The 101,921-nt window shown below is 38.7% G+C and overlaps 1 protein-coding gene across 3 annotated transcripts; it reads right to left on the bottom strand.

Moving 5' to 3' along the window:
• Nucleotides 1-2,333: 2,333 nt before the first annotated feature.
• NFX1 (nuclear transcription factor, X-box binding 1) lies at nt 2,334-77,359 on the bottom strand. 3 transcript variants are annotated; one of them, XM_063159004.1, is made up of 24 exons: nt 77,265-77,354; nt 67,377-68,426; nt 63,396-63,557; nt 54,722-54,799; nt 52,363-52,468; nt 43,650-43,721; nt 41,875-42,014; nt 40,615-40,714; nt 40,257-40,474; nt 39,462-39,559; nt 37,456-37,486; nt 36,235-36,317; nt 35,586-35,694; nt 30,428-30,547; nt 29,731-29,810; nt 29,173-29,403; nt 28,827-28,900; nt 26,241-26,342; nt 21,224-21,265; nt 20,763-20,861; nt 17,143-17,209; nt 13,946-14,091; nt 7,306-7,407; nt 2,334-5,817 (listed from the first exon to the last, which is right to left on the bottom strand). In XM_063159004.1, the coding sequence occupies exons 1-24, from the start codon at nt 77,287-77,289 to the stop codon at nt 5,742-5,744; spliced, it is 3,411 nt and encodes a 1,136-aa protein (XP_063015074.1). In that variant the 5' UTR covers nt 77,290-77,354; the 3' UTR covers nt 2,334-5,741. The 3 variants fall into 3 exon arrangements, with proteins under 3 accessions (XP_063015074.1, XP_063015084.1, XP_063015093.1); XM_063159014.1 differs by lacking the exons at nt 13,946-14,091; nt 17,143-17,209 and having other exon boundaries at nt 77,265-77,359; XM_063159023.1 differs by lacking the exons at nt 2,334-5,817; nt 7,306-7,407; nt 13,946-14,091; nt 17,143-17,209 and adding an exon at nt 20,180-20,344 and having other exon boundaries at nt 77,265-77,359.
• Nucleotides 77,360-101,921: the final 24,562 nt, after the last annotated feature.

Here is a 101,921-nt window from a genome sequence, read left to right as displayed (position 1 = left end):
CACGCTTAACTAGAAACTTTGGCACCTATTTATTTGATGCCAGCATACTGAATTTAAACACCAACCTGAGTCAGTACTCACCACGAGTTACTGAACTGACTGAAGATTTTAATTAGTACTTCCTGAAACATCATTTCTTTGTAAGAGGTATCTAACTTACTGTGATAAGAGTAAATTCTGGAAATTCCTTGAATTGCTTGTTAAAAAACAGGTAAGCTGTCTACGTACCTTGAATGGACAGAATGTACTTTCCTGACTGTACTGTTAGATAAGTGACTATCCAATATCCAACAGTTTTCACCACAGCTTCTATTTCCTAGAACTTAGATTTATAAGTAACACTCCCTAGTAAAACGCTAACTTACCCTACAGACACATTTTGAAAGACAGCCTTTTGACTAGCATATAAAAAATGTTCTATTAAGACAGATTTTTCTTTGTGCTGATGCTTTTAGTTTAGTTTCCTACATCTCCTTACAAATTAAGCCCTCTAGTTCTCTGACTAGAATACATTTTCTACACTTTAAATGTGAATGTAGTAAGATGACTGGATGCTGGAGTAAGCACACATTAGATCCATCAGAAAACCAAACCATTTACAAGGGGGCAGTTCCTGAACATTTCACAAAAAGTAAAGTTGAGAAGGGCAAGCATAGCTCTACACAACAGACGTATTTTGCCCCCATTCCTTTCACTGAAAAGAACTCCAAAGAAGGCAGCCGTAGCTCATAATGGCACAAAAACTGGTAAAAGGGTTGTCTGAAATATCAGAAAGGTGATATACCTTGATCCGTGCTCTTAAAAAGATTCTTTCAGTGATAAAAATAACTTTCTGTTTTGAAAGAGACATGTATTTCCCACGGAAATTCCAAATTAGACACCTTGACTTAGAAACAAAATAAAAATACTATGCTTGAAACAGCATTATTATCAACGGATAATAACAAAATATTCCTAGAATCCTTCTGGGACCTTGCTTCTCATAGGACAGTATCAACATGGTCTCTCCATCTGCTCAAGACACTGCACTGCTTTTTCAAAAATCTTGAGATCACAAACACTAAGAAACCTGGTCTAAAGCTCAGGAGCGTCCAAAGTACAGCCTCTCCACATAAGCCCTTTCTCATAGCACTAATAATCTGGTTTATGGTTGAGTAGTAAATATATAGACATAAAAATTTGCACATCAATCATCTTAGGAATTCAGCATTTTAGTAAAGGATGAGAACAGCATTTGTTAAATATGAAGGCTTCTGCTGGGAATTCAGTATCTACAAAGGCTACAATACTCGAAACACAACATTTGAACAACAGTATCTATCTAAACCTTTTCCAAACATGGAAAAGTGAACAGAAAGCAAAACCAATTGTCTCTTCTGCTGCCATTTGCACACATTGACAAGGAAGATGTATTTGGTCTCCCTCTAGTCCATGACAAACCAAACTGAAGTGCAGGCACTTTTTTCAGGCAAAGATTTCCAGTTAACACGTTTTCCAATGCTTGTACACCTGCAACATGCCATCCTCATCCTCCAAAAATATCCTAAAATTAAAGTCCAAACTTAAAGGCAGTTGAAGTAGCAAGCTAAAAGGTTTTAGTCTGTCTTTCAAGACTCTTAAATCTCAGATTACTTCCCTGAATTTCTATGAGCCATCTTGCACTTCATCTGAAATATCAGGTCAGGCTTCTGCTGAAAATGCATGACCTGGGTTAAAAGTTTAGGGAGGAGCCAAATTATTTCAAATCACTTCAAAGCTCTGACTTTCAGACTGCTTGCTTTTTGAATCTTTCTGTCACATACTAAACTATGATGGCAGAGTTCTTATATCATCCCTCCACCTCCCATATATCATCCTGAGTTTCTTATATCTAATGCCCACAGAACTTTAATGCTACATTATCCTTACTTCCCCTCCTCCCACCTGCCTTACAGTCACCATTACCACTTAATGGTGAACAAACAACAATGAAGGGACCGTAAGTTACAATAATATATTTTACTGCCAAGTAGCATTTAGGCTGACATAATAAAAGGTTTTTCATATAACCAAAATGCACATTTCTATCCAGAATCGTCTCTCCTGTACCTCTGAATTCCAAGAAGGCAGCATACTCTCCATTTTCTGGGGAGCCCTCTTTACTTGCTTCATTCTCCACACAGCATTAATTTAAAAATCACTTCAAATCCAGGAAACCACATACTTTATTTAAAAATTTGAGGAAAAGGAACTTCCCAAATGTCCATTTAAATCTTTACACTTGTTTCTCTGTGATGTCTCAGTCTTCCAACTCTTGAATACCAAGACGAAGTTTGCAAACAATTCCAAAGCACTGAATTTTAAGTTTAGATTTATTTTGAGTTTGTAAAGAAAGCAATTTTACATCAGTAACTTGACAAAATTCAGTTAAATATAGATCTTTCAACAAATGACAAGTGTTGTAGAAAAACTTTACTTTGCTCATTTTGAGACAGATAATGTAAAAGCTGCCATAGAAACAAGTGATCTTGAAGTTTACTCATGTATCTTATACAATTTTATGTTCAACTCAAATACTGAATATTCAGAGCACTTTAAATATTTTAAGCTACACAGACAGGTAACAGCAGAGCCCAGATGCCAAACTATCTGCCTATTTTAAATACAATTTTAAAAGCACTGCATGAAGTTGCAGGAATTCCAACTGTTATCACATAACTTATTTCAAAAGATGCTTACTGAGAAGTAGTTTGTCCAAATATATTTACAGGAGACAATATTATTCTTAGGGCTGTGGAAAATTGCTAGCATACTGAAGCTGAAGTTGTAAGTTACAGTGATATCACCATGATTTTTGCCACTGCCTTCACTGATGCAAAAATTTCTTTTATCTACTTATTCTTCCATTACATAAAAGGTGTAAATGCCAGCTCAGATTTAAAAAATAGCTATTTGAAAAGTATTTCCACAAGGCACACGTGCAATATGAAGCTAAATTATCACATATATCAAATTTCCAGCCTTTATTACTATTCCATATTCCATATGAAAGTCACTGACACATTGCAGCAAAAGCAAAACAAAACAGAAACAGCGCCACTGTTAACCTTTGCTGAATTCCTTCGTAAGGCTATGTAGCTGAGCTCCAAGGGAAAATCACTTTCGTGGGGAAACATATGGTATCATATTTTTAACCAAGTTACTAAAATGAATTAAAAATAAAAAGATTCGGTACTTGTGAACTGCTTCATTACTACAGGTATGGATCCCACAGCCATGATTTAGAGATGTGGGACATATAGTTCTATAAAAATGTTTTAACATTCACATAGTTAAGAAGCAAATGATAAGAAGTATGACTTCTCAGTATGAACACATTCAGTAATAATTATTAATCTTAGCTTGAGAAACTGAGATTACTTCCATTTTCTTATTACAAGCAGTGGCAAATTGACTGCTGAAGTGTGTCTCACCAAAACTGTTGAGCTTTTATGTTATGCCATAATCTGATAAAAATTCCACTAAACAGAGCTGAAAATAATACCACAAAAACCTTTTAGGTTTTAAATTTCAAATCAGAGGCACAAATGTGATGGTTTTGGCTATATTCATGTGAATCTGTGAATAGTTAGTAGGCTTCAGCTTTATTCTATTTATTATCAACTAAACCACTTTGATTTTTTGTAATGTTAGGTCTACCTATATTAAACCAATTGTGTGTGCTCCGGTATACATGCATCTGACTCAGTTCATTGGACATGTGTGGCCAGCTCCTGTCTCGAACCTACCTTTGTGGCTTAACTACACACATTCTTAACAGAGGTCTTGCTAGCTTTAAGTCAGTGCTATATTAACATAGCTCTGAGTTTCAAAACCAGGAATAGCCCTTGTTTGGCCACACTGAGACAGCGCTTGTCTGCAAGCACTGGTACAGATACAGTCCTCACACGGAAGGGATTGAAGAAATACATTCCTGGAAGTAACTTATTTCTTCAGTTGAATTTAGCAACATACCTTGTAGAATCAAACCATAATTTGCTTAAGAAATTAAGGGCAATGCAAGACATAATGATTTAATTTTCATTTCTGTTCATAAAGTATTAAATAAAAAAGTAAAAGAAATTTAAATCACTACATACAAATGTAAAGCTTGAACACTCTTAAAGGTACCTGTTTTACTTGAAACACTTCAAATGTTTAGTGCCATTTAAGCCTGCATTTTTAAAAATGTGAAATAATAAACTCCTACAAAAATATACAATAATAGCAAGCATTTTATTTTTAAAACATCTGGGGGGACAGGTATGGTTTGTGAGTTTTCTACTTGTTCTTCCATGTTTCATGAGCTGTTCAATTGAAATGTAGCCATGGAATGGCTTCATAGTTAAGGCTCAGGGTCATATGATAACTCTACGTGAATCTAAGCATGAGTAAATGCTTTCAATTTTTTGGCAACAAATCTCACACTACAACGCAGTGAGCCCCTTTTTATCATCAGCCTCCTATGCTGTATAGGGGACTCACCTCAAGTATTACACGTAGCAGCCACAAGGAATAAGAATCAGAGTGCATCAGCGTCAGAGTTCCTAAAGCTATTAATACAAAAAACCTTCTCCTCAGGAGAACAGATATGACTCCAATTCAGAGCTGTACCACCTCTTCTGATCAGATCTACAATCTCCTCTCCCAGAGAGCTACTCACCTATCTTAAATCAAGATCTGGAAACAATCCACCATCATGAGAACACTCAGGCATCTGTCAGTGTTTAAACTGTCATCCCATTTTGTTAATGGCATTTCCCATAAAACAAAGATTTTCCATTGCCAAATAGCTTAGGCAGTTGGACTTATAAATTTTAGAAATTCATAACATACTAAAACCAAACTTCACACATTCATCTTATACTTGCACAGTACAGAAAAAAAAATATAAACCACAACAAAATCATGCACAGAACACCAAAATAATATATGAAGTTTGATTTTGTTCAAGGTCTTGAATAAAAAAGTAGTAGTATTAGTAATCTCATGTTGTGGGGTTGGTTTTGTTGTTGTTTAGTTTGGGTTTTTTTCTTTGTTTTTGCTTGTTTTTCTTTTTAAACACATCAAATTTGACATTAGAGTAAGTTTTAATTCCCTACCTTCCCCAAATACTGATTCTTCAGATTCCAAAGCAATTCTGTGTTCTTAATAGGCATTTATGTATGCATTTATACTTTAATTTTGTATTTCTTTCTATGTAGAAGACTAACTCAAATTCTCAAATTTAACACAAATAACACAAAAGTGAATTAATAAAACATTAATATACTTTAAGAATATCCCAATCAGTGTTTTTATCACAGATTATTTCTAGTCCCTTTTGAGTTGTGTGTGATACATCAAAATAAATACTTGAGATTTATTGTTGTTCTTAATATTCCAAAAATATATCTGCATCAGTTCTCTTGCTTCAAAGTCATCAATGAAAATCTAAATTATTCTGGCTGCACATTAGATACAAAATTGCACCAAACCCAGATTTAAAAAACTCATACTACTACTAGGTATTATGCAGTTACATAAACTGTTGAAATGCTTAACTTTTTAATCTAGCATATCTAGCTAACTTTAGATGTTAAATTATGAATATGCTGAACAACTGGTCATTTGACAGATAATCAAAAAGCACCTCACACAATGACTTATTATTTTCACCTCTAAGCTTCTGTATCATAATCTATGTGATTCTTATTCATCTGAATGATTCTATATCAATCACTTCAGTCCTGGACATCAAAGTAGTCAATTACTGGCTCTTCCTTTAATGGTTTGGATAAACCACTGTTTCCACTAGTCCTGAAATTACAAGAATATTAGATGTTACATGCATGGAAAAAAAAGATACAAAGTAAACTGAATCACAAACTCCCATAATATCTAAGTGTGCACATACACACTGCATTGGTCAATAGCATGTAGTTTTAAACTAAGTTTTAATCGAAGTATCTTAATGCTCCAGAAAGCCTTTGTTTACTGAATTTTTACAAAAACATACGACTAATTAAATTAATGTACATCAACATGTGTCTGAATGGATTAAATGCCTTTTAGGGTTTTACCAGAAAATGTAATTTACCAGTAATATTTTTACTAAAATGATACTGTACTGAAGACTAAATGTTCAAAATGCCTTTTTAAAGCAAACAGCAAAATAAATACTGCCAAAGTGAGCTGATGATCAAACCTGCTTGCTTTCAAAAGCAAGAGTAACACAAAATATACAGTCATAGCAAATCCAAACACTGTAAAGATTTTTTTTCAGTAAGACATTATGAGATCTTCCAAAAGATTTTGTAGAATTAAGAATTTCTAAAGAAACTTTACTTCTAGTAATGAAAAATGAATGGCTAAGACCCTCTATTTAATTTTGCTACATAACTCCTTAGCCTTAATTATGGTCACTGAAGACAGGAATTGCACAGAAGTGGAAAAAGACAGTATCAACCTATTAAAAACTGACACTGAGTTACACCTTAAGCAATTCTTCTAGAAATATGTTTTGCTCTAGATGCTTAGCTCTGAAAGAATTTAAATTTTTTCAGAACAGCCTACTTTGTATTCCAGCAGCATCTACCAAAAGTAGTTACTGCAACGTTAAGCAGTCCCTTTCTGCAAAAGGTACTTGAACATAACTTCAGATGCTCATCTGCAAAAAATTTGGGAGGAAAACACTTCTAAAAGGTAAAACCCGAACAAATAAAAAGCCACCCATTAAAAAAAAAAAATGTAACTATGAGATAACTACAAGTATCTGAAGCTGGCAGGTCATACAACATAAAGACTGTCCTTTTAAGACTATTCACCAAGATGCCTTATATACCCTATATTCAGTAATTCTACCATTTGACAAAAATTGTAGGTCACCTTTAATCAACTGTGCAGTCATATATACACAAGAAAAATACATTTAATACCAGTCCAAATAAATCATTTTATGCCAGTAAGACACCGGATAAAGGTAAAAGAAAAAAAAAAAAGAATCCCAAACCTCCAAAAGAGCACTCTCTTCCCAACTATCTAATATTTATTTTAAAATAATTTTAAACCCGAATAATATTTGTTATGCTACTACCCCTATAACACACAGTCAATCTCACATTTTCTTATCACTTCATTTCATGCTTACGTCTGTGGAAAGAACATCTTAATGCATACTGCAAGCTCCAAAGCAGAAAAAAGGGAAAAAAGCAGAAACAGAGCATATGAAGTTGAAGCTCAGGAATATGTTCCATGGGGAACTCAGCACAAAACTGAAGAATAAGGTTTTAAATCCAAATTCCTTACTTATCTGTTTGCTTGTAACGAAGAAAAGGAGGCGCAGGTCTGCTCTGCATTTCTTTATCTAGCACAGAAGTTAAGGTATTGCTTGGACAAATGGATTTCCCTCTAAAGAAATAAAAGAAAGAGTATTTAGTTCAATAGGAAATCATACTCATTAAGAAGTTGGGAATGAGTAATATTTCTAAGTAGCAATTTTGGTATCAGAGCTCACATTTGTATTCTTAAATTGTCTATTCAAATATTTAATTTTCCAGCCATGGAGACCAACATTCCAAAAAATACATTTTCATTACGAAAAACCTATCCAGTATCCTAAATGTCTCTTCACTGCTGTCTATAAAAGATGCAGAAGCAGCTTACTAGATTTGAGCTTTGGTATCCAGACTTCTTTTCCACATGTGAGGTCCACAACTCCTTTCTACTATGAAGTGCACTAAATGATCAACTGTTAAAATAGCAAAACTGGGATACTTATACTCCAGGGCAACATATCTGTTCTTTCAAAGAACAAGATATAAATCAGAAGGAACAACTTAATAGCTTAACTCAGCACCACAAGAACACAGTTCAAAGAATCTTTACAACTATATCTAAAATTTTGGAAACACCTTCTCAAATGCAGGCAGTAAATAATGTTGAAGTCATTGATCACAGCACTCTGCTAAAAGGCACTCTCTCAAACAACACTGCCTCTTCCTTGTAAGCAGTTCCAGGCGAATCAGATCAGAAAAAAACCACTATGCATTAGAGTGGGCAAATTAGAAAATCAGCTTCTTCTGTCCTCCATGCTAATTACAATCTATTATGTGATTGCCACCACACTTGTGCCTGTCCCATCTGCAGTGTAAGGGTCATCCCACGGCTATGGTTACAGGGCAGTATGTTCTCCAGTATAGGAGGACAATGTACTTCAGCGTGTATACTTATGTATTTTAGGCTGTGAATCAGACTCAACTTCAGCTGGCAAACTCTGCCTAAAGGCTGGAGAAAGAAGAAGGATATATATAAAAAAAAATTAATCTGGAAACAAACAACTCCCAACACCCAGGAAAAAATAAAAAAGTCCAAGCAAGATCTTTTCAAAAGGCATCTCACTGAAAAAAAAAAAAAACCAAATCATTACCAAATATACTATCTTTAATAGGTTGTGAAGATCTTTTAAAATTTCCTCTGAATTAATGAGCCACTTTTCAAGAGTTGAGTTTGTCTTATTTCACTTGGATGATTTAACTGCAAGACTGAAAGAGCTTCCACTGTTAACATCTTTCCCATTCCCAGTTTCTTCTTCATCTTATCTGGGGGCAGATAAGCCTGAATAAATGAAAATTCTTAAACTTCATCAAGGTCAATTTTTTTACCCTTCCTGCACTTTATTCTAAACCCACACTACTGACATTTTCAGACCAAACTACTTCTTGTACACTAAACTAAACTGCATTACTGAAAGGTTTTTATTGGGTATTAGAAAAACGTTCTTCACTCAGACAGTTGCCAAGCACTGGAATAGGCTGCCCAGGGAAGTGGATGAGTCACCATCCATGGAGGTATTTAAAAGATGTGTAGGTATGTTTAGGGACTTGGTTTAATGGTAGGTAGACTTGATACTACTACTGGACACAATGATCTCTTCCCAACCTACATAATTCTGTGTCGAGCACTAAATAAGGATGTTTCCTCCTTATTTACTTTATTCGTCCATTTTTAAATATACTCCTCCAGATAATGAGATTCTCTGTGTTTGGTAATTACATTAACTTCCTACTCAATGAATACCATCATATGCATCTTGTATCTTTCAAAATTACACACTGAATAGGAACAATGCTGCAAAGCAATAGGTTACATATTGTTTTAATTCCAGAAATTTGCACATGTTGAGTTCCATGCTTTGTCACGTACTTGATAATTCATACTTTTTCCCCATTTCCCTGAGCAGTTGAAATCTCACATCAGTACGCAGATGAATGCCAATTCTATTTCAGAGCTTACAAAAATTATGTATTTGTCTTATTTCCGTTATCTTCATCTTTTTTATTTAATAGTATATTGTTTATATCAGTCTGCATTTAAGGGCAAATTTTTGTGATATTGTGGCAACACAGATGAAAAACTCCACAACATTTTCAAGGTTAAGTCCACTAAAATATTAAGTGGTGACTCCTGAGCCCCTTTCAGTATTGTTTTAAACTGAGTACTGACATTCTATTCCAATAAACTACAAGATCTTACAAACATAGGTGACCAATTAAAAAAGCATTCCCATCTCCCCAACAGTTGAAGAATTTGGAAAAAAAGTTACTTGTCACTGGCCATAATTTTTTCAAGATTATATTACGTTTACAGGTACACTCTAACAAGTATATTACAGTCCTATTAGTTGAAATCAGGTGATTTTCCTCTCCTGTATAAAACAGTTAAAAAGTCCTTTTCTCCCTTAGTGCTAAGCCTGTTTTATAAAGTCAAATGCTCACACTGCTATTTCAGTTACAATTCAACTCTAGAGTTCTAAGTGGAAAAAGACAACAGTGGTAGATGGGAGGGTATTCTGCTGTCTTTCATTTTTATCAACTGTGATATGCAAAAACATGGAAAGTAAATTGCCTGGAGGTAATTAAGCAAAAAAAGAAGGAAGCCTAGAAAGGCCTTCAACAATTAAAGTAAGTTGTCTGTCCTTACTCTAGAATATCAGACTATCTCACTTGTATAGTAAAAAAGAAAATAACTGACAGCTCTGAAATGCTGGGAACAGAACACCTGGAAGAATACATGTGGCAGCAATTTCTACTAATTAGCTAAAAAAAAAAATCTTACTGAAAAAAGAGAATGTTCCTGCATTTCAAGAAAGTAAGTTCTGCTCTAAAGTTAAATGTTCCCAGGATGTAGAGAATTAATATAGCAAACTTTTAAAAATCAGGAGGGATCAAAGCCTTGTGAACAATCAGAGATGACCCTGGAACCAAATCTGCTTTGGTCACTTTTGTCACATCAAGGCCTAGACATGTTCCCTCCCTTTCTTTAGAGGGAAATCCATTTAGCATACGTCAAAAAAAAAAAAAAAAACAAAACCAAGATCAAACAAAAAAACCAAAACAAAACAAAACAAAAACCCAAACCAAACAAACAAAAAACACCCAACCAAAAACCCAAAATCCCAACAACAAAAAAACATACCAAAAAGCCACAGGGGATTTAGAGACGAAAATCTATAAACTTACACTTCAGCAAAATTAACACCACCTTCTGTATACATTGGTGGCACACTGATTGGTTAAAGGAAAAAGAAGATGAAACAGTCACTCAAATTTAGCCCATGTGGAAAAACCCCAAACAACTGAATTCAACAATTCAACTAAACAGATACAGATACACAATGGGAAAAAAACCCCCTTTGATTAATTAATTACCAGAAATAAGCAAGAAAGCAGACCCTACCTAACCCATGGTTATCTATCATCAGCTCTGAAAGAACTGTTGATATGAAAACAGAAGGCTCTGCCAGTATTTTGGACATTTTGATATGAAAGTTGCCATTCTTCATTTCATTAACTTATTCCCAAAGTAAGGAAAAGAAAAACCAAGTGCCTGCCTCAAGCAACAATGTTGAGATGACACCTTTTTAATGGCAGTACGGGAAAAGCATGAACATAAACCATCTGTTGATTTTAAGGCAGCACTAGTCCTGACAGGATGGCCTGTTGTATAAAATTGAAATGTGGGAATCATGACTCAATTTGTCTACTTCAAGACTTCAAGCTCAATTTTTGTAACTACAGTATGGGTCAGCATTGAACTGTTTTGGTATGAACTACTATAAAATTCTTTGTCCACCAATCTGTTCTGTTCAGACTTATTCCATGTAGTCTTGCAAAAATGCACCACCATCTTTCAGACAGAGCAGATTTTTCTGAAAAATGTCTCCAAAAACTGGTAGCAGTTGAGGTGGAATAATGAAGCAAAAGGCTCTCTAACAATCTCCTGATACATATATTCTATGTTAAAAGCTTTCCAGAAGCAACACATACTATTCTCAGGGCAAACAACTTACAACAACATTTAAGGAAAAAAACAGTTAGAAAAAGATGCAGCTTTCTTCTGAAGCAGGATTGCTGTCAAAACCACCTTGGCTGGTGACCTTATAGCAGTATTTGTACTTAAATGTACTGGGATGTGCAGCATTTTCTTTCTGCGATGCAACTGCCATGATCTAATAAGGATGTTCCATGTGGTAACAGGGGGTTTAATTTCTTTAGGTCTTTGATTCTGTTGATTTTGTATAGTGTACATCTAGGTATCCACTTCAAAACCGTTTTCAGACTGACCTTACTGAAAGGAAGTAAAATCCTGTGAGAAAAAAAATAACACAGGACGTGTCAATGAAACTATGACAGCATGTGGCTTTCTTAATAAGTCCCCTTGTTCATGAGGAAAAACTGAGCCTAATGTTCTTCCTGGAAGTAAAAGGAAAAAGATCGGTCTTACAAGAATAACTGCCCTCAAAACCACTTCTAGAATTTCCCAAGTCCAGACAAGCTGCTTAAACACTGGCCACTACATAAAAATAAGCAGGCATCCCTTTAACAGGCTCTGGAATCCAGAGTTATTTGGAAAAGAAGGAAACTTTTACTCGTCCAAGTAAAAAACTTTAAAAAAAACACTGACTGGTACAGTGAAACACAAGTGTGTACTTCGAAAAGAAAGTTTTACCCTTCTCATCACAACAGTCTAGCTATTACTTCTGAACCTTGTATGGCAACTGTTCAAAAGATGGTGACTGCAAAGATGCCCAACAGGCAAGCACAGAGAAAGGCACCTGAAAGGATCCCCTACAGGTCTTACACTTCAAATGACACCCAGAACTGTAATTCAGACTAAGCTCAACAGTCAATCAATACTGGGAATGATCTTCTCTGTGGTTATATGGGCAATGCTGCACATGAGTGATTCTAATGCAGCTAATATGACCAACTTTTTACTGTGGGTGATGGAGGCAGAGGCTGAGGGCAAAGTTTGCCCTTAGATCTCTGGAATAGGAAACAACCTGGTTGGAGGAAGCTTTCTTAGCACCAAGGAGACTTTCTCACCCTTCTAACGGACTTGTGTAGGGATATTAAATTTGAATGTCAAAATACTGGAGTGTGAAAAGAAGGAATGGTCTTTTTGCCTGAATGATTTTCATTTATTTATACATGAAAGAGCCCATGATAGAAATACAAAGGCATTGCTGAGATAGAATGAAACAAAACCATTTTGACTTTCTGGTGATTACTAGCTCTGGGAGTTGAAGAAGCCATTGTGAAATACTCAAAAATATCATTCTAGAATATGAGCTATTTTAATGTGAGGCTACAATGTTTTTTATATTTTGAAGAAGTGGCAAATAAAAAGAAAATTAAAAGAAGCTTTGGAATAATCCATTAAATTAAGAAATACTGCTATGCAGCTGAAGAATAGTTTCAGCAGACCACTCAAGTGTCTTTTAAGAGTGGCAATAATAAAATAGAAGCATTTGCATTCTGCACAGTAGACTACTCCCTGGGAAACCCAAGAGAAGAAAAAGTGTGCAATTTGTCCTAAAACCATACAGAGGAAGGCCTCCCTCTCTCGAGTTGCAAAACACCCCTTTGCTTTTAAAGCATAATCATCTGCCCTGCTCCTTTTATCATCTTCACTAATTTCTCCTCTGCCCTCCTATTTCTTTTTTTTTTAAATAGACATTTTTAAAATATGAACTCTTTGCTCATTTTCCTTTACTTGAAACACAAAGTATTTTACAATGTAAGATCAAAGTAATGTTCCATCTCTCTCGGAAGAAATCAAGATTGTAGCTAAGCTACCAAATGATGAACAAGTTCAGGAATAGCTCATGGCACTCTAATAGCATGGAAGATGAGAGACTTCTTACAACTGCAGTCAGTCTTTACAGTTAAAAACAACTGGTTGTTAAATAGGCACAATTTGACAGCACTAAACTAAATATGCTGCTGAACAAGGAGCACAATCAATGAAGCTCTGATACAAGAAGTCTTCCCATACTACGTCTTTAGTGCAATCACCTTGGTTTTTTCTTAGCTGTACTCCCTTAATTTTCTTTTCTACAATGAACTGCCTTCTGTGAGTGCTCTCCAAAACATTTCATTTTTGCTACAAAACCTCTTCTATTTGCAGTAATTCCTGTTCCCTCTCTGTCCATTAGCTAAAGAGAGAGTATACTCTGTGATAGGTTCATATAGATGGAGAAATATGTTACAATAACCAGATTTTTTCAAAGATGGTGCAAATTTAAGTATGATTGCTCAACCTAGAAATTAGTTTTCATAAAATTTTATTTCATACATTATTTTTGATACCTCTTTCAAATCTAGCTGATGACCAAAAGTTACTGGAAAGATGAATGGAGAACAATCTTGCAGAATATTTTCTTAGCTTTTTTATTTTTAATGGTGTTTTCTTCTCTGAAGATTTACTTGAGTAAATAAGCCCATGAAACTATAAATTCAAAAACTGCTTTAAAAATTATTCTACTGGAAATTACTGCATTTTGCAAATTGCACTGTAAATAAACTCCATCTGTTAAGTGATAAAAAAACCATCCAGTTATTTAAACTATACTGGAAAGATTTGAAAGCAACAATGAATTACATACTTCACTGCAGTGATAACAACATTGCGCTTTGGTTCGTTGTCATAGCTCACACTTTCAATGCCATAAACCTGAGCTAATTCATGGATGATTCTGCGGTGGTCTCTGTTCATTGGTGGGTAACAATGACTCTTCTTTGTGTGCTTGCCCTGAATTCAACAGAAAAGGTTAAGAAAGAAACAAAAAAAAAGGTGAAGTTTTCCTTCAGGAGAGTCAGGGAAAAAAAAAACAATGAAAAAAGTGTTTCTACCTCTAAAATTTTGCTGTTATGACAAAATAAATTGGTAAGACCTCTGTATTGATAGAAAGCTCATCTAAAATTATTAATTTAATTCCCAAAATTAAAGTGTATGTTCTCTGTTGTTTCCATCACCTCAAAGTTTACACATGCCCACATAGGGGTATATTTTAAGTTTGAAATATAAATCCTGGTTACAGTCATTCTACTTAAATTTCAAGAAACAACACAAAATTATTTTTATCAGAATTTTTATTTTTAAAAATAAAAGTTCATATCAGATCCCATTTTATTTTGCAGATTGGATTCATAATGCAAATAGTGCAGATAGTTACAAAGATGTCAAATTTATCAATCACATCCCTCTACCAAAGAAGCTATTTATCTGCAAGTTCCTCATGCCATCAGTATGCTCTTTATTAAATAAAACCCCAATGTTCTATTTTTTATCTGTTAACAAAGACTGATAATGCTTGATTCAGCACTGATTATTATATCAACAGTAAAAGAACAAACAAAGAAGCAGGGCCCTATGAGCCCATGACCTTAACAGCTCTGGCACCTGGAGGACCTCCTGCCCATCCTTCTCCACTGACCTTGGTGTCTCCATGTTGTTTTCCTCACAAGCTTTCACCTCCTCCTCTTCTCTAGCTGGAATCAAAACTGTGACACCACCTTTGTTTTGATTTCTTCTTAAATATATTATTGCAGAGGTAATTAGAGATTACCATCATTTCTAATTGGCCCAGCTTTGGCCAGAAGCATGTCCATCTTCAGAGCCATCAGGGATTGGCTCTGCTGGACACGGTGGAGGTTTCTAGCAGCTTCTCACAGAAGCTATCTCTGTGACCCCCACTCCACCACTACCAAAAACTAGGCCATGCAAAACCAACACACAGTCTCACATCAATTTCTGGAGAGGTGATGGGAATGATTCATCCTCAAGGTCATCGTGGGATGACAGGAAGGTGATCAGGATTAGTCAGTACGGATCAGCAAAGGAAAAGCAAGCTTAACCAATCTGACTGTACAAGAAAACAAAGAAAATAACTATCTATCCCCTGGACAGTTAAGGAGTGAGCACTGAATATTGTCTACCTGGACTTCAGGAAGATTTTTGACACTGTGTCCTCTGCCACCTCATGGGTTAACTCACAAAGTACAACCTGGATGACTGGACAGTGAGGTGTACTGAGAACAGCAGATCTCAGAGGATTGTGATTGGTGGCAGAGAGTCAAGCTGTAACTAGCAGTGCTCCCCAGTGGTCAGTACTGGCTCTAATATTGTTTTAACTTATTCATCAGTGACTTGGATGAAGGGGCAGATTTCTCCTCAGCAAGTTCACTGATGACCCAAAGCTGGGAGGAGTGGCCAACACCCCAGAGCATTGTGCAGCCCTTCAAAAGGATCTCAGCAGGTGGGAGGAATGGGCAGAGAGGAACCTTCTGAAATTCTTTAAAGGGCAAGTACAGAGGAACTTCATGCACCAGTATAGGCTGACCTGCTGGAAAGCAGATCTTCAGACAAGGATCCGGAGGTGCTGGTAGGCAACAAGCTGTCATGAGACAGCATTGTGCCCTTGTGGCACAAGGCTAATGACATGGTACACTAGGAAGAGTGTGACCAGGAGGTCATGAGAGGTGATCCTGCTCCTCTACTCAGCCCTCATGAGGCCTCACCTGAAATTCTGTGTCCAGTACTGGCTCCTCAGTACAAGACAGGAGTGGAGCTCCTGGAGCAAGTCCAGCAGAGGGCTACAAAGATGACAGGGGACTGGAGCATCTCACAAACATAGGCCGAAAAAGTTGGGCCTATTGTGCCTCAAGAAGAGATGACAAATAGGATTTTATTTAATATTATTTCTTTTGTCAATAAGTATCTGAAGATAAAGTGTCGGGAGGATGGAGCCGGGCAGCATAATAGTTGGCTGCTTAACAGGCGGCCCCTTAATAGCGCCAACCAACAGGAAAAGAGGCATTCCACATGAACAGAGGAAGTTCCACATGAACATAAGAAAGAACTTTACTGTGCAGGTGACTGAAGACTGAAACAAATTGTCCAGAGAGACTGTGGAGTCTCTCTCACTGGAGATCTGTCTAGATGCAATCCCATGCAATGTTCTTTCTAGAATGACCTTGCTTGAGCTCGGAGCTTGGACTGGATGACCCCACGGGGCCCCTTTGATAACTAGACACAGACTGACTCATTTTCGTCTTTCATTCTAATGACAGAAACAATGGGCAAGAACCTTAGACAGATGGATAAGCACCAAGACTGTTTAAGAAACATCATCCATAATTTTTTGAAGGAGTAAAGTTAAGTAACTGTCCTTAGGGCCTAGGGAACTCAAAACTATGCTTTCTACAGAAAATTAGCTCCTTCTTGAGCTAAGGGCAACTGAGGCTAGTATAGTTTACATGGTCCTTTGAATCACATATACTGGGTCTTCCACGGAGTAGCAGCAAGCTACCCTGACATAGCAGAATGTGGTATCACTGAAAAACATATGATTGTGTCTGTGGTATCAACCTCTCTAAGTATACTGGAGTCTCTCAAACACTGTGGCTGAATCCAGGTTTTCTTATAGAAGAAAGAGGACAACCTCATGCACTAGCAAATATAGGAAGATATCAAAAAATCTGTGAGCACGTTCCACTACAGAGATCCAAGGCTTTCCTTCTCAAAGTCGGAATGTTTAAACATCATCTTTAACAATATTTTATTAATGGAGATCCAAAAATTGATGATAATCCATTGATGCATTAAAGCCTAGCACTGCTTGAATCCTTAAGAAAGGTTTGGCACCAAAGTAATCCTTAACTACTAGGTCTCCCAAAAATTTTGTTCTTTTTGCAATAAACTGTGCACTATATATATGGAGCCCAAACAGATCTAGTGTCAACTCATAACTATGAGTATTAATAAAGTTCAGTAATATCAAACTCATATATGAACACTGACCTTATTCACAGCTTCCACAAGCATTCTCATTTCCTTCTCAATGTCACTGACAAATTTTATATCCTTCCTGCAAGAACAGCATTCTAGATTAACAAGGCAAGAGTGTACAAAGATAAAATATCTTCATATTTTGTAGTATTTTTCAACAAGAACAAAATGAAAAAAACATGAACACAAATGACTCAAGCAAAAGCTTCATTCACATCAAAAGACTGTTAGTGTGTCATCACTATTACAAAAATAATTATTTCCTCTTCAACAACTGCAACCAATAATAAAATTCTATGACATGGTTCTACTGTCTGACAATACAATCCTACATTTTCAAATGAACAATGTAGATTTTGAAGTTGCTATTTTGGTGTTTTTAAATTACGTGTCATTAATTTACTTAATTACAAGATATGATGAGACACAAAAATGGGGATAGGGTAAACAAAGTGGAATTCTTTTCCAAGACAAATTCACTGATTTTGATCTTCAGTTCCCCTAGCAAAACAAATTATGAAGAATTCAAGAAGCAGCATAAGGCTATTGGCAAGCAAATAAAACATTCTTGATGTGAGATACTAAGGATTTGTTTGAAGTATTTTTTGGTAACTACCATCATCACAGTTCTTTGAGTCTTTCACGTCAAGGTGAACTTTGTGCTCTGTTCTTAAATAAGCAGGTAAACTAACTTTAAAAGTAAGGTTGCTATTTGTTAGGCCACCATCTCCATGGGGAAAAAAGACTGCATGAAGATTTCATATCTCAAAGCTGGTTAGTAGTAAGTAATTCTTCAAAACCCAGGCACTATCCCATACCAACACAGTACTACTTTGTGAATGATGTCAGAATTTGTCCAGTTAAGAAGCGCCTACCAAAGCAAGTACAACTATCTTTGGTAGATGACCTACCAAAGTTCTGGGCACTGAAGTCAATGTATCATCAAGACCATAAAAATGGTCTCAAACAAATGTGCGGAATGTCAACACTGAATAGCTCAGCTACCAACAGCACTTGATCAGATACGATGGATTTAGCCCATCACTAGTAAACAAATCTTCAAGGTTTAGCAAGAATACACAGGCACTGAATGTAGCTACGAGAACTCCTTGGTCTTCATTAGACAGAAGAATAACACTGAGAGAATTGGAAAAAGGATTTGAATTGGGTAGAGTTAAAAAGAAAGGGATCTCCAGACACCCATGGTGTAAAATAGAGAGTCAGCTCAGTGGCATCTCTCCTTCTCCAATAGTTTTAATTCATCAAATAGCAGCCTCAACATCATCAATGTCCAATTGAACAGTGATACTTGTGCTGAGGTGTCCAGCCAGTGGAACTGTACCCTCTGATCTGTGCTCAGTTGGTAGCCATCTCTACGCTACAAGATGGATTCCCCTCGGCAGCAGAGTATCTTCTCATGTAAAGCTATATGGTGGAGAGACTTGGCTCCTTATCAGATCCTGACAAACACATCAGCAAGATTAGCATTACCATGCTATTCCTGGTGCCCCCTTCTCCTACCACTGTCCTACAGAGGAGACATATTATCCTGGCAGGCTTACGCTTGCTCATCTTCTTCCTGTTACCTGGAGTTGTACTGCATTTTGGGAGCTTTAGGATTCTGTAATTAAAGATTACACCTCAAAATCAGGAATTCTTACAGCTTTCTCAAGTTTTCTTCATTTTTAGGTATACATTTCTTTCAGCTTTTGATAATGTATCAGCTACACAGATCAACTAATTGCCTAAAGAAAATAATATGAGATTCTACTAATGACTTTGGTAGCTGCTACCTTCTTGAGGCAATGACTCTGAATGCACAGGGAGACAGTTCTCATGTTTCTCAATCATTCTAAAATCCTGCATGTAACTTATGCTCTGTAGAAAGTCACAATCCCTGAACTCCTGCATTACTGGAGTGATGCACTCAAGCAAGAATAAATTAATCTGTCAGAAATTATTCAGAATACTGAGCCACCTGAAAAACATACTGTAAAAGATACAATATCTGGATCCTGCCATCTTGAAAGACAAATCTTTTGCTACACTACTGAGACAAAAGATGACCAGGAGCAGTCAAGGAAAAATATTCATAAAGCCAAAGATTCACAAATTGTTGCTCTTGTAAAGAGAGCTATGTTACTTTAAGTAGAAACTCATTTATCTGTAATACTACATAAATGAAATCCACTAATTCAATGTACAAAGTAATTGACTGGAAGATTAACAAAAACTTTTACTTTAGCTATGACTCAGTAAGAATAACCTTGGTGTATTTGTTTATTGTAAATTACCAGTAGTGTAAAGAGGCTACAAAAGAAACACAAGTAAAATCACAGAAAGAATGAGGAGTGTGAAAGCATTAAGGCTACTTTTCAAGGTATCTGTTTGACCATCTGCAGTACAGTGCATGATCTTGGTCAGTTCTGTACATGAAAGATGAACATTTGCACTATGGGTAGTGGCTGGTAGAAAGACGAGACAGAACTGTACTCTAAAAAACCACAGAAGACTATACACACAATGCAAAACTTTCCCCTTCTTATTGTACTGAAAATGTGTGCTGTGTTTTCTGAAGAAGATGAAGCGAAACATATTCTACACACAACTAAGAGAATAGTCCTTATAAAACAGCACTTTTAAATGCAAATAACTAATAAAACAGCAACGCCACAATGAAAACATTCAGCTCCTATTTTGCAGTAGGTTCATCAGTTGGAAGTAAAGAAGATGTAACTTACTCTTAAATTCTGAATGGTTGCTTATGTAAAATTTTCACTTATTTCAAAGTATCAGCAAATTAAATAAAGGATTTTCAAGTAGCAAACATCCTTACAAAACAATGAAATTTATGCAGCATTAGAATACTGGAGGAAGAAGAAAACATACTAAGCTGTTCTACAAAATTTAGACGTGGTAAAACCTAATGTCATGCCTACAAACACAAGAGTAAAAACTCTCAGATGACACATCATCTCAACATCTTTTAAAAAATGTGTCTGATACCTTCTTGTCATTCCAGATTACAAAGTATTTATTGGTGTGGTGGTTTTGGTATTACCTTGATTCCCCATTGCCTCATTTTAGGATGTTTCAGTCTAGCAATCCTCTATGCAGTCACACTGGCATAGTCTTTGCTCTGCATCCAACATTTTAATAATTCCATTTCTTTATTTTTAAAATAAAAGCAGTAAGGCAAAAAAAGAAATGGGACCTGGTAGAAAGAACAGTAGGCTGTGATAATCTAAATGTTATAATTATAATAATAATTTCATTATTTAGTCATCACTTTTGTCTTTGTTTTGAAATGGAGCACTGAAGTAGAAGTTGGTTCTGAGTAAAAGCAGTAGAGATGTGAAAAGTACAGGTACTGATTCATAGTGAGAAAGGTGTAAAATCATGTTACCATTTAAAATCTGGTCTGATTACCAAAAAAAGTAACCTGTCAGGCAATTTTACTTTTCAGGTTCTCATTTGGGAGGTCCTGAGAAGTGCATATCAACTTCTTTGCTTTAACTGTCTTCTAATGCCAAGGCAGCTATTTTTAGAAGAGTAAATAGAACTGTTCTGCACTTTCCATCTTGCTCTCAACACTGTTGATTTATGACACCTGCCATCATTAAAACACATACCTTGCGTCTTCTTTTAAAAGGTCACTGTACTTTGGTCCAGAAGAACGGGTTTTAAAAGGATCAGAATTATCATCTATTTCAAGAGCTTCAGCAAGACACCTGAATTTGAGGATGGGAGAAAAAAAAAAACCAAAATGTAACAAAACATAAGCAAACAAAAAAAACCCCATATAAACCCCCCCAATCTTCCACGTGTTATAGAAGAATTAAGTTACAGGTTACTAATACTAATTAATAGCTTGCAAAATATAAGGTCTGTACATTTGAAACTACTCATTTAGAGCTAGAATATTCTAGCAAGATTTCTAATCATTCAATATAGATCTTTATAACAGGAATCATCTCCACATTTATCTGTTCTCTAGGTCATGAAGAAAAAGATTTCTTCTCTACATAGCATTACCTTTCCAAAACTAGACTACTTCTGTTAAAAAAAAAAAGGAAGCAAGTTAATTTCCCACCTGTTCCTCTGAATAGCTAAGCATTCTTCGTCACATTGCAACCTGAATTATAAAAGAAAACTAAAATTAGAATCACTGCTGCCCATCATACTTTTCAAACTGTAGCATGTTGGTGTCATATTATCACAGCCTAAAGAAGTAACAAGAACGTGTGAGAATATTTTATCGTATTAGTACAGAAAGAGCTAAAATTAAACAAACAAGCAATAATCAAAGATCTTTGAGGACCCAAACTCTTCTCCAGGTCTTGAACAGGAGCAGCAGTCACCAAGGTTGTACAGGAACTGAGGAAAACAGCTTCTGAACTAGATGCTATGTTGGTAAATTGAAAGTGAAATAGATTGGCAGAGTTCTGCAGATCCATCCTTGAGGGAGGCCCACCAAGTCAGAGGACTCACATGACTCTCACTGTTAGGCAATAGGAGGACACCTGGTGGTTGAAGGGGAGTGGAAATGGGTCCCTACTCAGGGAGATAACAGAAATTCCTCCCAACTCCTATCACCTGCCCAGGTGCCACTTCAGAATAGGTATGAGGCTCTGGATCTAGAGGGTCAGCCAGATACGTAGAAGAAAATTATCTGCCCAGCTGGCCTCCCAATTACTCTTCTTCTATGATCCATTCCGACGGATCACCACCTCTGATATTAATAAAATAAGAAGGGTAGTTGTAGTGGGTGATTTCCTTCTGACGGGAACAGAGGGCCCCATATGTCAACCAGACCCATCCTACAGGGAGGTCTGCTGCCTCCCTGGGGCCCACATACGGGATATTACTGAGAGGCTCCCTGGGCTGATTCAGCCCTCTGATTATTACCTACTGCTGATACTCCAGGTTGGCATGAAAAGAGGAGTGTCAGGGAAATTAAAAGGGACTTTAGGACACTGGATCAAGTTGTTGATAGGGCAGGAGCACAGGTAGTGTTCCGCTCAGTCCCTTTGGTGGCAGTGAAAAACATTGAAAGGAAGAGGAGAGCCCACATTGTCAACAAGTGGCTCAAGGGTTGGTGTCATCTGCAAAATTTTGGGTTCTTTGATCATGAGGCAACTTTTGTGGCACCTGGCTGCTGGAACTGGATGGGTTCCATCTCCCTGTTAAGGGCAGAAGGATTTTAGCTTATGAACTGGCAGAGGCCATTGAGAGGGCTTTAAACTAGGTTTGAAGGGGGAAGGGGATGCAGTTGGGCTGTCTGGAAGGCCCAAGGGTGGTAAGCCTGAGTTAGGGGTGAAATCAGCAGCCCAGCTGAGCTGCATATATACTATTGCATGCAGCACAGGTAACAAACAAGAAGAACTGGAAGCCAAGGTACAGCAAGAAAGCTATGATGTAGTCGCCATCATGGAAACATGGTGGGACAACTCACATGGCTGGAGCGCTGCACTGGATGGCTACTTTAGAAGAGACAGGAAATAGAGACGAGGCGAAGGCGTGGCCCTTTATATTAGGGAGGCTTTTGATCCCATGGGTATTGAAACTAATTACAACAAAGTTGAATGCCTATGGGTAAGAATTAAGGGTAACCCCAACAAGGCTGACATCCTAATGGGAGTCTTATCATCCACCCGAAATGGAAGAAGAGGTGGACAACTTATTCTATGAGCAGCTGGAGAATGTTTCAAGATCACCAGCCTTTGTTCTTGTAGGCGACTTCAACCTACCAGACATCTGCTGGGAACTTAATACAGCAGAAAAGAGGCAGTCCAGGAAGTTTTTAGAGTGCGTGGAGGACAACTTTTTGTGGCAGCTGGTGAGTAAGCCCACCAGGGGAGGGACTGTGTTAGACCTATTGTTTACAAACAGAGACGGGCTGGTGGGAGATATGGAGCCTGAAGGCCACTTGGGGCACAGTGATCATGAAATTACAGAGTTCTTGCTATTCGGTGAATCAGGAGGATTTCAATAAGACTTTTACACTGGACTTCCAGAGGGCAGACTTTGGCCTATTTAGGAGATTATTTAGAGAGTACCTTGGGAAGCAACCCTAAAAAGAAAGGAAGTCAGGAAAGGTGAGTGTGCTTCAAAACAGAGATCTAGAAGGCAGAAGAAGAGACTGTTCCTGTGTGCCAAAATATGAGTTGACAAGGCAAATGTTCAGCCTGGATGGACAACGAGGTTTTGAAAGGACTTAGGAATAAAAAGAGGATGTATCATCTTTGGAATGAGGGTCAGGGCTCTCAGAAAGTATTTAAGGGGGTTGCTAGGACATGTAGGAAAAAAAACTAGGGAGGCCAAAGCTCACTTCAAACTTAATTTGACAACTTTTGTAAAGGATAATAAAAAATGTTTTTACAAATATACTAACGGCAAAAGGAAGGGTAAGACCTACCTTTGCTGTCTATTGGATGAGAGAGGGAACTTAGTAACTGCAGATGAGGAGAAGGTGGAAGTACATAACACCTTCTTTACCTCAGTCCTTGGTGGGAAGATGGCTTGTCCTCAGGACAAGTCTCCTGGGTTGGTAGATGGTATCAGGGAGCAGAATACCCCCCCTATTATGCAGGAGGAGGCAGTCACAGAACTGCTGAGCCACTTGGATGTTCATAAATTTAAGGGACCAGATGGGATCCATCTCAGGGTGATGAGGGAGCTGGTAGATGAGCTTGCAAAGCTGCTCTCAATCATGTACCAGCAGCCCTGGCTCACTGGTGAGGTTCCAAATGACTGGAAGTGGGCCAGTGTGACGCCCATCTACAAAAAGGGTGGGAAGGAGGAGCCTGGCAATTATAGGCCAGTTAGCCTGACCTCAGTACCCAGTAAGATGATAAAACAGTTTATACTGAGTGTCATCACGCAGCACTAACAGGACAGCCACGGCATCTATCAGACCGAGCCAGCATGTGTTTAGGAGGGGTAAGTCATGTTTGATTAACCTGGTCTCTTTTTATGACTAGGCCATCCATCCAGTGGATGCAGGAAAGGCTGTGGATGTTGGCTATCTGAACTTCAGCAAAGCCTTTGACACTGTCTCCCACAGCGTACTCCTGGAGAAGATGGCAGCCCATGGGGCTTGGACAGGAGCGCTCTTGCTGGGTTAAAAACTAGCTGGATGGCTGGGCCCAGTTAGGAGTGGTGTCACTCAGGGGCCTGTGCTAGGGCCAGTTTTGTTCAATATTTTTACTGATGACATGGATGAGAGGACTGAGTCTTCCATTGGTAAATTTGCAGACAACACTAAGCTGGCAGCATGTGTTGATCTGCTGGAAGGCAGGAATGCTCTGCAGCAAGATCTGGAACAGTTGGATGTATGGGCAGAGTCCAATAAGATGACACTTAGTAAGTCTAGGAGGAGAGTCCTGCATTTTGGCCACAATAACCCTCTGCAACATTACAGGGGATGGTGTGGCTGTACATTGCTCAGGCATAAAGGGACTTTGGGGTACTGGTCAACAGCCAGCTGAACATGAGCCAGCAGTGTGCCCTGGTGGCCAAGAAGGCCAATGGCATCCTGGCCTGTATCAGGAATAGTGTGGGCAGCAGGACCGGGGAGGTCATTCTTCCCCTGTACTCAGCACTGGTGAGGCCACACCTTGAGTACTGTGTCAAGTTCTGGGCCCCTCAGTTTACGAAGGACATTGAGATGTTTGAGTGCATCCAGAGGAAGGCAACGAGGCTGGTGAGGGGCTTGGAAGCCGAGCCCTATGAGGAACAACTGAGGGAGCTGGAGTTGTTTAGCCTGAAGAAAAGGAGACTCAGACGTGACCTTATCACTCTCTACAACCTCCTGAAAGGTGGTTGTAGTCAGATGGGGTTTGGTCTCTTTCTCCAGACAGCAACTGACAGAACAAGAGGACACAGTCTTAACCTGTGCCAACAGAGATATAGGTTGGATATTAGGAAAAGGTTTCTTATGGAAAGAGTGATAAAGTTCTGGAATGGTCTGCCCACAGAAGTGGTGGAGTCACCATCCCTGGATGTGTTTAAAAAAATAATGGATGCTATGGTTTAGTTGAGGTGTTAGGGCACAGGTTGAACTTGATGATCTTGAAGGTCTCTTCCAACCTAGTGATTCTGCAAATAAAGGCTACCTACAACAGTTTAGGTATGGTATTAGGAAAGACTTGTACAAAGAAAAGCCATCTCTGGTAATTTCAACTGTTCAAGGAAAGGGCAGTGTGCGTCCACACAGAAAGATATGTGTTAGTGACTGCAACACAATAGCCAAAGTTCTTAAGTATGCTGGCACTGGCTTTGGTACAGGAAATCATGAAGCAACTATATGGGAAATGTCATTATTTTGACTTTACACAATATAAAAGAACATTAGATTTTAACACACATAATAGATTGACACCGAAATAATCAAATGTAATATAAAGAAAGAAGACATGATAACAGATATAAACTAAAACCAGAGATTAGGGACTTCAAAGCAAAGACTTCAGTAAGTCAAGTTTCTGACAGAAGGATGCTGGAGAAAGTTGACCACTTCATAAAGAAATTATACTATAAGTAAAGGGACAAGATATTTCAGTCCTGAGGAACACCAGGAGAACTTATGTCACAAAATTAAAATCAGGTTTGTGGTGCCAGCCAGGATGACAACACCAAAGCACCAATCAAACTGAAATACAAACATGAAAACTTCTAAAACAGGTAATACAAAATATTGTAAATAGTTAAGATAATGACTAGGAGAAAATATGGCCTATCAATAATCCAAAAAGGAACAATGGATTGCTGAAACAGAAGATAAAGTCTATTGCCCTGTCTAGAAATCTGAAAAAATCCAGAGGAACTCCAATGTGTTGGCAGAGTAGAAAAAAAACTCTGAAACCACAGTTGTATTGTCCCACACTTAATTATTTAACAACCAACCATACAATGACAGAGATCTCATTCTACATGAAAGAAAAATGAACCACCACAGAACTGCAACATACTCTAAGCATATTGCTAAAGTAGAGTCAGACTGGTACTACAGCTAGCATTTTTATAACCATAATAATATATTTTGCATGTCACCTATGCTTCAGGTACACACAAAGGCTTCAAATATGTTACTACATCTATCTCCTTACCTGGCTTGCTTCATTTCTTTTTTCGTAATAAGCCTACTGATTTCCACTGAATCCCCAAGCTGTAGATCTGTTAGCTTAGTTGCTATAGATATAGCAGCTATTCTGAAAAAGAGAGTGGTAGATTTCATTTAAAACAACACATAAACTTCTGAAAAGGTATATAAGGGTGCAGATTTAACATCTAGGTGGAAGAAGTAAGACAGACTGATCTTCTTCTCATTAGATTGGAATTCTAGTTCTACACCACCAAGTTTTAGGAACCTGATCTAGTTACATAAATCAAGAGTCTACTCTCATCTCCCTCAACTAGGAGTAACACTAACAAATGGATGTGCTTCTTATGCAAGTTGAAATTAGGCATGGCAAATAATCTTTCTCCTCACTTGCTAATTATACAAGCTACAGCTGACCATATAGCTTTAACCATCATTTTATCTGATTTTTCCCTGACTGTATGCAACTAAAATCTGTAAAGTGAATTTACGAAGTACTTAGAAATTTGCTTGGAAAATATGCTTAACACAATCCACAAGGAAAGGACAAAATGCCTACCAAGATCATTACCATTTTCTTTATAAAGATTCTTCCAAATTCCCTTCAATAACAAGTCTTCCCAGTCTCCTTTGCTTAAATTTGTATAACTAAAATACACAGGAATTTTTTATGGAAAAATCCCACAAAATTTTCAAACAAACTCCTAAAAATGAAACATTGTATCCTCTTGAACTAGCTTTTCTGTTACATTAAAATAAAAGGATATATTTGTTTCTGTATGTTTATCTCTATGTTTTACATCACATTCAAAGACCAATCACCTATCAGGAAAAAGGAAAATCATACTACATAAAACAAAAAAAATCACTTAGAGGCACTTCATATTAATCAGTTGATGCCAAAGTCTAGATAATGGGACATTAGATTATATGACTCATTTGTGCCATATGTACAGATATAGCAGCACAGGTATTTCCTGTTTCCTTGGGCATTCTTTCACCAACATTCACTGACAAAGCCCAAAGCTTCTCTAAAATTTTTCAGAAAACTTGGATACTCCCCTAATTTGCTGACTTTTACTTTGCTGTGGGTTTTTTTTTTTACAGTTTTTGTTATCATTGTTTTGGTTTAGTGATAGGTAGGAAAAATGGCCAACTTATCTCCACAAAATTAGAATAATCTTTCAGGAACCTGAACTGCTGGAGTTATCAAACTTAGCTGGCACGTTACTATCACAAGTCAAGAATAATTTGCAAGCACATATGAACACATTTTAACTGATACAAACACCTGCTTTAAACAGTAGAGTTTCCCTTCCTCTAGATTTGGGCTCTGATCAGAGAAATAAATACATAGGCATTCACCTCACACATGCAAGATCTTTCATTGGCTTTAAAGAACCATTTTCCTTGCATGAATATTTAGGCAGTGCCCAAGTTATAAAACAGCAGAGAAAGAATTTCAAAAATCTGGACTTGTATGTTATCTTCTGAACTTATCATTAATGACAAGCAATTGTCAATTTAAACTGGTATTTCAACGTTGAGCCAGTCTTCTGATTTTTATTCACAGTGATGAAAAGACCAAAAAAACCAAACTTCTGTACATGTATCTTGCATTCAACTTAGTACTGACAACAACTTTTGTTTCTAATTAGCACATTTTTCTCCTTGTTTTCATTAGGTAGCACTAAGTACCTAAGCTAAACTATTTTCTGTCAGAATGTGAATATGGACAGTGTTCATCAGAAATCAAGCAGCATACCCTAGGCCGGGCTAGGACAAAAAAAAGGCCCTCCAATACCAGTTCCAAATAAACCCATCACTAAAAAACCTTCTCTGAAAGACAGGAAGAATCTCAGACTTTGGTTGCCTAACAAGTAGGATACAGAACGGAATTCTGATCACATACCAACTATTTAGACTAACTTTTTTTACTCCCTTTCAATCACAGCCTAAGACTTTTTAAATTATTATTATTACTGTTTTGCTATATTCATTTCAAAAGTTCCAAAGCCCCATTTTTCTTTTCCTTGTCCATTCCTTGCTCTCTCTCCTATGAGAGAGAAAATTAAGTTTAGACACAGGATCTGGAGATTGTTGCAATAAATACAGTTGGGTAGGGCTCAGTTTGCCAAAGATTAAAACCCAAGATTTAGATGCCAAAGCTCTCCAGCCTAAATTTAGCTATTTCAGAATTACTTTAAATCACTCTTCAGCATCCATCATCTCTACTGACTAGGTTCCATCATACAAGATTATAAACTTGGACAGCAAGTCACACATGGACTGCAATCACCTACATTTGGGCTCTGTGGGTAGAATAGAGTTCCACATATGGAAGAGTCAAGCTTTGACAGACTAACAGGGAAAAAAAAAAACCCACAGAGTTCTAATACTGCATAGCTGGTACAAAAGCTCTGGGAAATACCACCACCACCCCCACCCGTGAAAACTACCACATGTCAAAGTACAAAAAAGTCAAAAAGCTTATGAACTGAATATGTTCAGTCAAGTCTTACCACCTGCAATATAATCAAATTGTGAAGCAGTAGGTCCAGTAAAGAATTGAAATCATTATTACCATACCAACCTTTGATATGTATTAGATGCTTCGGAGCATATCATACTTTCCTTCCTTCTTCCACACTCACACTGAAGATCAACCTGCCATATCACATAAGTGAGCAGCTTTTTAAAGTTTTGTCTATTTACTGCCATGAAGGATATAAACTTATTCATTTTAGATGGCCTATTGTAGTGGAATAATGGCTAACTAAAAGTGATGAATAGTTTTATTTTTAAAAAATCAGTATTTTAAGTTTACAGACAAAATGTTAGGTTATCAATATACAAACATGTCACAACTGTTACTGGCTGATAATTAAACCATATCATTCACCTCTGACTTTGCAGTGAATTTCCTTTAGGTATCTAACCTTTGCACAGCAGGATGTTGTCGGGCAGTGTGAAGAAGGATGACAGGGAGCCATACACGGATGATTACAATATAGCCTTGGAATAATACATGGTTGTTTACATTCTTCATCTATAAGACATTCTCCTTTATGACAAATTCTTTTACATTTGTGCATTCCACATTTTAACATCTGATTGCAGCGAAGTCCACAGGAAATGTCAGTGAGATGACAAGGAATATTACTTCGCAGCTGAAAGAGGAAAGGAAGAAGATGACAACTAACGGTAAAAATTATCAATGGAAATATCAATGCTTTTACTGTTCACACCTTCAATGGCACTGTCCACATAAGAATCTTAATACTAAAAGATCTTAGGTCAAAGAATGAGTTTTGTTTTATACTATAGTCCAATAAAGTTGGTTTGCATGCATATAGAATAAAGATATACTTCTCCAATTTAATCACATTAAACTCCAACTCCAGTAACATATTCCATTTCAAAGACGACACAGAAATCTAAGCCTACAGTCATAAAAAATTGTTTATCATTCAAAACCATTAATTGTCCAGACTTACTTCATGCTTGCCCATACACCATTTCTGAGTGAGATAGGTACAGGGGGGACATTTCTCCTCACTATGACATGAATGGTACACTGCAGCCACAGAAATACAAAAGTCGTAACAATTTTATCAGTATACTTCAGCTGAATGCATTAAAGAAGACAGTAAAGACTATTACACATGAGAGTGCAAAACTACACAATTTATGGGAAGGATTATGCATCACAAAAAATTATGATGCCAAGTGTTTATGTGAATAATCTCTATACACTCTAAATTAAATAGCAGATAATTTTCTAACTTGTGAGTAGGGTTTTACTCTCAGGCAAAATTTGCCAGAAACTGTCTGACCCACACTACTTATTTTGTGATCAGCCAATTAATTTCCAAGGAACACAGAAACTAACTGTTCCTTAGATTATCTTACTGTTTCAACAAATCACTTGATCTTTGAAACACAGCAATTAATGTGTTGTGACTAATAAGAAAAAACACCAGAAGTACCATTAGTAGTTTTCATTGCAAGTTTTTAGCTGGTTGGCTTGGATATATATTTTCAAATAGACCTATGTACACTTTTCTACATTTTGATTAAAAGAACCCCAAATTAAAACAAACACACAACCCCACTACACAACAAAACCAACCAATAAAAAATCAATAAAAAAACTCCAAAAAACCCCAATCAAAACTGAATGTCTTGACTTACCTGGATGATCACAGTCATGTGGCCTGGTGCATGTTTTTTTACACTCTGGTGGCTGAGTGCCACAGGGAACAGGGGGGTAAATCACAGATTCACCACAATAACAAGTCAACTCGTCAAAACCTGAAAAAAAAGTCAAATATATCCTAATGACTACATCTATTTGCATGTTTCCTCTATGAGAAATCTTGACGTAACATGCAAATGTTTTATTCCAGCTTTGTTTCTTAATATTAAGCACTAATATTTGAAATTAGTTAATTTATTAGCTTTTGTTGCTCCTACAAGAAAATTAGACTATGAAGACTTGGTTAGGAATTATGCTTTGCTTTTGGAGTGGTTCTTTCACATCAATATTTTGAACCAGAGCAAGCAAAATGCTCATGTCAAGTTGAAAGCTTTGCTGTTCTACCTTTGATTTAAAAAGGGGAGATTTCTCTTCAATTCCCTTCCAGAAGGCCAATCATCGAAATTTTGTCTTCCAAATTTCCTGACATCACTTTTTCAGACCGTTGTTTAGATTTTGTCATTTTGCCAAGCCCTGAATATAGTACTATAAAGATTCCAAAGAAAATTACCAAAAGAAAACAAGTCTTCTTTATGGTATTTATTATTACACAGATCCTCATAAGCACTCATTATGAACGTGTCCAAATACTTCAAACTCAGCTTTGTATGTTTTGGAAGTCCTCTGTCTCAGGCAGTACCTATTTTATTCTGAGTGCATTTTTTTATCTTCTGTGTTCGGGAAACAAGTTTTAATCTCCTATAACATCCAAATCTCAGTATTAAACAAAGTAACAGAAGTACTTACATACACCACCTCAATGAAAGCACTGCACAAGAATTAATACAATTCACTGCTTCTTTTAGACTATATACAAACTGGCAAACTGACTGGAATACAAACTACAGTTCAAACAGGTAAATGCTTAGAAAAACAGAACACTAAGAAAACATTTGACATCATACAGGAGGAGATATGAGAACAAAAAGAGAATATGATTGGTCTATAAGCAAAGAAAGAGGTAGTGGAAAACAGCAGAAAATGGTGGAGGAAGTAAGAGAATAAAGGGGCAACAAAAATACAAACCAACAATTTTAACCTGAAGAGGAGAGTGTTAAGAGAGCTTTGGAATTCAGCAAGGTCTCTAACTCTTAACTCTGCAATCATAGGATTCTTCCTTCCTAATCTACCAAAGCAAAACCCATTGAACTCCCAAATGTTCCTACTGTCCCACTTTTACAGAAATTGACGGCTTCTAGATCAATATGCAGCTCCAGCCTAGGGTAGGCCTGAACACACATTCCAGAGAGACGAGACACACAATATATACATAGCAACAACATGACCAGATACACAGACTAACACAAAGCCAACCGAATTATGAGGTTCAAGTAAAGAGGAATACCAATAGCTAAGTCCTATTCCTTCTCTTCAGCTCATAGGACTGAAGCTTATTAGTGAAGACACACACATACACACAATCCACTCCAAATTCACATGCACACCACCACATTCATGAATCTGAAATACTAGCACAGGCTGCCTAATATCCATGCCTGAACAGACTCCTTTCCCAGGTACTGGCTGAAGCCTTGGGTATTTCCAGAGGCAGATCTACTCCTACTAGCTACTCAATCCAGCTTTGAAGCAAGCTTGTTAGAAAATTGCACACAAACCCTCATCCATCCATGTGCTGGCACCCAGATCAAGGAGTCCTTATAACTTATGATCCCATTCTCCCGCTGTTCGCACACAGGATACATCAATCTGGTCTCTCAGTTGCTAGCATAAAGATGATGTGCTCCCATGACGTGCAGACAAGCCTACAGCTGCTGGCACACAAGAACTCTCACACACTGAACAGAGAATGAGACTACACTGAAAGATATTAAATCTTAACTATGACAGGATAAACAATGGACATGAGGTGCACAGATCTCTATCAGGTAAGTAAGTTGACCAACAGCTTCATTTGTGCAAATGGTGTCTATTTTGCCTTCACTCCATTTGTCCACGCATCCACTTGATTCCTCCCAAATAAAGTAACAAAATAATTTTTCCCCCATTAAAGTGACTTGAACCTGTCTGGATGCCCTGCACCCACCAAAGCTGCTCTATCACTCCCACCCACAGGCAGGGGAAAGAAAATTTAATGACTTGAGATAAGGACCAGGAGAGGTCACTAACCAAATACCATAATGTGAAAAACAAAATGCCACTTGGGCATACTAACTGAGTTTATTTCTAATAAAATCAGAGGATAATGAGAAGTAAAATAAATCTTAAAAACACTTCTCCCCTACCCTTCCCTCTTTCCCAGGCTGCAGGGGTCGGGGAAGGGGGGCAGTTGATCACATATTTTTCCCATTGCTGCTCAGGGAGAAGAGTCCTTCCCTGCTCCACAGCTGGGTCCCTCCCATGGGGAGGTCTGCATGAACTTCTCCAACAGGAGTCCATCCTGCATGCAACAGTCCTCCACAAACTGCTCTACTGTAGATCACTGTTCCAAAGGGTGCAGCCCTTCAGGCAAAACCTGGTCCAATGTGGGTTCCACCAGTCACAGGTCCTACCAGGAAACCTGCTCTAGTGCGAGCTCTGCTCTCCACAGGTCTGCAGGTCCCTGCCAAGAGCTTGTTCCAGCACAGGATTCCCACGAGTTCACAGCCTCTTTCAGGCATCCACTTGCTCCAGTGTGGAGTTCCCCTGTGAGCTGCAGCTGAATCTCTGTAGCCCTGTTGACCTCCATGGGCTGCAGGGCCACAGCTGCTTCACCATGGTCTTCCCCAACAGTGGCTCTGCTTCAGCACCTGAGCACCTCTTCCACCTCCTTTTTCACTGATCTTAAGTGTCTGCATTGTTGCCTCCTCTCATCTCTGGCTGCAATAACATCTGTTCAATGATTTTTTTTTCACTTCTTAAATACGTTCTCACAGAGGTTTTGCTGTTATTCCTCATCAGCTTGACCTTGGCCAGTTGTGGATCCATCTTAGAACCAGATGGCATTAACTCTGCTGGACATGGGTAGCTTCTGGCAGCTTCAATCAGAAGCCAATTCAGTAGCCCCTTGCTTCCAAACACTGGATGCAAACCCACTACAGCCACTGGCCACTCAGCTACATCTGTACTCACATCTGCTACTTCTGCTATTATTAGTGTGGTTACATCAGCATCACAACTACCTGGCCTTGGGAAATTTTGTTCTCAAAAAGGTTCCCTATACCTCACTCATCCAATTACTTGTGAAGCTCAGACATCTCTCACCCTTTTTGGTGAAGAATAGATGTGAAATTTCCTATCTGAAACTTCTTTCACTTTTTCAATGATTTTTGCTACGTTCAGAAATTTCTCAAGTCTGGTTATTTTTTAAAATCTGTCCCATCAGTTAAATCTCAGGCCAGATCCTACTCATTTGCCCATGTATTTTAAAGTACAGCAGTTAGTAAAAAAAATCTGCAATTTTTGTCTAAGGAGACTAAATTACAGTAAATTACAGCAAATAAGAATGCTAGGGTGAACAAAATGTTAGAAGTAAGAAGTAGAAAGCAAAAACAGAAAAGATTCAGAATGTCCTGTGGAAAGGAAGCATGGGAAAGAGTAGAGCTTTGTTGTCCCTCACTACAGGCCTTGAAACAATCTTCCAAGGTCTTTGGAGAACCACAATGTTAGACAGCTACACTGGTCACCTGCTATTGATGAGAAATGACAAGTAAAGAATCTTATAATGAGAAGTCCCTTAGTTGCACTAATCAGGGTAATGGGGACAGAGTGCAGAAAGGTCTGATCCAAAGGGCAGAAATACAGTATCTGAAAACTCTGTTTTCCTAATGCACTGTCTCTAATGCTGACATTATTTATTGTCCCCAAGAGATGTATTCCTGTCTTGAAGCAGACTGTGCATGCATAAAGAAACCCTAGCACAAGAAAGGGACCACACTTATCAGCACTGAGGAAATTGCACAGGAAAGCAAAGTACCTGGGAAGCACACAGAGGTGTAGATGCACTCTAGTATTGCACCTTGATGTCAGTCCTCACCATTCCTAGCAAAAGCAGTAATGGAGATAAAAGCAGGGACAAGAAATTCAATCGACTGAGTAGGCAAATGACTTACAGCTGACCATACCATGGCATATGATACCATGGCTGATATAAACCACCTGCAAAGTGTTGGCTAGACAGGTGAATCAGAGTCAAGAATGGCCCTTGGGAGTGCTGAGAAAGACTGACCACCAACTACAGGGTCAGAATCATATAGGACCACATAACGTATGCCTCTGTAATCTCAACAAGCAGTGTCCAGAGAAAGCAGGTAAGAAATCTTTAAAGATACTGCTTAGCTGATTTACCTCTGGACAGATTCAAACGGGAAACTTCAGGGGCACAGAGGTTTAAGCCAAATTAACATCATAATCATGTTCCTGAAGTACATAACTGCTTTTTCCGTATTCAGAAAAAAAAAATCAGCATGGAAGATTGACCTCTAGATTTTATCACATTCAACAGTGGAGCAGTTTACAGTGGAGGCATCCCATTTAACAATGGAGGCAATCCTTAGGTCTCCTTTCATCTGAGAGTGAAATATAACCTTCAAAAACATTGCAGCAATGTGGATAAGTTTAATGACCTTTAATATTAAACTCACAGAATTCACTGAAGAAAAACAACTGCTCAGAAAAATCCATGCATTCTGACTCAACTAGACCAGAAGTTACTAACAGGACCTCTGAGACATTAAGATTACTATTTTCCTTTGTCAAGAGAAATGTTTGCACACAGAAATATTTATTTTTCTAATGAGAGATGCAGTCAACACATGCATCATATTCATAGGCTATTAAGACAGACTACAATGCTTACTCAAGCACAGTGAGCTTCAGAGGCTCTAGCACATTCTCTTTCCCAGGATGATTCCATGAAAAGCTGGTCTCCATAAAATGGAGGTCTTTGACTATGTCCATGTACATATAATACAGGAGAGACACATGTACTAGTGCAGCGAAGCCACTTCAATCTGTAAACAGTATCCTTACTATCTACATCACCTTTCTCCTTTTTCACCAGTGTGAAATAGACCACGTTAACTGCCTAGGGCTATACAGAGATATTAATGTATTCCTAGAATAAAAGACAATTATGTATTTTTGCACATAACTCACTTGTTTGCCAGCATGTTTGACAACTGCCACGATGGCAGGGTTCTTCACATCTATGAAGCCCACAGTTGAGTTTACGACCACAAACCAAAGAGCACTTATGTTCTGTGTCCTAAGAAATGGCAAAAAAGAAAAAGCAGAATTTACCTATAAGCCCTATTGGTTATTTTTTCCTCTTTGAGGTTCCAATCTACTTCTAATAATAGATAGACAAAACTGTATAGTGCAAAAAATAGCTTAGGCCAAATCTATACAGCTTTTCTATCACTGTATGAATATACAATTTTTAATGCAGATTCTGTTAAGACTTCTGTTACAAACACAGCTACAAGGTTTATGCTTCTCCTATTAAGTAATATGTTTTTCCTCTCCATTTTCCCTGAAAATCACTGCATTGACAAAAAACACCTTTACACTGATTTAACTGCATTTAGGCTGAAATTTGGCTTTACTTTTATAATGATACCTATAAAACAAAACTTGCAAAATAAATGCACACCCGCAAACTTTGTGAGCATAACCAACAAAGCAAATAGAGAATGAAGATGCACAAAATTGGAAAGATACAAAAGAAAAAAAGACTATTAACATCACAACCAAAATTAAATACACATCACATCAAGCAATTTTATAGAACCAGAGGTACACTTACCACACAGCAAACTTCATTACACTTGTGTCGTCCACATGATCTCTTCTTGTTGCATCGCTTGTCACACATGAATGTAATAGCAGCTATTAAAAAGAAAATCCCCCCAAATTCCTAACTTTTAGATCTTTGCATATGCTGAGAATAAAACCTGTAATTACAGTACTACGCTAAGGCTGTTGCAGGGCATGGTCTATGAGAGACTAACACAGAGTAAGCCAGCAAGCAAACTTTTAAACTACTCGCTCTGCCTCACAATTATCCCCATGTGGGCACTTGCCTTTCTTTAAAGAAACTCTTACTCAAAAGGATTTTGGAAAGCAGAATCCATGAAGCTAGTTAATTTCTCCTTAACCTTCACACCATAAACTCCACACAACAGAACAAAGAAAACAGGATATTCTGATACACTGAAGTACCATAAACATCCAATTTAAGACTGCTTAAACTGGGGTGGTTTTAGCTGTTTTAGTCAGCTAAAAACAACTACTGCTATTTGCTCATGAAATTACTGCTAGCAAAGAACATCCTTATTACCATAAACAGCTAACAAAAGGGAATCATTTCTGGATTCCCTAAGAGCAAAGTCTTCATAGACAAAAGGTCAAATTAGAAAATAAGCATATTACTCCCTTATGTATCTTGTAGACCTCAGTAGCTAGAGGTCAATCAAGTAAAGATTTCACTAAGGGGAATTTTGAGATGTTATATCCTGAATACCAAGAAGCATCACATGGGAACACTCTGACGCAAAGATCATCACCATACAATGTCTAGTAGAATCAAAGCTTGTATTTCCCCAGAAACATAGGCATCAGAGTAAAACTATTACACTGAATCTGAGCTGTGCAAGTTGACCAAAAGTTATACAGGATGATGGGAGAGTAGGAGGGGGATGGTAACCTATTGAATATGACAGGTGGTGTAAGAAACTGTTCAAAATAAAACAGATATAATCTTTGAGATCAAATGTGAAGAAGCCTTTCCTTATGTAAAATATTAAAGAAAACTAAATATGTTTATATTTCAAACCTTCTCCCAAACATAGCAGCATGACCAGTACCATGAACAAGCAGCAGAAATTACCAACTTAGCATGGAAGCATGGATATAAGACGCAGTACAGATTAGCTATTTTCCGATTTTGTCAATCAAACTCCAAACTACTATGAGCCGTAATAAGTTTTAAAAAACTTTACATTATGTATGCATCGTTATCTTGTACCTTTATTTCTGAGAAGAGCACATGGAATTTCCTAGGAAACAAACAAGCAGCCATTAGATTAAAATAAATGAAACAACTGAAACATACTTATCTAGAAAACATTTGGTCACACGAAAAAAGAAGTACAACTCAGTTTTCATGTGTATAAAACATCTGTATACAAAAGTGAAATAAAAACTGGGAAAAAAATCCTCAAATCTTTGAACACAGTATTTGTTCCTTAAAGATTCAATACCAATTTTTAAAAAATGTAGTTTTGTATTCTCCACTTAATTCAGCAGTTTTAAGTGTCACCGTAAACTGAGAGAATCAGGCTTGTCCTAAGAAACCAGAAATCTATGTGATGGAAACCAATAGAGATCTCCCAGAGAGTACTGACAGGAGTGCATAAACTTCTGCTTTGACCAAACGTCCCAAAAACCCAAGTCTGACAAAAGAAAGGAAGAAGCCTAAAGTTACGATCTACAAAGGTGTACCTAAAGACCTCAACATGAAAATAAAATGCAATGGATGAAAATAATGTTGTTGATATTTGAAGCATTCACAATAACTTTATATTCTAAGCTGTCATTTCTGTGTATCACATTTTTCATAATTGATTAAAATTATCACTGTAGTTAACTCTTTTTATAGAAGAATCTTTCTGGTGTGTGAGAAACTTCATAAACTAAACCCAAAACCTCACTACCTTATTTCAAGATTCAAAATGCAATCTAAAGCCTTCTATGCCATAACTACCTTCAGCAAACTTCTAGGAGAAAGCCGTTCCAACTGCTAGCAAACTCTCAGTAATTTCCATGCACCTACAGACTTACATATATTCAGAAACCACCTCTACTTGCAGATGATATATAACAGGTCAAAAAAGTCATCCAAGCTTCTGTCATAGTAGCCAAAAATTTCAAAGCTATTGTCCTGGGGTGACGTTATGATGCTTGTATCCCCATTCATATGTTCTGTGCCTTTAAGACCGGCTCTGAAGAGTGGAAGTTTTGTTTGGGTTTCTCTTATCAGGGACACAGAGATGGGCAGCACATAGGGCTGTTTTGGCTTCTTGCTTTTCAGCTTGCTGCTTGGCTTGCTTGCTTTTCTGCTCTTGCTTCTGCTTATTAGCTAGTTTAGCTAAACAGTCCAAATTCCTTCCTGGACTGTTTATCCTCTCCTGTTTCTTCAACCATCTTGAACCTGCACCGGACTGGGACTGGGAACACCGAAGGTTTGCACCGTTTGGCTGCAGCAGCTGCCCCAGCGCCGGAGGGACTGAGAACAGAGCAACCACCCATGAAAGAGACTTTCTGATTTTGTCATCTTTCTCAGAGCGGTGTCATCCAGTATTGTTCATTTTGTGTGCTGGGGGGTGCTGTGCCTGAAATAAACAGGTTCTTTCCACCTCTCTCCAAGGAACTTTTTCCCGAACCGGTTGGGGGGAGGGGCCGTGTGGGTTTTGCTTTCTGGAGGGGCCCTCCTTTGCAGATTCTTTAACAAATTTGCCCTAAACCAGGACAGCTATGATTACAGAAAGTAGCATGGTTTAAAAATATAATAATTACTAAATAACAATAACTGAGGACCTAGAAGATCACTATATAAATGTACAATGAACAGGAATCAGTAACAATGTAGTTGTTACTAAAACGTCTAAGAGGAGACTACAAGCTATTACTATAAAGTTTTAATTAGGCTGCCTTTCCTCTCTCAGTTTACTCTTGGCACCACTAATAATTCCTTATGCTACAAAAATACTCCAGAATAATATGGAATTTTGAAGAATGTTTACACTAATAGAACTCTGTTCAAACTCTGCCAAAATACTTTAAAAATTGCCTTCATAGTAAAAGCATGTTACCACTTCACAGTGTAAGCTAGATACCATCTATCAGTTAGTATACAACATAAGTTTTTGCAGCTAAGGAGCACGGTACTTCTTTATACTTCTTCAGTTCCTTTTTCTCTACAGCTTTAAAAAAAGCAGCAAAGATTACCTGTTTTTGCGGTTACACACTCACCTTTTTTTTGAAGCCACACCTACAAAAAATATTTGATGTGTGAGAACATGGTCTACAGTCTCCTTCGTGGCAAAGGCTTTCACATGTATGAATGAACTCTAGCAAAATGAAAACACAAATATTAAGAATATAAAAAAATCTAAGAGCACATAACATCATAATTATTAGGAGCATCTCTGGTCAATGATACTAAGCTTATGCACAGCTGAGTTTTATTTCCTTTATGAACACACAGCCAGACTGCAGGCTCTACAGTGGTTTTTACACTCATTTTGGTTAAAACTCAAAATCGCTAATAAAATATTAATTTATTGAAATTAAATATTTAAAGACCACTTTTTGTTTTGTTTGCAAAATATTGATATCAAAAGGGTTAATCTAAGAACAAAGACTGCATCTGTGTACTTTTAACAAAGAAACAGGCATGCCCTGCTTCCAGAGCAAGGAAGATAAAGAGACTGGGGGAGTAAGTACATCTGGCTTAGGAATGCAAACACAGCCAAAATAAGACCATAAAAAGACTAAACCAGGAGAAGTTTTATAGTAATGAGCAATCATAATATGTATGAGATTTCTGCAGATTGCGAAGCACACGTATGTAATTTAAGTATATAAGCAATGCGCTTGCAGAGAATCGGAATGCAGGACTCTAGGTGAACTTATCCTGCCTGCAGCTGATACCGCCATAAAGAATGCCTACTTCTTAATGCTGTATTGGTGTTCAGGAGCTCTATTCTGACTTTCGGTGACACTATGAGACACTTCAAATACTCCGATACAGAAATTTCTAATTACCATAGCTACCACAAGACAGAGGTTTGCCACATGTTTTTCCACACGATGGGATAGGATCTGTGCAAATTTTACGTTCAACACATCCTAGTTCCAGTAACTTGCTGAGAGGAGTCTGACCACAGGGACAACGATACACAACTTGTGGAAGTCGTGGACAGAGCTGGCAAGGCTGAGGATGGCATACTTGCTTACAGTTGTGCCTCCCACAATTTAATTTTCTGGAAAAAAGAATCATCAAAGAAACAAAATAGAAAACAAGAAAAAAATTAAAAGGGGAATTATCTAAGAGTATCACAGTAAGTTATTTTGAATAGAATGACCTTCTTCTTTTTAAAAGCGTAAGTCATAGTGATCTTACTTGCCACATATGTTCTGACATGAGAAACTCCCAAAACCGTCAGAGAATTCTTCCTTTGATCCACACAATACTTCTTTAAAGTTGCTTCCACAGTAACACACTGAAAGAAAGCAATATTCCACAGAAAATACAAGAGAATATCAATGACAGAACACCTCCAGCAAACATAAAAAGGTAAAAAGTGAAAAATTGTTACAGCCAATTTTCAGAAGGATAAAGAAGTTGCTCCTCTTTACATTTATTTCATCAATGTAAGAGTTTTGTCCTACAGAAGTTGGAACTCCAGCACTATTTGTTTTGATAAAGTGGTACTATATGCACAGAAAGTTTAGTTATTAAAGCAGTATACAAAACAAGTTAATTATTACCTTTAAAAATGAGAAAACTTATTTTTTTCTGTATAAACTGTTCCATAAAGTTATTTATATACTGGCACACATACCCAGTCAATTTAATTTCCATTCAAGTCTTGGTTTACAAAATTTTAACAGAAATCATGAGAAGCTTGTTGAAATGTACTCTCCTGTTGCCCTGGAGTCCCTGGGTGGCAAGGATAGGTTGGATTCAATCTGCACAGGCACCCTCAGCCAATGTCATTCAGCTCTAAATGCAGATGTATCATTGGCCAGAGAGCTGGATGGGGCTAAGACCTCAACAAACCACATGTGTAACTGGAGCGCCTATAAAACAAGCTGGAGAATAAACTCAAGGCTGTTTGTCACAAGAACTCTAGAGTGTGTGCCTTCTTCTATTTTTCTTTCATTTACCATCTAATTAATTCTTATAATTATAGTAAAAAAATCAGTAGGATCAGAGGATAATTCAGATAAAAAAGGATTGGTTAGTACAAGCCCTTACCTAAAGCACAGTCAGCATTGAGATAAGACCACATTACTCAAGTGTTTTATTCAGTTGGTCTTGAAAATCCCAAGAAAAGAGGTTTCCCTTACAGGTAGTTACAAGGAATTTAAGCTCATTGTCACTCATCCTTCACACAAGCATAACCTGTCCCTGTCTTCTTAAATTAATGATTAGCTACTGAAAGGCCATTACTCAGCCCTCTCAAGATAAGGAAGTCCAGTAACACCAGCCAGTCCTAATAAGGCACATGCTCCAACAGCCTAATCATCATGGCAGGATTCCAGCAATAGATTTTGTTTGATTTAGGAAAAACTGGCACCTGCCTTTTGGTACTGATCTTTTCCACACCCTTGTTCTTACTGTATAGGGCAGATATCTGTAAAGCATTTCAGTACTTACCTTGCTGTACTGTTAACTGGCAAGGTGAACATTTTCCTGAGTGGCACACCTGAGTACAGCTGTGCTTTCCACAGTTTAAAGTATTTCCACATACATTAGAACAATGAATTTTTGTTGATTGACCACAGCGAACTGAATGACTGTAGAGAAATGACAACATAGCATGTCAGCTACATGACATCTATACAGTATTAAATAAAAAAGGAAAGGCATTTTCAGTAAAAAGTCAAAATCTTCAAAAGGCAGCATATTTACTAATTAAAGTCTTTAGGAAATAACACGCCTAGTTTTCCTCTTGCTTCCCCTCTTCCACCTCACTAAAGTAGAACACCTATAAAAGTAGTTAGTCTACAGAATTTTTCCTGAGGAAAATGGGGGAAAGCAACCCAAGGTGACACTAAAATTTGAACAAATGCATGAACTCGTTTGCACTGTCAGAAAAGCAGGTATTTCTAATACAGACATCTTTCTGAAGACTTAACCCTAAATCCATTGAACACAATGAAGATAGGGATATGGGCCTTAACAGCGAGTCAGATGACTATGAAAACAACTGAGTTTTTTATTAAATTGTCTAAAAATGTGACAAAATCAACTCTCCTATTTTTTCAACTCTGGATGGCTCATACAATGGCTGTAAAACATGTACTTGAAATAATAATTTTAAAACATCCTTAAGTTGGTGATGCCATGCCATACACCCTGGATGCTTATTATACAGTACCTATGAAATGCTATTTTGAAGCAGGTTTTAAGTATCAAATGTACTATTACAAAAATCAGCAATCTGGTGAAATAATCTGACATCTGCAAAAATCTGCCATCTTGAAAAGAAAAAAAAAAAACAAACAAAAAACCCTAAACAATAAAAGGAGGTAATATTACTATGGAAGATAAAATTCAGTCATCTACAAGTAATCAATTTTTCTGCTGAAGACAAAGTGCTTTTATCTACAAATACTGCCACAGAAACTGCAGTACCTTCTTCTGAAAAATTAATATTGTGTAGTATTAGATTCAAACTCTGAGCAATAACTGCAAAAATCCAAAAAATCTTTTTTCCAGAGCAAGAATCTAACACTGAAATTGGTTTATGGCTTTTTTGGTTCTGTAAACAAACTCAGGCAAATAATTTATTACACAGAATCAGTTCTACATAACGAGAAAAAGGGACTCTAAAGACTCAGGCCAACTGATTATGAGTAATCACACACAGTATAGGCAGCACCACATTGCTATTGGCAATGACACTATATGCACCAAACACGTAAGGAAAAGATAGCTTCCACGTCTGAAATACACTATAGACTTCTCTGTACAGTTTCTGAGAAAATCACATTATTTTTGAAATTATTATTTCTGAAATGAAATAATTTAAATTCCGTTTCATTCAGATAGAAAAGACATGAACATTTTTTCTATTAAATTCTTGGAGTCTTCTAGCAAATAAAATTAATAAATACTAGTATATGAGATTTCAAAATCGAATGAACTTACAGACTGCTCAAACAATTCAGCTACATGTATCATAAACTGAAAAGTATTTTTTGTTATTTTTACTTTCTTTCTTGAAAAATTAAAAGTAACTGGATTTTTTCAAAATATAAAATTCTCCAAATAATTTTAACCACAAATTCAAGTCACAGCTCAGATTAAACTTTGTACAGCAGATTTTTAATAAACTATAAGAAAAAAAAAATTAGTATATAGAGTTTTAAACTGTTCTTATGTTTTTAATAACTAAAATTATGTCTGCATAGTAGAAGCATTCTTACCTTGTTTGTCCACATTCACATGTTTTTGTCACAAAGGCTGGGCACGAAGGGCACGGTCCTGGGTGGCACAGACTTAGAAGTAAGTAAAAAAGCGAGCTTTAACTTGAGCTTTATTACACTCGCAGAGACACAATCCACCATGACCTAACACCAGGGCATTATCAAAACATTATACAGGACTCCTACACTCCCTCCTGCAGGGTGTGAAAGCAGTCTTAACACAAGAAAAAAAAATTGATTATTACAATTGCATCAGTCTCAAAGACCACTAATGTTGAAAGAAAAACTGTATTCCTGCCACTGTCAAATCAACAGTACTACTAACAAATCAATTCTGCTACTGACACATTTGATATATTTGATTTTCAGCAGCAAACATGCATCAACTCAACTGCGTTCATCACTGATAACACCCAAAACAATCACCTTATGTCCAAAGCATTAATATAATTATTTCCTTGGTGATCTAAAATACAACAGAGATAAAAACTTCTCTAATAATTTCATCTTTTGAGCTGATGGTTTTATCTTTGAACTCAGCACTTCTAGTGCCACCAGTAAGAGGTGTTCCTCCTCTTCCTGTAAGGTAACACATGGGAGACATAGTAAGTCTGCCTCAGTTTTCTTCTTACTGTCAAGGGCAATTTCCTGCAGGTGTCATCAATTCCAGTCCTTTACATATCAGACCTTACCTCCTACTTCAAGAAAAACTAGATGTTCCCTATCGGCATGTAAGACCTTAGTTGGGCATAGACAAGCCCAGGTTTGTGAAATTATACTTAACTATCTAGTCTGCACTCTTCCTTAGCCAACTCCCAGTTCCCTTCATCTGCAAAAACAGCAGCTCTCATTTGGAGCAATTATTACTAGCAGGAACTGACCAGCACAGAAATCTTAGCCAAAAGAAAAAACTCAGAAGTATCAGAAAACTCCAAAACCACAGACTACCCTGTTACATGGTAACTACTGAATTCCTCAAGGACAATAACTATAGAAGTACTAATTAATACACCAGTTAATACAGTCATATGCAATATAGTTGAGTCATGCCTCCAGCTCGTCAACAGTGGTCTGGCTTCCTTTCTTCCTCTACCACTCCTAGCTGACAATAAGGCCTAACCTATCATTCAACCTATGCCAGCTGTAACACTAAAGCCAAGCAATTGCACAATAAGCCAATTATAAACAATGAGAAATCCCCCATCACATAAAGCAAATCCAAAAAACAAACCACCAAAACCACCATAACCCTCCGTCTTTTGATAAATCAGTTTTATGACACAGTGAAGAGTTGGAAAAGCACCACAGCAGGCATAAGGAAAGGGGAAAAAAAAGAAAAACTGGATGGATACACAGTAAAGCAGGAAGAAAGCAAAACCACTGAATTAATTAAAATTGTACTGTGGTGCAGCGGTGCGGCAGTTTAGATGTCACTCGCCCAGGCTAGCTGGCCAGCAACCGCTAGCAGCACGGGGGGGGCACTTGTCCCGACAGCTGGGCTTCGGGAGAGCGCCTCAAGCAGGCACCCAGCGCTACGGCTGTAGGTGCTGCCAGGTGCGGACGAGACCTGGAATCGCTGCGATGAACAGGAATAAAGAGCGCTCTCCGCTTGGGGCAAAGTCCCGCTTTAATGGTATCCAGGGAAGCCAACAAACGGAGCCAATTTGAGGGTTGATACTTGTGGCTATAAAAGCAGTGGGTGGTAGGGGTGGAACCAATACAGAGACCAATGGGAATCCAGGGGGGTACGAGAGATTGACACACATGGGAGTCCAATGGGTACAGCTTAGAGGAGGGGTCCCGGTCCCTGAGCCAATCACTCCAAGCCCTGGAGAGAAGCTTCTGGAGAAAGGGAGTGAGCAGGGAGTGACTGGCAGGGCCCTGGGGAGGAATAAGGGAAAGGATACATTAAGTTGTCAGGGTAACCGGGGAGGAGTACAACTGGATACATTGGGTGCCATGGGGACCAGAGAGACTGGCATTTAACTGGGAGAGGAGGGAGAACCTGGGCAGAACCATTACAATTTGGGGGAAACAGAACATTCCAACTTAAACAAAGGGAGAACAAATCAAGCAAGGGGAGAGTAAAACAAACGCAACACAACACTGTGGAACTTCAGACAATGAGAATTAACATGCATTCTGCAACATACAAGAAAACCTATCTTACAAGAAAACCTCTTGTAAAAGGACTGCACAGTATATTGCACTGTCTTGACTTCAATTCTCACAGACCCACGTAGGATTCTGAAGGCTGGATGCCAACTTAAGAACTTAGAATCAGATTAAAGTAAATATGAATTCAAAATATTAGAATCTAGGTCGTAACTTGGAAAAGTGAGAAGGCACATCATCTTCGGACGTCTTGTCATGTTAAGTTTTTTACCTGGTGTATTATTTCTCTCAACACTCTCATATACATGCAATGCTAAGATTTCTTCCATAACTCACTCCTGGCGCACTTTCTGATAATACTGTATCACACAACAGCAATTTACATTGATCACAAACATTTTAAAGTTGTAAGTACCAATATTAATAGATCGCAGTCTTACAGCAAGATTCCTTTTGTTAGAACAGTATCAGACAATTTTCAGACATCTGAAAGTTTGGACAATGTATGTTTCTGAAACAGTTTTCTGACCTTTTGTTAATAAGAACAGAAAAATTCTAGTAATGCAAAAACTAATGCTTTGAAATCAAACTACTGACTTTTGAAGTAAGTATTCCTTATGCATCCCTACAGATACACATGCAAAAGTCTCTGGTACAATTTAGTTTAGACAGAAGCTACAGTATGACTACAGCTCTAGGACACACTTGATCCATACAACAACAATTAAGATTGAAATTCAGATTTCATGATTTCATTCAGCATAGAGACATGCACAAGAAGTGCAGAAAATGCTCCTTAGATGATAAAGATGGGTGATACCTTTAGAGTTTTTGTCCTGGTTGGATTAAGCAAAAAACTAAGTTAAATGACTTGACAATGTTGCAAACTGAACTCAAAAAGGTTGAAGACTTCAGTATTAACTTCTGTTTGGTGAATGCAGAGGTTTTTTTAACTGAACCTTCATTATCTACCATTACCATGGAGGATTATTTTGCAATTTACTGCTGCTGCTCTAGAGAACTGGCATACAGGAAAAGTTGTGTAGATAGATACATCTAGACAGAGGAAAAATTAAACTTCCATTTGTCTGACAGTGAAAGTATTACATACTATAACAGAACAAAAAGGGGACTTGTATTGCTGTAGAGAAGATTACAGCAGCAAAGAAGTATGAAAGAAGTCCAGTGACTAAAATTTAAATTAACAGAGAGATGTGGGAAATGGATTTGTAGAGTTCTCAGGGCCTGACAGAAGGCCCACAGAGTATGCATCTGTATGCAAACTCCGAGAGAAGAAATGTTGACTTAGAAATGCCATGGAAACAGGACAGATATTGTTGAGAGAGAAATGAAGTTAGAAGAAAAATTTTCAATGGATGGTCTGGCAAGTAAGACTAGATACTTTGGAGAAATACAACTATGAAAGATGCCTTGTACTAGGACTCATGAGAGGTAGTTTTAGATGATTGGCTTTAAAGCACCTACAGCATGGTGCAGCAAAAAGCTGACAGGCCAAGAAACACACTGTATTGTAATTAGGAAATAGCTGGCTTCTGAATGTGATGACATGAATTATGACATCTATATTGTCTCACCCTTCTCATGAGACTGAAAATGGAATAAAAGTTTTTAAAACACCTCTCAGTTGCCCGATCTCTGGATCAGAAAAAGGGTATTGTCTGACAGAGAGAAACTTCATTAACTGCCTTTGCAAGACCTTTTTAAAATGCTCTCAAGGCCTTGCATAGTTTCTGCTGGCAGGGAGAACTTCAGAGCCTTAAAAGAAGTTTTGCTCTGTTAAGAAGTTTATTATCAGGAACATTTTATTGAAGGTTAAGCTAGATGTTTCTGTGATGTAGAACCTAACACTGTAAAATAAATGTCAGTGTTTTTAAACTAAAAGTGTGAAGAGAACTCACCTTGAGAAGTGTTATGCATGTCATAGCACAACACTAGCAAAAGGTTGGCAAAGCATTCCCCTTTCAAACAGCTGTTTACCGGTTCCTCAGCTCTGCCAAATAACCGTGTATATAAATGGCTACCAATAAATCTGAGTAAATATAAGATTTATTGCTAAACCAGTTGATGTGCTCAGGCCTGAGCAGTAGGCCTAAGCCAGAGCTGACTTACTAGATGGATCCCAAGCACTGTGTGACTACTGACACCATCAGTATTATTTAGCTAAAAAGAGATGACCAAGAGCTTATACCCACTGTTTAACACCAAACCCCTGCTTTAAAAACTTTCACATAACCTTCTGTAGTTACCAGCAAGAAACGTATCATTTTAAGAAATTTTCCCAGCTAACATGAATAGAGGCTTGCTTGTAGGGTATTTTAGAGGAAAATCCTCCCAGCCAAGGCCTGGGCTCTGGCCAAGCCCTGGCCCTGGCTGGTCAGCAAGCACGCCACCAGATTCAGGTGTTCCTGAGCTAAAAGTACATTCAAGTCACACTGACTTGCTGATTTGGACCTATAAAAGCTGGACCCACTTTCAGGGCAAATTTGCAGGCCTCACCTACGGGTGGACTCATCATGTAGGATTTTGCTAATTGCTGGGAAGGGTTCTTCAGGTCCTCACTGTGAAACAGAGCTTCCCAGCAACTACGGACTCTGGGTGACGGTGAAGTATTTAGGCGATTGATGACGGATCTAACTTTCTCAATCACTATCCTTTCTCTCACAAAGTAATGACTAGGTACACTACCTTGCTTATTTTTGCTTGTTGCTAGAGCAAAGTACATGTTTTACTGAATGTATAATTTTACTTTTGTATTATCTTAATATTCATTGTAAAATAAGAAGACCATTCTTTCCATTGGTGTCTGTGTCCTTTAAATCGCTCCTGTCAATTGGCAGTGTAAATCACCTTAACTTATTTTCACCAAAATGGGGTGTGGTGTTGAAAAGCAAAAACAAAACAGCTTTTAGGATATTTGCAAACAGAATGACAGTTCTGGTTCAAACATTATCACCTTATGGGAACATCTGGGAGGAGGGGAAAATGGCACACAGCAAATCCACAATGGAAAGAAATAAATGCTTGCAAGAAGTTCTGAGATCATCTAAACTTAAGCAAGAATCATAAAATACAGCACTCTCTTGAGGAAAATCTCTGCCCAGACATACATCATGATCCAGACTTATCATTTGCATTCAAATACTAAAGCCCTGCATCTCTAACTCCACCACTGATACAGCAAGAGGGAACAAAGATCCTGCTTGCATTTTGATACAGCAGTTGATGGTGGCCTGTGTCCTCACAGACACCAAAGATTCCCATATGGGAGAAAGAGAAGTGTCCAAAATATAATGAACATCCAAAACTGGTAACGCTGATGTTGAAAGAGCATTCCTCTCTAGTTCACCATCCTAAGTTCAAGCGTATCAAGAACATAGATTATCTGCATGCCTACTGCTGCCTTACCTCCAGGACTGGATAATCTCATCATGGTTTTATTCATGTAAAACAAAGTTGAATAGTAACATTTTTAAATATGCTACAACTGGTCACAAATTGGGACACAATTTTCACAGCTTTTATGCAGATCAGACATTTGGAGACTAAAAATTTGTAGCACCCCAATGTCACAGTATTGTCACTACTCTTCAGAAGACTTTCTAGAAGAGAATGCCAAAGACTGAATCTCTGTAGACTAGGACAGGAAAGAAGAGAAGACATCTGCTTCCAAGCCCTACAAGAAAGCTTGTCAGGCAAGAAATTGCAGTCACAGAGTTCTCAAAGTGGTTGAGAAGTCTGCTTATTTCTGACTGGGCAAAAGATATGTCCATGAACATATGCCTCTCCTGAGATGGAGGCGTGCCATTGGTCTCCAAGAGAATCAGTGTTTCTTCAGGGTATCAGCTACCTCAAGTGTAGTCTGAAAGCTGAAAGTAAATTAAGAAAACAGCCATGACACTTATATGAAATAAAACATAAAATCTCCATGCATAAATACATAATGCATAAATATAAATTAAGTCTAATATAAAAAAGATGTCTAATTAACATTTCCAGGTATGGGAAACAAATATTAAAGAATTATTCTGACATTCAATAAAATGTTGAAATATATTTGAAGCAGAAAACATTAAATACAAAGTTCAGAGTAAAGTTCTGAGCTTTAGCAAATCTTGGAAAAAGTGTCAAGCGACAATCTGTTGGAATGGCTGAAGTTTCTGACCAAGAGCAGAAAACTGCTTCTATCAAAAATTTCCAAAACCAGAAATATGAACAGATGTTAAGGACCAACTTCCATGGAAACTGAAGCTAGATACAACAGGGACAACATATAATTTATGTTTCTGACAAGCAAGCATATTTATACATTAAAAAAGAACATATTAAAAAATCTCACGTAAAACATCCAAAGATGAAAACAGAGATGCCCTCCTGTAGTGGTCTGGATTTGTTAATTTAAGATTTTCCTAATTTTAAAATTTCCCAACCAATGTGTTGATGAGTGTGGTGGGCTTCAGTGCTGGCTAATTACCGGTGCACTCATTTCCTGCTGTGAGATAGGATTAGGAGAAAGGTAAAGTAGGTTCAAAACCTTTAAAAGGGTATAAAGAAAATTTTATTAAAAGTAATTAAAAGAAAAAAAAGTAGTAAGAATCAGAAAAAACCCTTCAGAACCCTTCTTCTTCCCCCACAACCTTTTCTTTCCCACTGATAATGTAAAGAAAGAAAGCCTAAAATTTCTAGTTAGTTTACCACCTCTAAAATAGTCTTTCTTTAGTTCACTTAGGGAGAGGAGTCCCTCTTGTTAAGGTTATGAAGACTTCTTCACAAGAGGAAAAACACAGTTCTCTCATGGCTCTCCATTTCATCACAAATAAGAGATGCCCGTGGAATCCTGTTATCGTGAAGTCCTTCCCATTTCCACAAGTCTTTCCACAGCTTGTCAATAGGCCATGTTGACTTATGGGTATTGTTTTAAAGATGAGTTGTTCAAAGGTAAAAATTCTCATTATTTTTCTCTAACAACATCTTCATCACTGGGAACAGAGATCTTCTCTTTCTTCTCCTGAGGGCACAGGACTACTCTCTATTTCTGTGCTCAAACTCCTCATGGGATTACAGCCACTTTAACATCTGCTTATTTTGGCACTGAGGTCTTTACTTGGTATCTATAAATGTGAACCCTTTCATCTCCCCATAGTTTCCTGTGTTATAAGGAAAAAGAGGGTTTTTTCCATAGCTTACAAGAGAATTTGAGCTGTAAGATCAAGGCATCTTCCCCTCCCTCCCATCTGGGACTTAAATCTTCCTCACCGACTATGATGTTCTCATGTTGCTCTTTTACATGCTTGCATCTTGTTCCTTTCTCTCACTCGAGGAAGGATTAAAGCATTGAAAGGATGAACATCCCACCTGGAGTCCAGCTGGCATGGGGCTGGGCGCTAAAGACGGCAGGAGTCGTAATTAGGGGGAATTGTAATTAGGGAAGCTGCTCGGCTCGGATCAAATCAAATCAGCCAGGCTAGAACCCAGCAGCAGCACACTGGGGGTGGGGGGTGGCTTCTCGTTCCCCCTGCCCGATGGTTGAGAGCAGCTTCCACAGGAGTAAAATCCCAGCACCAGCCTGGGGCTGCTTCTGGGGCCTGGCTGGGCTCTTGGCGATGGGGTGGGGGGGAGAGCGTGTAGTAGGCAATCAGATGTTAGCAAGGCCGGCTGCATCCAGCCCCACAGTACTGCCCTCTCCCTGCTCAGCAGCCGATGTTGAGGGCTGGCAGGTGGCCCAGGGAAGGGGGCTCAACCCCGCAGCAGGGCCAGCCCGGCCCCATGGCAGGGGCCGCCCAGCCCTGTTTCCTCGCTCCTGACCAGAAGGGAAAGAAAAAGTTTCTGGGTCTCTTCCGTCTTTAAAGTGTCTTTACAGAAGCCCGTCCAGTTTCTTAGTGGTTCAACACACTGTCAGTTACACAAAAAGCTTTTGCCTCACTTCCCAAAATTTTCCTCCCATTCCAAACCACGACACTTCCTTTGCCTCTCTTCACTGAATTATACTAATAAAATGTTAGCAGAACCAATCTGAGTTACATATACTGATTAAAATTTCCACGAGGGATTCTGGTTAAACTATCTGATGGTCTCAACAAATAAAAAAATACAAAAGCCTCAACAGTTTGCAAGCCAAAAAAAGAAGAAAAATAAACAAAGGAAAGAAGTGGTCTTTCAGTTTAAACAAGTAGCACTAATCCCAAATTAAGATATTCAAACACTTTTACATGAATAACAGCACCTGAAAAATCTGGTGGGCCACTGGACATGTTTAGAGTTATTTTCAGACACTATTATTTCTTTACTTCAATGAAAATTCTTGAAACCAAGTCAGACAGCTGGTTCAGTTCCTAAAATATGATAGAAATGTTGCTACAACTATTGTAGACATCCTGTTCATGCTCTCATATGAACTCACTTTAGACATACCAACACAAAAGCATTTCAGCCTTTTCATTTCTTTCAGGCTTCAGCTGAACTATAAACCTCTGTAGGTTCTAAATCTCTAAGCATATCCTGGAATAAAAAATAAGCAAATATAGTCTTCAGAAATTTTCTCTAAATAATATCAGTGTTTATATAATAAACATTTACTTACATGTTGCAAAGATGTGGACAGTCCAAACACTGCCTCTTCTTTCCACAAAGTTCCCCACAGCTATGTGGGATTTCATTTCTATTCCATTCAGGATTGTGCACCTTACCTAAACCATGTCAAAGACAAAAAGGTGTTTATTGCTTTGAATACCAGACAGCATTTGTGAAAAATATCATACCAAAGAGAAAAAGCGGTATTTTAAATACTGGCAAGCAGTCTTCTTTGACAAAAAAATTACACAAATGTTTATGTTATTCTGTACTGATACATACTCAGCTTTTTTAAAAGAATGTGCCATTGGAATAGCAAGCTCCAGAATACTCTTTCCTTCTGTACTCTCAATCAGCAGACATGGAGGTAGCTGATACATTAAATTAAACTGATAAAGTACATGAAAACTAAAAGCCCCCTGCAGTTGGTCAGGCTGCACAGTAGCTAAGAAAATTGAAGGGTGAAACTCCCTTGCTGTCTCAATGCAGCAGGGAAGGGAAAAAAAAAGGAACAGAGTAAAAGATACTAATTCCAGAAAGTATGATCTACCTGGCATGGTGATGGGGAATAGGGAATTAAATAAGTGGGCAAATTATGAAAGTCACTTCTATAAAAAGATGCAGACTCTACATTAATAAAAGTATTAACAGTTAATGAATTTTGATTAATGAAGTCTTAAACAAGAAGCATGTTAGCTTAAAGTATTCTATATTTCAGATAAGCACTAAACCATATTTTCATTAATCTGAGATATTATCATCAAATCTCACAGCTCCAAGTGCAGGGTCATCAGGGTTAAGGTTAATTGCCATCATTAACACTCTCTTGGCTTTCTGCAAGAGAGGAATTAAATTAACAGGGAAACAACTAAGCCACTGTTGCAAATTTGAGCTGTGACAATCAAAACCAACAAGAAAATGTATTTTTGGTGACATAGTCTCATAATTTAAATTTTTTTAATATACCTCTGTATATTCTACAGTATTAAGTTAGAAAAATATGAAAAAACACTACAGATAGCATTTATTCAACAGAGTTTCAATTAAACTAATTGAATACCCAGGAAAGTCCCCAGAAAGATCTGAAGCTTCAGAAGAAAAATAAGACAGGAATTTCCTCATGGGTGAAAGTGTGGAAAAAAAAAAATCACACTTTACCACACTCAGCACATGGTTAGTGCTTTGCATCGAATACAAGACAGGTTTACATAAGTGACTGATGATGTCCAAATTATATATCATTAATGTAAAATTATCTGCAGAAGACTGAACTCTTATGTTACTACATGCTGCTATGGGAGTAATAATTCTGCAGACAATTTAAAGTTCTTACTGTAGATTTCCTAAACCATGAAATGTCTTTAGGCTAAGGAGAATTTCTTCCCTATTTAACAGACAGATGTCCTGTTTGTTAGATTTTTTAAAATTAGACTTTATAAAAACTCTAATTTTCATTCATGGTCAATTCATTCTGCCTGCGTTATTATCTCTAATAACTGAATTATTATCCCTATATTAATAAAGTTTCATACATTGCTGTACAAAACCTCTGCCTTAACTGCATTGCACTGCTTCTGATTCACTAACACATTTAGATAAAAAGATAAAACTCTATTTTAGCAAATCTTGCTTCTTTAGATAAGTTTACTGACACAGTTTCTGTCTGAAATTCAGAACATTCTGTTTTCTAGAAAGTGAGGTGAAAGCTTCCAGTGACTCTGATTTAAAGAGAAGAAAGCTATGTGAAAACAATACAGATCACAGAAGTACTGATTCTAAACAAAACTTATTCGTATCTATGCAATTAAGTAACATAATTTCTCCTTTTTGTTTTATATTTATGGCTTAATGAGTGCTATACTCATGCCATTAACCTTTTTTATTAAACACATATCTACACAGAGGTCTGAAAAGCCTGAACATTTTTTTCCTATTTAAGCTCCATGTGTGTCTGAACAACGTAAATCACAAAATTGGTAAATCAATTTAAAGGTTTAGGTAGTTGCATCCTTGAGTTGTGTATTATTTTGGTCTTGCCACAAAGACATAAGCATGCAGGTTATTCTGTTCCTTCTACGGAAGGAAAGCTCACAAGATACCAGCCAAAATCTATCATTATTCCATAAAAATCACTATTTCTACATAATGATATGAAAATATTTACCACTTGGGACTTACTATTTTATTTTCATTTCTCAAGTAGCACATGCATGATTCCCTATGCAGCCACCTTCCAGTGTCAATAAAATTTTTTAAAAATTGTGTTTCAGGTGTGTAAGCAAACAAGCACCAATACTCAAATTCATACTAAGAAAAAGGAATCAAAATGACAAAACTATTTTCTTTGCAAAAGCAAGTGAGAAACTCACCACAGAAACAAGTGTAAGTTTTAGGAACTTGCACAGAAGCATTCTGACAAGCTGGACATCTCCAACCGCTATTGCCATCTGTAGGTAAAAAAACAAAAAAAAGGACTTGAAGTAAATAAAAGACCTAATCCACAAGCCTAGAATAAGTTTTTCTACTTTGTTTTTTAACACAGTTGCAAATAAATTAATTTTTCCACTTGTGTTTTCTCACTCAAAAGTGGTGAGAAAACACATTCATAAGAATACATTTTATACAGTATTGACATCAACACAGCCATAATATTTCATTTCAACCAGCTCCAACCTCATATTGAAGCACGCAAGTTTTTAAACTCCCAATTTTTCTATTATCATACGCCCTGTTATAAGATATACGGCTGGAACATAGATTTCACCATATCTAAAGCTGTGAGGGGAAAAAAAGTGTTAAGAGAGGGAAATTGGTAAGGAATACATAATTATCTCACACAAATCACTACCTGCATTTTCCTTTTCACTATCCTCTCATAAGTTTATGCGTTTTGTAGGAGACAAATTTAGTGTTGCCCCATTCAGATAAAATCAGTGTTATATAAACCAGAATAATCTAATATATTCATTTACATTCTTCTTCAAGTTATTTTAATAAATAGTAGTTATCTTGTTTCTGTGTTTCAGGAGGGTGCATTAGCAGTAGAGGAAGAACAGTAAAGTGGAAGAAAAGCAACATTAATTTTCCCCAATTCAGTACGTATTGTGCCATTAAGAATATGAGTCTGAGAGCGCTAGCGAACACAAAAGAGGTCACAGACAAGAGAATGTTTTTATACCTATATATAGATATTAAAAAGAAAAAAAGTGATTAACACTTTTGTCTCTCTTAACTGAATCAATTCAGTGCTGGTAAATTATTAAATCTGTGATTTTATAATTATTCTTAACTTAAGAAATCTGACCAAGATTCATGATAATTTCATGTTATGAAAGCAGAAGGGATTGCAAACAGGAAACTCTGCCTACGACAAGACAATTGCAGTGCAACGAGAGGCACACCTTGGTTCACCTTCAACTGGGTTGAACAACTTATGTTACTCATCATCATGTACAATGGAAATTATTTTCACAAATTGAAATTATTCACATTGCAGACTGCCTAGACAGTCTACCTAATGCATGCCTGTTCTTTCCATTACTTCATGCTTATTCACACCCCTCTTTAACCTGGCTCATATTACTGTACCACCAAGACTGCTGTAGAGATCTGTATGATTATAGGCTGAGCAGCTCTATGACAGTGGCACAAGGCATATACTCTCATATTCATGGTCAAGACCAATCTGCATTTCCTGACCAAGACTTTTTTTTCTTTTGACTGCTAGAAACTAAAGGAACTTAGAAGAAGCAACTCAGAGAGAAGTGTAAGGAAGAAGGCAAAAGCAGGCAGTAGGCAACTAAAAGGCATATTTACTGACAAAACAGTAAGCACCTTATGTGGCTTCTCCTAAACCCAGCACACTAAATACTACAGGATTCCCTAGGAGATTACAGTATAGTAATTAAGTACATCATACTTAATTACGGCATTAACAAGCTCTTTCATTCTTACTCCATGTCATGTTTTCAAAAGCTGTGCAGATAAGTCTACCCCAAAAGCTTCACGAGGCTAACAGAAGACCTCTTCTATTAACAACTTCCCTGGAGCTGGATGCCTAGTCCTCTACAAGCAACACTTTCTCCAGAGTATAGGGAAGGTCCCCAAAAAATAGGAACCTATTAAAAACAGCCTTGGCAAGATATAGTTCCTTCTTCATCGTTATTGATTATCTTTGGTCAAAGCACATTAATGTATGTTTACCCACAAGGGACATGCATGGTTGCCCTCCTCCAAAATCAGGAGTAATAAAAGTTTTGTTCCAGGATTCAGGTGCCATTACAGCAATATAGAATAACAGTAGGATGGCTCCTGGCATACACATTGGCAAGAAGTGGTCTGTAAGCATTCCTTTAAAATCCTGATTACTAAGGAAAGTGAGAATGAGGATGATCCTACAGAAAGAACATTCCACTTTCCTGAATCTACTCATGAACAGAAGTGAATTTGGCAGAACTCCAACCAAAGACACCGCAAGGACAGTTGTCTAAGCAGAATCAAGACAAGACACCACATATAAGACACCTCATTCTCTCTCACTAGAGATTGTTTCAGTAATTGCTATTCTCTCCTTCCTTCTGGGATAAAAAGATTCCTTACTTGAAACTATTTACCAACATTTTTGTTAGCTTCTATTCTGATCACTGAAACTCAGAAGTTTAGAAGGGCTGTGTTAGAGGCCAGCACTGGACTGGTATGAATCTGGTACACTTGGAAGTGGAGCCGATGGGCAGAACAGAAAGAGACAGCTGTAATACCTCAAATTTCTCCAATCCTTACAGTCAAAATGAAGATGCCAGTGAAACTACCCTCTCTACAAAGAAGGGACAAAATTACTTAAATGTTTGTTCTATCAATTTAAGGGCACAAATTAAACACCACTTAAACATCAGTTTTTAAAAGAAGCAGAAGAATGAAAGGGGCAAGCGACAACAATTTCCCCTTAATAAACAAAGATCTTGTGTGTAGTGAAGGTATTTTTTGTCAGATTGACCTTAGCTATGCAATACCTTAAGGTCACATTTCTTCAAGAAATGTTAGTAAAATGCTTGTTGCCTTACAGGAAAGAATCTTTCCACTCGATGGCAAAGTGATGCCCAGCAAAACTCCTCCTCCTGACCAGGATCTCTCTAAGATAGAATAAAAATCCATTCTCTAGTTCTGAGTGCTGCTGACAGTCTACATTGTAGAAATAAAGATGAGAAAAATGTCTTCACAAATGACTCAATCTGGAAGAATGGGCGTAGGGGTCATTACAAACATCAAGCCACTCAAGTTTGTTGCAGAGCCAAGCACAGCTTGAATTCCTGAACTTTGGGGGAAAACGCACAGGCTTAATCATAGACTTACAGAAATTAGCTTCTCCACCTAGGATGGGCTTACAGTTAGTTTTAATGGTCATACAATGTGTGATGGGGGTGGGGGGGAGTATACACATCCAAGAGGGAATATTTAGTAGGCAGTTGGGAAGTCTGTACCTTCCTAGCACCTCAACTCAATGGGGAAAGGAGGGCAACATGCAGCTGGGAGTTTAGGATAAAAAGAGGCTACAAAAACTCAAGAGACCCCCATGGGGGTATGGCGTAGTGGACTCCCTCACTTCATTTGAATAAAGTTGTAGGACTCCTCTGTCTCCTTTATGGACACTGGCTTTCCACAGCGTGATTTTCTGCACAGCAGGGATTCAAGCAAAACACCCACTGGCTCACTCCAGCTGTCCATTGTGAAGGGGCTTTGGCCTCCCTTCACAGGTGTTGACAGTATGACTGCTAGAGGGTCTTGTGGATGGCAGGACTGGGAAGGTTCCTTAACACACCACAGAGCAAGCAGACCAAGAAGAGAGCAATGCCTTGACTTCCCACAGATAATCAGGAGATTCTTTCATTTGCCTTGGCCAAATCAGCTGTCATTTTTCAGGTGACTGTCAAGACAACAGAAGGCAAAGAAGTTTCTGAGGGAAGACATCTTCAATATAGCCTGAGAAGAGAGATAGTGTAGAGTGGGAGAAGACTTTGCAGTAACCTAGTTCTAGAACTGGTTTCTGGAACCTAGAAATCTAGACCTAAGACAGTTAATTGCTTCTTCCCATCCAAGTACGTAGAGCCATAAAAACATTTTATTACACTGGTGGTGATTCAAAATACTTCCCTTTCCTTTGCAACTGCACCCACCTTAACATTGATGCTAATCTGATGGCCTGCTCTGGATCTCCAAATTCAGACAGTAAGACAGGCATTACATCAGTAAGTATGGAATGAGCAAAACATACATATAACGTGTTAATAAGCACAAATTATAAAAGAGAGCTGTACACTCCTTCTGTTTTTCACTTCCAATAAGCATTCTGTTGCATAGTATCTCAATATTTAATTAGCGCTGGTGTCCCAGGACTCCCATCCTGGCAACGCCTTGCTTTCATTAATGCCAAAGCTTCCCCTTGCTGGGCATTGTGCCTTATCCCCAAAGGATCCATACCTCCTTTTGTCTTGTAACAGACACAAGTCACTATTGTTCTGGAAGATGAAACTATATGAGATCCCCACGAGGGATGTTATCTACTTCATCCAAATATTCAGGATTTCTCTGATCCAATTCTGTGATCACAAAAAATTGTGAGAAATTATGCACGCACACACACACTTTCAGCCTTCTACTATGAATCACAGAGGTTAAGAGCTGCTGCAAGGCCCTATAAGGGGGGCAATTTTCACTGAAATACCAGTTGGAAGACAGGATCTTTCCTTTTTTTCCCCTTCCTTTTCTTTCTCTTATGGAATTTTGTCCCATTTGTTGCTAAGAGAAAATAACAACTGGTAAAGAGACAAAAGAAATCGCCAGGGTGGGGGAAGGGTGCAGCTGGCTACTCTCGTACCTAAGGGGCTTTCTCCTGGGAAGGGCAGAGATACAGCCGGGGGAGGGCGTCGGGAGGTGGTGAGCAGCTTGGTTTAGCCCGTAGCTCTCTCTCACTCTTGGCATCGGAGGAAGACAGTTGAGCGGCTTACTGTGGGGAGAATTCACTTGCCACTACAGTGCCCAGCCCTGCATTGCTTCTTCCTTACTGTGGGTGAGCCTCTGTTCATTAGAGCAGCCATTGAACTGGGAACTTATTAACACCTGATCTGATTGGAAAGGACCCTCACTATCTATTCAGGTGCCTCAGAGGAAAATCCAGGACCCTGATCCCCTCCCCCTTCCTGGAAGGTACATCTCTCTTGCTGTGTGTGGCAGTAGCTATGGAGAACTCCAGCTGCCCCTGCCCAGACCCGACCGCTTTCTGCGGCAGCCTGAGGCTTTTTTGCTACACTCTAACTCACCACTTCAGGTCCAGCAACCCCTAAGTTTTCTGTTACATTTGTTTGCCACCCCAGGGGGTGTGCTTGCTTCTGCCGGCTGCAGCCCATTTCACCATCCAGCCTGTCCGCCATTACCACGTGAGGGAAACACAGCTGAACTCGCGCCACAGCGCCCCCTGCAGCTGCGAGGGAATCATTGCACCTGCCCTGCCGGGCTGGGAGCCAACAGGCTCTCACGCCGGCTGTGACCGTAACTGCACCAAAGGGGAAAGCGCCTGCAGCCTAGAGAAGGCTGGTACTGGGTTTCTGGTTTTTTGTTCTGCTGCTGCTGTTGTTTGCTTTGATATACATACTAGTATCAAGAACTGTTATTCCTTTCCCTGTAGTTTGCCTGAAAGCCCCTTAATTTCAAAGTTATAATAACTCAGAGGAAAGAGGGTCATACCCTCCCCTACCAAGGGTCCCTCCAACCAAGGGAGGTTCCCACCTTCCTTGGTAGACACCTTTCAAACCAAGATACACTGCAAAAACATAAAATGAATATTCAAAACTCATCTTATCAGCAAATAGGCTAGAAGTGAAACATACCAGTGAAAGCTTTGGTTGCTGAATTAGGTAAGATTTTCTGGAATTCATTATAACATTTGCAGAATCAAAGGAAATAGTGTCCTTCGATTAAAACTAATTTTTTTTTAATTTAAAAAACCAATTAAAATCAAAATTAATTTTAATTAATTAAAAATTAAAAAACAAAAAACAAAAACCAACTTTTTTTCCCCTTCCAAAACCCAGCAAATTATGGAGTTAAGTAGATTACAGTGCCCCATTTTTCCTATAGCAGACAGTAATATGTGCCAGGATTCCAATTAATTCCTCCTTATCCAATACCTGAAATGTAGAACATATACTGAAACAACCTATGGTAAAACAAATAAACTCTGGATTACAAAATCTAAACAAGATGGGGTAGCAAAGTCTGCAGGTCAAAAATATATATACTGTTGTCTTTATTGGAGCTATGGTATCAGCTCTACTGAGGCCACAACCTTTAACTTCAGTTAATGATTAGCTGTAGTTTTCTCATATGCAGAATGCAGTAACGTATTTAGTCCAGAAACCCTTACACGAAAAGCAAATGGCCCAAAATCTTTCTATTTTAAAAGCTTTCAGGATTCAAGCATCTAAAGTGACTGTCTTGAAAGATAAAAGCCCCCTTAAGCAATCAGCTACTCTTTTGATAAGGAGTAAGCTGTTACAGGGAGATAAATCAACTCCAAAAAAGGGGAGTCACTCAACAATCACTCTCAGTTTGGCTTATAAAGTTCGCAAATAAAGTTTGGCTTTTAACCTCCTAAGAATTGTCACATTTCTCCCTTGTGCTCACCTCATGGTAAATGTCTTAGGCTGGAAATGCAAGTTGTGGCTGGGGGTGTGTATTCTATTGCCATCTGTTAGAGGTGGGGCAGTTATCTTCTGTTAATTGGGCCACCACTTAAAACCAGGTGGGGCAGTTTTTCTTTATCTCTTCCACAACCAATCCTCCCTCCAGAAAATATCTTCTGTTAAAGGACCATTGAGTCTCACTGCATGACTGATAAAATTACATCATCCCATTGTGAGATGCTCTGCCCGGGGGAGAAGATAAGCATTCCTACCTGGATGTAATCTGATATTTGGAACATCCGCACCAGCCTTTTCCCACTGGATTCCCAGAGGAAGACCAGGCCCATTTATATCACCACTGGACCTTCAGAGGAAAACTACACTCTTCTACAGAATCACTGCTTCAACAGAACCACATTTGTCACTCCAGGAGGAGTGCAGCCACCATTTAATTGGACTGCTACCAGCACTGCGACCAACAGGATGTCAGGTTGTGTTCTGACTCTGTCAGTATTGTTCTGTATTACTGGATTTAAAAAAAAATCCGTCATAATAACTGTTACTCCTACTCCCGTATCTTTGCCTGGCAGCCTCTGAATTTCAAAATTAAAATAATACAGAGGGAGGGGGTCTGCATTTTCATTTTCAAGAGAGGCTCCTGCCTTCCTTAGAAAACACCGGTCTTTTCAAACCAAGACAGTAAACTAATACCTCAAGCACCTTTGAAATAAAGTGAGAACTGGAGCTCACAACCAGCCCTTCCCAGAAGTCTTGACTATGCATCTTCCGCAAAAAGAACTTTGCAACCAATCCTTTCTGCAGGAGATTTACAGTCTGGAAAAACAACTGTCAAAAATTTGGAACTAGGTGACACTATATTTCCTCAGTCTGCCCAGAGAGATACAGAATGACACAAAGAATTGCAAATGCTGAGCAAGCAGGGTACAGAAAAAAATTAATGCTACTTCAGGATTACCATCTTCAGAGTGTGTCTACACCACTCAATTGAACTGAGCATGGCTGCAACTCAGCCTTAGCTTACTGTAAAGGATTCGAAGGGCATAAGATACTGGTTTAAGAGTTTCAAAAAGCGGTAAAATACAAGGAATCTGAAACAGTTTAAGCTGATGACAAAGGCTGAAGCTTTCTGTTTTCTCTGAATTCCCTTTCATCGCATGGCATGAGGGATGAATTTCAGGAGTATTTTATCTGAGAAACAAACTAAAAAGTGGTTGAGTAAAAGCAGACAGCTAATGCATGAAGTGCATCTTCTGCTTCACTGCTCAGCAAAGCACAGATAAGAGAGGAGATGTTTTTCTTGATGTGTAAAAACACATCAAGAGTTTTGCATCCTGATGCACTGATTTCATTGAATGATCTTACCCATTCAAATCTGAAAATTAGGTTTAGCTAGAACACTGGAAAGAATTGAGTTAGAGGATTATATAAGGCATACACAGAACTGTAGGGAAAAACTTGTTTAAAACTTGTTTACGGCTTTACCACTTGTAGTGAACCATTTGCCGCTTATGGCTAAATTTTGCCTTACACAAGCTGTTTAAGTTTGTTTAACTAAAGGAGAAACTTTGAACTAAAGGAGAAGCCACTGTAAGAAATGGATACTATAAAGCAATGGTAGAGGGGTTTTTTAATGCCAATTTCTCTCCACCACAAGCCACTACCATGCAGCCGCAAAATCCTGAGCTTGGAACGTTTGTTCAGAAAATTTTTCCAGGCACATACACTCAAGCCCCCTGTTTGACACTGCCAGACTTCCAGAACCTTCCAGAAAGAAGACTGTGCATACTCAGAATTCTTCCTGGAGGAAGTACTGGAGATACTAGTAGAATCAAGGTTATAAACCCCCCCAATTTCGGATACGTATGCCTGCCTCCATTTTAATGAACTTGGACCGCATATCACGACCATGGACCATGATCCCCTGCCACGTCACTGGAGCCATGGGTGGCAATAGATCTCTCTTTTCCTCTGTTTTTCTCTTTCCTGTTTTCCTCTCTTAGGGCGATCATATGCTTCAGAATGCCTACAGTATCTCTTCTAAAATCCATTAAGTCTTTTTTCACTTAAGGTTTCAAAGCAGTTCTAATAAAATTTGTTGATCAGTTATTTAGTGCTGTTTTGCTTTAATCCACCCCCAGGGATCCCTTTAACAATGAACTTGGTTGCCTTGCCTTAGAGGTGGGTCACATTGTTATCTTAAATAATATTTCTTAATAGCTTTCACTACATAAGCAACACATGAATTTGGCTGTTATATACATTTGAGAATATATCACATACATTATATATACAATATGTATACATAATATAGAATATATATAAAATATATATTTGAGAAAATACCAACCTTCAGCTTGTGAAGCTGGTGATCGTGCCCATTTCTTGATGCAATTCAAGTGGAATACATGGTAACAATTCTGACAGCTCCACACTGGGGCTACTATTCGGACCACCTCACAGCATACCATGCACTCATACTTCTCTGTGGTCAGCTGTTCAATCAATGACCCTGCAAATCAAATATATTACTTGTGTATAAAAGAACAGCTAGCTGAGAAATGAAACTCAAGTCAAATTCAAAGATTTCATTTAAATTATAATGAAACTTATTTTAGCTCTCTGGCTATTTTAGCTCAGTGGCTATAGATAATACATTAGTTTACTCATGGAAGATTCCAGTTTGATAATTCCTGTGCATTTTTTTTTAGCTTCAGAATAGGAAGAAGATTCTTATTAAAGTGGCAATGCAAATTCCATTTTGACAAATTAGTAATTATTATTAATTATTAATTCTGAAGCTATTAATACTTTTAAGATTGGCAGAAGTTTGAGATTTTACTCATCACTTTATATAGGAAATTCATCTTTGCATACACTTTAAACCAAGAAGATGAGTGCTCTTGAATACAGAAATCTCTGCCAAAATTACATTTAATTCCTATCCTTAAGTATTCCCAGGAGATGACACAACAAATATTTATAGTGAAGGACCTGGATTATGGGAATAGGCCCTTTTTAAAGTGAGTGCTTTAGGAGTGAAATTACTGGAACAACAGTCAAAGTACAGGGTCTTTTGAGCCAGATGAACAAACGCGAAAAAGTACTTTGAAAATAAAGCAAGAACCCCACATTAAAGTCAACACAGCCTGATGTGCAACCATAAGAAAGGCACCACATAATGCTTCATTTCTGTCAGATTACTTCTCACCCATTAAGATAAGACTACCAAATACACCTTAAAAATGTCCACAGGATTTAAAAATATATTAACTACAAGTGAACTGTGTAAAAATGTAGCATTTTAAGATTGTACAAGTATCAAGAGACTGAAATGTTATGGTTTATGGCTTAAACATTTTTATGAAGGACTTTTGCCTATTATAACAAATTGTGTAACAAAAACTGCATGGAAGCCCACTGCACTCTAAATGAGGTCTCTGGGCTGAGGCCCTCAACTGTGAGTTAAACTGCCTACGGCACAGAGATAACACATCTGGGAAATGATGGCTAAGACTGGAAGAGCATACATCCATGGCAGGGATGTCCAGAAGCTTCATGGTAGAGGCTATAGCCCCAGGTTTATCTGCTGCCAGACTTGCACAGACCCTGACACCAAACCGAGGAGGAAGTGAGGAAGTTCTTTTGGATATATGGCATACCCTTCAGTCAGAGGCAGTGAACACCCATCCAGCTGCTATGCAGACTTGCCCAGCTGCAGGGCCCCCCACCCTTGGAGAGCCACATCTACCAGACATCCATGTGAGGGACAGCAGATGGGATGTCAAGGCCCATCACAGGCCCACTCCAAGGGGTCCCCAACCCCTTGGAGTTTCCACCTGAATTGCACCAGAGAACACAGCACATGATGCAACATGATGCAACAGACCCACAGTCCTGCAGGCAAAAATGTCAAACCTGCCCCCCTTAGCGGAGGCACCTGGGTGTTCCCACCTGGCCCATGATTGATTTATACTTTCTATACTTTTCAGCAGGGGACTGTCATCACCATTGAAACACACGAAAGGATGATAGGTTTCTATTTAATCTGTCTCTGTCACTCTCCTCGTCCCCTCTCCTCCCAGCCCCCTTTTTCTATTTATTTCTTTCTTTTCTCTTTCTTTCTCTTTGTCTCTTTTACTATTAAATAAAATACATATTTTTTCAGTATTAACATCTAACCTTGTTTGTGTTTTAATCTCATTTCTGTGAACATTTGAACTTAAGTACATTTGGCTTTATTCACAGAGTTCACTTTGCTCTTCTGTGATTAGATCAGATCACAACAAGAAGGAAAGCTCAAATTCATAATGAAGGAAATAAGAAAAGAAAATAATAGAAAAAGATTACTGTCAATTCAAAATGTGCTTGTACAACATCTGATTCCAAGCAAGTCCACGGCTTGCAAGTGTTAACAGTGTCTTTCCTCCTCAATACAATTTTGAAATTTGTTTTCTAGCCCTCCTGAATCAAGCTCCACAACATTTAGGACTAACAGTAATTTCTACTTGCTAACCCATAATTATTATCTGCCGTAAAGGAATATTCTCCTGTAAAACATACTAATTTTCTCCAGAAGACTAAAGCTATATCATACTCAGAAACTGCAGCTGTCCCAGAAATAGTTAAAAATCCACAATCCTAGTTCCCTGAAAACAGTGGCAGACAGTGTTTCCAAAAGAGCTCCCAAATAAAGCAGGCAAATAAACAACTATTTTGGAGGGGGAAGCTCCTTAAGTTCCCTGGGAAAGACTATTACTTATCTTTCTGCTTATTGCATGTGATGTTCCTCATTTAATAATGATGGGGAAAAGACTGAGGTACCTTCAATTGTATGATTCAAATAGAACCCAGGAGCATGACAGTTAATTTACTTAAGTTAAAGAGGATCAAGGAAGATCTTGATCCTGCTAAGAGAAGAAAACTTCCAAGTAGATGTATCTTATGCTTCCTGATTATGCTATTATTTTCTCAATTGTGAAATAGGAGATGCTGAGAAGTCTTCAATAGATTTGATATCAGTTAAGATATTTGGAACTAGTCTACCCATCTCTATCATTCTGTGCAACAGAATGTAAGGTTGAGATGCTTTGTAAAATACCTAATAAATATAATTCTTGGCATTTCTCTTTATTGCATCTGAACATTTAAGCCCCTTAACACTTAGTGCTTAAGCTTATGCAAAACACTTAGAATAAGCTACCTAAGTTGTTGCTGAAACAGAAACCAGTATTATAGCCCTGAAGAGATTGAGCTGATTTTCATTTAATGTTTTCAGTCACTAATGGTATGAGTCAGCATAAATTTCCCTCAGAAAGCCAAAAACTGTGGGTCTGGTTTACACTGTCAACAGCACATGTTTCTATTCTCAAACTTCCAAAAACAGTATCCAGATATCGCCTCTATTTCTAATTACCTTTTAAGGTGATGCCTAACATTTTTCATATTTTTTCTTTTATTCCCTATATTTTTCACACACATATTTGGAGCTCTGCACTCATAGCTAGTTTTCCCCAGTACTTTCCCCTGCCCTGAAAGCCAAAACACATTCCAAGACCCTTATGCTACCTTGGTTCTCCTTAGAAACCAAGCTTGAAAAACAGCTCTTTGAGACACATTTTCATCAACAAGGTTCAGTCTTGAACTGTGGGGAGAACAGCATCGCCACTTATGCTGCTAATTGGTGATTTTTGTTAATTGTGTTAATTAACTAAACTTATAAAACCCTATGCACCCGGAGGGGGGAGGTTTGTGGACGTTTTCCATATTTGCACATGAAGGCCTCCAATAAAGACCAGTTTTAATATTACCTCCTATACTGTTATCTCAGAAGTGGGTGTTGTTTCATTTATAGGTTAACGCATCAAAGGTGCAGAAAAAAAACCACATAAAATTCAGTTATGAGTAGAATACCATTTCTCTGTCCGGCATTTTTCTACTCCTACAAAAAACATGAAAATACCTATTCTGCAAAAGTCAGTTTCAGCATTATCCTTCTCAAGTCCTATTATTTAGAATGCTCAGAATTTTACTCCCACAATATACACATTTTAAAATGGTACTCAACTAGGTCATTGTTTGCAGTTTGGTGTAGCAAAAACAGAAAAAAACTTTAAACAAAATCTGTCCTTCTCTAGGTAAACTTACAGAATATGTTCCTACTGAAATACCATGCATCTACATTTACTTCTACCCTCTGATCCCAAAACCAATTTAATGTGAAATAATAAGCTTCTTCAGCTACTCAAGGCAGGAGCTGAAGCAAAGACTGCTTAAATTATTCAAAATCATATCTTTCATATGGGAGTCCAGGACAGTCTCAAAAACTTACCTGTATGAGTTTCTTTGTTTTTTGGTACATCACTTTGCTTCTTCCAGTACTGGGTCCAGCTGAAATGAAGTGAAGGTACTTGATCCCCCTTTAGCAAGAACTTTCTTCCACTGAACCTGAGAGACTCAGACAACTGATGTCTGATTTCACTGGTCAAGTTTTCATCATTTTTGTGAGCAATGAGTTCTTTCTTCCTTTCATTTTTATCTTTTGGAGTATATGCAACAGAAGACTTCTTACCTACTTTTGTATTTTTACTACGGTGAGAATCATGTCTTTTCTGACACTCCTTTTCTACTGGAGGTTTATTCCACACAGGCTTCCGGGGATATCTTTTGTTTACATTATTGTAGCCTTTTTGCTCATCCCCACTTCCAAAAGGTGCATCACAGAATGCCTTTCCAATGGACGATTCTGAAGAGTCAGACTGCGTCAAATCCAAAGATGGAAAATTTTCAAACAGCTCTACTTTCTGTTTAGAGCTCATTCGCTTTTCACGGTCATGTATCTGCTTTCCCTTTTCCCTAAAACCTCTCCCAGATACATGTATCAGATGTGATTTCTTTGGCTTTGCGCCTCTGCTATCTGCATTAGGTACTTCCCGGTCACTCTCTGAGGAGAGAAAATCACCGTATCCTCTAGGAGGTGCTCTTCTACCAGGTACTAGTGCAGCATCTGAAATTCCTGGACCTGCATCAGCATCAGTAGTACTTTGCCTTGTCTTATTTCTAGCACATGTGCTATCATTTCTTAATCTATGCAATCTCTGGCTTTGCAAGCTGCGATTCTTCAAACTTTTACTGGTACCAAAATATTGGTGGAAGTCTTCAGAATTCCCATACTGACTTTCCAGATTACAAAAGCCATGATGCTTTGTGGAAGAGCTTTCATGATCTGTACCTCTTTCAGAATAGGGACTAGGAACTGGTATATTACTTCTATTCTGATTCCTGTTAGAGTCTTTCCTATCTTTATTTACCCAGTTTATATCTGTTGGTTGTCCTTCTCCAGAAATGGAAGCAGCAGCACCAGGGCTGAAATTCGATGTACCTAAAACATAAATGAATACAAATTCATAAAACTTAAACAGTACATACTTCTTTTCAACCAAATTACCATACATGCAAAGGTCCAGAAGTTCCATCAATCCCACACTTAACAGAACAATTGGAAACAAGTGTCCAGAAACGCGAACTGAATCATACAGTGCTTTGTAGAAGCCTTCTTGTCATCTTTACAGGACTGTGATAATCCAGAATTAAGAATATAAAAATAAAAAGTGAAAGAAAACTTTTGAAGCAGCACAAGACATGCAAGTGTGACAATCAGTGTTTAACATCTAAAGTTTTTCCAAGCATGTTTACATAAATACAAGAACCTGAAAAAAGGGGTCCTTTAAATACAATGTCTACATCTGAGATTTGAATATCATACAAATTTTGAAAATAAATTAAAAGGAGCAGTAGTAAATACTTGCATCAACTCTGATTATACTGTTCTAGAGACAGACATATTAAACAGCACAGGACTGCTGTGCAAAACTATTTTCTGAGGCCATCAACATGAACCATGCTTCTACTTCAGCGGTCTTCTGTAATTTCCATGCCTCTAGATAAAAGAAAGATAAATCCTATGTTACTCAATTTCCTGTAACATTGCGCCAGTAGTGTCTGCCTGCAACAGAAATTATTAGGTGAATATCAGGAATAGTTTAATTAGCTGTGGCAGATTAGTTAAATTTTACACAGTAATGTAAAAAAAAGTAGTTAATAAAATCTCTAAGATCTCATGGATCTCATTTTACTGGTTGGGTAGGTTACCTCACGTGGTAGGAGAGAGCGCAGTTTATTCCTGGTTCATAACAATTAAAAGAGATAATCAAACACTTAGGCCATGACTTAGGCCAAAAGACTCTCCAAAAGGCTAATACAATCTAGGATCCTGAACTACCATTTCTCTCAATTAAGACTGTGAAAATTAACATTTTGGAGAGAAGAATAAACCAGAACATTGCAAGGCACTAACATACTTTTTTTTCCCCAACAAATTAAATTTGTTTTCAAATGAAAACAGGTTTTTTCAAAACCTCTAGGAATGGTTATAGCTGCAATGTGAAGTTGGCGGCCAGAGGAAAAACTGTAACATACAACTTCATGGAAGTGAAGCTTTAACCTTAATAAAAATTAATAATTTAAAATTACATTTCAGGATGTTTTAACCACATTGCCTAATTCATACTTTAATTTTTAAAGAGCACTTGAAATTACTTTGGGGATTTTTGTCTTTGCAAAAACTAAATTATATATTATTTATATAATATATATAATTTAATATTATCTATATTTACTATACCCATATATATTAACATTACAATGTTACATTACAAGATAGTCTATGTTATTAATATAGTATATTATATACTACTATATGCCACTCTACACAGTATTATATGTTATAAATAAACTAGATACAAATGGCAAATACAAATAGTTTGGGTTTTTTTAAGTTGAAATACTAACCTGATTTTGCAACAACAAAATGGAAAAACCAGACAGAAATCTGGTCTTCAAAACAGCTCAAGACTGAATTAAGAATCAGTGAAAAATTGAAATTAGGTCAGGCAAAAAAGAAGTCGAGACGCATGTACTGATCTTTTCTTCCTGGTACCCAGTGAAAGCACATTCAAAGCTGTGACACCACCCCCCCCCCATCTCCCGGGAATAAGGAGGAGGGGTGGGGAGGTGTTCAGACTCGACATGAGGGGACATGTCTTTGCCAAGAGCATGGTCAAAACCCTTAACAGGCTTTCCAGAAGAGTGGTTAATACCTCATGTCTGCCATTGTCTAAGAGACAACTGGTCAACACTCTCAATATGCTTCAACTTTTGGTCAGCCCTGAAGTGGTCAGATCTGGATTCAATGACCACTGTAGGTCCCTTCCAGTTGAACTATTCTATTGTTAGGACTGCAGACCCTAGTAGGTACCAACATCAGGCTGTACATATGAAAGATTCTGGACTGAAAGCATCTTCCCTAGAAACATTCTATTTTTCTCAGCATATGTATCCTGTGTAAAGAATTGCAAATGTAATGTTGTCCATTGTATTTTCTACAGCTACACTTACTTCCAGTTTTCCCAATGTTAAGTCAGTTTCTTTCCTATCACTAATAAAGAGCAGTACAATTGCAAATTATGCACTATAATGTTAACAGCAGTGATTCAATATAGACTACTTAAATTTTACACATTTTGATCTGAAAATAGAATGTAATCCTAGAATTCCATGCAAACCTGATTTGAAACAGCCCATTTTATTAGTTGTTTTAGGCTTTCCTTTGTATATTCTAAAATTTAAAGTCTGACAGATAGCTATGGTTTAATAAAAACAGGTTTGCAGAAAAAAATTAGAAACTGGGATTCAGATACTTAAAAGCACCTCCAAAATATTAATAAATCATTAGAAGTTTTTACATCAGTAAGATTCCCATTCTTGCTCTCAGCTTCTACATAATGAAGAAAATTCCAGAGTGGTAAATTCTACTAAAACTGATTTCTGTCTGCCAAGACAAGAAACTGCAAAATAAATGTACAAGTGTAATAATAAGTAGCTAACACTGGCTGAAATCGTCTCTGACATGCTTACATATACATACACAAAAAATCATAGTAAAAGGGATACCCCAAAGCTAAAGTCCAGCCTGTATTTCTATAAAATAAACACAGAATATTATAATAACTTTAGAAAAAACTTCTATATTGTCTCACCTTTGTGCCTAAGAACATCATGGAACAGATCCTAGTAGGAGTTACACTAAGGCACATAGAGGACAGGGAAGTGATTTGGGACAGCAAGCAGAGCTTCACCAAGGACAAGTCCCACCGGACCAACATAGTGGCTTTCTATGATGGAGGGACTGCATAAGTGAACAAGGGAAGGGCTGCACATATTATTTATCTGGACTTATGTAAAGACTTTGATATGGTCTCTCCTAACATCCTGCTCTCTCAATCAGAGAGATGAGTGTACTATTACACAAATAAAAAATTGTCTGGAAAGTAACATCCCGAGAGTAGTGGTCAACAGCTCAGAGTCCTGATGGACATCAGTGACAAGTAATGTCCCTCAGGGGTCTGCACTGCAACCACTATTGTTTAATATGTTCATTAATTATATAGTCAAAGAGGTACATTGTACCTTCAGCAAATTTGCAAATGCCATCAAGCTGAGTGGTGCAATTGACACAGCTTGAGAATGGAATGCCATCCTGAAGGACCTGGACAAGCTCAAAAAGTGGGCCACAGGAATCTCATGAGGTTAAACAAGACCAAGGGCAAAGTGCTGCACCTGGGTCAGGGCAACCCTGAGTACCAATAAAGGCTGGGGGATGAACAGATCAAGAACAGCCCTGCTGGTAAGACTTGGTGAATGAGAGGCAGACATGACATGACAACAAGCGCTCACAGCCCGGAAGACCAACTGCAACCTGGGCCACATCAGAAGTGTGGCCAGCAGGTCAAATGAGCTGATTCATCCCCTCTACTCTGCTTCTTGATACATCCCCTCTACTCAATTTCAATGCAACACCTGGAGTGCTGCATCCAGCCATGGGGTCCCCCCAGCACACGAAGGTCATCAACTTGTTGAACTGAAGCAAGTGTGGAGGAGGCCACCAAGATGGCTGGAGGGACGGAGCATATCCCCTCTGAGGAAAGGCTAAGAGAACTGGATTTGTTCAACCTGGAGAAGAGGCTCCAAGGTGACCTAACAGCAACTTTCCAGTACCTGAAGGGAGCCCACAAGAAAAATGGGCAGAGGCTTTTTACAAGGGCATGTAAGGACAGCACAAGGAAGTCTAGCTTCAAGCTGGAAGAGAGATTTAGGGTAGATATAAAGAAGAAAATCTTTACTTTGACAGTGGTAAGACACTGGAACAGGTTGCCCAAAGCAGCAGTACCATCACTGGAAGTGTTTAAGGCCACACTGGATGGGGCTCTGAATAAGCAGGTCTAGTGGAAGATGTCCCTGCCCATCACCGGGGGGGTTGAAACTAGATGACTTTTAAGGTCCCTTCTAGCCCAAGCCAATCTATGATTCTATGATTTTAACATCTCTAGGAATTTTGGTTTGAATTAGAATGAAGCATATGAAAGCAATATGGTTTCATGCCTGTTCTACCATAGCATTAAACCCCTCCGGCATTAACTGTCGACAGAGCCAGAATGCCCTGGCAAAGAGGTAGTCCTTGTGAACTATCTTTCAGAAAAATAATTTTATAAGGACACATAAAAAAATATGAAGCAAATTAATAAGTACTCATTTCAGTAAGTACAAGCTCATCTTCAAAAACAGAGCTTATACTTGGGAACAGTACCGCCAATAGCTTAGGTACTCTTTTATGAATACATTAAGGATGACATTTGAAGATGCCACTTAAAGACATTACGCCTAAGTGACATATTTTAGAACAGTTTCACAGTTTCAGGAAGCTATATTCATATAGATTTTTAAGAACCATTGCATAATGTACTTTAACTAATATGAAGTTGATAATTAAATACAAGTATAAAAGAGAAAAAATATATTGACAAAGTTAATCAGAAAAAAATGTAACAGTCCACAGAAGCCCTTTAGGCATCAGACTTAGTACTTCTTTCTTCTTAAATTAATTCAGCTTTACTTCCTAGACAGGAAGAACTGACTTCCTTCTGAAGTTTTCTATCAGTATAAAACTGGAATGAAACAAACAATACTGATTATTACCATTCTTTCTAAATGGACTTCAGACATCTTTTAAATGACTGCTTTTAATGAGATACCAATAAATTCAGCCAAAAATAGTGTCTTGCACTGTGTGCAAAAACAGTTTCTTTAGTACCATGTGTTTGGCTCCACAATGCAAAAAAAGTATAAAAATATTAAGCGTCCAAAGGAGGACAACAGAGATGGTAAAAGGACTAAATTACATAAGCAGCTGAAAGTACTAGCTTTGCTGAGTTTGGAGGAGACTGAGGGGTCACCTTGCTGCTGCCCACAGTTTTCTTATGAGAGGAAGTGGAGAGGCAGTTGCTGATTTCTTCTCCCCAGTAGCCAGTGACAGGAAGCAAAGGAAAGCTTAAAGCTCGGTCACAGAGAAGTCAGATTGGAGAGCATCAGGTAAAACTTCAATTAAAGGGTGGTCAAGTACTGGAAAAAGCTTTATAGGAAAATGGTCATGACCCCAAGCTTTTCAGTATTCAAGAACTGTTTTAATAATGTGTTTGGATATCTTATTTAATTTTTAGGTTGCCCTGTGGGATATCAAGCATTTAACTCAATGACTCTTGTGAGTCCCTTTCCACTCAGAATATTCTATTAATAGATGTTCTATTTATATACTATCTCTCACCTATAAGACAAAGCTGATTTTTCAGGATGGATGCCTTCATTTTTAAAGCAATTCAAATAACCTATTCTTTCACCTAAAGACAGATGACAGTAGAATGTGCACACGACAATCTATTCATGTCAGCATTACATATATCCAGACGAGATGATTCAGTCATCTGCACACGAAGTGCAAGTTACACAGAAGACACTCCCTGCAGCGCTTAAATACCTGTATTAAACAGAACAACAACCCCCCCCCAAAAATTTTAAAACCCACAAACAAACAAAAACTGAATGGTCCATTATCTGAAGATACAGACCTCAAATCTGAAGCTTTCCCCATAGCACTGGGAGCTTTAAACCAGACTACCAAGTTTAAATTTTCTGTCTTCCCTGATCACTTTATACATTCACCTACAGCATCTTATTATTTTCAAGATGACACACATTTATAAAATGTTGAATTTCTTCCTAAACAGGAGTTTTTGTTTCAGGCCTATTGACTCAAGTAGTGCAACCAATTTCCAGGCAAAACAATCTGCATGCCCAAAACTTGTTGTTTACTTCAACTGTATTAGCTCATGTCATAAAAGATATACTCCCCTACTACAATGCTTTCCAGAAATTACTAAAGAATAACATGCAAAACCAATCTACCCATAGAATTACAGAATGGCTCATTTTGAGACTTCTGTAGATCATCTAGTTCAAAAATCCTACCCAAAAAGTGTCAGTTGCCCATAACTGTGACCAGCTGGATTTTGAGTATCTTCAAGGACTGAGAGGCCATGACCTCTCTCAGCAACCTGTTCCAGTGTTATTCTCACAGTAAGAAGGCTTTTCCTTGTGTTCAACTGGAATTTTGTATGTTTTACACCTGTGGCCTCGTGTCCTTTAATTTAATACCACTAAGAACAATCTGGTTCAATATTCTTTATTCCCATACTTTCAGTATTTGTATACAGCACTAATATCTGAGACTTCTTATGACTAAACATATCCAGCTCTCTCTATCTCTCCTCATGAAAAGGATGCTCCAACTCCTTAATGGTCTTCATGGTTCTTTGCTGGACTCAGTCCAGTATGTACACGTTCTCCTTGCACACACGGAGCCCAGAGTTGGATACAGTGCTCAAGGGGTGGCCTCATCTCACCTTTACTGCAAAGCTATTTTCCAGCTAGCTAGCCACCTGTGTATATTCGCACAGTGTGATGTAATTGCCTTTTTTGATATTGCCATTTCATGTCCAATTCAGTGTATCCACACTTTAAATGGACCTCTAAAGTTTTAGCCAGCCCATTTCAAGATGACACGCGAGAAAATTTCAAAGTAGGATTTTGTGATAAGTAGTTTCATCATCCAAACAAAAGGACCCACTAAAGAACAGATTTTGCATATGGAAAACAAATACATTTTAAGTTTTCACTTTCTTCTTCTCCCTTACAGTGACCAATGTTTTATAGCAATTCCCTGGTTATCTGCAGCTTAATGATGCATTGTAACATGTAGAACACCCAGCTGTTGTTATGATGGCATTAAACAGTAATTACAGCAACTGATGGGAAAAATCCATTAACAGCTATTAAATAGAATACATTTGTCCCTTCTACGTGAACAGGGACTGAAATGAGAAAGATGCATCAGTGTGAACAATTATTATACAATTGCTTTGCTGCTTATATTTTTCCTCTTTGTCTTTTATAATAATTTCCTGGGTCTCAATAATTCTTCACTACTGACAAAATATCCTGGATGAGCAACACATCTGTAGTGGCCAAAAACTGTCACTCTTCAAACCCCTTTTCTACTCTGAGAGCAGAAATATCTTTCAATGTTAAGCTTTCAAAATCAGACACTTGCTCCATCCATGAACTTGTAGCGCAAAAGCCAGTTTCCATTCTAATACTGCGCATGTACAACTCAAAACTTACCTATGAGATTTTTCTTGAGAGCACGAAAAATGACCCAACTCCAGAACTTAATCCCAAGTGACCCAACTCCAGAACTTAATCCCAAGTAACAATATCTGTTATTTTGTTATACCTTATTATAAGGCAAGTGTAGAAATGGTGTCCCATGCAGACGACTCTACTGCTTTACAGTAAAGCAATTTTTAGTCCAGTATACCTAAGACTCCCCATTCCAATACATATATACTATACAAAAAGATTTCACAATCACACTTGACCCACAGCCTGACAGAATGAAACACAGACAAAAAGAAATTTGACTGCATCAGCTTTACTGAAGCTATGTCTCTGCTCTTTGTACCATGTCCCAAGCCATTTCACCTCAAACAAGGGCAGTGGACCCATTCTCATACCGCCAAAAATTGAACTCATGTAACTTCTCCATCATGCTAGCCAGACCAGACTGCCAAGAACAGGGGATGCTATTAAGGACAATGGCTGTAGATAACCTTCATCTGAATTAACATCAGGATGCTGCAAAATTAGAGAATGATACTTTCTTCTTAACCCAAAATACAAAAGTCCAGGATTTCCCTTAACAGAAATCCAACAACTATGAACAATGAAATTAGTCAGCTCATCAATTGACCTCAACGTGACATTGATTACCGGATAAGGTGTACTGGACTACAGTAAAATTAAGCAACATGATGAAAAAACTGAAAGTCACTGATTAGTCTCAGCAACAGTGTTATTTCTAGACACATATCGTGACAAAATTAAGTAAGAGTTCTTCTATTGTTAAGTATCCGAAATACAGGACAAATAATTAAATGCAAGGCTGAAATATCGATTTGTAAGGTTTCCTCCCCACTCCTCTGCAACCATAACCAATAAAACTAAAGTTAATCTGAACCTGCATCATACAAGTAAGCACGGCAAAACAAAGGAAAAACTGTTTTCTTGCATGTTGCACCCAGTCCCGTGTCCCTAAGACGCTCTCCTTCCGTGAGCCCCTGCCTAGATTCCTCAGAACAGGTAGCACCTGCTCTAACCAGTAATCTCCTGCATGTTCAAGACTTCTACTCACAGATCCCTCTGAGACCCCTCAAAAAGACGCGGCTTTATAGCAGCTCGTGGGCTTGAGCCGTTGTCATTGTCACTGCTCTATGCGGGCAGCCTGAGACCTGGGTTTCAAGGATATGGGTGGGCAGCGAGCAGACAGGTTTTCCAGTAACCAAGCTCTTATTTATGTATTTTCTCTGGCGTTACCAAAGACATTACATTCGTTTGTCCCGTACTAGGAGCACGCACGTTCCTCCTCGGGCAAAGTTTTTCCTACCGGGCCCTGCGGCACAGGCAAGTCCGGCCATTTTGGGCGCGACAAGCACCGCTAAGTCGCGCCGGGCAGGGGCGGACCAGCCGCAACAGGTGGTGCCGCAGCCCGCACCCTTCGACAAACCAGCGTTCGATGGCGACGGCTTCGGCGCGACTTTCTACCCGCTAGTATCGCTGGGGAGTGATGACTGCTTCTCCCCTTCACTGCGCCCACCCAATCCTGCAGTCCCTCTCCTCAGTCCCCCTGCCTCAGAGCGGCAGCTACGCTCACCTGAGCCGGGCCGCGCCTCCGCCATGCCAGCACCAGCCTCACTCCGCAGTCCGGCGTTCCAGCTGCCGCGCACGCGCACAGCTTGCGCATGCGCCACCGATTGAGCCTTATCTCCGCATGCAGCCTCACCGCAGTGGTGAGAGAGAGAGAGAGCAGAACGAAGCACGAGGTGGGAGGGGCGGAGCCGGGGGCGGGCCGAGCCGCGCGCAAGGAGGGTGTTGGGTTACGTGGCGTTGCGTGTGCTGTAGCGCTGCTTTTCCCGTACCCGGAAAGGGCTAGGAATCCGAAACCTTGTTTGATACTGCAGAGGAGGAGAAAAGGAAGACAAATAGCGAGAAAGAAACACTAACTCTGGCAATTAATGGACCTTTTGGTGGGCAATCGGCTTGTCTCTAGCATTTCAGAGCCCGGCTGAGCGGCCAGGAGCAGAAGGGTGGGTACAGGACGGCTCGGCCCTCTCTCTCCATGTGTAAAAGAGGTGCTTTCTCTAGGCACAGGATAGAAAGCAGGGATCTGTTATCAGGCTATCTTAAAGGAGGTAGCAGAGACATAAAAGAAGTTCACACAAGGATTCCCATACTACAGCTGATGCTGCAAACAAATCTTAGGTTTCAGCTACAAACAATCCGTAGAACTGCATGATTCGTCATACTGCAGGTTTCAGCACCAGTGTTTAACCGTTTTATGATTCACACCTTGCTGAAAGGTTTGCAGTGCCATGGTAACAGTACATTCTGAACAGCTCAGAGGCCTTACAGAGCTGCTGATTTTTACGGAGACTGCACAGAAAGCTCATAGTTCTGTAACATCAGCAACTCCAAAGAATGACACCTCAGCACGACAGGCTGCTTCACACAGCCTGCTGGCATTTTAACCTCCACACCCCACCCTCCTAGTGAAATTCTCCGTTTAAAAGTTCCACTAGCTGCATAGTGCTACTGTTCATTGTGGGCAAAGTTAATGGCTTCAAAGACCTTAAAGAACTTGTGGGTTATTGCAGAAACACTAGCCACTGAAATGTCCCCCAGATTCATGCCATTGCTGCAAAGGAAGCTTGCAAACCAGTATGGCAACGGCCTTATGCCACATGATTCCCATGTATTTTGAATGTATATTAGGTGCTTTGCTGTATGTAAACATGGTGATCATCTAAGGCTGCAAAGAAAGGTATGTGTCAGGAACATCCTTTCAGAGATGGTGTGTGGTTTTCCTGCTGCTGTCAAGAAGCTTGCATTAGTCCTCTAGTTCCCATAGACTTATCTGTCACTACTTTAAAGATGTGACCATAATATTCACATAGAACTACTACTTTATTTCCACACTGCTTTTCATTAATACCACAACACTTCAGTATGCACATTCTTTTTTGTTGTTGTTGTTGTTGTCACCAAGAAACCAGTCACTGCTTGGAAAGCACTAATGAAATTTTCCTGTATGTTCTGCTGCACAATTGCTAATGGTTAGGTCTGTACAGGTTTTCCTTTGTTCCCCATTTTCCCTTTTTATCTAAACAGTTCTGCTTTTTTTTCCCCTTTCCGGTCTTGAATTTGCATTGAGTCAATTACAGCCATTCCTAATAGTCTAACTTAACTGTCCAGCATTTCTCTACAGGCATCTGCTTTTATTTTCTTCTTTAGTTTAGCCAAAATAGCCTTTTTATCTTTTTCTCATAATTTCTTCTTTTCACTTCAGGGATAGTGGAAAGGTTCTCCCCACTGTATCATACATCCTCTATTAAAACATGTATTTTGTTTCTACTTTGTCATGCTTGAATATTTATCTTCCGATCCTTTTGCCATTTTTACACTCATTTCTTTGCTCAGTGGCTGCTTCTTTTCATCTGAACAGTATGACCGTCAGGATGTAGCAGGGACAGATTTCTCCATGTAGAAGATAGAGCTGGGAGCCGAGTCAGCAAATTCAATGCCTGAGCAAGAAGAGCAAGGTAGGTTCACCAGGCAACAGGCCAGGTTGCCATGCAAGCCTGTAGTGACAGGGCAGCTTAAGATAGAAGTCAAGACAGTGCGTAAAAGTCAATGAGGTTAGGTACAAGCATACCTGCAACATAGTTTAGGCAGAAATAGAGCAGGTGTTTTAAAGCAGTGAGGGAAAGAACAAAGGGTAGGCACTCTGAAGTTGGTGTGAGCTCATCCAGACAAACATCCAGGATGTTGGGAGTAGGGACATGGTAGAGATGTACTCGGGGCTCTTACAGTCATCTCTCCTATATGCAGCAGGGGCGACAGTAAACAACCTTGCCTTTCAAGGGAGAGAGGGAGATGAGACAAGGAAGCAGAAGGAAGAGAAGCCCTAGCCTAGGTCTGTGTCAGCATGTCAAGGAGGACAAATCTCAACACATTCGCTTCTGAACAGTCATCATGGTATAGTCATTTCTAAAAACCTATTTTCATTTAGTCATCAACCTACAGTCATTTCTAAAAACCAGCCCATGGTGGGGTCAATGACTGCTCAGGACATGCCTTGACATGAAGACATCAAGGTTGTCATTATGTGGAGATTCTGGTGAGGAAGATGAAATGGACTACAGCCAATAAACTACAAGTCTAGATGTTCAGCATGTGTCTCCTGCATACACATTGTACCCTTTTGTGTGAAGTATTTCCTGGAGTTCCTGATTTTTAAAGAAGCTGTTCCTAGGTATTTCAAATGCCATTGGGGTTACAATCCCTGCAAGCAGGAGCAGTAGTTTAATACAGTTATGTGTACACCTCCAGAAGGCTAGGGAGGAGTTATAAGGTGCTGCAGACACCATCAATTGCAGCACACTGTGATGCCCTCTCTCTTTGGGTTCCTTCCTTTCTTTCCTTCCTTACATAAAGCCCTTACAGACAAGCAAAAAAAAAAATCATCCACCAATATGTGCTTTCATTTTTAAAAATGCTTGTTGCTAGGGACTGTTTTTAGAAGCATCCTTCCAAAAGCTAGGTTTGGGCATGAAATTGAAAATAGAATCCAAACTTGTGACAGATAAAAAGTAAACGATACCATGAGACAGTCTAAAAGAATTTGAGGAATAGCTTGCATAAGGAATAAAATCTAATAATAAATCCCCTTTCAAACACACACTTCAGGCCCTGGCTATAGGCCTGACAGACTCCAGTACCAGGAAAATTGAAAGAAATGTAAAAAAGTATACAAAGTAAATAACAGAAAATCTAAAATAATTTGTTACATCTGTGTTCACTATGGCAGAGATGGATGAGATTCCCAAGCCAGCTCTTCTTTTTTATGAGGGGACTCAGTGGGAGTTGTGTCTTGAAAGATTCCATATGTAACATATAGGTTATGGAACATATAGTCAAAATTAATAATAATAAATCACAAAGACCAGACAGTATATAACCAGCAATTCTAAAAGAATTCAAGAGTAAACTACAAACTGTCCTGAAAAACCTCTAGTACAAAACTGGTTTGGTAGCAGAAGGCAGGGTTGTATCTGCTACAGCTGACTCTTGAAAGCTGATTTTAAAAGAATGCCATAAGACAACTAGAAAAGTACAGTCCTAATATCCATAGCAGGCAATTTAGTGGAAACTGTAAAATAGATTAGAATTGGCTAACATATGCATAAAGATGATGTAATAGGGATGAGTCATAAGGGCTTTTGTAAAGGGAAGAGCTGCCTCACAAATTCACAGTCCTACTGAAATACTTAGTAGTCCATCATGGCTAAGGGAGATAGGTCCTGTAATACTGACCATGGATTTCTGGAGGCAATTTGGAGAGGTCAGCCATCAAAAGCTCTTAAAAGCTACACTGCCAAGAAATAAATAATTGCAAGTGTAAATAACTGAATGAAAGATAGCAAATAAGACAGTCAATAGTCCTTTTTCCCAGGAAAAGGAAGATACCAATTGAATCCCACGAGGAAGTGATTTGGAACCTGATCGGTGCAACATATTTCTCAAGGTTCTTGAAATGGCACTGTCAGAGTCTGCTCACTCTGTGTTATTTAGGGAAATGTAGGCAATGGCAGGCTGAGAAGAACTGCAAGCAGAAGAATCTTTGAGTACTGGGTATATGGGCAAAAAGATAGAATTTGGGGGAGCTCATTGTAAAGCATAGCATGTGGGAAAAAGCCATCTCACCTTCACATTTAAAAGGAAGAGCCCTGAGCTGTTACAAGACAGGTAGTTGTCTGAAAATGTCTTATCTATGCTCAGTAGTGTGGGAAAAAAAGGCAAATCAAATTATTAAACTTTTCTAAGAAATGAGTAAAGAATCAGTAGAGATAACACCAAGACAGTGTGTAAAATGATAAATATTATACACAAACCTGGGTCCTCCTTCTCAGAGGACAAAGGAATGGGGAAACAACTTTGAGAGGTGACATAGAATTAAAGATCATTTAGAGTCCTGTCCAGGAAGCAGTGACAGAGCACTTAAACTACCAAAAAAGTTTGAAGCTGAAAACCACAATGGTAGTACCTTGTTACTAATAACATGATACTAGTAAGTAACACAATGACCAGTTTGGTTTGAGAAATCTGAGTGTCAGTAAAAAGACAGTGGCCCAGATGAGAGTCTCAGACATGAATTTTCAGATGTTGAAATTCTGTACCCACTTCTGATTTCTGAGGTGCATAGCACAAGCTGATCCTGCCTTTGCTTCTGGTGTCCTAGGTGCTAACTGTGTTTTTCATGCTTATGGAAGACAAGTTCTGAAGTCCTCACATAGCCCTGTTACCCAGACAAAAATAGGTGGCCTGCAGCAACTGTTCCCTTCTGCACACTGCTGAGAAACCAGACCAGTCCCACATGGCTCCAAATAGCTCGCACCTTGGTTTGAAGACTTCAGCAAGCAGCAGTTCTGCTGTCCAAGGAGGAAGAAATAAGCAGGGGACCTGAATAGGTGATGAAAGCTGTCTGGTTTGTGTTAAGAAACTTCTATGAAACTCTGGTAGTCACACTCCCAATGGCAGAGATCTTAACTCCTAGGACTGAAGCTGCTTTACAGTAAGTGGCTCCAATGAGCTGCAGGTAGCCCCACTTGACAGACCCCATGACATGCAGTCAGACCTGGTTTCCTTCCCAGTTTGACCCTAGATTTTCCATAATGGAGTCTCAGATGTTGAGTTCCAAAAAGCAATTTATTCACAGAACAGTAACACAGAAACGTGTTATCCAAAAGGTCAGCATTTCACAGCCTCTTGTCTCAGACTCATAACCAGAGCTCAATCTGCATCTCAATTTGCTGTTGGGTCCTGTGGAGGGGGGACAGCAGGCAGGAGTCAGAGACCACTTACCCCCAAGTTCATGTGGCAACAGAGAGATTTTATTTCCCAAGCACTCCCTTATATAGGCCATCTGAAAGACCTGGTCTGGATGCTATCATTGGTTTGAACTCTGTGCCCCTTGAGGTTCTGGCCAGTGAGATGCCGGCGGCCTTTGGAGATATATGATTGGGCAAGACCCCTGTCAATCACGGTAGCAGCTAGCAAACTGGTCTACATGGACCAGATGTATTCCTCAACAGTTTGGATAGCAGCAAATGAGGTAGAAATGTGCATCCCCAGAGACAGCACATTGTGTTACCAGGAACTAAGCATTCATCACTGTTACAGTACAAGCTGGCTTGTACTGGGCAATTAATTTTGCTATAAATAAGAAACCCAGCTTGGTTCCATAAACAGGTCCCTGGCTGAGCGATGATAGGATAGATTTGAATACACACAGGGTCTTCACCCAATCACGTTCCACCCTAAGCTGCAGGGTGCCCACCCTCTTACTAGTCGGGGAGCTAGGTGGTGTTAAAGTCAGAACAATGAGCTGTCTAGACCAAGAGATTGGAAACCTGCTATATAAGGAGAGTGCGGACAATAAAACATGATGTTGTCACATGAAGACCTAGGATATATGTTGTCTGTGTCTCCGACCACCAACTCCATGTAACAGATCTCCAGTCTGGAGGTATAAAGTACCATTTTAGTGTGGCATCCATAGGGAGGTAAGGAACAGGAGATGTGCATGGCATATTAGGAAGTTATGTGGCACATAGGACCAAAGGCCTTCATGCAAAAGGACTCCTGGCAGCTGACTTCTGTTATGATCCACTTATTAAAATTATTAGAGACATGCCTCTGCTTGAATTAAGGTGCAAATGAGACCATACGCTGAAGTCAGTAGTATCAATTTTATTTAACGGTGAATATGAGGGGGAGAGGGGAGAGTGTGAGAGACAGAAATAAGAGAATAGTGGGGGACAGAAAGAGAGTGACAGAGATGACAGATTGAGTAGAAAATATCACCACCCCCTGGATCCCAATGGTGTCCCCATTGGTTCTCTTCTGGTCTTCTTGGTAGTGAGAGTCCTGCAAAACAGAGTTTAGTGGATTAATATACCTTTGGGCCAGATGGATATGCCCAGCTACCTCCCCTGGGAGCAGGGGGCAAGTTTGACATTGTCTCTTGCAACAGACTCTGCATCTGTTGCATCAGTTTGCATAGTGTTCAGTCCTCTGGTGCAAAGCCTCAGGAATGAGTCTGAGGGACTCTTTCAGGGTTTAATGGTTTATGAAACCTCCTCAGCTACCTCTCATATGAATGTCCTGTGTGGATAGGGCCTTCCCAGGGTGTGGGGGAGTTTACAGCTGAGTCAGTTAGTGTAAGGATGGGTGTTAACTTTCTCTGACTCCAGACTACACCATACACACAAAACTCTCCTCCTTTCCCCCTTGGTTGGGGTAGAGTGTATGCAAACCTAGACTCGGGAAATGAGTTTGTGGGCTATGGACTCTCCACCCCAAACCCAGCCAGAGCTGATTTTCAGGAGAGCTGCTGGGTTTGGCCTTCTTTGTAGATACATTCTTCTCCCTAAGCCTTGTTACTTCCTCCTAGACCTGAGATTATTGGATATTAGTGTCACCTTTATGTTATCTCAAGTTCCCTTTAGGTGGTTTAACTCACAGTCCAAACTTTCAGTCAAGAAGAATATTCAGGGAGGGGTGGACTTAGATGGCGGTAACTCCTTTAGTTAGTTTTGCCATAATGGGCAAAAAATCTTTCATAACAATGTTTAAGCCATTAACCGTAACATTTCAGTCTGTCACAACTTCTGATTTGCTTGTAGCAGGCAACCTATTTTTGGTGAAGAATTTAGCTGTAAACTATATCTTGCCTCAAAGTTTCTGAACATCCATAGTTCTGCCTGGAAAATCTGGATGAGTGGTCATATGTGCTGCTAAGATCCCCAATATGAACAAAAAGCATTTCCAATGTCCATGTGAAATCCAACATATTGGGCTTACCATGTATGGCAGCAGCTTTCTGGCTACAGAGAGCAGGCACAGACTTTCCCAGGCATTTTCTTGGGGAAGGCTGTGAGAAGGTCAGAGAAAAGAATGAGAAATAATTCTTATCTCCACTTGCTGCACCTGTTGTTGTGCACATGTGGAATGTGTTACAGAGATTTGTTTACCAAAGGGTGATTTCTTAATTGGACAGTGGATGTTATTTGGATTGATTGACCAGTTAGGTCCAAGCTGTATCAGATTGTTTGTAAGGGTTATGAGCTTCTTAATAGATATAGTATAATACAGAATAGAATAAAGGAATTGATCAGCCTTCTGCAATCATGAAGTCAATACTAATTATTACCTGGCTGAGTGCCTGTGGTGACAATCATGTATCTATTTTTCAGAACTATACTTCTAACCAGCACACAAGGCACTTGTCCCATTGCATCTGTAACATGTACAGCTGACATATGGTGGATCTAGCAAAGAGTAGTGACATCCCTGTGATTTCTAGTCAACTCTTCCAACTTTCTGTAATTTCAAGGAAAAGAATAAAAGCAGATTCTACCAAAGTTTTGTCACAGAATTTACTGCAATAAAAGTGAACTTTTTTCCAAGAAAGATCTTAAAGTTTAATCATGAGGGATTTTAAATAGATCATTGTAACCAGTACTCTCTCCTTCCCTTATCATGTAAAGCACATAAAATAATTCACTGCACACAGTAAAACTGTACAGGAGGACCATGCCAGATAATTTACCACTTGGATGTCCTCCCACTACTGAGAAGAGGCACTAAGAACGATACTTCAGAAATTACACATAAAAAATCTTTGATGTCATGGTAACAGAATGAAGAACCAAAGCCCCTCTCAGAGTTATTTTCATAATCAAAAGAAAGTGTACCTCTAAATTAGCAATGATGAGTGGCAACAAGCTGCTTTCCAATATCTGACAAATCAGAGATAAAGAAGATAAGATCTAAAAAAAAGGTATTGCAGTACTGAAGAAATATGCACAGAACACTCATAAAATATGGTAAAGAAGGTGAAAATTTGAGAAGGGAGATAAAAATATATCCTTGGCACTCTGAACTAGATGTTGACTCACCCACTCCTACACAATGCCCATGAGACTATAGGAAACAGAAGCTTTTCGTGTCCTGTAGTACACTCACCTGAAACAACTATACATTTATTTTCAGCCCTCTGAATACTATGCAGTGATAACCCAGTAGATGAGTTCAACTGGTGTGTCTGGATTTCTCTTATACTAGAGCAAAAGTCAAAAAAAGCAGGTGAAAATTGAATAGAAAAGCAAATATTAGAATATTCTTTGTCAAATTCCTTTCCTGTCAATTTATGTAACAGAAACTCATAATTCTACAGAATGGGTGTGTGTGTGTAAATATCTGTATAAAGAGAGGGGGAGAGAGAGAAGTAAAATAAGAGAATGTTTGGTTATACCAGATAGCCAAAGGTAAATGACACCACTATGACTAACTGCAAGTGATCATAGGGGCAGCCCAGTTAAACAGGGTTTCTTAAGGGTCAACACTGAGATTGACACTGTTTCACATCAGCACCAATGGTCTGGAAAGGGGGACAGAAGGGCCCTAGGACCTTGAGCAAGTTGGCATATGACACAAAACTGCACGGAGCACATGACATTCAAAGGCAGTCCTGTGATTCACGTTGACTTTGACTAGCAGGAGGAATAGTCCACTAGGGGGCTTATATACAGGGAGAGGCTGATCTAACTGGGTTTATCCAACCAAGTAAACACAAAATCTGATTGCTGTCTTCAATTATCTACATTGTTTTATAGAGAAGAATGAGCCAAGCAATTCTCTGAGATGCTCAACAAGAAGCAAGAGACTGAAACAGAAACAACAGGAATTCTGACTGGAGAGGATAAAATATTCTTCAATCTTAGAACAGTTAAGCAGATTGGCCAGTGTCCTGCATAACCCAGAATGTTATTGTTTTCTATCTCTAGATAGAAAACTATCTAGCTGTGCTATGTCATCTGCCTAAAATTTTTACTGTCTCTTGAAGAGATGATGTCCAGAAATGGAACTGCAGAGGTGTCTCAGTTTAGAGACAAATTTAGGAGAAAACACTCTTGTCTCAGTTTGGAAAGACAGGAGTTTGCTAAGGCAGGAGCCGCTCTTGACATGGAGAATGTAAACCCGCCCCACCCCTCTGAATTGCTATAAATTTTAAATTAAGGGGCTCTCAGGCAAAAATATGGGAGCGGGAAATAACAGTTCTTTAATTGGGAAGGAAAAAAATAAAAGGTCAAAATAAACAATGCAGTACACTAGAACAACACTGACAGAGTCAGAACCCAACCTGACACCCTGTGGGTCAGGGTGTTGGCAGCAGTCCAATTGGAAATGTGGCTGCAGTCCTCCTGAAGTGTCAGGTGTGGTTCTGTTGGAGCAAGAGGATCCTGTAGAGAAGGATGTATTCTTCCTCTGAAGATCTAGTGGAAGAAGAGACAGCTGCTGTTCCTCTGGGGAATCCTGTGGAGAAAGCCATGCTGGTGTCTCAAAAACCTCTAGATTATATCTGGGTAGCAATGCTTGGCTCCTCCCTCTGGGCTCACATCTCCCAATGGGATGCTGTAGTTCTTATCAGTCATGCAGTGACATTCAATAGTCTGTTATCAGCAGATGTCCCCTCCTGGGGGAGGTGTGATTGTCGTCATTCAAAGAGAGAGATAAGACAAACTGCCTACTTGACAAAAAATAATCAGCCTTACAGATGGCAATTGAAAACATCTTGCATTGCAATCTGGAACAACTCTGGAATGAATTGTCTCCTCTAAAAGGGTTCCAAGAATCCCTTTCCATCAAGATGAAAGGAATGAGAGGGAGGTGTCTTTACAAACTAACTGTAGGCCTGCTGGTAGATTAAGTCAGAAACTGATAGGTGAAAGAAGCAATGGTAGGAACTATACCTTCCATAGGAATTCCACTAATTTACATAGACCTTTGCTCACCCAAAGCTGTGTTAAATTCCTGAACTTATAGAAAAAGAACAGAGACACAAAGAAAAGGAAGGAGGGGGTATGGGGGAATGCACATTAGAAGGGGGTCTCTGTTATGTGATTCAGGAAGTCTGTACTTCTCATGTACTTCAGCCAATTAAGAAAGAGAGAGGGAAATGCAGCCTGGATATTAGGATAAAAAGGAGGCTCTAACAATTTGAGAGACCCCATAGGATATGCCCCATGGCCTCTCCCTTAATTCAAATAAAGTTACAGGATTCCTCTGTCTCCTTTTTGGACATGAATTGCTGACATTGTGGATTAATTTTCTTGACAAATAGGAAATGAATACTAGTGGATGAAAGTGAAAAAAAAATAAAACAAAACTGAACAGTTTATTAAGAAACAGAATGCCCACAAGGCACAGTAAAAATATTAAATTAAATGCTAGACATTAAACTCTCAGACCTTGCCCTCCCCATCCACCCAAACTGTGAGAAACAAAGCCCACTCCTCACTCAAAATGTAAAGGAAATTTAATAAGAGACAATAGGGGATGAAAAAGGAACGTGCTGGGTGCTTAGCCACAGCCAGAGGCACACCAGTCAACACAGCAACATCCCTTACATACCGTGGGTATTGCAGCAGCCAAATACATAATCATAAATTATCATACATATTCAATCATTTTAACATAGTTCCTCCTCTGTCCCTACCCTTCAGAGCATGTGCAGTCATCCTTCATGTGATCATCTGCTACTTTTCGATACATTCACCAAGCCTGGACTTTTCATTGGTTAAATGTTAACATTACAACAACTCCCAACCAATATTAGCATCACAACACAACATTCAGATTGAAAGATCTCTAAGCTTTTTTACAAAGGTCAACGTTATGAAACACATGGTATTCACTCTAACAATTGTGAAAGCCAACACTGTAATATATTTATCACACGAACAAAAACCCAAAATGCCAAGTAAACAGTATTGGCTCATGCCACATGGTAGAAGATGGTGCCAGCTTTTCTCTCAGGAAAAGAAATCAAACAGGAGCTTCATGCTGTATGTAGTTCAGGAAAAGAGATGAAAATTTAGTGACTCTCTGGCATTAATCTCATCTCCAAAGCAGATGAAGCAGGTGGGCTAGAGCCTCTTAGTGTGTGTTTTCTCCTTGACTTGGCTTTTCCAAGGTCTAGGGCCAAACACAGAGCAGGCCCCTCTCTCTCACTGATCCTGACCAACCCCTCTCCTACAGGTCCCATTTTCTCTGGTCTCAGACTAAACAAACTATCCAGTTTACCTCTGTGATAGATGAGTAATGTGATGATTGACTCTCACAATTAACTGACAAATAGAATGTAAGTGAAAAACACCAATCGCTTGCTTTAAAATTTTAAAAGTTTAATAGTAATAAAATAGTTATAAAAATAGTAATAAAAAGTAGAGCAATAAGAATTTGGACAATCAGAGTTAGGACAATACAGGACCATAAAAGCAAAGAAATACAGACGTCTGGATGCTTCCAGGGCATTAAGCCCCCAAAAAGTATAGCTTGCTAACAAAGGATTAACCCTTAAAAGCAATAGCCTGTTGCATATTCATATATCTCATACATGATTATATCTCATACATATATCTCAAACATTCCTTTCAAACTAGGGATTTTTCTGTTTATTGTCAACTTCCCCCCTTAATTTTGTAAATCAGTCGCCTTGGTTCCTCGGAGTCTGAGCCTTCCTGATAAGGAGGCAATAATTCTTTTCTTGGAATCCTGTTATATCTCCATCCAGAGAGGATAATGAGAAGAATGTCTTGGTTATCTTTTCCATTTCTTGGGTCAGTGACAAAAAAGTATCACATAGTTTCTATTTCAATATTATGATATAGACTAAAAACTATATTTACCACACTACTTAAAAGAGATTATTACAACATAACTTTCCAACATAAAACATATAGTATTCATTTGAATATTTGCAAAGAACCAATCATATAATATGCATTTTTACAATGTATCTAGATAAAGAAAAATTTTTTAGATTTATAGTTATGTTACTCCTTTGCATTGTTATCAAGGGACAGTTGGGGTTGGGACATTTGGGAGAGTTGGCTTGTCACTATGGTGACACCTGACCTCCAATCAGGATTCGAGGAAGTAAACTCTATCACTGGACAGCGAAGAAGGGTCAATGGACAGAACTTTGGGAGGGGCAAAGGGGTTAAAAGGTGAAACCTCCATTGTGTGGGCGAACACATGGTGGGAAAAATCCTTTCGCTCCTGGTGCCATAATATTTTCTCTATTCAGTCCTCTGCTGAATTGCTGATATGGTTTAATAAACCTTTCTAAATTTATGAAAAGTGAGTAGCTATTTCTCACACCTTGAAAAATTGCCAAAGGATTGCTGCTGCAGCTTCTCTGAGGTCAAGAAGGTCAACAAGAAAAGAAAAACTTCTTGCCTGCGTTAACAAAAACCAAGCTAGCCAAGCAACAAAAAAATAAAAAAAACAGCCCAGACTGCACCAAACCCCCACCCAGACACCTGGTAAGTGAAGCTTTGAAAAACCCCGACAACAAGCCCAAGGCTTCCCTCTCCCTCAGGACCCATCTTAAAAGATACAGCAACCATTTTTGGGCATAAAGCAGAGGGTCAGGGAATATAGTATCATAAATCATCCCAACACAAGAAGTCAGAGTGTGCCGGGGTCTTTGTAAGGTTGGAAGTACTCAGGCAGAAGCTCTATTGCCTTTCTCTTTCAGTCTGGGATGGGCAAGGCAGAAGCCTTTTTTGTCTCTCTCTGGGCTTCTGAAGAGGTTGCTTTAAGCACATCTGCAAGTAGCAATGGAACCACTATTCTTTGATGCCTGAGTTCTACTCCTCTGCCCTCTTCCCCTTTAGAACAGCAACTCGTGACAGCAGCACCAACACTGGCTTAGTACAGCAAGTAGCTGGAGGAGGCAGTGAGAAGGTGTGCTGACCACACACAATGCCACAGTCACCAAAAGGAGGCTGGGGAGCTGACACCATGGGGTTGGAGGCCCCAGGCAATGCCAGCCCACCCCATCTGCCACGAGAACCACTTCATAAGCTCCTACCTCCCCGTTTTTTTTCCAGGGAAAAGTTGACCTGAGCATGGACTGTCCACCATCTTTGTCTCTCAGACTGCATGGTTGTCTGTAGAGGGTGCCATTTGGTGGAAATGGGGGGTGGGGTGTGTGCAGGTTTTGTCCGCCATTTCTGTGCTTGTCTCCCAGACCACAAAGTCGTTATTGGAGGGCGCCATCTTGGCGGAGAGGCTACTCCACCATTTTGTTTCTGGGAGTCCCTGACATTCAACAACTTTGTATCTAGTGACTATCACTGTTATTTTTGCCTGCTACTGTTTCATTTTCTAGTAAACTTATTTTTTCACTTATATCTTCTTACATTTGTCTCTTCTATTGGTGCAAAGGGAAGTAGTTAAAACTAAAAAGGGATGTACCTTACTTTGGAGAGTTTGCTCTTTAAATTGTCTTGAAATAAGACATCCAGAGAGATGGTAGGATCTACACCTTTGAAGTTGTGACACCAGGCCAAGAAGACAATGTTGCGACATCAGGCCAAAAATGAATTAGGCCATCACGCTGCCTGGTTCACCCCTGTAATAGAGCACAACACAGTACAAAGTACCATGACTCCATCAGAAGGGTGCAAGAGAGATTTATTACAGCAACATGTTGCTTTTATACTTTTTCAAGATATTTACATTCATCCAACATACACATTCACTGCTCATTGGTTATAGGAAAGAAACAAAGTTCTCAGTGGGTGACCAAGGAGCCACGTCATTCTTTGAGCCAGCTAGAGTCTGTATCTCTTAACTTTCTTTCCTTCATCACGTCTCCATGGTGACAACCTTGGTGTCTTCCTCAGGAGAGATATGGGGCTTTCCTTTATCTTCAGGAGGCTGATAAATGAAATTGGACATTGAAAGATGAAAGAAACAATGGGGAAGAAAAACCCCTAGATTCCGTAAGAATTAAAAATTAAAAGGGAGAGTTATACATGGGAAATCTTCAGTATCAGGCGTATCAGGAAGTCTATACCTCTGAAGTACTTCAGCCAATGGGGAAAGAGAGAAGGGAAATGTGGCCGGGAAATTAGGATAAAAAGGAAGTTGCATCCTCCAAAAATTTTAGAGATCCCAGGGGAATGCCTCATGGCCTCTCCCTTTATTCGAATAAAGTAAAAGGACTCCTCTGTCTCCTTTTCTGGACATAAACCTCTTGTGTTTGTGGATTAATTTTCCTAACAGATTTTATATGTGTGATGTTAAAGCAACTTTGTTATAAAGATATAGTTGGTATTTCTGCTGTTGATTAAGCTTGGACATAGTAGTGAAATAGCTATGCTTGTGTTAAAATGCCTGCTTGGATGGGATAACATCCAATGAACACAGGATGAAGACACCCGCTACATATATACCAACTATCAGGACTCACTGTCTGAAGAAAGCATGGACCAAGGCCCAAACTGAAAGTGATAAGGAGAAGGAGCAAAAACCACAGCCAAGAAACACGCATGCTCTAAAAAGGAGGGGCCATGTAAAATAGTTCATGGAAAATGTAAACTAGTTTATGGATATCCATAAAGGTCTATGAATATGCAACAGGCAGATGTAAGGGAAAAAGTCTTTAAGGGGTATCCCCAAAGGTAACAGTGTGGTCTTGGCTCAGTGCCAAGATGCACCCGGCCATAATAACCTTTGCTTACGGTCCTTGTCACCTACTGTCCTTTAATAAACTTTTAAAATTTTCACAGGAGAGTGAATGTATTTTTCACACTATCCTACCAGCAATCTTTAAAAGCAATCTGCTGCAGGGGGTGTGGCCCCCCTTGCCTGGCACCAGCCAGTGTTGAGATTTACCTTCTAATTGTGAAAAACGCCAATCACTTGTTTTTAAAATTTTAAAAGTTTAATAGTAATAAAATGGTTATTAAAATAATAATATAAATAGAGTATTAATAACTTGGACAATTTGGATTAGGACAATATGAGACAATAGGAAAAAAGAGTTATGGATGTCCAGGTACCTTTTTCTGGGCAACATAAGCTCGAAAAAGGACACCCGTTAACAGAGGATTAACCCTTAAAAGCAATAACTTGTTGCAAATTCATGCATCTCATACATGATGCATAAATTCCATTCAAACACAGGATTCTGTATGGTCAGTGTCAACTTCTTCCTCTTGATCCTAACTGGCGTCTTCATGGCTCAGCGCAGCGAGAAGTTCATTTCTCCTGATAATGGGGCAATAAATTCTCTTTCTCTGAAAGATTTAGGTGTCCTCTTTCTGCTATCTCGCTGCCAGTCCTTTCTTTAAAAAAAAATATTACATAGCATAGTTTCTATTTTAACATTATGTTATAACCTAAAACAATATTTAACACACTACTTAAGAAAATGAATACAGCATAACTTTCTAACATAACACATATAATATTCATTGTGATATTTGTGAAAAGCCAATCATAAAATATGAATTTTTCACATAATTTGAATAAATTGTGATTTGTGATTTGTTATAAATGATCTAATTGAGAGCCAAATTTATGAAAAAATTTAACAAAGATTTATTAGATCAATAACAAAAATAGAATTTCGAAAAACCACCACAGCCAAGACAGCGTCAGCCACGGGTGCAGGCGCTGGGTGACCTAGGGTTCCAGCTGACAGAGTGGCAGAGTTTCCCCAGAGGTTCACCCCAAGTGTTCCCAGTGGCCAGCTTATACACAGTTTATTCTGCCTGAGGCAAAGATGACCACACGTTTCTATAAGTCTCTTCACATGCAGAGCGACATCCATACATGTGCAGAAATAGACAAAGACAAATCCAGAGATGCAGACAAGTGTCTGAGAATCCAGGTAGAAGCTGCATTCACATGTAGTAGAGTGATACCAGTTCCTGAGTACCACAGATGTAATCATGCCTAAATGAGCCTTAATTGGTCTTATCCTAGGGCAAGCTATCACAGCTCTAGAGCTCAGCCCCCAAGGGGACTGGGTGCCAGAAGCCAGCTCGCTCTCAGACCAAGGCCTCGGGTCAGCCCCTAGCAAGCAGGGAATATTCAGCTCTTAGTGATTAGCCAGCTCTTGTGATTTCAGCTTTGCTTGCTAGGTAGCTTTCCCTTGGCCTAAGGCTCCAGCAGACGGTAGAGAGAGGAGAAGGAGAAGATGCTGGATGTTCCACGAGTATGGCTTTATTGGAGGAATCCATGAAGGGTCTCAGCACTTCTTCCGAGTTAGTAGGGGTACAGTATGCTACTTTTATAGCCTTGGCCCAGTTCGAATCCTGACCAATGGCAGAAGGTTACAAGGACCATAAGTGACCAATAGTAGGGTTAACAAGATATTGCCTTACATGGCTATAGGGATAAGTTATAGGGCAGATGTCCCTGGAGTCAGGAAGCTTCTTTGCTGTTGTGTCAGCATTCAGATTCTCCACAGGGCTGTGGCTAAAGTTGAGGGTTTCACTACACATGCCCAGGTGCAAAGTCTTGTGAGTTTCTTGAGACATTCCATTAATCATGGTCCAGGAAGGCCTAGATGCTATCTCCCAGGTGTAGATGCCAGGGAAATAATCCATGATTATCCAGGACTGTCCCATTCATACGGTAACAGATCTGATATTATCTTAATGCTGTCCAGGAACTGGTTACAATGAGAATAGAACTCTGCTCCCAGCCAGAGTGGTCAAAGGCATAACTTTGGATTTTCACAATATTTTATACACACATATATCTACCTCTATAGCATGAATTGTCTCTACTATATATTACAGATTTTTAACAGGATTGTTACTAGAAAAATTCAAAGGTATTGTATAAATGTGGGGGTTTTTTTACATATTAGTAATATAGCAAACCTACATACTTCACTAAGAAGAATTAAATAAGTTTTAAATTCAAGATTCTTTAGCTCACATTAAAGACAAAGTTGAACTTTAGCTGCAGTAGTTGAGATTTAGCCATAATTAGTACATGAAACTTAACTGACAGCTTTACCAATTCCTTGTCTTGTACTCCACAGTTGTAGCAAAGTAATTTTATTGTAAATTTTTCAGAACAGTTTTTGTTTACCTTGCTGTTTAACTGTTATGTAACAAATTTTCAGTAACCTTTTTGTAATAATAGAGTTTAAATAAGTTAATTCTTGTTAAGATTGATTTTTCTTTAGTCTTAGTGATGTTCTTTTAGATATATTTTATTAAGGTTAAGTTTTAGTGAAGTTGATTAAGTTTTGTTTAAGTATACCTGTTGGAATTATAAGATATAATTCCTTTGCTATACAAGCGAATGACATAAAATCTGAATGAATTTTTGTTAAAATTTGCTCATTTAATTTACGAGATAGTGCTATTTTGTTATAGAAATAAGAACCATTTTTGTTATTTTATTTTTTATAAGTAGTACTGAAGAATGAGTAACAATTTTATGAATTATTTAATGCTTTCTTTTTTACTGTTCTGTTTTAATGTCATATATGCATAAATGTCTAGGAAAATATAACTTCAATTTCTTAAGATAGTTTTTACTAATATATTAGTAACCTGTGAAGTTAGTGAATATAATACAGTGATATATTAGTTAGTGAATTAGTGAACTGTGCCTTTGAGATTATATTAGTGAATACAATATAGTGATATATTAGTAACCTAAAGTCAGTGAATTCACATAAGATTAACAATATAATCTTATTATGTGAATACACTGACTTTTTATAACAAGCATTACTTTATTTATTCACTGTTTGTCTATGGCACCATTGTCTAACTAATGATAAATGAGAAAGCCAGCTACTTTGCAAACCTTCACTTACTTCACTTACTAAGGCTTCGCTTACTGTTGTATAACTATTTATAAGACATATATTATTTTTCTAACTACTATTACTAAGAGGTTTCTAAAATCTATTAGAAAGACTCTTCCAGTTAAAAGCCTGGACCCTGGCCAAATTTTCTGCACCAAAATTATATTCAAGTAATTTTGACTTACCAAATTTGGACCTATAATAGCTAAACATCCTTTTAAGGTGAACTTGGAAATCTCACCTGGGAATGGTTTTCCAAGCCCTCACTTTAAAAAATAAAGCTTGCCAATTACTACAGACTGTAAGTAACAGTACAATATTTAAGAAATTGATAATGTATTGTTTTTAATCACCATTTTTTCACATGCTACTAATTTTGTCTATTATCTGATTTATTTTTACTTACTATAAGTTCATTGTTTTATTACATATTGTTATGCTTTTATGTTACCTTCATGTTCATAACGAGAAACACACATGTTATTCAAAACCAAAAAAATTAAGGAGGAATATAGCTCCTCCATAACTTTACACTAATATTTACACAAAAAGTTTGGGGGGATATAGCTCCTCCAGAATTTTACACTAATATTTACACTAAAATTGGATCCCTTAACCTCCTGAAACACCCTTGGTGGAACCCTAAGAATTAGAATTCCTGGGTTCTGTAAAATTGGATTTTTGTGTTAATTTTAAATACATGGTAAGGAATCAGTCTGAAAATGTTTCTATCTATCACCTTGTGTATAAGAATCAAACCTTTTGGTACAATTACACTTCTGGCACCATTTCTAAATCCAGTAATGTGCCTGCCATCAGGAATGTTTTTAGTTTATAAAGATCAAGCCTGAGCCTTTTAGTGGCTGGAGTTTTTAACTAAAAAGATTCTTTTTAAGATAGGTATGTGTGTGGTTATTCTGATAATAATTGTATTAATCACGATACCTTTCAATGTATGCAGACATTAATTAATAATGTCATTAAAAGAGTATTTTTAGTCAAAAGGAAAGGAGGGATGTTTGGATATTTGGGGACACAAGACAGACAATGGACTTTGGACCTGGTTAACATAAGAGATTTGTTAACAGGACACCTTGGCAAAAGCAAACAGAACTTTGAAAATTATACCTAGATTGCAAGAAGATTAAATCAGACAGTTTTACCGGAAAAAGAACATCCCATTAAACTCTGCAAGCAAGAGATAGTTATATGCATAAGTTTGTGTATGTGATTGTAACCTAATCATCGTAGTACATATTACTAGTCTCCCTAAAATAGTATCTAAGCTTTTGTACCTCACAAATAAATCGGATTCTGATCACTGAATCAGTGTTCCCCGTCTCTCTCCATTGCCGACACAGGGCAACCAAGGGCTTAGAACCAGCCAGCATGGGTTTAGGAAAGGCAGGTCTTGCTTGACAAAATTCATTTTTTATGACCAGACACCCCACCTAGTGGATGGGAGAAAGGTTGTGAATGTGTCTACCTGGACTTCAGCAAAGGCTTTGATACTGTCTCCCAACAAATTCTCCTGGAGAAGCTGGCAGCCCACGACTGGGACAGGTGCAGTCTTTGCTGGATTAAGAACTGGCTGGATGGCTGGGCCAAGAGAGATGTGGTGAGTGGTGCTACATCCAGTTGGTGGGTGGTCACTAGAGGGGTTCCCTGAGGCTCAGTATTGGGCCCAGCCCTGTTTAATATCTTTATTGATGATCTGGATGAGGTAATCCAGTGTACTCTCAATTGTCCACTCATGGACAACACTAAGTTGTTGGACAGGAGTGTATGATCTGCTAGACAGTGGAAAGGCTCTGCAGAGGGATTTGGACAGGCTGGACTGATGGGCCAATGCCAATTGTATGAGGTTCAAGAAGGCAAAGTACCAGGTCCAGCATTTGGGTCACAGTAACCCCATGGAACTCTACAGGCTGGGGTAAGAGTGACTGGAAAGCTGCCTAGGAGAAAAGGATGTGGGGGTGTGTGAGAGTCTGTCCGAATTTTCCATCTGCCTCACGATCGTCATTGGGAGACCACTGAAGAGAAGACACACCCCCTGTCTAGAATCTCTGGCTCTGAAGTAGAAAGTCACGTGCCAAAGGCCCTGAGACCTGAAAGCACAGTATTATTTGTTTTCACAGGTGTGTTTGCTGTATGCTAAGAAGGGGGCACTGTGCCCCGTTTGCAACAATAGCAGCTTTGGAAGCTGTTCCACCTCTTGGCCTGGCTGGACTTCTCCTGAGTTTCAGGTGGTCTCCCACAGAAGACCCTCACCTGTTTTACAACCACCGTGACAGACAGACTGAGATGTAAGAAGCTTCTCCATCAAGGACTGAGACATGAAACTCCTAAAAGGCCCCTCTCCTCCTTCCAAGGACTGGGACTGAAACCCCCAACCTGGGGGAGGTGTGTGGGGGAGGCAAACTGACCAAGCCGAGATGTTTGCCTGCAGTTTGTGACCACTAGACCAAGAACACAATGGTTCTTGCCTGCTGCCTAGCTTGGACTCTGTGTACCCCCCTTTCTATCCTTTGTTTCAATTGTGAAATTTATTCTCCCTTCCCCAACAAAAAAGAATATAATTGGGGTGCAAATGAACTGTGCCTTTGAGATCTCCCCAGCTTAACAGACGGACCCTCGACTGGACTGGACCAAAGGACTTTGTCTCTGCGTTGGTAGCTATATTCCCCCCCCCCCGCTCTCTCTCTCCTCTCTCTTTCTCTATCTTTTTCTCTCCCTTAATCCCTCTATCGCATTTTTGCTGTGGTTATTTCAATAAAACTGCATTTGTTTTGATTATCACTGCAAACCCCCTTGTACCGTGTTGGTTTTTGCACTCTGAGATCACTCCTACGAACCATCAGGTCATCCGTTCACTAGGACGGATCCTGACAGGGTATAAGTCAACAGCTGGCTATAAATGTGTTTATCAATGTGACCAGATGGCCAAGAAGGCCAATGGTATCCTGATCTGTATTAGCAATAGTGTGATCAGCAGGACTAGGGAAGTGATTGCCATCCTGTACTTGGAACTGTTGAGGCTGTGCCTTGTGTACTGTGTCCGGTTCTGAGCACCTCAATTCAAGAAAGATATTGAGGTGCTGGAATGTGTCAGAGGAGAGCAACAAAGAAGGTGAAGAGTTTAGGGCATCAGTCCATGGAGAAGCAGCTGAGGGAGCTGGGTTGTTTAGTGTGAAGAAAAGGCTTAGGGGGACCTTTATTGTGCTCTACAACTGCCTGAAAGGAGGTTGTAGCAAGGTAGAGTCAGCCTTTTTTCTCCCAGGCAACTGGCAACAGGACAGGAGGACATAGCCTTGAGCTGTGCCAGGGGAGGATTAGATTGGACATAAGAAGAATTTCTTCATGGAAAGGGTTGTTAAGGATTGGAACAGGCTGCACAAGGAGGCAGTAGTATTGCCAATCCCTGGAGGTGTTCAAGAAAATATTGGATGTGGTACTTAATGCCATGGCCTAGTTGAGAAGGTGGAGATTGGTAAAAACTTGGACTTGATGATCTTGGAGGTCTTTTCTGACTTAAATGATTCTGTGGAGTCTAAACAACTAGAAAATTTGGACATTTTTAATGTTAAACCGAAATTTTGGTAACATTTTCACTTCAAACATGAATAGTTACAAGAAACATTGAATTCTTCTGAAAACATCTTATTTACTAATTTCTTTCAGATATAGCATTGCTTCTTACTGCAGAACCCTGTCCTTAAGAAACTCACTTAATATCGTGCCTTGTTACCTGACCTGACTACAGGTCCAAATTCTCAAATCTAAAACAAGTAGTATTCGGCTCCATTCCCTTTGAAGGGCACTTCACATGGGAAACTTAGCCCAGAGGGTAAATTCATTTCAGTGACACTGACACACAAACTCTATTGTAATTCTAAACGGTATTTTATTATACTGTTGTAAGGCTCTCAAAGTAGAAAGAGAAAGCCTGACACACAATGTTTCATCAGAGCACTTATGAAGTCACAAGAGTTACAAGTTTCAATGTCTTCATCAAGGTCCAAGTAACTGTGCAACTCTATACATTACTGTTCATCAGAAGGAAGATTTAACATGGTCTTCAGAACTAGAAATGAATATTCATTCCCCTAAGGAATATGTATAAACTACAAGGAAGACAATAGTGAAAAAGCAACTGGATAAATTGTAAGCCAGAGAAAGTTTCAGGTAGACTAGAAGTGTAAGCAGCAGCATGAAGTGAATAAAGTCCAACACCATCAGCTGAATAGCAAAAATTCACAAACTAATGTCATTATAGAGCACCACTTGGCGCAAAGAAGGCTGTATAGATCTATTTATTAAAGCAACATGTTGCCTTTATAGTTTTACAAGATATTTACCTTTGCTTAACAAACACTGCCCATTGGTTATAAAAAGGAAACAAAACTCTCAATAGGTGAAAAGGAGACATGTCACTCTCTGAGCCAATCAAAGTCCATATCTTTATTTTCTCTCTTTCTTCACGTTGTCATGGTGATAGCCTTGGTATCTTCCTTAAGAGAGATAGGAGGATTTCCTTATCTTCAGGAAGCCTTCGCTGGCTCACAAGAACAGAAATGTCCTTCCTACAAACTAATTTGGACTTTGTGCAACCATCTGTCCTGTCTGCTAAATACTGAGCGATTTCTATGTACCTTAAACAGTAACACAGGGTGGCACAATACAGTGTGAAAAATACATATTAAATGATTGGCTCTTCACAGATATTAAAAGGAATACTGTATGTGTTGCACTGTATTAATTAGTAGTAGTGCATTTTTTTAAGTAGTGTGGTAAATATAGTTTTAGGTTACAACACAATGTAAAAATAGAAACTATGTGATGTAAGATACTTTAACTAGCTCAAGAAAGGGATGAGATAATCAAGAAATTCTTTGCACAGCGATAACAGCAACAAGACACCTAAATCTCCAAGAGAAAAATTATTGCCTCCTTATCGGAAAAGACCAACTTTCTTCCACCTCCTTCCTGACTTTAGAAGCCAATAGGATTAAGGGGGAGAAGTTGATAATAACCAGAGAACACCCTTTATTTGAAAATAATTTATGCATCATGTGTAAGATATATGAATATGCAACAGGCTATTGCTTTTAAGGGTTAATCCTTTGTCAGCATGTGTGCTTTCGGGGCTTAATTGCCCAGGAGGCACCCAGACAGTCCATATGTCTTTGTTTTTATTGCACTCTATTGTCCTAACTCTGATTGTCCAAATTCTTATTACTCTAATTTTTATTACTATTTTTATAACCATTTTATTACTATTAAACTTTTAAAATTTTAAAACAAGTGATTAGTGTTTTTCACAACAGTAAGCAGTTACTACTTAAACTTCTGTGCCTCTAAGTGATTGAAAGCATGGCCTGAAACACATAAGTAATCTGGTCTAGCAGCATGTGTCCCTGCCCATGGCAGGGGCCTTGGAACTACATGATCTTTAAGGTCCCTTTTAAGCCAAACCATTCTGTAATTCATAAAGTCTTTCCCAAGCTTACTCGCTATAGAAAGATGTAGGATAAGTGGGAAATGCAGGCAGTTGTGACAAGCGAGGCTAAATATTAAAAGTGTTTACAAATGCTTGGATGAAATAAAAAGCTTGATCTCTTCCCATGAGTATTATGTTCCCACAAGATGCTGAGTGAGCTGAAGTGGTCCACTCCCGTTTGAAAAACTAGGATGTGGATGCGTGTCCGGGAATGCCATCAGCTTAGCATGCCCTTATCTAGGAGGCAGCTCTAGCTTGGTAGCACGGGAGCAGAGAGCATCACCCTGTAACAAGGGTTATCAGCTTCTGAGAGATAACACAGAGAACATACATTTTCAGTTCTCCTGAAGTTCCTAGATAGAGTTTAAAAACTAACTAGCAAAAAAACCAACCCAAACCCAAAAGAATGTAAAAGTATGCACAAGATGATAAACGTGGCTGGAACCAGTGGATAAATAGATAGTGAGTAATATAGTGAGATTTTTTGGCAAAGTTATGTAACAAGAAGCAACAATGCAGGCCCAAAAAAAAAAAGTTCAAGGGAAGGTCATCTGTAATATTGGGACACTCAGTAAGTACGAGCATCAGAGACCCCTTTAGATGACTGCCTAGGACTATAAAAGGACTTCCAACAGGAGGCGGACGCATGCAAATTAGTTCTACGGCAGTAATGTTTATCTATTAGCTAGGAAGTAAGTTGTAATGGATATGTATGATCATGATAGAATCAATGCCCTGTTGTAGTTTCATTACACACATCCGATTAGAGGAGCTATCCTCTCAAAGTGTTCAAAGCTGTAATAAAGACTGCCGGCTTTCAAATATTTCAAACTGTATTCGTTTATTTTCCGGCCGATTTCGGTATCACCTCAGGCTGATCACCAATGTTCGGTGATTCCGGCCGCACGGGAACTCAGCTTCGCCCGGCCTGGCCTCGTGTAATTTATTACAGAGCGTGGCCGCACTGTCACGGAATAGCCGCCCCGCGCGCACAGCCCCACCTTTCCTCCCCACGCGACCCTCCAGCAGCGGCTCCGTCGCTCCTCTCGCGCCAC

The sequence above is a fragment of the Melospiza melodia genome, chromosome 1 (genome assembly GCF_035770615.1).
Source record: "Melospiza melodia melodia isolate bMelMel2 chromosome 1, bMelMel2.pri, whole genome shotgun sequence".
NCBI lineage: Eukaryota > Metazoa > Chordata > Aves > Passeriformes > Passerellidae > Melospiza > Melospiza melodia.
This window is presented reverse-complemented; position numbering and strand designations above follow the sequence as displayed.

Excerpts from the sequence above, each read along its gene's own strand:
- NFX1 (XM_063159004.1), bottom strand. The coding sequence starts at position 77,289 with ATGGCGGAGGCGCGGCCCGGCTCAG. Across the intron at positions 63,558-67,376 it reads AAACAAAGAAACTCATACAG|GGTCATTGATTGAACAGCTG; the intron begins GTAAGTTTTTGA and ends TTTGATTTGCAG. Across the intron at positions 35,695-36,234 it reads GTAATGAAGTTTGCTGTGTG|GACACAGAACATAAGTGCTC; the intron begins GTAAGTGTACCT and ends GCCATTTCTTAG.